Source organism: Zootoca vivipara, chromosome 2 (assembly GCF_963506605.1).
Source record: "Zootoca vivipara chromosome 2, rZooViv1.1, whole genome shotgun sequence".
Classification (NCBI taxonomy): Eukaryota; Metazoa; Chordata; class Lepidosauria; order Squamata; family Lacertidae; genus Zootoca; species Zootoca vivipara.
This window is the reverse complement of record NC_083277.1, coordinates 114,954,217-115,085,188: the sequence shown is the minus strand read 5'-3', so window position 1 is coordinate 115,085,188 and position 130,972 is coordinate 114,954,217. Positions and strand designations below refer to the sequence as shown.

The following is a 130,972-nucleotide window of genomic DNA, read 5'->3' as shown; positions in this document are numbered from 1 at the left end:
CAAGTGCAAAACTGTCTCCTCTCCCCCGCTGGCTTCAGCGATGCAAGTCCAAAATGAAATGTCCAATTAACCTCAGACTTTCCCCAAAAATATTTCCTCTGGCTTTCAATGGGCAGGCATGAGAAATAGCTGCAAGAAAAGATTCCTTGTGAGAGTGGAGCAGAGAGGTTCTAAAGGCAAGCATGTCATGGTCCCTAAAGGAGGGGGGGGGCTCTACCACAGCTCCGCAAACAACCCCACTCCGAGCCGCTCTGCTCTCCAAGGAGAAATCCCATTCCAATACGGCTTCGGCAGCAGAATGGAATGTGCTTCTGCATCAACAGCTGCCTGTGCTCAGCTTCTGAAACGAGGAAATGAAGAGGAGAAATATCCTTGGGACAGGAGACTGTCATATCGGACACCTCCTCTGGTCCTCTTCACTAGTTGGTGGAACCATAAGTTTCCATTTTCTCCCAGTTTGTTGCTCCATTACGGCAACCCAGAGCCAGTGTGTTTATTCAGATCAAGCTATTCCTCAGAAATACAGCCCATAGTCAACCATGTCTTGTACATACATCAAGCAGTTTCCAAACCTTTCCATAAACATAAACATTATTTTTTTCAAAGCTAGACACTTTTCCACATTCTATTTCATCTATTTATTTATTTTCTCACTTTTACACTGAAGTTCTGAGCTGCAGGTTCAGTAATTGCATTGGCACAACTCCAGAACACGATCTGTTCCAGAACACATTACTGTGCTGGTTCTCAAAATATGGGGGAGCAAGTTAATGGCCCTAATTAATTGCAGCTGATTCCTTACATATGCCCTATGGAACAAGACCCACTGAATCCAGCAGCATCGAGTCATACAGTTGATTTAGCACCGAGTTCCAGTCTACCAGTCTAAACCATAAAGTTCAATGAAGCATACAATAAGTGCAATCCTTAACAGTAAAAGTATCTTTACAATATGTAATTATTAAGATGGGATATCCTTTTGCTTCCCATCCCTTTCAGAGGACATGAGATAAAAAATCTTAGGCAAACTGAAAATACATTTTTAAAAGCCCTCCAAGATTATTGCAGTTTTACAAGACTACAGTTCATTCTGGTTGATGACAATGAACACCCCACTACAGTTCATTGGGCAGGGGAGGGAGGTGAATATTTGGTGGGTTTTTAGGGTCAGAATACGAGAGCCAGTGTGGTGCAATGGTTGGGGTGTCGGGCAAGGACTTGAGAGACCTCCTCACTTGGCCACTTCAAATCCTCACTTGGCCACTGTGTGGAAGCAGGAACATGTTGTCCAAAGTTTGGGGGCAGAGGTAATCAAACCCATACACAAACCTATGGTTGTTCATTATGCAAGGACTCTCCGGTCAGAAAGGATTATTCTCACTTGTGATAAGTAACACTGCTGATATTGCCTTATAAAGATGGACATATCAGTTTCTTCCAGGTGCTCCCTACTTTTCTCCAATGAAAACAGGGACGTCCTATTCCATAATAATAATAATAATAATAATAATAATAATAATAATAATAATATCATTATTTATAATCTGCCCACCTGACTGGGTTGCTCCGGTCACTCTGGTCTGGGCAGCTTCCAACATATATAAAAACACAATAAAACATTTAAAAAAGTTTTAACTTCCCTATACAGGGCTGCCCTCCAACATTTCTACAATGAAAATAGGGATGCCTTAAGGAAAAGCATGACACATTCAAATCATCAAATCATAAGCCAGGAATGCTTCTGTAAATCCGGGACTGTCCCTGGAAAATAGCAAAAATTGGAGGCAACTGACTACTCCTCTGCCCCACAGTCTCAGTACTGTACTGACTTTTTCTGACCTCGAATCAGCTTCCTAAATACCTCACCAAAGTACGGTTGTTACTTTGTCAGTGGCACCGATGGATATATTCTGGGAGGAAATTACAGAGGTGAGGTGGCTTCAGTTTTCAATCTGTAGTGCCTCAGGCTGGGGGAAAGCACCAAATCATAGGACAATGCCCTTTGCTCTCACTTTCCCCATCCTTTCAGATTTACTGAATGTGGGAAAGGGGGGGGTGAGCAAGGGCAGTGGCTGCAATGCACTGTAATACATGTCAAGCTTTCCCTTGCAAGTGGTCTAGGCAGAGCCTAATGTATTGTGATCCCCTGCCCTGGAGCATCTGAAATGTGATTGTGATGGATGCAGGGCCAGCAGTCGTCCACCTGCCTGTGTATCTGCTTGAGCAAGGGCCCTCTGGAGGTTAAGGCACCAGACTCTGCACTGTGTTTTGAATAGAAAAAATCAGGCAGAGGCTGCGATACACTCCACCCGCCCTGCATATAAACATCTTTAAAAAAAACAGAGGAATTGTAGGACAAATAATACCATGCCAATTTTAGGTTATACTCCATAAAATATGTGGCCTGCACTATAAAAACATAAATAAACCTGCACCAAAGTAACCCAAATTCCATGCCAAGAAATGCTATGTTCAGCAATCTGTATAAACTATGCAAACGGAACAGGTTTGCATTATGCGTCTTATTTTGCCTCCTTTATTCTGAAGTTGGTGCATTTTAATTTATTCCATTTCTGCTAATCATGGGGAGAGGTGAGATGAAAGAAGACCCAACACTTCTTGACTTATGTACATCGTATGCATCCCATATATTGCATTTATTTATTTATTTATTTAATAGAATCATAGCATCGTAGAGTTGGAAGGTACACCAAGGGTCATCTAGTCCAACCACCTACAATGCAGGAATCTCAACTCAAATATCCATGACAGGTGGCCATCCAACCTCTGCTTAAAAACCTCCAAGGGAGGAGAGTCTGTTACCTCCAGAGGTTCCACTGTCCAACAGCTCTTGCTGTCAGAAAGTTATTCCTGGTGTTTAATCAGAAACCCCTTTCTTGTAACTTGAAGCCATTGGTTCGAGTTCTACCCTCCAAAGCAAGAGAAAGCAAGCTTGCTCCATCTTCCACGTGACAGCCCTTGAGATATTTGAGGATGGCTATCATATCTCCTCGGTCTCCTCTTTTCCAGGCTAAACATACCCAGCGCCTTCAACCATTCCTCATAAGGCTTGGTTTACAGACCCATGATCATCTTTATTGCATTTATATCCAACCTTTTTTCTCCAAGGTGGCTTACATGGTTCTCTTCTTCCTCATTCAATCCCCAACAACAACCCGGCAAGCTAGATTTTAGGTTGAGAGAAGCAGTGACTGGCTGGCCCAAGGCAACCCAGTGAGCTTCATGGCCAAGTGGAGATTTGAACGCTGGTCTCCCAGGTCTTAGTCCAGCACTCTAACCACTACACTACAAAGGCTTTCATCTAATTGGGCAGTGTGGGGAACAGGAAGAATAATAGACAAGAAAGACCTGATCCAGCAAGGCTGTTGCAACTTTGGTCTAGGTGGGCTCTTCTGGTGTCCTTACATTAACTGGGCAGGCTGCTTCCAAGGCTGTTGGTTTTGTGCTTTGCTGAATATTGGCCACGTAATGTTGGCCTGCAACAGTTGCTCCTTGTAGAGCTAGGTGCTCTTGGAAGGGACATTTCATGTTTAATGTGTACTCAAACGCAATGCTTCCTTTAGCATATTTTAAACATATTTTGTTATCCGTTCAGCTGACCAAAAAGAGAGAGTTTTTTCTTCTTCTTTCACCCCTTATAGAAGTGTGTGTGTATAAGTGTAGCTTGGTGTGGTGGCCTGGGGAGAGCCGTTCCCCCCCCCCGCCGCCCCCAAAAGAGATGGGATATGAAAAGTCAACTTTTGAGGAAAGGTAGCTGTGAACAAAGAGGCCCATTGAATGGACAGAGTGGTGTTCAGAGAGACAGCATGAAGCAGCTGGCATTTCTCTCCCTCCCCTTTCTACCCAACCCCAACCAGATTTTGGGCCGAAAATAACCTGGATGTTCCACAGAGCAGGAGCAAATTGACAATGCCGAACGCCTGATCTCCCCTCGCCCCCACCTGAGCCACCATCACATCCTTGGTCTCCCCGTCTCCCATCTGCTTAGCCTCCGTAAACTCACAGCCCGGTGTATGAAGATAGGGGCGGTGGGGGCGGGCCGCCCCGAGCGGCGTGATCCCAGGGGCTCCATCGCGGCTGCACGCCCCGCCCCCAAAATGCGCATTCCGTCCCTGCGCACGGCACGCCCTGCCCCGAAAACGCGCGCCAGATCCATGGGGGCAGCGCGCCTGCTCTCCACAGTTTTAGACATTACTTTCATTCACATCATGTTCACAAAACATTTCTGTTTATTTTTTTAACCCTAACAACCTTTAATTTAATTTTAACACAATTAACAGCTGCCTGTCGCTCAGTTAAATCATTTTGCTTTGGCTTACAAAGGTGGTCAGATAGCCATCCTTTGTATTTAATTGAGAGGCTTGAGACCGGGATACCTTAAAGATTGCCTTCTTCCAAATTTTCCTTCCTACATCCTTCCGTTCTGCATCTGAGGTCTTGCTGAATGAGTTATAGTGGGCAGTTACTAAGATTATGGGCATTTTGGTAATAGCACCCACTTTGTGAAATGACTTCCCAAGAGTAGTTATTTGATATGCAGTATTCATTCTTTGTGCCAACCTAGCAGTTTGAAAACACGCAGTGCAAGTAGATAAATAGGTACTGCTCCGGTGGGAAAGCGTTTCCTTGCGCTGCTCTGGTTTGCCAGAAGTGGCTTAGTCATGCTGGCCTCATGACCCGGAAGCCCCCTCAGCCGGTAAAGCAAGATGAGCGCCGCAACCCCAGAGTTGTCCGTGACTAGACCTAATGGTCAGGGGTCCCTTTACCTTTACGTTTCTATTCATTCTTTGTAATTTTGTATTGGATGTGTTAAGTATTCTGTGATGTCTTACTGCATAAGCTGCTTTGAATGGAATTTGTTAAAATGTGGGGTATACATTTTTAAATAAATAAGACAAAGCATATGTTTCTGTTACATAGAATTGGAATGCAACTTGGTGCAGTTCATAAGCACAAGTGGGGAAAAGCACTGGAAGGCTCAGAAGTCGCACTAGTCATGAAAACAGACAAGAACTTTATTGTCTTTCTTAAACTGAAAAAGAACAGAACAGAAACACCAGACACCTGACTCCAGCCAGATATAATGAAGTCCAATGCCATCTAGTGATGAAATGCTAGAATTATACTATCCATATACCATCAAAGGGAAGCACCACCCAGGACTTTCCTGTGAATCTCAGCTCAAGATGTTTTCTACCTCAAAGCTCTGGAGGTGCAGGGATCCTTTAGGCCAGGCATCCCCAATCTGCGGCCCTCCAGATGTTTTGGCCTACAACTCCCATGATCCCTAGCTAAGAGGACCAGTGGTCAGGGATGATGGGAATTGCAGTCCAAAACATCTGGAGGGCCGAAGTTTGGGGGTGCCTGCTTTAGGCAAAGAGACCCCTGAACAAGTGGAGTAGAAAACAGAGGTGCATCAGCACCAACAAAACAAAACAGGAACCAGACAGCATATGCTCCACCAGTGTCAACATTGTTAATTCCTCTGATGGGCTTGTTCCTTGATGGTGTCAGCCAGCAAAATTCACATCGATGTCAATCACAGTTTTGTATGAGACTGCTTAGCAGGATGGTATCCTTTCAAAAAATAAAAATTATGCCAGCACACCAATATAAACACCACTTAAACAGACTGCCCTTCATGGGTTGTTTTTCATCAGCCTCCAAGTGCAACAGGAACAGCGGCCAGGACCCAGACTCCTCCACCTGAACAGGGAAAAACTGAACGAGACAGATTCAGAAGGGCCAGCATCTTCATACCTGGACTGTTTTAAGATGAAAATGAGAGAGACTCTCCAAACTGAAGCTTTAGTTGCAATGCAAGTTAACTCGCTTCTCTTTGGTGCTACGTCTATACTGTACAGGCGTTGCAGAACCAGATTCTGAGAATTGGTATTGTTAATCAGTGACCCAGGGAGTTCTGGTCTCTTGCACCGGGGCCTGGATCCCCTGCCCTTTTCCCAAAAACCTTTTAAATATAGAACTATTACATTAAAATAGGTTGCATCACAAATGTTTGGTAAATCATGATCCATTGTTTTCTCAAGAGAATCAGCAGATGGCTTATTGATTCTATATAACACCAGTCTTAAAAGATCTACACTGGCTCCCAATATGTTTCTGAACACGATTCAAAGTGTCAGTGCTGAACTTTAAAGCCCTAAATGGCCTCGGCCCTGTATACCTGAAGGAGAGTCTCCATCCCTATCATTCAGCCCAGACAGTGAGGGCCTTCTGGCAGTTCCCCAAAGTTACAGGGAACCAGGAAGAGGGCCTTCTCGGCAGTGGCACCCTCTCTGTGGAATACCCTCCTATCAGATGTCAAAGAGATAAATAAGTATACAACTATATAAGACATGTATGAGGAAGTTTTTAATGTTTGGTGTTTTGTTATGTTCTTATATGTGTTGGAAACCACCCAGAGTGACTGGGACAACCCAGCCAGATGGGCAGGGTATTAATAGATAAAATAATAATAATAATAATAATTACTATTATTATTAAGTTCACACTGATCTGGTATTCTATTGGGTTTTTTTAATTTTACTATATATTCAGCAAAGTCAAACCAAATAGTACAAAAGTTGTCTTTTTAAAAAATTGTCCTCTAAATCATAGAACTGTAAAGTTGGAAGGGACCCTAAGGATCATCTAGTCCAACCCCCTGCAATGCAGGAATATGCCAATTTCCTATATGGGGATCAAACCTCCAACCTTGATGTTATCAGCACCACACTCTAACCAACTGAGCTACCCAGAGAATACTAAATCCTATTCATTTTAATGGGACTTGAGCTAGCAGACAGCTTCCTAGTGCATTCTGTCCTTGGTCTTTATATGTCTGTATCTGTATTTACTTTCCAGTTCCTTAATGAGAAACAAGATGTTTATAGGAACAAAGTACCAGACCATATCTAAGATGGACTGTTAAGTCAAGGTGTGTGAATAGGGCCCCATAAGTACCAGCTGCCTAGTCCAGAGCCTGAGGTCTCTAAGTGAGGATTCTAGCAGTGGAAACCAGAGACTTTCCTTTCTGCTCCTTCATGGTAGCTTAAAGGAAAAGGGGCTGCTAGAACAAACCAGCACCATCATTGCAGATGGCCAGAAGTTGTATTTTGCTACATGAGGCCAAAAGGGCTGACGACTCTGGTCTAGCACTTCAGTCTAAGTATCTCAAAAGGTCAGGCGTTTCCTTATTTATGAAATGTGTTAGACCACCCTTCCGAGAAACTCCCAGGACAGCGTATCAGGTCAATCTCAAATCACATGTTTAAAGCAACAAGTGAACCAAACATCAGCATGAAGATTCAGTATAAAGATATAGCAGGTCAGATTAAATCTCATTCAAGCCAGCTCTCACTATGTGCCATTATGGTCCCATGCACACTGTACATTTCAGAAATATGGCTTTCCCCAAAGAATCCTGAGAACTGCAGTTTACCCTTCTCAGAGCTATAATTCCCAACACCCTTAACAAACTATTATTCTCAGGATGCCTTGGGAGAAGCCATGTGCTTTAAATATACTTTACATGCATGGTGTAGATGATGTTTCTACCTGAGCAAACAGCATTGCTTGGCACTGGAACGACATCATGGTTGGTGCCTGGCAAGCCTCCCTGGGGAGGGCATTCCATAAACAGGGCACCACAACCAGAAAGTCTGCATCATAGGCATCAACCAAGCTGTTCTGAGATTGCTAGCTTGGCTACCTGCCTCCTGACTTGACTAACAAATTGCCTGCAGGCCTTCAGCCCTGTTGCTGTAACATGGCCCCAGATCTGTATAATTACTGGTCCTTCCCATGCCCTCCAACATTTCTTTGATTAAAATAGGGACGTCCTAAGGGAAAGTGGGACATTCTGAGATCGAATCAGAATCTGGGATGGATTCTGTAAATCCAGGACTGTCCTTGGAAAATAGGGACACTTGGAGAGTCTGCCTTCCAAAGCAATCCCCAAAACATTGTGTGAATGGAGAGTTCTGTCTGGAGCTAAATGTCCGCTGCTGCTTGTTAAAATGTTCACTTTAGACTCTGAAGACAAGGCCTACAGTAAATATGTTTTGAGGCAGTTCAGGGTGATTAGCCACAGCCTAAGCTGTCTGCAATGCTGTGCTCTTTTTGTTCCGAAGGTGAGCAAACATGTGCAGCAGTATGTGCCAGAAGGAGCGGAGCCTGGCATAAACATACTGGTGCACATGTTCGTTCACCTTCAGAACAAAAAGAGCACAGCCTTGTTACGAGTCAATGAGCCAAATCTGAAAAAGAGCTGGGCTTTTAAATGCAGCTAGTGCAAAGTGTGAGAAAAGTGTGCCCTCTCGTTATTCTGGACTACGACTTCTTTCAACCCTGACTATCGGCCAGCTGGGGATGATGGGAAATGTAGTCCAAAGCATCAGGAGAGCACTATTGAGGAAGGCTGGCCTCCACCTACTAAATGAGTACCAACAGAGCACTTGGTCTTCAGCTGGTGTATCACAGCCTAGCAAGTGAGTAATACCAGTGGAAATTCCTCATTTTACCTTCTTAAAGTTCTTTGTTGCGGGGAAAGAAGGGTATGAAGAAATAAATTTATGTACAGTGTGTTCTTGAGAGGGGAAGAGAACCTAATATGGCTGCAACTGGGCCTTTGCTTATCGGTAGAAGAAGTTCTAGCCATGTTGCATGGAGAACGTAAGCAGCAGAATGATGGAGAAGAGGAGGAGAGAAGAACAAAAATAAGAGCGGGTCCCACATTGAAAGTTAGGGTTAAGAGTGAGATCTGATCTGTATCTTTAAATTCTTAGATGTGCTGAGAATATTCTGTTCAGTTCTACTCATAAGGCAAGTGGTAGTACTTAGGTAAGATTACAGCAGGTGAAGTGTACTCATTAAGCCCACAGGTAAAATCAGGGGTAAGCAAGAGGTTACAAAGAGGAAGAGGAGGAGGAGGAGGAGGAAGAAGAAGAAGAAGAAGAAGAAGAAGAAGAAGAAGAAGAAGAAGAAGAAGAAGAAGAAGAAGAAGAAGACACAGCCTCATCAGGCAGGCTTCATCAGGACCATGGAAAGCTCCAAGTGAGTTCTACTGGCTCCACATCTTGGGCAATGGGAAAGATGTTGTCTCAGTGAGGAGTTGCAGCTCCCAGTCCTGTTCAGCAGTTAGCCCTGCCTTCCTAAAGGAGATGGTGGTGCATTTACCAGGTCCTTGTCCAGTTCTAAAGTATAATCTCTGGTTTTTGTGACATGTTGTTGTTGTTTAGTCGTTTAGTCGTGTCCGACTCTTCATGACCCCGTGGACCAGAGCATGCCAGGCACTCCTGTTTTCCACTGCCTCCTGCAGTTTGGTCAAACTCATGTTAGTAGCTTCGAGAACACTGTCCAACCATCTCGTCCTCTGTCGTCACCTTCTCCTTGTGCCCTCAATCTTTCCCAACATTAGGGTCTTTTCCAGGGAGTCTTCTCTTCTCATGAGGTGGCCAAAGTATTGGAGCTTCAGGATCTGTCCTTCAAGTGAGCACTCAGGGCTGATTTCCTTAAGAATGGATAGGTTTGATCTTCTTGCAGCCCATGGGACTCTCAGGAGTCTCTTCCAGCACCATAGTTCAAAAGCATCAATTCTTCGGCGATCAGCCTTTTTTATGGTCCAGCTCTCACTTCCATATATCATTACTGGGAAAACCATAGCTTAAACTATACGGACCTTTGTTGGCAAGGTGATGTCTCTGCTTTTTAAGATGCTGTCTAGGTTTGTCATTGCTTTTCTCCCAAGCAATTTTTTGTGACACAGAGGAGACAAAGAAGTTACTGGATAGTCGTCCTCAGAGCCTGAGGGAGTTGGAAGAGGTATGTCCACACGGGAGGGCACAGGAGGAAATGCTGAATGTTCCTCCTTGAGGAGCTTGCATCTTCACCCTCACCAGAGCCTTGCTTGGGGCAGTAAAGCAGGTCAGGTTCAGGAGTCATGACAGAGAGACAACTTAGTTGCAGTACCTTCCACCAATTTCTCCCCATGGACCTGTCTTGGGCAGCGTATTTGCTTTCCTGCTCATTTTCATGGGTGGAAGAAGGGAAGGGACATCACAGCCACGGAAATAATTTGAGAGACAAGCCACGTCTCTTTTGTTTCCTTCCTGCTGCATGGCAGGACACACAGGCACGTAAGGCCAGACCTCTGGGCTGTGATGTGACAGGCCTAAAAGGTGTGATGCGGTTCTGGAAATGTTTAAGCCCACTGAGCTGGAGAATATGCTTTATGACAAACCCAAGCTACAAGGAAAGAGAGACGCAGACATGCTAAATTTATTTAGTAAATCAACCCTCTCCTGAAACCCAGCCTAATGGAAAGAAAGATGGAAGACCTCAAGGTCTGATATTCATAGCTCCTGAGTTTCTTTGAGTTGGCCGTGGTATGTATTCTGTATTGAGCCTTCATTCTGCGCCTCAAAGTACCTTTCTTTCCAGTTCCTATTGGTACTGGAAAGGACTTTGTTTAATAGATCAGCTTGTGTTTGTGGAGTCATTTGCAGATGGAAATATAGGAAAATCCTCATCTTTATTATTTTATTTAACCGTAGAAGCAAAACAAACATTTAAAAGTCTTGCATTCTGATAAATAAATTATGATGAAGCAAAGAAGCACATTTTGCCCCAAAAACAAGGTGGTGGCTTGCTGTTGTTGCTTTTAATTCTCAAATTTATTAAACATTAATGTGGCATACAAAGTTTTCTTACATTTGCAAAAAAAAAACAGGACAACGGTACGCTGTACAGATGAAGAGGTAATTAACAGTAAGCAAAGGTAAGTAACAGAGTTTCACTAGGCATGTTCATATCCATGTATTCTTGTATAAAAAGATTGTATGGATAATTGTCATTTCCTTTATGTTCTGTTTCAGGAGATCAGTTCTCTACAAGTGGAGAAATGTATTTGACACATCTAGTTTTTGCCCATGCATTTTAATACATGGATTTTAATACACGGATTTTAATAAATGGATTCCAAATGGCGAAGAAAAAGAACATTGGCTGTGCTTTCCCCTTGGCTAAATTTGCAGTAAATATCCATTTTTCTGCAATAATGTTCCAAAATCTGTAGAGCCAGACATCCAAAGTAAGTGTACCTGACAGTTTCAAACTACTTTTCTGTCTCCGGCCTTGCTACTAGTTACAGGAATGATTTGTTTTTGAAATCTTCATTCTTCCACCTCCTAATATATTCAGAAGTGCCAACTGAGTGATATGGTTTGCTTTGAAATCACACTGATCTCCTTATAAACCATGGTCCAAAGTGATGCAATGGCCAGACATTCCCAACAGTTATGTATATATGAGCCCCATAGCCCATATAGAAGGGTTATAACACTCAGAACTGAACTTGGTGGCATGTAGTGGAGTTAGAGACCAGCCATGGATCCTTCTCAAGGAACATTCTCTGGCCATTACAGAGACAGATTTTACAGGTTGTTTATCCCACAAGTTAGTCCAGATATCATCTTGTCCAACTTCAATATCATGTTCCCAGAGCCCTTCTAATGAATAAAAGAATTTGCTGTTTTGTCAGCTGGAAAGGAATATATCCTGGAAGCCAAATCTTAAGTAGTATGCTCAAATGCTGATATAAGATATTCAGACCTGGTAAGGGATATTGCATTCTTTCTCTTAGCTTGTATAATTGTAAAATGATGTAAAAAAAATTCCTTCCAGTAGCACCTTAGAGACCAACTAAGTTTGTCATTGGGACCCAGGTGGCGCTGTGGTTAAACCACTGAGCCTAGGGCTTGCTGATCAGAAGGTCGGCGGTTCGAATCCCTGTGACGGGGTGAGCTCCCGTTGCTCGGTCCCAGCTCCTGCCCACCTAGCAGTTCAAAAGCATGTCAAAATGCAAGTAGATAAGTAGGAACCACTACAGCGGGAAGGTAAATGGCGTTTCCATGTGCTGCTCTGGTTTGCCAGAAGCGGCTTTGTCATGCTGGCCACATGACCTGGAAGCTATACGCCGGCTCCCTCGGCCAATAATGCGAGATGAGCGCGCAACCCCAGAGTCGGTCACGACTGGACCTAATGGTCAGGGGTCCCTTTACCTAAGTTTGTCATTGGTATGAGCTTTCGTGTGCATGCACACTTCTTCAGATACACTCATGATGAACCTGGCAAAAATTAAAGCTCAAATATAAATTGATAGCCACCAAAAGGCCCCCAGACCTACTATGAAAAGAGGCAAAGTAAAATGTTAAAATATATTTTGAGGGAAGGTTTCAGAATGGAGTTTGCACATACCTGAGCAATCACTACCACTACTACTGCTGAAGTGCTTGATTCCATGGGCTTTGAGAACTAAAAGTAAGCTAAAAATTGGGGATATTGTGACCCTCTCAATGTTGTTCAACTCCCATCTTCCCATATCATTGACTATGCCATCCCAGCATCCCTGACTTAAGGGGATCCCAACTCCACCATCGTGTTGTCAGTAGATTAATGCCACTGGTGGTTACACAAGGACACACCAGTCTGTGTCACGTCCCAACCATAAGAAGAAAAGTGGGGCATCTTTGGCTGAAAGGAACCCACAAAGAACAGCAATAATTGCTTATTTCCTCTCCTGATTGGTTTTGGAAGATCATACCATGGAAAGCATAAACATGAAATTTGCTTTTCAAGCCAGAGTATATTTTCTTTCGAATGCCCTGGTTATTTTGACTGAAAATAACAGGAGGTGTGAAATGTCTTCTTTTGGCACCAAGGAAGTCTCACCTGGCTCCCTTCAATGTCGCAGTCTGAAGTGTGGAGACAATGTCCAAGGTTCCACTGCTTGTGGGTGGGGTGATTTGCCTCCTCCATCCTCTGTCCCAGCGAGTGTTAACAACTTACTGCCCACTTGGCTTTCTAAGCTATAATTCACAAGCTCGCCGAGTCCTGCCCCTGCGGAGAATACTGCTTTTGTGACCTTTGAGGACAGGTGGGTTTGTGGGTTGTTAACTTAGCTATATATTCCAAAATAGACTATTGAGAAAAGCAACCTCCTCTGGGCATGAGGGTGTGGGTAGCATAAATATATTTCACTGCAGAATATAAGTTTCTGATAGTTCTGAATGTTATTTATTTACTGCTTTATTCTTTTTGTTGTTGGTGATAATGGATTCTTTCTGGCAGTAGCAAATGGTGTCTTAAACATCTAGTACAGGGGTCAGCAAACTTTTTCAGCAGGGGGCCGGTCCACTGTCCCTCAGACCTAGTGGGGGGGATGAACGAATTCCTATGCCCCACAAATAACCCAGAGATGCATTTTAAATAAAAGCACACATTCTACTCATGTAAAAACACGCTAATTCCCAGACCGTCCACGGGCCAGATTTAGAAGGCGATTGGGCCGGATCTGGCCCCCAGGCCTTAGTTTGCCTACCCCTGATCTAGTAATGCCAGCAAAGACGATCTCCTCCAGTCATGAGCCCCTCAGAAAATGACGTTTTGGTTGTCGTGTATGAAGGTCACTCAAAAAAGCAGCCCTGCAGCATCTGACCAAAGGCCTATTTAGTCCAATATTCCAAACCCTCCAACATTTATCCAATGAAAATAGGGATGTCCTGTTCAATAAGAATTTTATTATTTATACTCCACCTATCTAACTGGGTTGTTCCAGCCACTGGGTGGCTTCCAAAAGATATAAAAATATAATAAAACATTTTTAAAAAACCTTCCCCATATAGGACTGCCTTTAGATGTCTTCTAAAGGTTGTGTAGTTACTTATCTCCTTGGCTCAAGGGTCGCATAATACCATACGCTCCAATATTTCTCTGATGAAAATAGGGATGTCCTTAGGAAAAGTGGGATGTTCCAGGATCAAATCAGAAACTGGGACAGCTTCTGTAAATCTAGGACTGTTGTGGAAAATAGGGACACTTGGAGGGTCTGATATTCTGTTTCCATGGTGGACAATAGGGCTGCCATATGTACAAACATTTCAAAGGCAGAATTGACATCCGAGGCGAAAGGCGGTGCTTTGTCCTGGATCTCAGGCAAGTCAATCAAAAAATGGGTGTGGATGTGGGTGTTTGGCGTAAAAAAAGCTCAACAACTTTTCGGGTATCCTGGTTTTTACTTTTTAAAATCCGGCAACCCTAAACTCTTCTGCTCATGTTCCTCAACAGCTGGCATTCATTCAGAGGCATACTGTCTCCAATACTGGAGGTGCTGTTTAGCCATTACAACTTGGAGCCATTAGAAGCCTCATCTGCCATGGTTTGCTCTAATTCCCTTTTAAAGGCATCTAAGTTGGTGGCCACCACTACTACATCTTGTGATAGTGAAACCCATCGTTCAACTTATGTGATGTCTGATGAAGTGCCTGCAGATTATTGACACCATTGCAATAAATATTGATGCTGCAAGTCCAAAGTCCGGCTTTCTAAGAAACCATTCCTTTGCCAAAACCTTTTCTCATATGTTAACCAGCATTCAGAACATGGTATTTTAGAATGAAAAGAACAACTCGGATGTCGCAGGCAGTTGGGAAGGTTAATGTTAAATGGTAGGAAGTGCATAAAATGTTCAAGTTGACCTTCACTTTACCCCCCCGCCCCAATCTTAGTGGCCCTTCCTGCATCCTGCATTCCTTCCACACCCTTCCTTCCTTCCTTCCTAAATGAGCAACCTTGTGACCCTGGCTTCACCCGTTCCAGCTTCCTGGTGCAGCAAAGGCACTGGGTCAGTTTCACAGGCAAAGATCTATAAAGGTTTAGCCAAGTCCTGTGTTTAGGCTCTTCAGCTGGAGTTAGCTGGGAAAGCTAACCTAAAGCCCACATAAGAAATCTTCCAGGAAGGAATAAGGAAATAACGGCTGATTTAAAACTGGTCTAGGCTTCCAACACGTAAGAGATGCTGACGGCCTATGTTAGTAAGTAGGGCAAGTTTAGAAGCTAGAAGCAACCGCTTACTTATTTTACTGCAAAACAGGCAACCCCCCATTTACGCAGAGGTTATGTTCCGAGGCACCGCAAACCAGTGAAATCACTTATACAGCATTTGAAACACCATTGGAAAAAGCCTGCAAGCACCCCATTCCAACCACCGCCCCATTCTGCCCCTTTTTGTGACATTTCTGGGTCACTTCGGGGGGGGGAGTAACGCATACCCTCCAACATTCCACTGATTAAAATCGGGGTGTGCGTCTTTTGGCACCGTGCTCTCGCGGGTGCCAGCTGGGTGGCACAGGAGTGTGGCATCAAAACGAGACATTCCAGGATCCAGTCAGAAGCTGGGAGGGTTTCTGTAATTCTGGGATGCCCTTGGAAAATCAGGAGGGTTGGAGGATACAATACCATGTTCTGTAGATTTTGTGAATAAGACAAACTGTTTTGTTTAAAGTTCAGTTTGTGTCATTTGACCCAAGGGGATTCTATGCAACCTTTATCACCTCCCCCCACATCCTTGCCTTGATCCTTTTAGCCAAACTACAGTGTAGTCCTATTACGCTCTATTCAGCAGGTAGTGACAGCTATCAACTGGGCTATTCAATTGTGGGTTTAATACCAGTATCAAAGGTATTAGAAGCCCAGGTAAGCTAATCTTCTTAGTGTCTGTGGGGGGCTGGAAGGGTACACATTTTGAACCATGGTCTACTATCAGTTGGAGCAGCAGGATCTGTCCGCAGACAGCTTCCGAGCCTTTTGCTCAGCATGACAAAGCTGCTTCTGGCGAACCAGAGCAGCGCACGGAAACGGCGTTTACCTTCCCACCGGAGCGGTCCCTATTTATCTACTTGCACTTTGATGTGCTTTCAAACTGCTAGGTAGGCAGGAGCTGGGACCGAGCAATGGGAACTCACCCCATCGCGGGGATTCGAACCGCCAACCTTCTGATCGGCAAGCCCTAGGCTCTGTAGTTTAGACCACAGCGCCACCCACATCCCATTCTTTATTATAGCAAGTCTAAATAAATTATATTAAATTAAATGACCTAATGATAAATTAAATTAAATGACCTAATGATAATTTAACTTGTTTAGGGTTTTATTGTATGGGTTTTTATGTTTTATTTCTATAAACCGCTTTGAGATATATTTTTAATGACAAAACAGTATGTAAATATTTTTTACAAAGAAACAATAAATAAAGTAACCACCAATACATCCATTTCAGTTTAAATATAAAAGTCTATATGTTGCTTAGGAAAGTGTGGATTAAGAAAAATTTGCCTGTAAATGCAAACTAAATTGAATCTCTCATCCCACCCCTAACCTCACCCCCAGGCTATCTGGCGGGTCTCAACCAGGCCCTACCTAAGGCTGTCTACCACCCACCCACCACCCCCTGGTACAGAGAAAGTCTAGGAAACCCCCTGTCTTAAAAACCAAGAGACAATACAGCTTCTGCACGTGCAAAACATTTCTGGGTCTGAGAATTCAAGGGGGAGGGAAGTCTGTGGTTACCTACGTGCGGTTTCCTCCATTCATGCTTTATTTAGCATCATGGGATGGATTTGGGTCTCGTGTGTGCCAATGTTACGCTGCCCTAACTCAGTTTCTGTCCGTTTGCACTGGTGCGCCCTAGTGACAGCAAAATCGAGCAGTGTGTAATAGTGTCAAAGGCAAAGCCAAGGAGACAAGGAAGCCTGTGTCTGGGAGGAAATATAAATAGAAAGCATTTTGTTCTGCTTTCTGCCGGGGGGATGAGGCAAAGCCACCTCGGAGGTTAAATAAATGATTGAGGCATGTAACAGAGAATCTATTCATGCCTATGCGTTAACGCCTGTTTGTAGAAGGTGTAATGTCATTAATGGGGAGTTTGGTGAGTGGGCCTTGGCCTAGGGAAAGCTGTCATCAAGTTACCTATCGCAGCCCATCTTCAGGTAGGTTTGCATGTGCAAAACTGGGCTTATTTCTATGTGGAAGCACCTGAATCTCCACATCCCAAAGTGGTGTTGTTTGTACTGGTGTATCTTTAATAGATATGGGCAACCCTTGTCCATTTCAGTTTCTCATGTTTACAATCTTAAATTCAGTTCTCCACATTTTGAAACATTTTGATTTTTTTTCAAGTCCTCATAAAAATTCATCACTGTATACCCTTTTTGGCAATTTTGCCTAACATCCGTATTTTTGCAAATCAGTTTTCCTCAATTTAACGCATTTTGCCTGTTGTTTTCACCAGTACAGTGGTTGCGAATGGGATCCGTTCCGGAGGCCCGTTCGCAACATGAAAAGGCCACATCCTGAAGCGCTGCGTCTGCGCAGGCGCGTGACATAATTTGGCACTTCTGCACATGTGCAAAGTGCGATTTAGTGCTTCTGCGCATGCACGCGCACCGAACCCGGAAGAACCTGTTCTGGGACTTCTGGCTTCGGCGCGTCTGTACCCTGAAAAGGCACATCGTGAAGCGGACGTAACATGAGGTATGACTGTACATGCATTTTCCCCAAAACTAATACTATTAGGAAGGTCACCTGGTGAGCATTCAAGCTACTGTCATTCTAATTTCTGGCTGATATTACATCATTGAAAATTTGGAGATTTGCATAGGAGAAAGTTAAGAGGTCCATAAAGGCTGCTGAAAGTTGGTCGAACCTACTAGCCAGGACTAACCAGGTACTAAACCAGTGTTTCCCAAACTTGGGTCTCCAGCTGTTTTTGGACTACAACTCACATCATCCCTAGCTATCAGGACCAGTGATGATGGGAATTGTAGTCTGAAAACGGCTGGAATCCCAAGTTTGGGAAACACTGTACTAAACCTACTAACCAGGTACCTTCCTTTTGTTACAGATATTGCTGGCCGACTGCTTAGAATAGCAGGAGAGGAGGTGGAACTTGCTTATGTGTTCTGAATGGGTAGGAGGCAGGTTTGTCAAGATAACTGAGATCTGTGTGTGCTAAGAAAACAATAGAAGGTGCAGGTTGGAGGGAAGAGGCAGAGAAGGCCGAGCTGAATTTTGTGGTACATAAACAAAAGGCAGGTGCCTTGGCATGGCAGTTTATTGCCAATTCAGTGGTGTTCATGCATGCAGGGTTTGCATCGTCCTCATTGAAAAATTTCCCATTTCATTTGGATTTACTGTTTCTGCTGAAAATCTGTTATGGAAGAAGAAGAAGAAGAAGAAGAAGAAGAAGAAGAAGAAGAAGAAGAAGAAGAAGAAGAAGAAGAAGAAGAAGAAGAAGAAGAAGAAGAAGAAGAAGAAGAAGAAGAAGAAGAAGAAGAAGAAGGGGGGAACGGTAAATCTGGATTAAATGAGATAGAGGGAATATCAGGTGGCATTTTCATGAGGACAGCACAGTGTGAAACTTGCAGCGGCACTGAATCCACAATGAATTTCCACGTGGAAGTTTGCCTTTCTTCGGAGATTTGCTGTAGCAGCAGTGGACTTGCTTTGTGGTAGGGTGGTATGGTGTTCCATCTGTGCTGTGCCAGAAAGACCCATTTTGTGGTTGCCTAACAACCACTGGCTAAGATGCCTCCTCTCAGTGTGAGAGGAGATTTGAAGATGTGATATTTATAGTGGACTGCTAGATAAAGCTGAGACAAAGAAGCACCCACACACCTGACCCACAACTGAATTCCTTGTGCCCCTCCTCTCCTTCACCCCACAAACAAGCAGGTGTCATTGTGGTACCTTAACGGGAGGAAGGGGACGTCAGCCACTCCAGCGCCCATTGCCTGTCACCAGCTGTTGACTTACTGATGAACAAAACATACAGAACCCCTAGAACCAAAGGAAAATATGTAGGATCTGTAGCGCGAGGCGTGTGAAAGGCTTCCTATAATCCCTGCCTTAGCTGCCCAGAGGAAGATAAACAGCCCCAAACATAGGCCAGTGAATTACTGTTAATATTATGGACACCATAAATAGCCAAGTGAAGAGAGAAAGCCACTGGCTGTACCACAGAGTGGCAGGAAGCTCAAACAGAATAATATTTAAAGAAGCAGCCCCACCTCATTAACGAAGGATGAAGGCCAGTATGGCTGGCACTGCAGGCAGGCACACAGCTGGGGTGTGCGATGCTGGGAAATCAGCTTAGCTTGGCATGAGGACAGGGGCATGCAGTACTGCCAACCTGACTGGCTAGTGGGCACAGAAGAGCCCATTAGATGCAAAGCTGACATTGATAGGCAGGACTCAAAGCAGAGGCTCACTTCACTCTTCCGCTCAGAAAGATACATATATATTTGTCTTGATCGGAACCCAAAACAATAGGCAAACAAGTTTCCTTTCAAATCAGGAAAAGGCCATTTAATACTGCCTCCAGGTTTCCTTTCACCAGTCAGAGAGGGATGGGACCATGTTCTCTAGGCAATGGTGATGGTGTTCCATGGGAAGCAAGACTAGGGATAGGGGAATCTGTTGGTTTTGGTTTCTCTCCATTTTTAATTTTCCTGATCAAAACCACAGCTCTCCACATTTTCACATCAGCTTGCAATTAAAGGGGGGGGGGACAGCACCGTGAAATTTTGAACATTTCAGTTCACATCTTTTTTTCAGAAAGTACAGATTATGTACAGTTTGTCTTTAAACGTGAACTGAATCTAATTTCTCCCCAGTCCATAGCCTCTGTCTTGAATGATTTTGTCACTGCCTGTATTCTGGCAGATGGAAGGCAGGCTGCATAGGCTTACCCCACTCTGATGGGCACTGACCGAGCATCTAACATGCGCATGCAATTTTTCAAGACATACCTCAGCCTCTCTCACTGGGCACTGTTTGGAAACAGCTGCTCTGTAAGCAGGAAGCACAGCAAAGGAAAGGAACGGCACTGAGACCAACTTTTGTTAAGCGTCATGATGCTTCAGGGAGAGAGTACCTAAAATAAAAGCAAAAAAAGGGGAAGGGGTAAAAATGTGAAGAAGCAGAGATTAGCTCCTGCATTCATTCTCTGGGCTGTATGTATCCTCAGCCAGCATCTACAACTGCATGGAAATCACCATGGAATGGAATTTCAGATAATGGGATAAGTATTTGAGAGGGGGAAGCTCAAAAGGGGAATGCCTGTCCTCTGCTCATAAAAAAAAAAGTGATTTGGATTATAGCCATACCCTGTGCTCCCTATTACACCCTCCCTTCTTCCCCCCAAGCTAAAAAAGCTCTACTTTGAGGAGGGGGGGATGGGCCTTCTTCCAGAGAGAGCAGACTCTTTTTTGTACTGTAAGATTAAAAGTACACATCTGTAAGGTTATTAAGTACTATGTTTACCGTACATATTCATTAAGTTTGGGGCATTCTTTTTAAGCCCCCTAAGTATCAACTAATAACATAAACAACGGAAGCCTTTGAACTTGTAATTCATCACGCCACATAGCCTGATAGCTACATTAGTAAAAATGAAAAAATATATGTGCATAACTGACAGAATCAATTATGAAAAGATCATATTTTTCTTTGGAGTTCCTTTGTAAGATATCTGAATGGTTAATGCAAAATAAAAAAATTCCTTCAGTAGCACCTTAAAGACCAACTAAGTTTTTATTTTGGTATGAGCTTTCATGTGCATGCACACTTCGTCAGATACACTGAAACAGAATCAACCAGACCCTTATTTATATTCAGAGGGTGGGGTGGGGGGTGGGAATGGGTGATGGGCTGATAGGAGTGGTGAACCTGTTGATGGCTGTTAACGACTGCTGATGACTGCAATTGGTCCTGCGGGGGTGGGGGGGTGGGAGCAAGGCACAAAAGAAAGCTAGATCATGCATAATGAGGCAATGTAAGTCACAATGAGCTGCACCTGTACTTTTGTAACATATATCTACCTATTTTGGCAAGTTCCTGGGTTTTTAAATAAGTCCACAAAGGCTAAAATATCTTGTCTGTACTGTGAACTTCTACATTTTATGTTTCAAATTAATAGCAACAAATATTTCAAACCACAACTGTTATTTCGCTCTGATAATAATCTGTCTGACCAACTTGAAATCTCTCTCTTACTTTGCTCCAACACTAAAGCAAGCAAGCCAGTCTGCCCCTTTCCTATGCATTTAGATTCCAACCCCTTTGAGAGAAAAAGAGGGGAGTGAAATTCCCAAAGGGAATGTATTTACAATGGAAAAGGTCCAAATAGCTGGCAACTGGAATGCCGTCGTCCGTCCTGATAGACTTCCTTGTGTCAGCCTGGTGACCTCACACAAAGCTGCCCTTCTATTTTTGCACAGTAGGCTAAGGAAAGCTGGCGGGGGGGTGGGGGGATGCAAACTAGCCAGAGCTGTGAGAGGCCAGTCTGAGACAGCTTATGCTCAAACAGGGTCCCGTGGCTTCAATGGTGACTGGGCTTACTGGAAATTAGTGAGGTTGAATGAGACAACAAGATTCCACCCTGAACGAGAGAGAAGGTGGCTGGCTGGTGGCAAGAGGAGGAAGGAGAGAAGGGAAGGAGAGCAGGATGTGTACTTTGGCATCCTGGGAATCTGGAATGCATTTTGCTGCATCAGATAGCATAAGGTCTTCTAAACCAAGGCAGGGAATTGGAGATTTCATTAGCTTTCTCTAAAGTAAATGCCCACAAGGGGGTTGCTCATTGGATGGTCAGGGTAATTTGCTACAGGATTTCCTAGAGCTGGTCCCATCCACATGGGGATTTCTTCAGAAATGTGATTAGTGATTGTGTTGTAGAATTCGCGGCATTTGACAAAGCCAGGTCTGACTGGCAGATATACCATGGTGGCTGGTTGTACAAATCTCTGGTTTTACCTGCCTTGTTTTCATTAGGCAAAGAAACAGGATAATAAAATGATGATAATACTGTACTTCTTCCAATTCAGGGTGGTACTGAAGGGTTTTTATTGCTCATATTTTGTTTAGATTTTTTTTAAAGAAGAGAAAGATGAGGCAGGGAGGGAGCAAAACAAGCTATACAATAATAATCAGCAGCCTTTCCGCCCTTCCAATGTTGCTGGGCTGCAATGCCCATAATTGGTCCCCCCCCCAAAAAAAGCCCCATGAACTTGTATAATAGTTTTAGTATATACAGAAAAACAAAAAGAGGGAGGAATAAAGAATACCTACTTCTTTTTTTAAAAAAAAACACCACTTAATCCATCAAACACAATATTTTACATCACATCTGAATTATTAATTTTTTTAAAAGTCCATATCAAAGATAATAGAATGGGATTAGTTTTTTTAAAAATAAACAAATAAAAATACATTAAACTATGGTTACAATTTAATATATTGGAAGATAATCAGACCCAAAAGGCAAATGGGCATTTGAGGTCAACTGGTACAATCAGGAGGAGTAATATAAGTCAATAAGGGCCAGCAAGTTTCTGGGTGACAGGAGACGGGCAGGTGTGGGGGACTTCCTGGTCCTGAATGGGATAACTGTGCCCCTAAAGGACCAGGTGCGCAGCCTGGGAGTCATGTCGGGGTGAGCCCGCGTTGCTTGGTCCCTGTTCCTGTCAACCTAGCAGTTTGAAAGCACACAGTGCAAGTAGATAAATAGATACTGCTGCGGCGGGAAGGTAAACGGCGTTTCCGTGTGCTGCTCTGGTTTGCCAGAAGCGGCTTAGTCATGCTGGCCACATGACCTGGAAGCTGTACACCGGCTCCCTCGGCCAGTAAAGCGAGATGAGCACCACAACCCCAGAGTCGTCTGCGACTGGACCTAATGGTCAGGGGTCCCTTTACCTTTATGGAGGCACGGGTCAATTCTGTGTCCAGGGCGGCTGTCTACCAGCTCCATTTGGTACACCGACTGAGACCCTACTTGCCTGCGCACTCGCCAGAGTGGTACATAAGCTGGTTATCTCCCGCTTGGACTACTGCAATGCGCTCTATGTTGGTAATCCCTAGTTTGCTTAATGGGTAACCCAGCACTGTGATAGCCTGCAGATCTAAATCTCAGACAGCTGATTCACACATGGAAGACATCACTTGCATTTCAGCTACATAGGGCTTGTATATCTGAAACAGCTGAAACTCTAGCAGAGGTCATCAGTTCAGGTGTAAGAAAAGTCCAAAGCAATTCACCCTCAAAATGCTGTTTTCTTTCAATTTGTGCTTTGCATATTATCACAACAAATATGTGCTGCAGGTTTTATGTTGATTGTCCCAGATTTCTTTTCTGCTTGCAAATTTCAACACAGTCCAGGGAACATTTGACTCTGATTATTCCTAATTATTTTCCTCTTGGCATTCTTCTTACATTTCATAACCTTCTAATCTCATCTGAAGTCGTCTTCCCAAGCAGCTGGGCACCGAAGCATATGCTGTTCTGTTGCCAAAGTCCCTCGAAATCAGTAAGACTGCCCAGAAGAGCTTAATGGGAATTTATTCCAAAAGCCCTCTTCACAAATCTGATGCATTCTGGTCCTAATTAATTAATGTGGTAACTATAGTAGTTCCTTAAAGATCTGAACGTTGAAATCCCCCCCCAAAAAAATCTGCTGAAGCAGGAATATATCCTTCTTCTATCACAGAGAAGAAACATTCCACAAATGCAGCCATATTAAGTGTCAGCAGTTCATTTTAACAATAAGTGGTGCTTGGGCTCCAGCTTGCCTGGAAGGCCTATTCCCACATCTGCATGCTATGGTTGCACTCTGAACATGTTCAGGTGACCTAAATCTAAGTCCTGCATTGAAAATGCTGACAAATCAGAGTACGGGAGTTAAAGAGATCATATTTCATTAGATACTTTGCCAGATTTATTGACATTTCAATGTTCATTGTATAATAAACCTGTCATATATACTGTATTATCCTTTGACTTCTGAATACCTGAGCTTCACATCTTGTCTAATTTCCTTCAGATACAAATGTTGTAGCTGATAAAGGCAGCCATCCAAAAATAAGTAAATATACATAGGATTGCACTATTCATATATGGAATTTCTACTTGGGTCCTTCAGATTATACTCTTTGCTTGTTAACACACAAAACTTTATCACTCGGTTTAAGATAGTGAAGTAGAACAAAATAGGTTCTTGGAGGTTGGAAATTGTTTCGCAGATTGCTCCTGGTTCGTTTTCTAGGTGCTCAGTAGAATTAGTGGGTAGTGACAGCTTTTATTTTTGGCTGTTAGAGGTCAGTGCTAAAACTGGAGAGTCTAATCCATTTAAGGTTATGCCTAGGCTGTGCCTGAAGTAGGGATTGATGCATCAGTCTACTGCCTGCCTGAATCGCTTCTGCAAGTGCTCATTCATAAATCCATTCCCTTTCATCCATGCAATCTTGCAAGAAAGAAAGAAAGAAAGAAAGAAAGAAAGAAAGAAAGAAAGAAAGAAAGAAAGAAAGAAAGAAAGAAAGAAAGAAAGAAAGAAAGAAAGAAAGGGTGGTATTAAACCAATTTTTACTCAGAGTAGCCCCATTGAAATTCATGGCCCTAACTTAGTCATGTTCATTAATTTCAGTGGGCCTACCCTGACACGGGTGGCGCTGTGGGTTAAACCACAGAGCCTTGGGCTTGCCGATCAGAAGGTCGGCGGTTTGAATCCCCACGACGGGGTAAGCTCCCATTGTTCGGTCCCAGCTCCTGCTAACGTAGCAGTTTGAAAGCACGTCAAAGTGCAAGTACAGTAGTAGGAAAATAGGTACTGCTACAGCAAGAAGGTAAACAGTGTTTCCGTGTGCTGCTCTGGTTCGCCAGAAGCGGCTTTGTCATGCTGGCCACATGACCTGGAAGCTGTACGCCGGCTCCCTCGGCCAATAACGCGAGAAGAGCGCCGCAACCCCAGAGTCGGTCATGACTGGACCTAATGGTCAGGGGTCCCTTTACCTTTTACCCTGAGTAAAACTTAGATGGATACCATCCTATACTACCAAAAACTGAATAAGCTTCTTGTAGAACAGAATTGATTTCAACTCTTATCAGCCCCAGCAAGGACTGATGGGAGTTGGAGTCCAATAATATCTGGACACCCCAGGGCATCCATACACACTACCCAGGCTTGGGTCTCAGAGAGGTCACTTTGGTGCTGCTAATGCCGCAAAAACAATGTGGGAGGCAGCAGTTGCGAGTTACCGGTCTCTGCAGCCACAGCAGGCAATGTGATTCTCCAGTGGTTTGACTTCACCCCTAGAAGCACATTCCATTGTCTCTCAAGACAGATGGATGCCGAAAAATAACAGGTTCTCCAGCTCTGCTGTACAGAGAAAACAAACAGACTTACTCTCCCTAATGGTAGGGGCATTCCTAGGGCAAGTTAGCCAAAATGTCGGAGTAGTATTGGAAACAACCCATGGTAGACCTCCAACTGTCACTATCTTCCAGGGACAGTCCTGCATTTACAGAAGCCGTCCCAGTTTCTGATTTGATCCCGGAATGCCCCGCTTTTCCTTAGTACATAGCTTTTTCCATCTGAGAAATGTTGAAGGGTAGGGAAGATTTTAATGTTTGATGTTTTATTGTGTTTTTAATATTCTGTTGGGAGCCGCCGAGAGTGGCTTGGGAAAACTAGCAGATGGATGGGGTATAAATATATTATTATTATTATTATTATTATTATTATTATTATTATTAGGTGTCTCTATTTTCATGGGATAAATGTTGGAGGGTATGGAGTTTTGTTTCCTGTTTCATTATGTTTTTATATATGTTGGAAGCCGCCCAGAGTAGCAACCCAGTTAGATGGGTGGGGAATAATAATAATAGTCTAGTAAGGTAAAGGTAAAGGGACCCCTGACCATTAGGTCCAGTCGTGACCGACTCTGGGGTTGCACGCTCATCTTGCATTATTGGCCAAGGTCATGTGGCCAGCATGACTAAGCCGCTTCTGGCAAACCAGAGCAGCACATGGAAACGCCGTTTACCTTACCACTGTAGCAGTTCCTATTTATCTACTTGCATTTTTGACGTGCTTTCGAACTGCTAGGTTGGCAGGAGCTGGGACCGAGCAACGGGAGCTCACCCCGTCACAGGGATTCGAACCGCTGACCTTCTGATCAGCAAGCCCTAGACTCTGTGGTTTAACCCACAGCGCCACCTGGGTCCCTGAATAATAGTCTAGTACGTCCCTGTTTTCATGGGAGAAATGTCGGAGGGTATGCCACTGCCCTCATTTTTATTGTGTCCAGGTAAATATATGGTTGATAATATTCACTCAGTAGGCAGGGCTAGTCGCCCAGTCCAATTCAAATTCCCAGGTTTTCTGCATGGGGACTTGAGTGAGAAAGAAGCTGTTCACCATTTATGAAGCTGGCCTTTTGGTGGCCTGCTGGGATACATTACAAACCTGAGGAGACGCTGAGGTGCAATGCACTCGTCTCCGTCCCTCTTTAGCTTGCAGCGAAGTAGGGCATGTGGCCATTTCTTTGGGGAAAACTGAGGCGTTCTGTCCCAGGAGCTGAATGACCTTTTGATCCTTTTGCAAGGGCATGGGCTTAGCGAGGACAGCCTGCATTCCTGGCATTCCCAGCGCCAAACCGACGGGCGCATTCCTGTTCCGAGCAGGCTGGCCTGTGTGCTTCTGCCTGCGTGTCCCTCGAAGTCGGTGGTGCGAGGTTGCTAAGGAACGGGCCTTCCCCTCAGACAAAGGGCCCACTGTCTGGTGTGCTTCTGAAAGCACAAGCAAATGAAAGGCCCCAAGGTTCAACGAGGGAGAAGGAATTGGGGACCGCATATCCCCTTTCACGTCCTCCGACTTAGTTTTAACATCTTCATTGGGAGGAGGCCAGAGATGCGGGGAATCATCAGCCTCTTATTTCCCACAGATTCAAAGAAGGGCAAACCAAAATGTGTGCCCTTTATTTTCAACTCTGCTTTTTTCAAAGCACATAACCTGCAAATGCTATATATTAGCTTAAGATTTCTCTTGTACGGCTTCATCTTGTAAAGCTCAGGTGACACATCGGTTAGGAAGATTCGCTCTAACAAGAATGTAACAGATAACAGCAGCAAAAACACACAAAAAACCCCTCCTATTTCTGATCCTTCCCTGGAAGAACTACTAGGCCCAGAGCCACCTAGTGACTAAAGTATCGAATGACAGCCAACAGCCTCCGTCTTTGAAATGGACAATACGGTATTGGCAACAATAGGCTTGCCATACGTCAGGAAAGTTCTTGACATGTCCTGGTTTTCCAGTTGTAAAAACGGCGTCATGGAATCGGCAAAATGACAAGGAAAACCAGGATGTATGGCAATGTGATGGGAAAAGCAGCGGGGAAAGCCCAAAAAGCTGGGGGTTTTGGGGGTCTTCCTAAAAAAAAAAATTAGGAAGTTGACTGTTTTTTGTTTTTGTATATATTTTTTATTACATTTTCTGTTTTACCATTTAAAATAGGCATTTAAACATCCTTAAAATATCACTGACTTCCTTTCTTCTCTTTCCATGGTTCATTTTGCATATCATAAATCCTAGCATATTTTACAAAAACTAAACCATTCAGTATTCCATTATTGCATCCATCAAAACACTGTTGAATTTATCTTAATGTTGCCAAAGTTTTCAAGTGTACACAATTTCCCCTCATGTATTCAATAAACGTTTTCCAAGCTTCTCTAAATGTATGTTCTTCTTGTTCTCTTATTACTACCGGTAATTCTTCTTTAGTTGGAACCTCACTTGTTTGCCAAGAATTTTACTGTTTGAAACATGGCAACCCTAGGTAACAACAACAACAACAGTAGTAGTAATAATCAATGCTATTTTGCTAGAAAACGAGGTGCCGGAAGTCAACATGAATGCCTCCCTCTGTCTCTTAGAATGGCAATGGCACACACCCGAGAGGTTCCAGAACCAAGTTCTGGCGAGTTCCCTCTGAAAAAAGCCAATGATAATAATAATAATAATAATAATAATAATAATAATAATAATAATAATAGCAGTTGGGGAAAAGGAAGACCTTGTTCTGAGACCTTGGATGCTCTCTGTCAATCAGAAGTAGACAATACTGGTGTTCTAGATGTACCTTACTTGGCGTACATTCATATGACTTAGGTGTGCCAGAATTCTGTACAGAGCAACAGTTGTTTTGCTTGTCAAGCTATGAATAAAACCAGAAAGTCCATCGTTGCATCCTACAGCTGGCCATAACTTTAGGAGCTCTTCATACAGGTACCATATTCATAGAGTTGCCAGGAAAGAGACCTTGGCGGTGGCATTTGGCTAACCCTGTATTTGAACATACTCTGTCAAGGTCAATATTGAATCCATTTGGAGACTGGTGGCAATGCTGGACCCTGCTTTGGGAAGGTGGAAGCACCAGAAGACAGTCAGTCAGTCCCTTTCCTTCTATGGACACTTTGTCTGTAGGCAATGAAGGAAATACAAATTTTGCAGAATTATTTTTGATATAAAGCAGCCCAATGGCAGGAAGTGAAGCAAGGTGGGATTAAGCATCATGCTAAATTCTCTAGAGAGAATGAACTGGAATTTGTTTACTGAATATTGCAAAGAGACAAGTTATTCAAATGTTCAATGTTATTTTGTATTGCTTTGAACTTAAGAAATACATCAGTATATAAAGCCTGTTACAAAAATCAGGATATGGATCTAGATTCAGGTAGTTGGCCGTGCTGGTCTGACGCAGTTGAAATAAAAAAATAGTCCAGTAGCACTTTAGAGACCAAGTTTGTTCTAGGTATAAGCTTTTGTATGCATTAGTCGGTCTCTAAGGTCAGACTTAGTTGGTCTCTAAGGTGCTACTGGAATTTTTTTAATTTTCCACTGCAACAGGATATGAATGTGCATGTGTTTCAGAAGTGAATCATTTATATATTTGAATGATGAAAAAAAGAAATGTATGTGAAAGAAAAAATCCATATGGGAGTTGTGGATACAGATTAGCACTTGCTCCAGACGCAGATCCCCTGTGAATCAGCAGGCAGGCAAAATAGTTCTGGGTGGCCTATGTCATGGTCACTGCAGAGTGTCCAAGGTCTCTTTTGAATATGGGATAAATAGTTCCCATTTTCTCCGAGAAAGAGTTAGAAGTAGTGGCAAGGAATCAATGGAATATTGTCTGCTCAGCTCAAGGTACACTTACAGAAGTTGCTTGTTCATGTGTGTGCAGAGATTAAAGATGCTAATGAATAGTTGCTTGGAAAGGGTTAGGTAAAGCCTTGCCCGTGTCTAGGAAGAGAATGTTGCAGGGAGGAGAGAGTCAACATGACCTGAAAATCCCTAGCCAGTGGCATGCAGGAAAATATATTAAAAGTGCAAGAACAAAATAAATTCAGTGTCTCCTCTTCACACCCTGCAATATAGCTTCAAGCCTCCTTAAAGTCCCACTATTGCACTGTTCTGTAATAATGTTAATGGTCTACCTACCATAGCTTTCCCCCACCTAAAATCAACTTGCTTCTAGAAAAACCCTGTATTTATCTTAGATGACTTGCAGTCAGGGATGGCTGAATCTGACAATATTGGTTTCTCTGTCAATTTTCCAATCCTAAATTTGATCTGCCCTATTTCTACATATGCTAATGAATTAATATATGCATTTTGGGGGAAACGTTACCTAGTGAATGGATTTTTGCATGCAATTTTCACATAATAGAATGCATTTTTGTATGTTGTTTTCAGCAATGTACACATTTGTGTGTGCACGTTTCACTAATACAGTATAAAGATTTTTCTAAGCATTCTTTGGCTAAAGAACAGCACCAGCTGAAACTTCAAAGGCAGCTTCACATATAATTGAATAGGCTTTTGTTTTTGTTATTTGTCTCTTTGTTGTTCAGCCTTGTGTTCAAATGCAAGATGACACACAAGGGCCACCACTGGAAAGGCTTCCCTGAGCCAAGTTCTTTGTTTCTTTTCTGAAATGTATTGCAGTTGTTTGTGTCCTGGTTTCATTCTGCTGAATATTACCAGTGATATGGAGCAGGGGAGGGGAAACACCTTGCTGAATAAATTTAAGTCAGTTGTAATGCATGTTACAGAGGAAGGGATGGGAAAGAATTTGGCAAGGGTTCATTTCTGATAACATGTAGATCCCCACAATAGAAATAGGGCAGGGAAATGATGCAGTAGGCCAGACTTTGGATAATTATTATTTCAACAGCTGGGTTTATTTAAGAATAACACATTACAAAAAAAATACAGAATTTCAGATCACTTGGAAAAAAACATAGAAAAAGGGTCACCAAAGAGCCTGGTATAAAAAAAACCACAGATAGAGGAAAAAAGGTACAAACTTGTCTAGGAAGAGCACGACTTAAGGAAGTGCAATGAAATTTGTACAAAACTATTGTTTACAGGTAAAGAATATATAAAATGTTCCCTATCTGATGGCAAAAATACAAGAGGACATTGCTTTATTCTTTAGAATTAAAAAAAATGGTACATCAAGAGGTATGTGTGGCATGTGAACTTAGTAAGTAGTCCTACATAATTTGCACCTGAATTCCAACTGCATCTCACCTTTGTTGGCCTCAGCAGGTACAGATACCAAGCACATCTGCTGATGTCCATTAATATAAGTCAGTGATGGCCAAACTTGGCCCTCCAGCTGTTTTTGGACTACAACTCCTATCATCCCTAGCTAACAGGACCAGTGGTCAGGGATGGTGGGAATTGTAGTCCCAAAACAGCTGGAGGGCCGAGTTTGGCCGTCACAGAATAAGTGGAGCTTACAGCGGGCCTCCACTGAAACAAATGGCTGCAGAGAAGTTGCACACAGTGGGCTGTGATATGGGCCAGTGGCATTGGAGATCTTTGAGTGAACCAGAGTTTATAGAGTCCCTCTCATACTGAACTAGAAGTTACATCAATCAGTGAGACTCAAAGTGCTTTGGGCTCTGTAAAAGATCTCTCTGCCTGCTGCTAAATCTCAAGCTGCAGCTGGCAATGCCACTTACATTTGTTTCAGAGAGAAACTAAACAGATTCTGTATATTATCCTGCATTAGCACATAAAAGCAGGATTTGAAGAGGAAGCATCTCAGTGGAAGAGGTCCTCCACTTGCCATCATTAATGGCTATCTGGAACAGAAGCAGAAAGTGGAGGGCAGGAGGGGGGGAAAGGTCAGGATTTCAATTCAGCTATAGGAGTTTTAAACGGAAACATAAAAGAGCTTAAAACCCAGACACTTATTTGTTCACTGCTGCACCATTGAGAAAAGTTTATAAATATATATATGGTATCAAAACAGCTTACCAATTATTATAAAAAAAGCTTTAAACATCATATTGTACCTAAATTCTACAAAGGGTTTGACGATCAATAACTGTTCCATCCTCTTGTCAGATAAGCATTCCATCAAGCATGTAGCTGCTTAAGTTGGCTTGCAAATCCTATTCTGTATCAAGAATGCAATGTAACAGTCCTTCCTAATGTCAGGATTTCCTTAAATTCTGATAACAGGTCAATGGGGAGAGATGCTGGATTTTATAGGGTCTGACCCCAGGCATTTGGGCACAGGGCCCCAGAAGTGCCTCACAACCCAAAGCTCTACCCTTTCTCTCTGCTTCAGATTCCATCCACACAGCATGACTGTGTGATGAGGTCATAGAGGAGGCACCTAAAACGAAGGCTCTCAGTGCAGGGTGCCTCTGCCAACACATGACTCATCTTTCCAACAGGTGGGCAGCTGCTTCCGGATTCTGAGTTAGAAAAGAATTCACTAGAAGAAATAGATTTAAAATGCTAGGAAGATCCTCTGCTCGAGCATCAAAAAAAAAGGCATTGTTCATCTTTCATTTACCATCTCATCCTACAGAACTGAAGAGAAGGTCACAGTCATGATGGAAAATGTTGTAGCAAGCTGCTTCTCATGTGCTGGTGTCTATCAGAGCTTCCATTCTCAGGCAATTTTATTTCCACCTAATAACCAAAGAACTAAGGGCAATGCAACATGTCATGACTGCTGTGGGGTAGCCATGTTCTCTTCTGCAACTTATAGAAACACACACACACATATATACAATCAGGTTTCCCCAGACACATATGTACATGCATGTTGTACCTCCACATGACTTTATTTGCTGCAGAAGACCACCTGCAGTAATTGTAACATGTAGCACTGCCCTTACTGAATGCCATGAAAGCCATTTTTCTCCATGTCTTGGTAAATGCAATACAATAGTACAAGTGCCCCACACAGTTGAAGCCTGGAAGGTTTCAAGTTGTTTGCAGAAGCTGGCCATTTCGAAAGGACTGAGACTGTAAAAAGAGGAAAACTCACTGAAGGTGAAAGTCAGTACTCCTCAGCATCTCCAAATGTCACTTGTTAAAAAAACAGGGTTCCAAGAGAGAAAAAGGCAAGTGTGCTTCTGAAAAAGTTCCATGGCACACTGCTCCACGAAATATAATTCATTTATTTTTTATTTTTATTTTTTTAAAAAGAAAACCACACAAAATGTATTGTACACAGTCTTTAAGCTTCAGCAGGAAACCCATGCAGCCCACTTCGGAAATGGCCAAGAAGGGCAATAGCCTGGGTTTGCAGTCTCTGAAGGGGCTTGCATTTCGCATGAAATCACAGCAGCTTGCGATGGAGGATCTCCCAGACCATCCGTTTTCGGAAGTAAGGCATATGTTGCTTTAACAAAAGAAACACAACAGCATCAACACTTGCTTAAAATGACAACAAGGTAATCCTTTGATATACACGGGCAAAGGGCAAGCCTCATACTGAGACAGCTATATTCCAGTGATCTGTTTTTAAACACAAAAACCAGGGCTAGTACCACCTGATCTTGAAATCCATTGAAAAGTTATTTTTTCAAGTTTGATCTGGTTATCCTAACCCCACATCCACAATTTTGCTTGTCCATGAGCAGATATAAGTGACACTTCTTTCAATTGCTACAAGCACTAATTCTGCAACACAGACTTGGCCTGCGGTTGGAAGAATGAGAATTTTGACCTCCAACAGAGGTAATAGATGAAGATAATTCTAACACAGTGCCATCATCCAACAGGTTCTTGTGCCATATTTTTTAAACATGCTGGTGGTAAGGTAACAAAAAACTGAAGAGTCACCATAAAAGTAGCTGTGGACCATTAATATAGGTTATAGTCCTGGAATTACCATAGGGCATAACTTGCTTATCCATATCATAAGCCTCTGTATCCAAATTTAAGGGTCTTGCTACAGGGAGCAAAACAACTGCCCACATGCAGCTCCCTCTCTTGTGGCACAATTATTACAAGCTATATGTTCAGAATGTTATTGAAAACCACAATCTTGCAATTTGACTTGCACGAGATAAGCAAATATATGGGAAATTATCTACTTGGGTGTTCCGTCTTCTGGCCACTGAGCTTCAGTTTTCTTGGTTAAAAATTAGTTTGTTTGGGCACAATTAAGACTAGAAGACAGCACTGTGATAATATAAGCTAGCATTCTACCAATTCAGTGCCCACTAGCCAGGAGAGCCAACTTACCTGAGTGAAATTGATTGGTTTGTCTTTGGTAATGCAGTCAGCATATTTACAGGCAAACATCCCACAGTCACTTCCATTCATCTGTTGAGGAATCTCCTTTAAAAGACAAACAAACACAGCCCTCTCTATTTAGAAGACAAAAACCTCATGTTAGCTTTACCAAATAATTATGATATAAACTGCGCAAGGTAATGAAAGGTGCAAGAAACCCAAAGAACCCCACCATGCATGAGCGAGTCTTCAGAATTAATGGGAACAAATGAGCCAGTATTTCAGCCAAGATGAAGGCAAAGATAGCAAGACTAGAATACTTCCATCCTGACAAACAAGGAAAAGGATAGGAACAGAAATACAGTGGTACCTCGGTTTACAAACAGTCCCGTTTACGAACGCCTCCGTTTACGAATGCCGCAGACCCGAGTGTTTACATCCGGGTTCCGTGGCGTCGGATGTGCAGACGTGATCTGTTGGCACTTTGTGCACACGCAGAAGCATGCCTTCTGCTTCAGGGAGCAAGCGCCTACGTTTACGAACGCCTCTGTGGAACGGATCGCATTCGTAAACTGAGGTTCCACTGTATGTCACAGGCTCTGCCCATGTACAGAGATCTTTGGATGCTTGTAGTCACTCTTAGTTCCAACAGCTTATACAGGTACGTATGATCAGAGGCACCCACTCCTGCTCCCTTCTCAACCCATGCTCAGGACAATGAGAGAACTGCTGCAACTTGCTCCTCTGGCAAAGAAGCCACTCCATACTGTTTTGCTTCCCTTTTCTCCATCACTGGCTGATTTCCCCTGCTTTTTCAACTGAAGGCTAGAGCAGTGAGATCAGGAAGGGAAATATTCAGGAGCCTTAGTCTTATCTGTCAGAAGTGAGGCGCTATTGAGGAGTGAGGGGGGGCATTTTAAATAAAAGGACACAGGCCGGATTTAGAAAGCAATTGGGCCGGATCTGGCCCCTAGTTTGCCTACCCATGGCATAGAACCTCTAATCACAGACGATTGTGTGAGGCACATCACACCTTTCTATCTATGAAACAAATAGCACTATCTCGTTTCCTCACAGTACACATTATTTTCTTTGACACAGGCATGACTAACCTTTTATGGCCAAAGGGGTAGAATTCAAGGTTGGCGAAGCCTGAGCTACATATGCCACTCACATGGACCCAACCACACTACACACAGCTAGCTAGCGCTCTCTCTCTCTCCCTCTCTCTCTCCCTCTCTCTCTCTCTCTCTCTCACACACACACACACACAGGCTCTACCCAAACTCATAAACAGACCACACACTCTTATATCTCTCTTATATCACTCACCGCTTAACTGGAGTGCTAGGGTCAAGCAATTTCTTCATCCCAGCACTGGGCTGAATAAAGAAGCATCTCAGCCCAGCGCTGCAGTGGACAGAAAAGGGGCCCAATTTTGCTAACGGCTTGGCAAGCTGCATCACCAGGCCAACCCTGATCTAACAGTTACACTCAAAAACCTTAAGAGCCAGGCAAACCATTAGTTTAGGAAAGTGGATATAGGATAAGAGCATTTCAGACACTCATGTGGTCAGCTATGTAGGATCCAAATACCTGGCTCCGTTTACTCTGCTGCACCCAGCCATTGGTATCAAATTCCTTCCGCTTTTTGTCTAAGCTTTCCTGCTTTAGGTACTGCCTGCAGAGGATTGAAAAGAAGAAACACTTTTAGAAAGTACACAACCAGCAAAAAATGATAAAAACCGAATTAAGGAATTAATTTTGGAGGGGAAATTACTTTTAGTTTCAGAATTGCTTCTCCTAGCCCAATTCTGGACTTTAATTCACTAACATACTAATTCATCATAAGGCACACCTACAGCAGAACACCAAAGGCGTGGAAAACGTCAAGAATCTGACTAAAGGGTAAATGACGGGACAGTGCTACTTTTCTGGAAAGAAAGCCCCCTGAAAAATGAACTCTGCATTGCACTTATCGCTATGCCCAAGTATTTTATTTTATTTCTAATCCTAAGCAATATTTGCACTAGCGGTCCCTATATGAATGGATCACAAAACACACTGAAACTCTTGGCAAAGATAATGTGGCAAGGATCTCCCGGACATGTATGTAGACATGAGAAGGATTTGCAGACAACCAGTAAGCAATGTTATGCAACCATTCCACAGTATGTGCACACATATCAAGTATTTTATTACATTGAGAAAAGGATGGACAGCTTACTATCAGTTTCAGCTAAATTTATGTGGTAGTTTACAACAGTAACAAGGTCTGGTTACATCTTACAGCTGAGCTAAGTATTATCTACTTTCAGGTGCCTCTAGAGAGTTTCAAACCTTCCCCTTTGAGATAAGCTACTAGGGTCTAGCATTTAACACGAGGTCAAGCAGCCCCAGTAGGATAAATACCATAACAGAGCAGGTCCACATCCCCCCAATGTTAAAAAGAATAAACTTTCCAATAGCTTGCTATTGGCTACAGCAGTTTTCTGGAACCCTTTTCCTACCACTTCCCCTAAATCCCATAAAGATTATAGTCCAATGAAATGGCAATGTTCTGGTTATTGAGGTAAGTCAGAAATGGCCTAATACATCACTTCTATGTATCTGAGTTCACTGCCCTCTTGATAGTCAATTTCAACTGCTGCTCATTCTTCCTGTTAATATATTGTACCTTGTTTCTAAAGCAAAGAGTTCCCAATCACTTTGGTTTTTTTCCTCTTATGCATTCCCCTGTTGGATGAAAGACCTGGCTGCAGCCATAACCCCCTCCCCACTGCTTCTTATTCCAGATGTATGTAACTGTCACCCTGGTATATAAAAACAAACTCAGCTGCTTACACACAACACATAATACAGTGGTGCCTCGCTTAACGAATGCCCTGCTTAACGAAATTTCCGCTTAACGAAAATATTTTTCGAGTGGAGGTTGCCTCGCTAGACGAATTCGTTTTATGAAAAAATTGTCTAGCGAATCGCGGTTTCCCATAGGAATGCATTGAAATTCAATTAATGCGTTCCTATGGGCAAAAAAAAAATGCAAAAAAATACAATGCATTCCTATGGGATTTGCTAGACAAATTTTTCGTTATAAGAAAAGACCCGTGGAACGAATTAAATTTGTCTAGCGAGGCACCACTGTACACAATAATTTCCTCCTGTCTATTGGCCCTTCCCTTCTACACAGCCTGATATCTCACTCATAGTATCTTTTCAAGCGCTCATATTCTCATGGTTCTTTGCTCAAGAACCATGCAACTAGTCCTGGGTACCCAACAAGACTGGGGGCTTTTACTTGAGCTGCAGCCCCCATGATATATGGCAAGCCACTTCTGAAACAGAGGAGAGTCTCAAAAGCAGCCTGTGATATGGCATAGGAGTCTGTGGCCCAAAGGAAAAAAAAATCCACTGGATTCCCACAAGTTGTATTGGTTGGCCTACGGTATTTTGAGGGGGTGGGTCCCTTTTTATATTTCTAAAGAGGCATGAAAGAGACAGCTCCTTAGGTATAGCAGGAGTATAAGCAATAACATTATTTGGAAATGAAACTGAATACACTTAAGACTTTGGTATCAAATTGATATTCTGAAAAATGTCAACTTCTCTGTAAGAAATTTCTCAAGATAGAAAAGCACATATATATATCATATTGGGGGGGGGTGCTTTGGGAACCTAGCCAAAGGCTTATATCATTTTATAAATGATAATTATATAAATTTATAAACTACATAGGATTATATAGTTTCAACAACCTCTTAACTCGGAAGTTGGGATTCCCTCAAGGAATATTTTCTGCTGAACAGCATACAAATATTTTGAAGGTGACAAGGACACTAGCTATATGCCAAAGCACTACAGATGGTCTCTGAAGAGATGTACCTATATCTTGTATACACATCCCTCTGCATCTTCCTTTGTATATTAGGAGAGAAACTTAAAAAGGACTCACACACCTGCTTCATATTTCACTTCTTGTCCATGTCTGATCTAATTCTGAGCAAACATGGGCTAATCATTTTTGCCACGTTTTTACATAACAAAGCATACTTCTCGATTCTCTACATCGGAAGAAGGCATGGGTGGCATAACTAATTAAGGGCGGAAATTATATTTACATATGAAGCAGCATAATATCAAATCACACCATTAGTCCATCTATCCTAGTATTGTCCACTCTGATCTTTTAGCAGTTCTTTTGGGGGGGGAGGGGTCTTAGGCAGAAAAGTATCTATCCTAGCCTGGCTACCTTAAATAACTGAGACTCCTTAAATAATTAGGATTAATTCTGTTCCGATTCTTCTGCTGCCTAGGATCAGTACCTCTATATGAATCTGGATGATTTTCTCAGTATAACCAGATTTTGAAAAATGGGATATATACATTTTTAAGCCACAGGAGATTCATGGCATCCCATAAATCTCTCCCTTTTCTAAAAAAAGGGGCAAGCAAATCATTCAAAACTCACCAAAAATCAGGAAGCTCTAAAGATTGAAAGCATGAAAGGGTCACTAACCATGAATAGGACCTCGGTCCCCTCTTCCCGGTGTGATCCTCCCACTGCATTCAACCAATTAAAGCCTCCTGAAAGGAAATAGAAAGGGAAAAGCAATTACAGGAAGGGCGACAATCAGCTGGAAGCCGAGTCCCTGTCCCATTGCCCTACCTGTGCTGCTAGGCATCATGTGGTCAAATTTGCAGGGCTCCTGCTCTAACCATGCTGCCATGTCACCAAATCTGGGATCTAATTTGGCTTTCCCATATAATCAAGAGAACCCTTTGGGCTTTTATATAAAAGCAGATTTCCTTTGGAGAGGGCCTGCCAACATGAATGGGCTCAGGTGGCAAAAGAGCCACAACATCCACTTGCAGACACTGTCTGCCTGTTTAAAATCTTATCCATTTGGAGGGGGGGGACAGAGAATAGGTTGAGGAATAGGATTTTCTCAAGAACTGCTCAGAGGCTCTTGGATGAGTACCCAGTGCGGGTTTTACAGTCAAAATCACAAATACACGATTGCAAGACAGGCACATGAGGGGCAGAACTGTATGGGGTCACGGATTTAATCCTCAATCCATCTACATTACCCATAAAGGTAAAGGGTAAAGGGACCCCTGACCATTAGGTCCAGTCGTGACCGACTCTGGGGTTGCGCGCTCATCTCGCATTATTGGCCGAGGGAGCCGGCGTATAGCTTCCAGGTCATGTGGCCAGCATGACGAAGCCGCTTCTGGCAAACCAGAGCAGCACATGGAAACGCCGTTTACCTTCCCGCTGTAGCGGTTCCTATTTATCTACTTGCATTTTGACGTGCTTTCGAACTGCTAGGTTGGCAGGAGCTGGGACCAAGCAACGGGAGCTCACCCCGTCACAGGGATTCGAACCGCCGACCTTCTGATCAGCAAGCCCTAGGCTCAGTGGTTTAACCACAGCGCCACCTGGGTCCCTCTACATTACCCATAATACCACCCTAAAGAACCTGCTTACTATTTGGAGAACACTAGTTTACTTGAAACCCAGGGACCCAGGTGGCGCTGTGGGTTAAACCACTGAGCCTAGGGCTTGCTGATCAGAAGGTCAGCTGTTCGAATCCCTGTGACGGGGTGAGCGCCCGTTGCTCGGTCCCAGCTCCTAATGGTAATGGCTAAAACTTACCTTTATGTCATTTTCTAAGTTGCCTACTACTTTGACTGGCATTCTATATGAAGCGTCTTATTGGTCTATTTATGAACCTGGTTGGATTGTTTTATTACCGGTATAAATTTGAACCATTTTAGCACACTGTATATGTTGTGAGTGTTAAGATGCATGTTACTGTGTATATATTTCTTTTCCCTTTCATTATGATGAGTGCGCTGCTAACAAAACTTAACTAACAAAATCACACCGTGCTCCTAAGCCTTGTGCCAGTGTGTCGTGCGCCGCTGCACCGGTTCCATGTTAAAGGCAGGAACTCTGTTCATAAATGGTAGAGTATCTGAGATAGAGGTTAATTTTACCAGGGATACTGAAAAATGTACAAGTATGCACTGGTATCTAAAAATTCACAAAGCAAATTTTAAATATTTTCAAAGTTTTATCATTCTGAATTGCCTGCTTCATATTCCTGAATCAGCAGTAAAATATTCGATCAACAATTAAGATTGAAATTCCTCTCCAGGCCATTGCCACTTCAAAGTTACAAGGCAGTGCATTCTTAGACTTGATTAATCCCCCCCATTTGTTTTCGGGAAAACTTCATACTCTTGCAACTGCTGAAAATATTGCAGTCTCTGATGCATATGTCCTTTTATTCTATATCTTCCTGGCATCTTTTTCCAAATGGAAAGGGCCATCAAATACTGGGTTACCTTAAGAACATTATACTCAGAGATCCAATTTCCAAGGCCTTTCTTTCTATTCTTGTTTGGTTTTCTATAGTCTGTTGTTGTAACTGGCATTTTACTTCAAACTTGTAAGTTGCCTTGAACACTTTTTAGTGAAAGGCTAGTGTGAGGGACAAGGGATATCGCGAAGTCCCTCCCCTCCTGAGTTCAAGCCCATCCCCGAGCACAGGGGAAAGCAGAGAGAGTTCCGATTCCAATGGGGAAGCAGGAAGTCGTGTCCGAGGCTCAGGCAAGGTAGAGGAGCCAGGGTCCCAGGTGGGACAGGAAGGGGCGAATAAGGGAGGGAGACCCATCCCCCCAACTCCGGAATTACGCAGAAAGAGGAGGGGAAAGAGGATGGGTCTGCCAAAGCTTTTGTGTTGGAGAAAGACGCGCCAAAAGCCATTCGGAGGTTCTGGAACCGACTGACCACATCACTCCGTGTAAATAGCAATGACTTCAGCACTGTAAATACGCAGCACCAATAAAAGAATAAAATGCAGAGCTGCGTAGCGTCGTTACTCTGAAGTAGCCCACTCCGGCCACTGTGACAGCAACCTCCGAATCCTTTTTTGGGCTACTTTGGAGTTGCCGGGATGAGCGTGTCAGAGGCGGAGAGATGGCGGCAGATCGCGGAGAAAGCCCAGCAAGAACTGCAGCAGCTGTCGCTGCAGGCGCAGGGGGAATTGAAGGCAGCTAAAGAAGAGACTAAGAAGGTCCAGGACAACCGGCTACAACTTGCGGAACAGGTGAGAGCGCTACAGGAAAGAGAGCAGGAATTAAGGGCGGTGGCGGTAGACCTCCAAAACAAGCTGGATGCAGAGAAAAACAAGGCGGGAGGGGCACCCCAAGTCCAAGTGCTGCCAGGAAGGAGAGCCGGGACCCTAGTAAGCAAGTTCAATGGAGACCCGAGGGAATATCAGGGCTTTGAGACTGAGATTGTGTATGCTCTTGAGCTTCACCACGATGAGTTCCCTGATGATGAGCACAGGGTAGCGTTTATTGTGGAGCACCTTACCGGGGCAGCCAGGGAGTGGCTAAGACCGTTAATCGCAACAAAGAATCCTTGCATGAAGAATGTCAAACTATTTCTAGAAGGTTTGAAAACGATGTATTCGTCCGATAGTCATATGGACCAGACTAAGGAGGAACTTCATAATTTACGCCAAGGAAATATGACAGTTCGCGCGTATTGGGCGAAATTCACCATGCTGGTGCACAGATTGGGGTGGGAACTAGAGTCACCCCCAATGCAAGCGGCGTTCTACTTGGGGTTGCATGAGGAGGTGAAGGATGAGCTCTCGAGAGGTCCAAAGCCCAGTAATATGGATCAGCTGAGCAAAGCGGCTCTGGCGGTGGGGGTGAGACAGGAATCCCGGTGGAGCGACAAGCAAGCAACGCGCGCAAAGCGGGCTTGGTTCCCACGGTCGCAGGAGAAGCCACTCCCCCAACAACCCGTTCAAGCCACGCCTGGGGCCAGCCAGGACCAGGAACCCATGCAGATTGATAGCGCGCGCGCGCGCGCGGGCTTTTCAAACCCCAGCGGCGCCAAGACGCAAGGAGGGAAGGGGTGGGAATTGCTTTCTCTGCAACTCCCCCCAGCATCTCGTCAGAGACTGCCCACATCGCAGGGAGTGGCAAGGAAAGGCGGGAACGGTTGTGCCCTCCCCCACTGACGCAGCACCACAGCAGGGAAACGGGAAAGCCTGGCTGCAGGAGACAAGGGGTGGCAGCCAGGCACAGTCAGCAGACAACAGCCCCAGCCCACCCACCCGCACAGAGAGGAGCAGAGCCAGCCCACCCCTCCCAGAGCAGGAGTGGTTCTAGAAGTGACGCTCACGCTCCCAAATGGCTATCCCCTGACGGTCCTCGCCCTAATTGACAGTGGGGCGTCAGCGAACTTCTTCTCGAGAAACTTTGCAGAAGAGCACCAGATCCAGCTTCTGCAGCTGGATTTTCCTCTGCACATGGCGACCATTGACGGCAGAGAGCTGCTGGGAGGGGCCATCACTCATCAAACCCCCCCCATGAAAATGACGGTGGGAAGGCACGCAGAGACACTGGCATTCAACGTCACCACCATCTCAGACCCCCCCATCGTCTTGGGCATGAGCTGGCTGGCGCGCCACGACCCCTCCATCAGTTGGCACCAGAGATGCATCACTTTTGGATCGGACTTTTGCCTGGAACATTGCATGCAGCACCAACCAGGGGAGGGGCCTCCGATAGCCACGGTGGCCACCATGCACGTCAAAGGGGGTGAGGCGATACCCAAGCCGTACTGGGACCTGCAGGAGGTCTTCAGCGAAGCGGAGTCCGACCACCTACCCCCACACAGGCCTTTTGACTGCCAGATCAACCTGGTGCCAGGGGCAACTATACCCCCAGCCAAGCTGTACGCCATGTCAGACCAGGAACTGGAGGATCTGCGCGCTTTCATCGACAAGAACCTCAAGCGGGGGTTCATCAGAGAAAGCAAGGCAGCAGGGGGCAGCCCGGTCTTCTGGGTGGACAAGAAAGACACGCAACAGCGCCGTCTTGTGGTGGATTTTAGACGGCTGAATTCAGTGACAGAGCCAGTGGCTTTCCCCATGCCCAGAGTGGATGATCTCCTGACAGCGGCACGCAGGGGCAAGATTTTCACCAAGCTAGACCTGAGGGGGGCGTACAACTTGATCAGGATCCGGGAAGGCGATGAATGGAAAACCACGATGTTCACGCCTCTGGGCTCTTTTGAATATCTGGTGATGCCCTTCGGGTTGCAAGGGGGCTCAGCATGCTTCCAGGCCTTCATGCACCACGTCCTGGGGTCCCTCCTCTTCAGGAAATGCTTGGTCTTCCTGGATGACATCCTTATCTATTCCGATGACCCAGTGCAGCATGTGAAAGATGTCAGGGAGGTGTTGCAGCGCCTGAAGGAGAACCACCTGTATGTGAAGCTGGAGAAGTGCAAGTTTCACACCAAGGAGGTGGACTTCCTGGGCTACAAGCTGTCAGACAAGGGGCTGGCGATGGACAAGGACAAGGTGCAGGCCATCCTGGACTGGCACAGCCCCAGGACGCGCAAAGATGCCCAACGCCTACTAGGCTTCGCCAACTTCTACAGGAAGTTCATCAAGAACTTCTCTCGCGTTACGGCTCCCATCACTGACTGCCTGAGAGGCAAGCAGAAGTTCAGGTGGACACCAGAGGCGCAAGCAGCGTTCGAAAGCCTCAAGAGGGTGTTCGCCTCAGACCAGAACCTGTTCCACGTGGTTCAGGACGCGCCCCTACGTGTGGAGACAGATGCTTCTGATAAAGCTGTGGGCGCCATTTTGTTGCAACTGGACGCCAACAGAGAGTGGAGACCCTGTGCCTTCTTCTCCAGGAAGTTGACCCAGCCAGAGCGAAACTACACGGGTGTTTGATCGGGAACTTCTTGCGATCCACGCTGCGTTCCAGCACTGGAGACACTTCCTGGTGGGCGCCAAGCACCCCATCCAGGTGTGCACAGACCACAAGAACCTGGAGTTCTGGAGAACTGCCAGGGTGCTCAACCAGCGGCAGATACGGTGGGCAGAGTTCTTCTCGAACTTCAACTTCTCCATACACTACATCCCGGGAGAGCAGAATGTCAGGGCGGATGCCCTCTCCCGCAAGCCAGAGTACATGGAGGAGGAGGCGCCACCGGCACCCAGGCACATTTTCCCCCCGTCAGCATGGTCCTGCGGAGCAGCAGTGGTGAGCGAGGCAGAACTCACAGCACTGACGGCAGCGGATGAATTTGCCAACCGCATCTTCAGAGAACTGAGAGGGGGGGGGGGAGCAGGCAAAAGACTTTGCAGAACGCAGGGGGCTGCTTTTCTACAAGGGTGCACTGTACCTGCCCACCACCCAGCTTAGACGTACGGTCCTCAAGCAGATGCACGACAACCCAACGGCGGGTCATTTTGGGAGGGACAAAACCGCTCACCTAGTCATGAGACACTTCTGGTGGCCAGGGGTGCGGGAAGATGTTCGATACTATGTACGGGGCTGTGACACCTGCCAGCGGGCAAAGGTGGTCAGAGCAGCGCCACCGGGATTGCTGGAGCCCTTAGCCACGCCACACAGGCCGTGGGAAGTGGTGTCCATGGACTTCATCACAGATCTGCCTTCTTCCAGGGGCAAGACCGCAGTGTTGGTGGTGGTGGACCTCATGTCCAAAATGTGCCACTTTATACCGTGTGCCAGGGCGGTCTCTGCAGAAGAGACAGCCAAACTGTTTGTGGACCACGTATTCAGACTGCATGGATTACCTTTAAGGGTTATTTCGGATCGTGGCCGCCAATTTGTTTCCAGGTTCTGGCGGCGGCTCATGAACCTCCTGCAGGTGGAGGTCAGCTTGTCGACGGCTAGACACCCGCAGACCAATGGACAGGCGGAGAGGGTCAACGCCATTCTGCAGCAGTACCTGAGATGCTACGTCAGCCAGCGGCAAACGGACTGGGTGGATCGCCTGCCACTGGCAGAATTTGCCTACAACAATGCGGTGCACGTCTCCACAGGGGTGTCGCCCTTTAAGGCCAATTACGGGCGCGACCTCAGATCTTTCCCAGAGAGGGAGGGGGAGGAGGAGGAGGAGGGCCCACAGGCTGAGGATTGGGCAGAGGAACTGGAGACGGTGCACCAGCAGCTCAGAGAACACTTGGAGAGAGCCAAGGAAGCGTACAAGAAGGGGGCAGATCGCCACAGGCGACCGGGGGAGGTCATTAGGGTGGGGGACAAAGTTTGGTTGTCCTCGGAGGGCCTTCCCATCAGAGGGAGGTGCAAAAAGCTGGCGCCCAGAAGGTTGGGCCCCTTCACGGTCACGCAACAGGTCAACCCGGTGGCATACAGGCTGGCACTGCCAGAGGACATGAGGGTGCACCCAGTGTTTCATAGATAGCTGCTGTCGCCATACAGGGAAAGCAGCAGGCTCCGAGGCAGCGAACAAACCCCCGAGGGAGGGGGGGAGAGGGAAGGCAGGGAGCAACTCAATGAGGCCACGGCCATCCTTGATTCACGGAGAGGGGTGGGGGGCCTGGAGTACCTCATGGCATGGGAGGATGCTCCACCGTCACAGAATGAATGGGTCCCAGCCACTCAGATACAGGAGGAATTCCTGGTAGAGGAATTTCACGCCCTCTTTCCCCATAGACCCAAGCCCTGGCACATGGAAAGGGAGGGGGAGGGGGAGGAAGCACGGGAGAGCAGTTCACCATGGCGCTGGGAAGCGGAGTTTGAGGAACCAGAGGATGAGGTATGGGTGTCACCGAGATCCACCCAGTCAGAGGAAGGAACAGATTGGCAGAACATTTTCACCCCTACCAGCTCTGACGCCACGGACTTTTTGGGATTCCCGTCCTCCCAGGCGGAAGGGGGGGACTCGCAGGACTGGGGGGAGGTGTTCACACCAACGGGCTCGGAAAGCACTGAGTTCTTAGGCTTCCAGTCGTCACCGACACCTGGGGGGGACCTGGGGAGGGGTGAAGGAGAGCTTGGGAGGGGGGTGGATGTGAGGGACAAGGGATATCGCGAAGTCCCTCCCCTCCTGAGTTCAAGCCCATCCCCGAGCACAGGGGAAAGCAGAGAGAGTTCCGATTCCAATGGGGAAGCAGGAAGTCGTGTCCGAGGCTCAGGCAAGGTAGAGGAGCCAGGGTCCCAGGTGGGACAGGAAGGGGCGAATAAGGGAGGGAGACCCATCCCCCCAACTCCGGAATTACGCAGAAAGAGGAGGGGAAAGAGGATGGGTCTGCCAAAGCTTTTGTGTTGGAGAAAGACGCGCCAAAAGCCATTCGGAGGTTCTGGAACCGACTGACCACATCACTCCGTGTAAATAGCAATGACTTCAGCACTGTAAATACGCAGCACCAATAAAAGAATAAAATGCAGAGCTGCGTAGCGTCGTTACTCTGAAGTAGCCCACTCCGGCCACTGTGACAGCTAGGGTAGAAATATTTTAAATAATTCAATTTCTTATAAGAACTCAAGAGGCTGTAGCTCAACAGCAAGTCTGTTTAGTTGAAGAAAACGTTTATGTCACTGCTATCTAAAAAAAGTTGGAAGCTACACCTCAAAGAAACAAATGTAACATCTGCCCCTTGGGTTACCAGGGCATGCTTGCTGTTAGCTATCCCTTTTGATTTAGTCATTTCTTTATGTAATCACAGCAATAAAGATTGATTTTTATCCACCTGAAGGTCTTGCATTCTCTCTTCACCTTTGGGCTGCGAAAAACTTGAATATATTTAATAGGGTGGGGACTGCAATTGATTAACTTTGTACATTGTGTATATAGAGGAAGAACCATGACATCAACTAAAAAAGGACAATCTCAAATGACGATCCCAGCGGCTCTGCCGAGAAGACAATCCGCTCCGGAAATGGACCATAATGCAGATATTAGAGAACTGATAATAAATATGAACAAAACATTGAATGATAAGCTGGACAATATGGGACTCAAAATAGAACAGAATTCCAAATTGATAGAACAAAATTCGAAAATAATTACGGACTTATCAGGACAGATAAAGGATTTAACAATCAAAAACATGGAGACTGAAAAATCAGTGGCGGAAGTAAATACAAAAGTGATGAAACAAGAGGAGATGATGAAAGATATTACAAAGAAAATCCAGCAAGAGAACAGAGATTTAAAGAAATACCAAGATACCACTAATGTGGGAATGAGTCAACTGAAGCAGGCCCAGGAAGATATCCTGGACCAAATTGCGATTTTGGAAATGTATCAGAGGGAGTTAATTTTGAGATTTAGGGGCGTTCCGGAGGTGCAGGGAGAGGATATTATGAGTAAATTGATAAAAGAATTAGCGGAATGGCTGGGAGTAAGAGAAGAAGAGTTGATAATGGATGTGGATAAAATATTTAGAGTGAGACCGGAGGGGAAAAAACAATACAGAGGTCCAGGAGATTGTCTGGTGTATCTGAATTCCAGATTGTTAAAGGATAAGATATTGCAAAAACGGAGATTGAGAATAGATGGCAATAATGTAATCATATATAAAGAAATTCCAAAGCGCATTTTGAAAAAGAGGGAAAAATATAAGGTTCTAACAGACGCGCTGAAACTGAAAGGGATTAGATTCAAATGGCTAGTCCCGGAAGGTCTGTCCTTCACCATTAAAGACACAAGGAAGGTTATCAGATCAGTAGATGTGATGGAGAAGGTTAGAAGAACATATAGAAAGGAACTGGGGGAAGAGGGGGATTCGGAAAGAGAGGAAGAGGAAGGAGTAGGAGAGGAGGAGGCAGAGAGATTGGGGGTGACAACGTAAAACGAACACAATAACGAAGAACCATTTTATAAGTGACTTTGCTTTCTTTTGGTTTAGAATTTCTGTTGGTGATTCTGTAAGGTATTCAAATAAAGTGATTAAATTTCTTCGACTGTAGTGAATATAACAAATGGAGCTTAGGATAACATCCTGGAACGTAAATGGCCTAAATGATAAGAAAAAGAGAAACAAAATAGAACATATATTAAAAAAGGGGAAATGGGACGTGATCTGTCTGCAAGAGACACATATCGCACAAAAACATAAAAGGATCTTGATTAACAAAAGATTGGGAGAAGAATATATAAATTCAGATAAGGTAAAAAAAAGGGGAGTTGTCATGTATATAAATCCCAAATTAAAAGCTGAATATAAATTTAAAGATCAAGAGGGAAGGATACTGGGGGTACAAGTAATTAAAGAAAATAAGAAATTACTCTTAGTAGGAATATATGCCCCAAATGGGAATCAAGGACCCTTCTTTGAGAAATTGCATAAGATGTTAAATGATTATAATGATGATGATATGATATTAATGGGGGATTGGAATGGGGTGACATCAGTAGAATGGGATAGATCCCAAAACAATGCTAAATCAAGATTAAAATCAGGAAGATTACCAGGGACCTTCTTCCAACTGGTGGACGACCACGGTTTGGAGGATGCATGGAGGGCGAAAAATGATAAAGTGCGACAGTATACATTTTATTCGGAGGCTAACAAATCTTGCAGCAGAATTGATGCCATATGGGCTTCAAAAGTTTTAATGACAAAAATTTCTAAAGTTGAAATAATGCCAAAATCCATCACAGACCATAATCCGATGAAGCTGGAGTTAAAAGGGAGTAGTAGAAGGAATAAAAGTTGGAGGATGAATGAGTGGTTATTAAATGATGAAAAAATAGTAAAAGAGGCACAAAAAAGAATGAAGGAATATTTTGATATAAATATGACACAAGATATAGATATAAGAACGGTCTGGGATGCGGGGAAAGCATACATAAGGGGCTTCTATATTCAACAGAGTATAATACAAAAAAGAACGAAGGAGCTTAAGTTAAAACAGACACAGAAAGAGATAGAATTGAATGAGGGGCTATTAAATAAGAACCCAAGAGATAAGGAATTAAAAAACAAAGCCAAATTATTGCAGTCTCAATTATCCACACTTTTGTCGGAGGAGCTGGAGAATAAATTAAAGTGGATGAAGCAAAAAACATTTGAAAGCGGGAACAGGCCTGGAAAATTGCTCGCCTGGCAAATAAAGAAAAAACAGAAAGAAAGATATGTGAATAAAATCGTATATGGAGGGCAGGTACTAGATACAGAGGAGAAAATTAAAGAGGGTTTTTTAAAATTCTTTAAAGGATTATATAGCAAAGGCCAAGAGACAGAACAAGAGGTAACGAAATATTTACAAGGGAAGGAAATCCCCATGGTTAATCAGGAAAATATGAAGTATTTAAATGAACCAATATCGCTGATGGAGGTACACCAGGCAATTGCAAAGATGAAAATAGGAAAGGCACCTGGCCCAGATGGGCTAGCTGCGATACATTATAAAAAAGTTGAGGATTCGCTAGTATTGCCATTGAAAATCCTGCTGAATAAAATCATGAAAGAAGGCTCAATTCCAGAATCCTGGCAAGAAGCTACTATTACACTAATACACAAACCAGGAACGGATGGAGAATTGGTAAATAACTACAGACCGATCTCTCTGTTAAACAATGACTACAAGATCTTTGCGGGAATCCTGGCTGATAGATTAAAAAGGGTTATGAAAGATGTAATAAATACAGATCAGTCAGGGTTCCTACCGGGAAGATATATAAAAACTAACATGAGAGTAGTTATTGATTTAATAGAATATTTGGAACTTAGACCCAGTAAAAGAGCCGGCTTTGTACTAGTGGACGCGGAAAAAGCGTTTGACAGCCTATCAAGATCCTTTCTCTATAAGGTTTTGGAAATGGCAAGGCTAGGCGAAGATTATTGTAGGGGAGTTAAAGCAATATATCAAAAGCAAATTGCAAATATAATTATAAATGGAGATAAAACAGATTGGTTTGTAGTGGAAAAAGGAACTAGACAGGGGTGTCCCCTTTCACCGATATTGTTTATTTTATCACTGGAAGTATTGCTGAATCAGATAAGGGCTGAGGAGGAAATTACTGGAATCACACTAGGAAAGGAAATTTTCAAGGTGAGAGCCTTCGCGGATGATATCCTAATAACAACAGAGGATCCAGAGAAGAGCATTAGCAAAGCATTGGAAATAATTAGAAAGTTTGGGGAAGTATCCGGATTCAAATTAAATAAAGAAAAAACCAAATTATTAATAAAAAATGTACAGGAAAAAGACCAAAAGAAATTAGAAGAGGAGGTGGGGTTAAAAGTTGTGAATAAAGCCAAATATTTGGGAATAGATATCACTATGAAGAACATAAATTTATTCAAAAATAATTATGAGAGAGTTTGGAAAGAAGTTAAAAGAGATTTGGATAGGTGGAACAAATTGCATTTATCATTGTGGGGAAGGGTCTCAGTTATCAAAATGAATATATTACCAAAAATGCTTTATCTATTCCAAACTATACCGGTGATAATAAAAGAGGATTGCTTCGATACCTGGAGGAAAGACATAACTAAATTTATATGGCAGGGCAAAAAACCTCGTATAAAATTTGGATTATTGACACAAAAGAAGGAAAAGGGGGGGCTCTCACTACCAAATTTACGATTATATTATGAGGCAGAATGCTTAATATGGATGCGGGATTGGATGAAATTAGAAAATACAAAAATTTTGGATCTTGAGAGCTTTAACTCTAGCTATGGTTGGCATGCATACCTGAATTACGGAAAAGCTAAAATAAATAAAGAATTTACCAACCATATATTAAGAGGGGCATTATATAAGGTTTGGGTCAAATATAAGAGGTATATTGATTTGAAAACGCCGCTATGGATTTCTCCCATAGAGGCTTATGCACGCAAAAAATTAACCACTGATACAAAATGGCCTATATACAAACAATTAATAGAAGAGCACCATGAGGGGTATAAATTAAAGTCATATGAAGAATTAAAATGTTATGGTATCAGTAATTGGCAATATATACAGTTGGTCAATATATTTAGAGCAGACAAAAAGATAGGTTTTGCAAAAGAAGATTCATTATTTGAAAGAGAATTCATTGAAAATAAAAGCAATTTGCTATCCAGAACATATAATCTATTACTGGGGTGGGACTTATTTCAAGAAGAGACGACAGAATCTATGATCAAATGGTCCCAGGATCTCGGTCGGACAATACAAATCGATCAATGGGAGAAATTATGGAAGCAGGATATAAGGTTTACGGCTTCTTATAATATAAAAGAAAATTTTATCAAAATGTATTTTAGGTGGTACTTAACACCTGTAAAGATGGCCAAAATATATAAATTGAAAAATAATTTATGTTGGAGAGGTAATCAGGAACCTGGCACATTTATACATATGTGGTGGACGTGTCAAGTAATAAAAAAGTTTTGGTTAATGATTCATGAAGAATTAAAGAAAATGATGAAAAAATCGATAAAGAAAAAACCAGAGATTTACCTATTAGGTTTATTAAGCGAAGAGATCCCCCCAAAGAATAAGACAGTGTTCTTGTATGCGTGCACAGCAGCCAGGGTTCTAATAGCTACATATTGGAAGACATCCAAAATACCAACGAAAGAAGAGTGGATAAACAAGCTTAGTGAGTACTTATTAATGGCCAAGCTAACAGTAGCCTTGAGAAATCAACCGAAACAAAAGTTAAGAAGCGAATGGGAAAGTTATGATGAATATATAAAAAAATATTTTTTAAAAGAGGGTATGCTCACATGTTTAGAATAAAAAGATATGAAGGGTTATAAAAATAAAGAGTGGAGATATAAGATAAGAGTGATAGAGGAATACAGGAAAGGAAGAATGCATGCAGAGAAAATATATAAGTGATGGACTATAATTAGAAATTGAAACCAAAGTGAAAAAAGAAGTCGGGTAAATAAAGGAGGGAAGCTTATGGGGGTGGGTAGGAGCTGGGGGGTGATTGGTAACTGGTGATTGGTAAATGGTGAAACTCTGTATATTTTGTTTTTTTTTGTTTTTGTTTGTATGTTTGTTCTTTTTTTTTTTTGGTTTGTTTTTATTGTTATGATTATTATTTGTGGATATTATGGATTATTTTTTATGTTCATTGATTTACAGATTATTTGTTTATTGTTTATGTTGAGTTGTACAAAGATTGATGCTTAATAAATAAATGAAATTCAAAAAAAAAAAAAAGAAAAACTTGAATATATTTAAATAAATTGGGACACTCACAACAATATCTTGCAAGCTTCAGTGTTGGTTCCTCCCATTGAATCGTAGTAGGTGATGCTTTTTTTCCTGAAGTCAATAACCTAAGTAAGACAGAACATCTCATTAAACCACGGACACACTTACAACTCAGAGCTTTCTAGAAAGCATTTAGAAAACATCCAGCCTTGCTTTCTATAGAAAAAAAGAATTTGAAAAGATTAAGTCCTTCACCAAAGTAACTTGACCAAATATATATATGCTTCTCTTTAGTTTAGGAGTAGGGCTGGGCAATAACTGGGTTTCAATATTGCGAAATATCACCAGCTAAACTTTGTGATATATCAATATATCACAATATCCGAAATAAGGAAGGAACTACTGTACGCAGAAGCGAAGAGGACACTGTCCTGGCAACTGCTACTGCTTAAGTGTCTAAAAGTGATAAATGATGATATTATCAATCACCTCATGGTCACCTTCAGGAGCAGGCAAGCCAAAATGTATCCCAACAGGACTTTTGGTTTTGGGCTCGGCTACCAAATTCAGGACAATCCAGTGATGAGACATGGTGATTACAAATAACCTGGGAATGCCAGCAGGCCTGCTAGGAGGCAGAAGTAGCAGTGTCAGAAACAGCCTGCCATGACTGGTACATGTCGGCAGTGGTGGCAACAATTTGCAAGGCCTGGTGATGGCGGCACAATCAGTTGTGGTCTGAGAGTCCTCATGGCGGCGATGGGAGGGGGCAGCAGTAACAGCAAGACCTGGCAGCAGCAGAACAGAATGTGGCAGCCTGCGAGGCCTCATGGTGCTTTTCTCCATTTGCTCAATGGAATTTACCAACCGCCCATTGGCGCCTCAATTGTCGAATGTTTCGAAGTCAAACAGTCTTCTGGAACAGATTATGTTTGACAACTGAGGTACCACTGTATTGCCAGCTCAAATATTGTGAAACAATTATCATGATGTGTACTTCAAACTGGTTTTGGACAATATATCGCCCATGCCTATTTAGGAGTTAATATCTTGCCCAGCCACACAAAGATATGGCTACATTTGTGTAGCTGAGCAAAACTGATATCTGCACAAACACACAGCCCTGTGGCAGTTTTCAATGTATCCACAAGTCTGTAGATCTTCATAGCCACTGAGCTTTATGAAAATGTCAGCTCACAAGTACGCTACAAAAGAGGAGCCACTGTGATATTGTTCGGAGCACATTCCAGAGAAGCAGAAGCGAGAATGAGAACTTGGAACAAATAAACAAAACACCCCCAAACCTGTAAAATATACTCACTGCTAGGCACCAGTGGACACCAAGGTGAATAGGCACCAGCAGGATGTCAACAGAAAATACATCCACTTTTTTAGTCCAACGCTTCACAGCTTGGTACCCAGCAGTTTTTAACTTGGTGAAGAAAAATGTGTTGAATGCATGAACCGTTGGAAAGCCCCTCTGTTTACTTCTTTCCATTAGCATATTCATGTAGAAGTTAATTATCTGAGGGGGAGAGTAATACATGTTAGGAAACGACAGAAATTTTCAAAATAGCATTTTTTGCATTCAAGAGGGAAAAAAATATTCATTAAGCAAATGGTGAAAGATAGCAAGCTATGAACCCTGCAGATATCTGCTGCTGCTTCTTTTTTTAAGGGGGGATTCTTCATTAGGTTAAGGATGGCAAGTACTTCAACACCCTTTCAATTCTCTAAAATAATATGCCTATATAGTAGCCTGCACAGAGAATTTTGCAAGCTAAACCTATTATTTGCTGCTGAAGGTGCAAAATGGAGGAGGTGGGAGGGATCTGCAATTGGGGGGGGATGATGAGCAGGAGTCCCTCCCCTGCACCCCTTTCTTTCTCTGTGCCCTCCTCCTTTCCCATTTGCCCAGGTTCTCAGAGGAAAGAGGGATCATGGGAGGTGACAGCAACTGGGTGTCTAGTAAAGGACGAATATGTAATCCATGTGCACGAGGCTGTGCCAGGCAGTACCCCGTGAGGCTGCTGACCTCAAACTGCTGCAAGGCTGATTGATTTGTCTTTTTCAAAAAAAATCTGACTCTTTTTATGAATGCAGATTGTGGCCATCTACACCATGGACTAACTCATGTTTCAAGACCAGGATATTATGAGCCATGATCTTGATGTGCGTTGGAGCTGTCATTCCTAGACCAGCTGATCTCCCAAAAATGGATAATTATGAGGACCGATAATTATACTGCCTTCAAGTTCCAAGGCAGATTGCCTGTGAATTACCAAATGTGGGGAAGGACAGTGGGAGAAGGCTATTTTGCCCTCATGTCCTCTTTGCTGGCTGCATACAGGCTTCTGGTTGGCTACTTTGTGAAACACGATGCTGAACTAGACAGTGATTTGGTCTGATCTAGAAAGGCTCTTCTTGGTTTATTTGGAGATTTTAAACAAGTACCAAACAACTGCAGCGTACAAAAAGTGAAGATCAGGTTACCTCATCATTGAGCCAATTGAGGTGGTTAAGAGTCTGAATATCTTTCCTAGTTATTGTCAACCGGAAGGCTTCGCTCAGCACCTCATCCTGGTTCCCGCTTCGTAGTACACTCTTTATTTCCCTCTCCATTTCCTAGAGAAAATAAAGAGAGATGCGTAGTTTTGGCTTTTCCAGCTGGAGAGCTTTGCCTGAGATAACTAATTAAATTTGTCTCATCGCATAGAAAGGGCTCTAGAATGAGCAGAGCCTGGAATCATGGTCTTAATAGCTGAGCTGTGCTAGTTTGTGGATGGCCCCGCTAGGAGGAGGAGCCTGCACAAACAATTCTCCAAAAACCACTGTACATAAACCAGCATGTCATGTGGGCAGGCTAGGCTAGATCACTTCTCCCCATGGTTGGTTTTCTATGTGCAGAGGTGTTCTGTTTTGTTTTTTATTAGAGCACAGCATTCATGCAATCTCCGCAAACTAGGATCTCAAATACTGTAGTACAGTCGAGGAGCAGCTTTATCATATAATCACAGCTGTTTCTGTAGATTTTCTCTAAAGCCTGTCAAGTTTTTTTAACATTTACATTAAAAAGTCTACCTCTGTAATTTCAGGGAACTCTTCCTCCCCATCAGTGGTCTTCTTTTCTTCTGGCACAATCGTGACAGGAATCTCCTTCTCGAGAGGTACTCGCAAATGTAAGTTGACTGAATCAGGTACCAAAAACTCCTGTTTCTGCAGCCTCTGAAAGACACATCCTAAAGATAGCAACATCTCACTTTGCAACTTCAGTGTCTCTCTTATATTTGCACGTATGAGTCAGCCAGGCAATTTTAATTTAGAATCCAACTTCACCAGTGGAAAATATAATGGAGAAATCCTTTGTTTGACTTTAATAGGGTTTTGATCATGTCTTGGTCCATAACTTGCTTATCAATTTACAATTCAAAGCAAGACAGCCGAGTCTTACAGCCTTTAGGTGTTGCAGCCATTATTATTATTAGCAACGACAGGCATGTAACTGGAGAAACCAGGCAGCCTTCCCAACTGTGATACACATTAAAAAATAACTAAATTCATTTATGGGAAGGCACCAAGTTTTGTTTTTTACTGTTCTTTGTAATATTTGATAGGAAGAGCATTTGAACATCTTACCTGCTTCTGCAATTGCAATGCCAAAGCTTTTTGCTCTTCTATCTGTCGCCATCTCTCACGGGCTCGGGAATCATATACGCTGGTTCTAGAAACATTTTTGTACGCAGCAGATTGAGAATTCAGCATTAGCCGCAATGGGTGTATGCATCATTGCCACTTTCAAATATAAGGCATTTGAGCATTTGTTTAGGCTCCCGATCAATTTTTATGGCAGAGCCACTTTGAGGTGAAGGATGGAGAGGGCTGGGTCAAACTGACTCCTTCTGCCAAATTGAGATACCTGTAAGTCCTGTTGGCACAACCACACCAGCCCCTTCATGCACCTTTGTATGAAGAGAGAACTGAGCTGTGTTTACCAAGGAGAAAAATTTGGCCCTCGGTATCATTATTGCTAGCATCTGGTTTAAATGTAAAAAAGTCATCTTTACCCCTTATGAAGATCTATCTTATGTACATTTAAACTATGCAACCAGATTACACAGAAGGCCCCTTGCCTTCTACTTATGTAGAAACCGTTCACAAGTGTCACAAAGGCCATAGAGAGCTGCCTAGTCTTACTGAAGGGCTTTATTCTCTCTCTTTGAGGACAGCTTTGGTAAATCACAGATTACCAAGATGAAAGGGTAGAATGTGAAATAAAAATTCTTCATGTCACAAGTGAAATTAGGCTACTACTCCCAATATCAACAGCACTTACCCCTAGGGAATATGAATTTTTTAAAAAATTAAAATTATACTTCACGTATATTTAATTTTAATTTGCATTCAGTTTTGTTGTTTCTCTTTGCTTTTGGGTCACATGTTCCACTGTGTATGTTCTTGTTTTAATTAAATAAAAATACTTTAAAATATTACAACTGAACATTGGGAATTTACATTCTACCAGACTTTTCCCAAAACTAAATTTCCTTGCAGCTAGCAATGGTCAATTAACCAATGCACTCTGTCATTCTCTATGGATCCAGACCTGCAGGCTATTCTTGGGGTAGTCCTGTCCTGTCTACTCCCCAGAGCTATGCCGATGTTTAGAAGAGGGTTAGAAAAGCAGCTTCTCTCTTGCATTCAACAATAATAAAACCATATCCAAACTGACTGACAAGAAGCATGGGGGAGAAAGCTACAGTGGTACCTCTACTTACGAATTTAATGCGTTCCGAACGCACATTCGTAAGTTGAAAAAATTTGTAAGTCGAATCCCATAGGAATGCATTGAGAGAAAAAAGTAGAAGCAACCCTATCTAAAAATTCATAAGTAGAAAAAATCCAACTAAACCGCATCCAAGATGGCGGACGGAGCTCCATTCGTAAGTAGAGTTATTCGTAAGTAGAGGTACCATTGTATTAGGTAAGTATTTCATTAGCAAAAAATGGGGGGGGGGAATCCAGAATTTTGACAGCTGTTTCCTATAGGAGTTCAGGGGTATCGACCTGGCAATCTCCACATGTTTTTTTGACAGCAGCTTCCATCAGCCCCAGCCAGCATGACTAATGGTCAGGGCTGATAAGATTCATAGTTCAACAACATTTGATTGTCCTTGCCACAGATCATGGCTGCTTTGACCCATGTTGGGAAGGCAGCAACAACAGCCTGGAAGCTGTGTGCTTAAAGAGAAGGCAAACTCTTGGAGATATTGGATATGATGACTATATGAAACAAATGCAATCATTAATATTAAAAAAAATGAAATAACTTACAATTCTTTGATCCACAATTCAGCCTCAAAGAAAGGTGTGCTGAAAGAAAAAGAATACAAGAAACTGAGAATGTTATTCTGTGGGAAAATAGCCGAGAAGAATAAAGGGGCTATTTGTTACAAAAGTGGCAGGTTCCCTGTCTTCTTTATCCAGAAGTCCTGCCTTTTGATATCAAGTTTATATAGCTTGAATTTTGTTTTTACTTTTTTACATAAAAAAGTTAGTTTTAGAGGATTGTGTGACATACGTACATGCCCCAAATAGTAGAAAGTACATATATTCTCATGCCTCCATTTCTAAAGGGTGGCAAGAGTGAATATTTTACCCTGTCCTTAATCCTAAACCCAATACCATAGTTTCAATGTGTCAGTCTACTGATAGCGCTCTATTCAAGTAAGTTTTGTGTTTAGGATCTTCAGGAGAATCTAGGCATCTTGGATTCCATGGTGCCTCTTTGGAAAGGAACCTTTATTACAGCATTGTTCTTAACTGTGACACAGGTGTAGAGACATATAGTGTTGTTCATACATGTACCTCTCCTACAAATAAAATAAAAATGTGCTCCTATTGCTCAAGGAAGGGAGCAATCATGCATGGTTGGCAGGTCATGAACATGTGGGCACCATGTCAAGTCCTGCTACTACAAGGTCATTTGCATCCCTTATTCCGATTGATGGGTTAGTGGGCAGAAGACATCGGCCACACGATACCCTAAAATAAACTTTTTCCAAAAAAAATTACATAAAATTTATATCAAAAAGCGGGTCTTCAAGATAAAAGGGGGCGGGACGTCCATTAATTTTAATCTGACAAATAGTAGTCCCCGTTCTTCTGAGGTGGTTATTTTAGCTGAAATTCCACTGAACAGTAATGACAACCTTGGGAAAAAAGTGACAAAGAAGATCGGTGGTTGCTCAGTCCAGCTGCACAGCCTGCAATCAGATGAAGAGAAATTTCAACTTAAAGGGACCCTGGGGAGCCCCGAGGGGTGAGAAGGTTGGAAAGGGCCATGAGGCTTGCCTAATAAAGTGCAGACAGGGATGCAGTGCTGGGGATCTCTCACAAGATGGCACTGCAAACAGGCTACAGGAGAAGCCGGTAGCAGCATTGACAGAAAGATCTCTCCCTCTCACAAACACACTCACTCTCTTACTCTGTTAGAGTAACAGTCTACTTCACGGGTGTCAAACACAAGGCCCGGGGGCCTAATCCGACCCGCCAGACCTCGTCATGTGGCCCGCATAGCCGCCGCCGACACCAACCGCTGACAGTAGTTCTGGAGCCTGCGATTGGCCGAGGGTCAAAACCGGGGGCGGGGCTGCAGGCGGAGGCCGGGGCGCTGGAGCCGCGCTGACGGCCTTCGCCAGGGAATTTCAATTTCAAATGAGGCTGAGGGAGGCGGTGGCACAGCGGCCAGACGGGGAAGTGAGATGCAGGAGGAGGAGGAGGAAGCCCGCTGAGGAGGTAGGAAAGCCCTACAGGCGCCGCCAGCAAAGTTGGTGCCGGGACGGAGCAGCGCTAGATTTTTTTTTGGCAGGCTTTGCTGTTGTCTCCGAGAGCGAGTGAGGCGGCACTGGGGAGCCACCGCCTGCCGCTTCCCTTCCTCTCCTCGGCTGCATCCGGGAGGTGGGCGAGCGAGCGAGCGGGCGAAAGGGACGCGGAGTGAGCCTGAGGGGGAAGTAGGCGAAGCGCAACAGCCGCTCTCTTGATGGAGCCGGGTTTCTCTTCCCTCTTCCCCCGTTTTCTCCTCATAGACACTCGGGAGGGTGCCTGGCTTTTGCTCTGCCCCCTAATCCAGAGCCGCCCTTTGGCTTCTCAGTTCCGGCGGAGCTGCTCCCCGGGGGGCGCCCGGGAGGGAGGCGGCGGCACAGGTTCCTGCTCTTCCCGCTCTGCCACCGCCTCCTCTCAGCCCCTCGTGATGTAGGGCTCCAGATGGAGTCGCCTCTCGGTTTGAGTAGGTGGGAGGGGATTTTTTTTTGGGGGGGGGAGGTTTTCAAGCCTCCTCTGCCTGCATTCCTGGTAGGGAGAGACGGTGGCGAAGACGACAACAGCGCGGGTGGGGGGAAGAGCAGCTCTGAGGCGAAGATGCACGTCTGCTGGGGCTGCCGCCGCCTTCCTCCTCGGGAAATCCGCTGCCCTCCCTCAGCGCGAGGGGAAGGGACTCTGGCACTGAGGAGGGAGGATGCAAAAGCAAAGCAGGGAGTTGGCGCTGCACCTTATGTTCCTGCCCCTCTCCAAAGCATGGGGTGGGTTGCAGCGTGTGGCATCCCGCCTAGCGGGGTTTGGGTGTGCGCAGGGTGGGAGAGGGAAGCCCTCTTTCCATCTGCAGGTTTTTAATCCCAGCAGTGGCTTTCTCCTTCCTGCCGAAGGTTTAGTTGAGCCCCCCCCCCCCCCCGGAAGCCGTCGATCCCCACCTTTTGTTCAAATTTCCCTCGTTTACATCCCCTCCCACACACGCGCCACGACGCAGGAATGTGATCCGCGTGGGGGCGGGAATGAGCTTACATTATTACAAAAAACAGTAGTAATTGAATGCAGTGACAATAATTTATGATAATAAAGAGTGGGCACATAGTCCTACAGACACAACCGGCCCTTTGAGGGTGACCAAACTGCTGATGCGGCCCCCGATGAATTTGAGTTTGACACCCCTGGTCTACTTGTTCAGCCATGAATTCCCTGTTCATTAACATACATTAGGCACATACTGCCACCTTCAGAGCATATTATATTGAATTTCTGTGCTCTGCTTTTGTATTGTTTTATGATGTGTTTTACTACTACAGTATTGTCCATGGCTTTAGATACGCTGTGGTGTAAACCACAGAGTCTAGGGCTTGCCGATCGGAAGGTCGGCGGTTCAAATCCCCGTGACGGGGTGAGCTCCTGTTGCTCGATCCCAGCTCCTGCCAACCTAGCAGTTCGAAAGCACATCAAAGTGCAAGTAGTGGTGCCTCGCTAGACGAATTTAATTCGTTCCATGGAAAATGAAAAATTTGTCTAGCGAATCCCATAGGAATGCATCGAATTTTTATTTATTTATTTATTTTGCCCATAGGAACGCATTAATTGAATTTCAATGCATTCCTATGGGAAACCGCGATTCGCTAGACAAATTTTTCGTAAAACGAATTCGTCTAGCGAGGCAACCTCCGCTAGAAAAAACCTTTCGTTAAGCGGAAATTTCGTTAAGCAGGGCATTCGTTAAGCGAGGCACCACAGTAGATAAATAGGTACCGCTTCAGTGGGAAGGTAAATGGCGTTTCCGTGCACTGCTCTGGTTTCGCCAGAAGCGGCTCAGTCATGCTGGCCACATGACCCGGAAAAACTGTCTGCGGACAAACTTCGACTCCCTCGGCCAGTAAAGCGAGATGAGCACCGCAACCCCCGGAGTCGTTCGCGACTGGACTTAACTGTCAGGGGTCCTTTACCTTTACCTTTACCTTACTACTACCGGTACATTATTGTCCATGGCTTTAGATACCTCTTTAATACAAAGTGGTAGCATTTAAAATGTTATATACACAGTATCTGCATCTATAAATATCCTGATCCCTACAATTTCCTGCCTCCTAACTTTCACAGCCTGGAAGCAGAAACGAAATGTGATTGTGAAGTTACAGATTGAAAAGCAAACCAACAAAAAAAACCTCATGAAAATCATAGTTGCAGATCAGAAAAAGTGGTCAAGATGCTTTGCTGGATTGAAACCCAAAATTTCTGCCCAAAGAAGGCCACGATCTAGCTGTGGTCTGATCAGAATCTTCACTGAGTAGTCAAGCTACTACTACAAGCTGCCATCTGAGCAATGTCTAACCTATCTAATAACAGAGTTAAAACCCACTGGCAAAATAAATTTAGATAAGAGAAAACACATAGAAAGCTAAACCAACAGGCCCAAATCCAGAAGGGACAAAAATAATGCTACAGTCCCATTGGGCAATAAATGTGTTGAGTGGAATTCAACCTCACCCTATGATGAACATTCCCTCTGTACAAGCATTTTAGCTTGTCAGAAAAAGCATCCTACGTCTTCTCTACCACTGCCTTTCATGGGTTTGCCCAGACCACCACCCCCCGGTCAAGGGGGTGCAGGAAGGAGAGAGGGAAGCCCTGCTGAAAATCCTTGCACAGGGCTTCTTCCACTTACGGAGCTTGCTAAGGTGAATGTAACTAACTTGTCCTATCAATTTCAATAGGACTTAAACACAACTTTCTCCGTTAGAACCTTTATCCCTCTATTTCGCATCAAGGGGAGTTCTCAGCTGTGGTCCCCATAAGGAAGACACTTACCTTGGTGCTGGAGATTTGAAGTCTTGGCCATTGAGCATTATGACAGAGTCAGATCCTAAATGAAGAACAAGCAATAATAGATATTAATCTTTATGAATGGACTTCTTTAAAACAAAACCATACCATCCGGATCCTCCCATTTTTTGTGGGTTCCAGTTTAGCTATCAGTTTATTACATGATTGTACAAAAATAAATAAATAAATAAATAATAATAAATATTAATATAATTAGCCTTAAGTTGCAATCATGAGTGCAGGCCATCTGAATGTGGAAATTACTTCCATGTAAACAAGATTGGGAATGGATTGCAAGGAAACATATAGGCCATCTTACATATATGTTGGAACAATCTGTTAATGATCTTCAGAAAGTAAAAGCTAAGAAGGGCTGAGCAGGGAGAATAGTCTAATTCTCATCTATTGTTTTCACCTTCAGCATGCAAATCCAATGCTGACACACTATTTTGCCGAGCTGCTGTATTGGTGTCCTTGGGCTCAAAGGTAACACGTGAAGGGAAATTATGGACTGGATGTGGCAGTGGTTTGTGCGAGTGTTGCTCCTGAGTCCTGAGAACACCAGATGATTGGTTGCCTGCGGTGGGGCAATAAGCTTCAAAAGGTTTCCTACTCTGATTTTCAGCTTCTTTCACAAGGTTTTTATTGGGACCTGCGCATCTGGGTCTGAAAACAAACAAACAAACAAAAAGATCAGGGCTTCCACCAACGAACTGAAAACATGAGGTAGATAATGAGCTAGCAGCGTATTTCAGAGACTCACAGGTTGAGAGACAACAATGAAGAGGACTTTGAGACTGAGCATTTCTTCCCTGTAACCATTTGAATCAGTTGCCTGTAAATCTCTTTTTCTTCCTCTCGAACTGTCTGTGGAGAAATAACCACACATATTTCAACCAGCCAAATAGTTCAATCCTGGCTCTGCAGAGACATGCAACATACTGTAGTATAGAAAGAGTCCACATATTTATCTACTTGACACCAAAGGTTTACACTTTAAAAAAAAAACCAACAAAAAAGCAATAGTTTAAACCTCTGTGTCAAAGACATACATCTTGAGAGGCAAAATTCTTTTTATATATTATTTAATACACTGCTTAATTCCAAAATTCACAAACCCCAATATGCAAGATGAAACCAAAGGTCAGGGTCAGATGCTCTAAAGATTTCAAAGAAAAGGGTTGTAGAGAAGAATAAAATGCCTCCTCCCAGCACTGCAAGAATGTGAACAGCAAAACATAATAGTGTATGATTTGGCTTATTTGTTTGGACACATCTACTAATTGGTCTAAGGGCACGTCTTCACATCTGTAGATTTATCTTTCTTCCCTACTCATGTTCTCTTCCCCTTTCCTTTATCCATCTATCCCTTCCTTTCCAAGGACTCCTCTCCCAAGTACTTCCCTTAGTCTACTCATCCCCTGATTTTTCTACTACTCTTAGCCTAGGCCCTTATCTCCCCCACAACCCAAGATCAGAGAGATCAGTCAAACGTAGTCAGAGACGTGCGCATGTCTAGCAAACCCTTCTGTTGTAATAGGGAAATTAAGCCAAATACTATGAGAGATGTCACCCCCAGCACAAAACAATTGGGGGGGGGTGTAAATCTGTAAAAAGGTGGTAAAACCCACGAGAAGTCAAAGCATAAGGCTCCTCACACACAGGAAACTTTATTCTCTCTCCTTTTTCCTTTTACCTACCTCTTCTGCGGTGCTGATGGATCTCCTTTGGGATTTCTTGGGACTTAGTAAGCTCCGACGACATTGAGCACTCCATGATGGACTAGTAACAGACTTAATTGGAAAGGATTTTTCAAATGCAGAAATATGGCAATGGTGATTTGATTTCCCTGCAAAGGAATTTGATGTCGTACTGCAGAAAAAGTTCAAGGTATTAGATTAGTAAGCCAGTACTCTAAAGCTATTCAGATTTTTGTTTTCCCTGCTGCATAAACCCAAGCAGAAAGCCAGAGCAACCCTATTCTCACTTCCTCATACTTAGGAAAAGTTAAAAGGTAGTGCTGCTCCTCCTCTTGAAGAGAAAAACTTCAGGCTCACTGTGACAATCCATCTTCTTCCAGCAGATGGGGAATATTCTGGAGCAGGCTTTCGTTATCATTAAGAATTCCCACCCCACAATTTTCTGCTTACAATACAAAACTCAAACTATATAAACTCCACACACTACCCCGCCCAACGCACTGCTATTTTTTTAAAATTGTATGAATACAGAACAAAATCTAGTGAAACCTAATGTACCTTTGACTTTTGCGTGCATCAAAATATACGCTGCGGTTTGCTCTAGGCTTCTGTAAAACGGGACCCAGGGTAGAATCACAGTTCCTCCACTGCCCATTAGCACTTGTTCCAAATGGTCTTTGCACTCCTGCTGCTTGATACCTCTCAGGGGATGGCGGTCCTGTGAGAAAGAAGCATTCAACAATACAGTAAATGAAAAGCCAACCGATTCACTCCAAGTTATCCATTACAAACAACCTAATTGTATCAAGCATGACAGGACTTCAGAGGAGTTCCGTGGATGTACTTGCATCTCCCTAGATCACGGGTGTCAAACACAAGGCCCGGGGGCCAAATCCGGCCCGCCAGACCTCGTCATGTGGCCCGCCGAGCGCCCCAGCCAGCGGGACCCAGCACCGGGACCTTGCTGCTGAAGCGCCGCGCCGACAAACAGCTGGGGCCTGGGGTGGGGGTAGAAAGGCGGCCGGAGCAGCACTGCGTGGAGCGCCCCGAGCCACAGCAGAAGGAGGAGGCAGCGGCTCAGCCTCATGAACATGCAACTCTGAGGCTTTACGCACGTCTCCTAAAACGGACACCCGCTGCCTCACGCTGCACGGGAAATGCTTTTTGCCCCTGGGTCCCTTCGTGCTCTTTTCTGGCGCTGAATCAAGGCGGCGACCCCCCTTCCCTTTCTTCCTTCCTCTCTCTCGTTCTTATTCTTTCTTTCCCTCTCCTCCCTTCCTTCTTTATCTCTGTCGTCTCTCCCTCTTTCTTTTTCTCTCCTTCTTTATTCCCTTCCTTCTTTCCTACTCTTCTTTCTCTCCCCTTTCCTTCCTCTCTCCCTCCTGCTCCCTCTTTTCTTTCTTCCTTCCTTCCTTCCTTTCTTCCTTCCGTCCTTCCCATCTTTCTTCCTCTCCTCATTCTTATTCTTTCTTTCCCTACTTCCTTCCTTCTTTCTCCCTTTCCGTCTTCTCTCCCTCTTTCTTTTTCTCTCCTTCTTTATTCCCTTCCTTATTTCCTACTCTTCTTTCTCTCCCCTCTTTCCTTCCTTCCTCTCTCCCTCCCACTCCCTCTTTTCTTCCTTCCTTCCTTCCTTCCTTCCTCCCTCCCCTCCCTCTCCCTCTCCTCAGAAACATAGGATGCTGCTTTATACTTCTGGCCCTTAAACCCTGGAACCAGGAGAGCAGCTCCAGTGAGTCAACCTCAGCCAGTCCCTTTGGTGAAGGGTGGTGGCTCACTGGCAGAACAGCTGTCCTGCATGCAGAAGGACCCCAGCATCTCCAGGTACCAGTAGCTCTGCAAAGCTCCTGCATGAAACCCTAGCGAGCCTCCACCACCCAGTGCAGTTACCAAAAATCATTTTTCAATAAATTGTACAATAATTGTACATTTGAATATCTACTTGCCATTATTCTGACTATGTTTCTGCTTTCAGAGCTAGTTATTACTTACATTATTACAAAAAAAACAGTAATAATTGAATGCAGTGACAATAATTTGATAATAAAGAGTGGACACATAGTCCTACAGATACAACCGGCCCTTTGAGGGTGACCAAACTGCTGATGCGGCCCCCAATGAATTTGAGTTTGACACCCCTGCCCTAGATAGTATCAAGGAACTAAAAAGGCTATAAAAGTTTCAAATGAGATCCCACCAGTAAAACTGCAACAAGCCTGCCTCACTATTTAGCAAGTTAGTTTTTTTAAAAAATGTATTTATTGAAAATTTTCCAACACACACATATAAACACACATACACCATACAAAAGCAAAAATACAAAAAACACAAAAAACAAAAGAAAAAAGAAAAATATCAAAAACAAAATCTCTAATTTAAATCTTAATCAACACCTTTTGGACTCCCTCAACCTCCCCCCCTTGGGTCCCTGTTAGAATATTACTTAAACAGTATTCATTGTAATTTTACTAATCTTACACATTATTTTATCAATTCTTTGTTCTTATTTTCAACCCATCTTTCATATCTTATTGCAATCACCTTTATCTAATATTTCAAATCAAGTATTTCTAATTTCCTTTCTTCATTCTATAACTTTTTCCCTTCTGCCTATAATTTTTATTAACAACAAATCATCATTCTAACATTAACTCTTAAACATTTTCCCACATCCATTATAGCATTGCTCCCCCTCTTCCACCATTCCAGATTTTCCAGAAGCTTACAGCGAAGTCCGTATAACATACCAGTGTAGGGTCGTTTCAATCATCCATCTCTATTCACATTTAAGATCTATTAACCCACTCCCACCCTTTCCCACAGCTTCCACAAAACCCTTTCCTCCCACTTCTGCAGTTTCCCACCTATACCTTTCTGTCTACCTTCCCAGGGGGTGCCCTGTCCTCCCTCTCTCACTGAGAGGACAAGAGCCCTCTCTGGCTCATCCTTGAGGAGATTTTGAATCCAGTCCTTTTTCTGTTCCACATCTCCCACTTGTAGAACATACTGCCATTCTTCTTCTTCCTCCTCTTCCTGTTGTACCAGTTCTTCCTGTGTCATAAAAATGTTCAATGTTGGTGCTTTCTTTATATCCTCCACATCCAATCTTTCAACTTCTATGTCAAATCTTCTTTCCGTGCTGCTTTCTCTGTTCACCTCTCTTGGTTGTTCGTTGTGTTCCCACGACAAAGCGCATTCCCGCAACGCGTTGGTGTACGAATTCAGTCCTTTTCTTATGTCACTCAGCACTGCAAATATTTTTTGCCAAGGCTGATCTTTTCCAGCTGCTAGGTCTGAAGCCATCTTATCTGTTCCAGTCCCGTGGGAAACCCACCAGTCACACTGCAGGAAATGGCGGAGGGTTTATTCTGAAACATTGTAATCCATTTTGTTGCCCGATCTGGTTACTTTGTCCTCAATCAACTCACTTTTAAATATTTGCAATTTCAAGTCCTCAAAATCAATCGCAGGAACCTCCAGAGCCCTGGATCTGGTTTCAAAGGGCTCAAAGTCCAATTGTTAATAAATTAGATACTTCCTTTCTCTTCCCGGCAGGGGATCAATTTACTGTATCACAGTCTCACAATTAGGAGATGTCGACTTCCTTTTTTAACCTCATCCGTGGCCAAATCTTTCAAATTTTTGAACTTTTCTTAAAATCTTTTACTCACGGTTTCCAAATTTGTTTCATTTGTTGCGAAAGAATCCACTGCGTTCTGCCGCCGGCACGAAGCTTCGCTGCTGCGAGGGTAACGATGAAGCTTAAGATGGCCCCCACGACTTCCACCCCGCTCTTCCCGGGGCTCTTCTTGAGCTTACCGGGGAGTAGGGGAGTCGGGATCAGGGCACTGCTAAGCACTTCATCCCCATAAAGCTCAATATGGGGCTCTTTTGGGCAGCCGCGGCGCTTTCACGGCTTTCCCCCCCCCCTCGCAGAGCCGGGTTGTCTCGGAGCTCGAGACAAACCCCGCCGATCGGCGCTTGCAGTAGACCGGAAGTTCCACTATTTAGCAAGTTAGTTGCTCAGGTTGTGGACTGCAGCCTGTTCTTTTAAGAGTACCTGCATGATTTTTGGCAACATAATCCCAATTAACAGGTACTCGGAAGGAGACTACTGGTTAACCCAAGGTTGGTCACCTGGCAGCCCATATTCCAGACTGTATTGAACTATAAACAAAAACATAGTAAAAGGTATTCCCAGGTTTATTCATACATTTCAAAAACAAAAGCTTTTCAGTTTAATATTACGCAGAAAAAACCCACAAATGAACAACCACACCCTAGGCCAACCCCAATCTCTCTCACCACCAAAAGAACACAAGTGAATAAAAGAGAACCTGATGTTGATATCAAACCCCACATATATCAAGTAAAACAAAAACATCGTCACCTAACCCCACCTACCCTCCCACCCCCTACCCACCTTGTTTCCCCTCTTTCTTTCCAATGTCTCAACAAATGAAACTAATTTACAAAAATGATACATGTAAAAATATAAGAGAGAGACACTGCATATACCTTTATGTTCTTAAGGAATATATCAAAAGTTTCAAATGCATTCCTCTATACAGTAGAAGTTTAGACTCGACCATAAACTATAGCAAGGCAGCATGTATAACTTCACCAAAGGAAATTTCACTGCAGTGTTACAATCAGCACATGTTTTAAAAGCTTTTAATTGGTTTCTCAAGTGAACCCAAGTCAGCCTCGCCTTACCTGAATAGTAGCCGAAACTGCAGGAAGTATTTCCAGTCGGACAAGTAAAAGGCCTCTCCAGATGATCAAACTTGTTTGATGAAAACTGCACAAAAGAAGCCATAAAACCAGAATATATTCAAAGGAAGGATCACATCTGGGGAAAGTGTGTGTGTGTGTGTGTGTTTTTATGCGTAACAGAAGGACCGTGCAACTTATTATCATTAGCTACAACAATATAAGTGAAACTAAAACTGAAATACAGTGGACGCTTGGGTTGCAAACATGATCCATGTGGGAGGCACGCTTGCAACCCTCAGCGTTTGCAGTCCGCATCTGCATGTCTGCGCACAAGCAAGTCGCGATTCCATGCTTCTGCGCATGCATAAAGCGTGATTTAGTGCTTCTGCGCATGCACGAGCACCGAAACCTGGAAGTAACCCGTTCTGGTACTTCTGGGTTCAGCACAGAGCGCAACCTGAAGCAGCTGTAACCCGAGGTATGACTGTATACGAAGAATTTTGCAACTTTAAAATATCCTAAAGAAAAATTGTGCAAATGTAAAGAATGGCACATTAGGATACAATGCTGCAGTCAAAGTTTGGAAATGCTGCAGAACTAATCACATACCTTTGGCCAACTAATAATAATGCCTTTTGCTTGTCTTCAGCCTTCCTACATTTAAGCTTAGGGGGATTATGCAGTAGTGAGACTTTATAAACCTCAACATCTTTCTCTACATGAGTTCTTCTTTCTTTCTTTTTGACAAATAATCATAAATAAATAAGAATAAAAATGTGCACCCCACCACTGAGACCCTTCCATTGTAACTATCCAACCTCCCAAAATTTCAATATCTATTGCGATGGTTTGACCCATTTCCATTTGAACAGTACAAATTCTACACCCTCCATATCTCCTAAAAATCATTTATTCTGCATATTCCCTCCATCTCTTTATACCATTTTTCCATTTTATATTCTGCTTGCCCCTTCCACTTCCTAGCTATAATAATTCGTGCAGCTGTCAATAAATTTGTGAGCAAGTCCTTCATAGCCTGTAAACCTTCCACCCCATTGTAAATTGAAAATAATGCTGGACTTTTGGTCAGCTTTAACCCAGTGGTTTCTGTTATCTCCTTAAAAATCTCTACATGACTTCTGCCCTTCCAACCCTCTTGGTAATTATACAGCTGTCTAGTTCTAATTGACAGTAGGAAGTTTTGCTTTATTTTATAGTATGAAATAATAAACCCAGTAGTCCTGAATACAAATTCATCTTTACATACTCATCTTTATTACACCCTGGTGGCATACAAATTTTAATAATAATAACAAGAAACTTGCAGGAGATAAATATCTGAATCTCCATTACAACAGCTGGATATGTCCCCAACTTTATTCTATATGGTATATATTGAAATCAACCAAGTTAGTGGCAAAGCAATCCTAAAAGGGGCCAGCAATCCAAACAACACATTCTGCCAGGGGTATCTTACTGCCCACTTGAGTGGGTATTGGGTTTTCACCACAATGGAACGCCACCCTCATTCCAGCAGCCAGTAGATTGCAACACTTCCAACCAACCAATCAACATTGAGAAGTTGAGATTGCAGCCAAGTGTTATAATTCAAAGAGCAAAAATTAGCCTCGTTACTTTTGGAGCAAAAATACAGTAAAAAAAAATACAGCTAAGAAATAAAAGCAGTTCATTCTCAAACCTTGTTGCCAGACAATGGAAGTTGATCTCCTGAGAGAGCGTTCTGCTGTAGAGGAAGAGTCTTGAACACAGAAGTGTGATTAGCTAGCCCATAGTCTCCAGCCTCCATCTTCATACAATCAGCAGTTTCATCTGAAAGAGAAAAGCTCCTTAGTGTATGATTCTCAGGAGGAAAGAAAGTGTACACAATCCAAGAGAGGTTTTCATTCTGCAAGCTCATGTTAAGCAAACAGGTGGCGTAGCTGGGACTTCTGCAGGAGAAATTCCCTGTGGACTACATACCACTGGAATGACAAATGCCAAAGAAGCAAAAACAAACCCCAAGAAAGGAAAACACCAGAAAGAGACCACACATGAACTTTATTCACACTTGTAACAAGCTTCATACAGAAATCAAGGTAACTTGGCAAACACCTTGAGCAATCATATATACCAGTGGTTCCCAACAGGTGGTCCGGGGACCCCCAGGGGTCCGCAAGATGCTATTAGAATAAAAAAAAAATTAAATATATTTCGTATTATATTTCGTATGATAACAGATTTTTTTGTTTTGGCCGCTTCCTGCATGAGCAGAGTCTAGCGCAAAACTAGAATTAGATAGAGGCAGTAGTTCTGCTGTATGCCGTTAGGTGGCGCTTTACAAACACTACTGTTTTGCAAAGAGGCAGCGCGCGCATTCTACTAACGCTCACCTCCCCAAGATGCTTTGCACGCGTCGGCTTCATTTGTGCGCTACTGCGCAGGTACCCTGTCTTCTCCATTCCCCTCCCTCCTCCCTGGCGTGAGCTGCCTCTTTGCAAAACAGTAGTGTTTGTAAACAAAGCGTTGTTTTTCGCGGAAGCTACAGTTCGCGTAGTTAAAAATGGACCGTTGGTTAAAAAGTGGTTCGTTAAAACGACAAAGGTCTACAGATGAAGAGGAAGAACTGTAAAAAAACGTATAAATATAAAATATAAAAAGACTCTTAATTTGGCTCTCACTTTTTAATTTTAGGATTAGGAATTAATGGGGGTCCTTGTCACAATAGCGGCTCGATGAGGGGTCCTCGAGAAAATTTTGTTGGGAACCCCTGATATATACTATAACAGGGATTGTCAACCTGGTGTCCACAAATTAGGCTTTAACTGGTGCCCCAGACACTTAGGCAGGACTCATAGCTGGCTTCCTATGGTAAGTATAACGTTGTCAGGGATGGCTACCTAATTTTATGGTATGCCACACTCCCAAGGGCACCTATTTTGTGACTGGTGCTACCCACCACTCTCTCAAAATTCAAGGTGTGCCCACTGGTCCAAAAAGGTTAGCAACACCTGTACTACAAACTGTAGCTTTCACATCTCAAAAGGTACAACCTACATTCTTCATAATGCTAAATTTAAGAGAGACAGTAGGTAGCATTTCAATTATGTCCAGATGATAAGCAGCAGCCTCGAGCTACATAAAAATAACCCCTCTCTCACACACAACCTTGCAACAGCTGAAATCTAATAAGCCGTTTTCCAATTGGAGAAAAATGAGTGATCTTCTCCAACTTGCCAGAAACCTCTCACTACCACTGCACCTGCTCATTTACTATTATAGATGGCCAGCATATGTTTGCAGGGAACCAAAAATGCACACATGATGCAGAGCAAGCACATAGGATGTAGAGCAACCCCCTAAGAAGCAAGGTGATATTAAGCATGCCACAGCAAGGTTGAGAAAGCTGCTGGTTACAAAAATAGAGTGAGGCAGATCCTAAAGCTCAAGCAGGAGCATAAACTGGGTAAAATCCTAATGTGTAAATTCAGACTGGGCTGTTAGGTAGGTCTGAAAGTGTCTGAAAAGACATGGAGATTCCATTTGATGTAGGTTTTATAATGATAAAGGGTGCAAGACAAAATGGGCTGGTATAACATGCACAGACTCACCCATTCCTGAACTGCTCACATAACTGACTCATATGATAGAAGTTTCAAGTGCCTGAAAAGAGCAAGATGTATAACATATTAAGGATTTAGAGCAAACCCCATGGAATGTTTGTCTAGTACAAATACCCAGTTTCTTGAGTAAAAAAGTTGGAAAAAGAGTTGTGAAGTCTAGAACAAAGCATTGCAATCACACATTGTATGGAAAAAATATACATACTTTAACAGTGAAAGAGAAATAAAAAGTTTTTAAATATTGCCGTTTCTGCTCTTCAGAAATCAATAATACAATGTTTTAGCTCTTTCATTACCGTGTCTACTCAGAAGTAAGTCCTATTGATTTCAATGGGGTTTATTCTCAAGTAAATGGGATTAATAATGCAGTTTTATTCTAATTAAACAAGGGTGCAGTTGTATTAGTATTATGTTCATTCACAGTGATTTTAAATTCTCGAGAATAATCTTTTGGAGAGTATTCTCAAGAATATTCTCCAAAAGATTATTCTCAAGAATTTAACATCACTAATCATGCATATCACCAACTTGCAAATGTTCATAGCTGCATGTTACTGTTCAGAACCCTTCTCCTCTGACCATTCTGACAAGTCAAAGGCCACAAACTCTTAGATGTACAGTTGAAATACAGCTTTATACTCACTGCATCATTAAGAAACTAAATATTCCACACTATCCTTTTCCACTAACTAAAAGTTGGTAGTGGAACTAGTTTTTCAGGGTGTGGTCACCCAACTAATTGTCCTGTATTACCATGATTTTGCAATTAAGTGAACTACTAAACTCCACTGGAGACAATGTTTCAAAACAATGATACATTATATCAGAGCTTTCCAAACACTGTCTCACGACACGTTAGCGTTGGCTGCAGTGTGTCGCGCAAACATTCCCCAAACTTCTCCTGGGGCTGGAAAGGGGTTGGTTTAACCTCGTTTGCTAGTAAAACTGAATTACTGTGTCACGAAATGATGCATGTCTAAAAAGTGTGTCACCAACATGAAAAGTTTGGAAAGCTCTGCATTATATATATGACTGGGTGTTTTATCTCCTAACCTCTGACTTCCCTCTCCTGTTCTCACTAGGCCATTTTACCACTCTTTAGCTAAGAGAATTATTGCAATTTTGATAAGAGAAATCTAAGTTGAATGTTTTCTTTGAGTCTGTCAATTCCAGTCAAAACAACACAGCCACCAAAGACAGCAAAGGTGGAAATACTGTGTGCAGAGTGAAGACACACCAGATTACTTTTCCTACACTATCATACAGAATTCATTTTTATGTAAATCGCCAAAGGAATTTTGAGGATTATGCAGTACATAAATCCTGCTAAATAAATAAAATGCAGTTAGGTTTCCACAATAGATTCAAGGGACACAGCAACGGTGACTATAAAGTCAAACTTTGTGATGTTCTATTATGCTTTTGTTATTTATTGTTTGTAAGCCTCTTTGTGACTCGTGTGAGTGAAAGGTGTCATAGAGATAAAATAAAATGAAGCATGAAGCGACCCAGGTGGTGATGAGCTGCACCCCTCAACTCTTACCTCAACACTCATATGTTCTCCCTTCCCAACCACCCCGCAGGAAAAAAGCCAAGGTCACTCTCCTGCAGCTTCAGCAGATCTCCTTTACTTTTAGCAGTTGACCTGAAGTGGAAATTCAATTCAAAGGCTCATCACGGCACAATCCAGCAGGTGGGGAGGGAGGGGATGACACCTGTCAAAATCCTTACTTCAGCTTTTAAGTACATACGATAATTCTCCGCACAGATGGGTTACCTCTTGTCAAGCCACACAAATTATATATTATCACCATGATGCATTAAATTTAAATACCACCTTCCATCCGGGCTCCACAGTACAAAAAATGCAAATGTACACAACTGTAATACAGAACATAGCCTTCTCCTTCTCTCCATACCTTGATCCTGCCCAGCGGCCCCAGCGGTCTTCCTCCTTTCCCAGAGATTCCTTAAAGCAAGAGATTTCAGTAAGTCAGTTCAGCTGTCCTCTGAGGGTAGGGGAGAAGTTCGATTCAGAGGGCCTTCTCGGTAGTGGCACCTGCCCTGTGGAACGCCCTCCCATCAGATGTCAAGGAAATAAACAACTACCTGACTTTTAGAAGACATCTGAAGGCACCCCTGTTTAGGGAAACTTTTAATGTTTGATGTTTTGTCGTGTTTTTAAAAATCTTTTGGGAGCCGCCCAGAGGGGCTGGGGAAACCCAGCCAGATGGGCGGGGTATTATTTAAACTGCATTTAAGCGGCTTGCACTTAATTGGGAGCAAGGCCCGTTTGGGCAAGAGCTGGCCTTAACAGTACTTCCAAACAGGCGCACTTTTCGCAGCAGCAGCAAGGACAACCACACCACCACAAGAGCGCCAGCCAGCAGCGAACTCCCCCCCCCCCTTCAAGCCACGTCCGAGGCGAGGTTTAAACAGGGGACTTTCCCGCCCGCCTCTTCGGCCAGCCACGCTTCCCTCTCTCCCAGCTTGCCGGGTTCAAAAGAGAGCGAGGAGAAGGGGGGCGGTCCGTGAGGGAGGCGGACCGGGCCTTAGAGGTCTCGGAAGGGGCGGGAGAGAAAAGGTGGGGGACCCCAACTGGGGGGGGGTAGTAGGGCAGTTGCCATAACTACCAAGCCCAGACTCTTCCACACCCCCCCACCACAGTTTACCGGAAGCGAAGTCAGCGGCCGAGACGGAGGGAGCTGAGGCGAAAGTCTCTTTGTTTCCGCCGCCGCCGCCACCGCCTTCCAAGCGCCCCGGGGCTCTTTCTCTTTCACTCACACACACTCTCTCACTCACTCACTCTCTTTCTTTTTTTCTTTTCTCCTGGATTCGAAGAGGCGGGAACACGTCAAGGCAACCGGAAACGGAAATGCTTCTCCCGGTTTGCTCCCTCTCCCCGCCCCTTTCCGCCCCTCCCACTTCCGGGGAAAAAAAGAAGACGACGACGACGACTCGGCTGTGGAGGAGGAGGAGGAGAGAACGTTGGCTCAGAAGGGGGCGGGGGGAAAGGAACACACCCACGCGCGCGCAGAGTCCTCGGAAGGGAATTGGTAGGAAGGAGGAGGAGGGTTGCGCGTGCGCACGCGGGGGGGGGGGAATTGCCAGTAGTTTAACACAAAAGAGGTTGCATGCATGTGCGTGCGGGGTGGGTAGGTGGGTGTATATGCACTGTACAGTATATATTTGGAAGAACGTATGTAAGCATGAATGCGTGTATATGTATATATTTGCAAGTATGTGTGTATAGAGTTACAAGTATGTAAGCATGCATGCGTGTGTATGTATGTCAGGCATCCCCAAACTTCGGCCCTCCAGATGTTTTGGACTATAATTCCCATCATCCCTGACCACTGGTCCTCTTAGCTAGGGATCATGGGAATTGTAGGCTAAAACATCTGGAGGGCTGCAGTTTGGGGATGCCTGATGTATGTAAATATTTGCAAGTATGTATTCATATGCATGGGATGCGGGTGGCGCTGTGGGTTAAACCACAGAGCCTAGGGCTTGCGGATCAGAAGGTTGGTGGTTCAAATCCCTGAGATGGGGTGAGTTCCCGTTACTCGGTCCCAGCTCCTACCGACCTAGCAGTTCGAAAGCACGTCAAAGTGCAAGTAGATAAATAGGTACCGCTCTGGCAGGAAGGTAAACGGCATTTCCGTGTGCTGCTCTGGTTCGCCAGAAGCGGCTTTGTCATGCTGGCCACATGACCTGGAAGCTGTACGCCGGCTCCCTCGGCCAATAACGCGAGATGAGCGCTGCAACCCCAGAGTTGGTCACAACTGGACCTAATGATCAGATATCCCTTTACCTTTACGCATGTGTGCGTCTGTATTGTATCAATGCACTTCTGATTGTAGCTTGTGGTTCTGCTCCAGAATAACAGTGGGTTTTCTGAGACTTTTTTTTAGGGGGGAGCATCTGAATAGATGTGTGCTGGATGTTGGGGGAGGGGCTGGGTCATTTTCCAAGGGCTGGTGGTGTTTTTCATCATAGTTGAAAACTGGTACTCACAACTTTCTGGGTAGAATAGATTTTTGCAAGCAAGACATGAAAAAAAGCAGTAAGACGTTACCCTGTTGCATCTTTTACTCAGGCTTGCAAATCATGTGTTCTGCCACAGAATTATGGGCGCTTCCCCAAGGAATATCTTCCCTTTTGAAAGTCCTGCCCTAGGATTCCTAGGTACCTAGGAGTAAACTCTATTATTCAACATGCTTTTCAGTGTCTAAGATTGATCTGCATACCTGTTGGGCAGAAAGTAATGATACAGTGTTGTTGTTTTTTTACAATGCTGAGTGAGCCATTTAAAACAGGATGTGAATTTGTCAGAGCATTTATTATGGCATGTGTGTGTTCAGGAGGGGGGGGGTTAGAGAAGGAGAGAAAACTTCTCAGTGAAGCTTTCCTTGTATGTGGTTTGAGGAGAACGAGGTTGCTGTCCCAGAGTTTCACAATTTTTCATATAAGGCCCTGCCAGTAAGGAAGATATTCTCCATGATACACATGCATTCAACCTTCTCCTTGACATGTCATCATCATCATCATATAGCTACCGGTAGTTGGGTATTGTCCTTTTTGGGATTCTTCACGGGGGCGAGGGCAGGTTTTTCTATCATCAAGACCAAGTTATGCTGTATTGCTGAGGTTAGAACTATACTGCAGATTAATTTTATTTCTCCTTGGTGCAAGTTTTGGCTCACCGTGCTTACAGACCTTGAACTCATATTTTTATCCCTTATATAAATTCATTGCAGTATGTTGGGGAGCCTGTTAATTCTATTATGTGCAGCCACAGCAACATGTCAAAAACACATTCCTGATGTAAAAGAAGTAATCTTGAAAGGGTGAATCCGAAGCTGTCTCTTTAAAGTAGCTTACAGTTGCAAGACAACATGACTGGGACATTTTCAATGAAAGGTCATGGCTTTAATATCTACCAATAAGGGTGAGGAACGGCAGAGGCAGCTGTCTAGAGGCCTAACACAGCGTCTATAAATATCACACAGGAAAGCACACATGTTCTGGTTATGTGGGCTCCCCTGGACCTCTCTGTCGTAGGGTCCAGTCTCTTCATTTCAGTGTCACTTACCTTTGCAGCTGTTATCTTCTTCTTTACCTTCTACTCATTCTCTGAAGAAAAAGAAGAGCAACCAGGTTAGTGTAGATTCATGTTCTAGATTTTTATTTTTAATTTGCCTCCTAAAACATCTTAGGACTTTAGACCACAAATAGAATCTTACCGCTCGGTGGAAGAGCCATGGCTGGTTCAAATCTCTGTTTAGTCAAGAAGAATACTGTGTGGCCTGGTGCCTTTTGTTTCTGCCTATATCTACTTCACACTCCAGGAAGAGCTTGATAGAAGTTTATATATATGTATCCTAGGCTAGTGCATGAGGAAATCTTAAATATAAAAGTTCACAGCCAGACCTTTCATATTTCCAGAGTGATATTTCCTGAGTTTTCCAGAGTGGATAAAAAGCGTCACAGTCTGCCCATTAGTTGATGCTTGAGATTGTAGCTTGCTTTGTAAAAGTGTGCAGGAGAACGCTGTCCTGGCAAGTTTTATGAATGTAAAATGGGAGGGTAAGGTAGTAGTGCAAGCAATTGCCTCTTTGTTTCCTTTGCGATTCCCCTACCCTGCTTGTTTTTAAAATTCAGAGATGGATCTCTGTTGCTGTGTCTTAGCAAATGCCTTGGTAGCAGTATGAGCTAATTCAAGCAGGGATACAGCGCCAGGCTTGTGGGTAGAACCAATCTTTCTATAAAACACACACACACACACACACACACACGCATGGTAAAGAGATAGCATGCAGACATCAGTTGACAATTTATTCACTACACACACAAAAAGAAAAAAATTCAAAGCTTGCACGTGGTTTCCTCTTGTTCTTTGGACCAAGATTGTCAGCTCATCAGTCTTCCTAGAATAGTTCCAAAAACTCTGCCTCCCAAGCTGAAACCATGATCCTTCCCCAGTCTTCACTGGAGAATGCAAAGGAGTTAGATTCAATTTTAAGTGAAACTTAATGTTTCAAGTAGGCTGTGCAAGAGATGCTTGCACATTCAGTTCTCATTCAGAGGTTGACATCTCCAGGGGTTCTGAGTTAGCTCTTTAAGTCATGGTTCAGTAGCAACTGACCCATTCTTTGTTTGTAGGGTGGGGAGACTTTTTCATCCCAAAGACCACTTCTTTCCTCGTGGGCAACTTTTAGGGGTCCACATGGCAGCAAAAGGCAAAAACAGGAAGCACAACAAATGTAAATTTCACATTTGTACACAAGGCCAGTTTCAACACACCATCCCCCAACCAGGCCAGCAAGAAGCGTCAGAATTCAAGGAAAACTTTGCAGCCAGACAAAAAACGTTCAAGGAGGGTGCAAAGTATGGCTAGGCTAGGCCTCTACAGAATCCCAAGGGCTACATTCCCCACTCCTGCTCTACTTTTACTCTAGTGTCGTTGGACCTTCTTCCTTCCCATTGCCATTGATGAGATTCCATGGACTGGATCAGACCACTGTTCCATCTAGCCCAGCGTTGTAACAGTGGTTCTGATTGGCACTTCCAGGTGACCTCCCAAGGTCTGAATTTGGAATTCTTAATACATTTTTTATTATAAAAAAAATCACTGATCAACATTATTATTATAATTATACAGTGGTGCCTCGCTAGACGAATTTAATTTGTTCTGTGAGTTAATTCGTTTTGCGAAAAATTCGTCTAGCAAATCCCATAGGAATGCATTGATTTTTTTAATTATTTTTTTGCCCATAGGAACGCATTAATTGAATTTCAATGCATTCCTATGGGAAACCGCGATTCGCTAGACGAATTTTTCACAAAACAAATTCGTCTTGCGAGGCAACCTCTGCTCAAAAAATCTCTTCGTTAAGCAACAAATTCGTCTTACAGGGCATTCGTCTAGCGAGGCACCACTGTAATGGATTTGATATCCCACTTTATCACTACCCGAAGGAGTCTCAAAGTGGCTAACATTCTCCTTTCCCTTCCTCCCCCACAACAAACACTCTGTGAGGTGAGTGGGGCTGAGAGACTTCAGAGAAGTGTGACTAGTCCAAGGTCACCCAGCAGCTGCATGTGGAGGAGCGGAGACAGGAACCCGGTTCCCCAGAATAGGAATCTACCGCTCTTAACCACTACACCACACTGGCTCTCCTTACCAAGCTAGAAAGAACTTAACTGCCGGGGTAGAAGACCTGTCGCCTTCCTGACTTTGTTGAACTCTCAGTTCCCATCAACCCCAACCAACATGGTCAATGGTCAGGGCTGATGGGAGTTGTGGTCCAGCAACACCTGAAGGGCCAACACCTGAGTGCCCACCCCTGCACTCTCCACGGATGACCCCAAATCCCAAGAAACCAGCCATTCTACATAAATGCATGCCCTTTGGTTTAAGGATTAGGAGGTATGAACAGGTGAGTTGTGATTGGCAGGTGGTGCCTGCTATGGAAGAGAGGTTTTTCCATGCTTGTCACTAAACCAGAGTTTCCCAAACTTTGGTCTCCCCTTGTTTTTGGACTACAACTCCCATCATGGCCTGCCAGCAGGACCCAGTGGTCAGGGATGATGGAAATTGTGGTCCAAAAACAGGTGGAGACCCAAGTTTGGAAAACGCCGCACTAAATGAAAGTTCAAAGTCGCTATGCATTTGGATTGGGCATGCTTTGCCATACACTAAGCAAGAGATTCTCCTTGCTCTAGACTAGCCACACTTCACCAGTTTGCCTTAGTGATGGGTTCATGAGAGTAAGTGTTACTGAACAGAAATGCCAGGTCGCACTTGGCACAGGGTATTACAGCTAGCAGATTCTGTATTCGTGGTTGCACTCTGCCTGTCAGCTTCCAGAGCTTTAGAGGGATAATCTACAAAGCCACCGACTTATGCTCTTGTAATCCCAGGAAGGAATTGATAAGATGATACTGAATTAAGAAAATGCTAGAGGAGGAAGCTAGCAGCTCTGGCAAGATGAACCATATTTCCTGTTTGAAGAAGCCTTTAAAAGTCCACAGAACAGTAACCCCTTTCTCTCCCACACACCCTAGTTTGCCTGTCTGCAGATGCCTATTTACATTAATAATAATGGTGCATTAAAGTTTGGGGTGAGAGGGAAGAAACAAACTCTCCAGTTTATGAAACTTCCTTTACAGGGTAATCTTACGGCCAGGTGAATGTCAATTTACAAACCTGCTTCAAAAGTTCTGTCAACAAGGACAACCCCTCGATTACAGCCAAAACATCTTTCCCTTCAGTCACTTTGCATTTAACTGTAATAGAACCCTGTATAAATAATGCGGACTTCTTTTTAAAGTGCTGATTTATTTACAAGATTACATCCCTCTCACTCATGCTTTCAGGGACAGTCCCATCTCATCTGTGTTGCATCCTGTATGTCCATCAATACTTGGAACAGATTTTGCTAGTGCAAGAGGACTTCCCTTTCCTCTCCTCCAGCCCCCCCCCAATGTTCTCCAAAGAGTTGGGGAGACCCCCTGGAACAGATTTCAGGGGGCTGCAAGAAGAAAGGAAGGATCATTCCAATTTGTGCAATATTTGATATCCTCTAAGTTTAAGAAGATGTCATGCTACCCGTCTTTTTCTTGAAAAAGCCATCTGCTGAGATCAGTATTTTGCAAATGTTTAATACCAGGGGGGCACCGTTTTTCTCCCCACCCACCTGCATTTAAAATTGGAGTCACATTTTATTCTTATGCTGAAGTAGGTATACAGTGGTACCTTGGTAGTCGAATGGCTTGGCTCCCGAACAAATTGGCTCCTGAACGTCGCAACACCGGAACTGAGTGTTTTGCTTGTGAACGTTTTTTGGAACCCAAATGTCCGACGCGGCTCCTGCGGCTTCCGACTGAGTGCAGGAAACTCCTGCAGCCAATCGGAAGCCGCACCTTGGTTTTTGAACCATTTCGGGAGTGGGGCGGACTCCTGGAACAGATTAAATTCAAGAACCAAGGTACCACTGTATCCATTTCAGTGTAAGAATTTAAAAAAATTAATTTCCCCAGAGCAATAGGAAATTGTCTTCCTTGCAAGTGCATTGAGCTAATATCACTTAGTATCTCACACTCAGTAAAGCTCAGGGTTTGGAATGAGCTTTTCTGGGCAATGCTGCTTCTTAGGATTCCTTTGCACTTGGGAGCTGTAGCACTGGCGGTATTGAGAAATCCCAGTGCAAATTTACTTCTTCCCTTAAGGTGATGGTATTCTCCATACATTGACAGAATGAAAGGCTGATCAATGTGCCAAGGGCCTTCTCTGTTTTGACCGAGAATGTTTTGAGTGCAATACAAACCCTCTTATGATGCACTAGTGCACCTTGCAACACAATTTCAGAAAAACAAGCCTAGATTTTCATCCTTTGGTTCAATGAAGCTGCTAGTCCTACAACAGGAAATCCGAAAGCTCGATTTGCACTGCATCCAGAAGGTGGCAGCAATGTTTCTTCATTTTAATTTGTGACCAGAGGGGTTTCAACTGAATGGGCACCGTTGCCCTCCTGTATTTATAATTTGGTTTCTCCAAACATATACTGTACCTAGATTGTCATAATTTCCTAGGCCATAGTGCAAGGTGGCAGCGTTAGGAGAAGCAGGTCTATTGGGCTTTTTGCCGGCAAACACAAAATTAAATATTGGAATACTATCGACTGGAGAGAGGCAGAGGTCATTGTACCCTTAGCCATGTACAGAGTACCGTAATTCTTTTTATTTCCAAAGATTTTTATTGATTTTATAAATACATATAGTAAAACAATAAACAGATAACACTCCACACGATACAATGCAAACACAACAAAAACACACATACAACAAGATATCTTTCTACCTTTATAAATTCTTATTCTTTTCTTTACCATTTTAGGGTGACTTCCTCAAGTCCCCCCTATATGTGCTTCATTGTTATTAATCTTTAGCAACTTCTAACGCATAACTATAAATCATATTGCAAATCTCCTTAATATAATTTCTACTTATTCACACTTTAAAAATCTTATCTTCATATTGTCTTTAAATCCTTAACTTAACTTCTTATATTACAGCCTATAACTACTTCCAAATCTATATTCAAATTTCAAATATTACAGTATTTCTTTAGGTATTCTTTAAATTTCTTCCAATCTTTTTCCACCGTCTCTTCTCCCTGGTCGCAGAGTCTCCCGGTCAGTTCAGCCAGCTCCATATGGTCCATCATTTTCATCTGCCATTCTTCAACCGTTGGTATTTCTTGTATCTTCCAATTCTTCACTATCAAAATTCTCGCTGCTGTTGTGGCATACAAAAAGAAAGTAACATCTTTTGGGGGAATTTCTTTTCCAACTGCCCAATAAGAAGGCTTCTGGTTTCTTAATAAATGTGTTTTTCAACACCTTCTTTAATTCATTATAAATCTTTTCCCAGAAGTCTTTTACTATGGGGCAAGTCCACCACATGTGGTAAAAAGTTCCTTCTACAGCTTTACATTTCCAGCATTTATTATCATATGTATGATATATTCTTGCTAGTTTAACTGGTGTTAAATACCACCTATACATCATTTTCATAACATTTTCTTTCAAAACATTACATGCTGTAAACTCACACACACACACACACACACAATTTTTCCCAATCCTCCATCATAATACATGTACAGAGTAATCCAGGTTAAATTCCAAATGCAAACCAATAAGTTTCCTCTAGGTAACAGTGTAAGTGTGAAAACAGCCAATCTTCATTATTTTAAAACCTTAATTTCACCATAATAAGGTAAGAAAAGAGTAACACAAGTTAACTGCAAGTGTTATTTCATCTAACAATTCAGTTATGTTTGATTTGTTAGAAACAAATAATCATAACTACAATTTTTCACATGCCCTTCACCCTAAGGTCCCAGGGCAGGTTACAACAATTCTTCTGAACATCAGCAAATGGTTTATTGGAGAGAATCTCCCCGAACCCTGTACAGTATTAGTTTGCTCTATTTGCAAACAGCAACAGAGAAGGAAGAGTTGGTGTTGCCTTACTTTTACAAAATAAGAGGCAGGGAATTTGGAATTGGAGGGTTAGTGTAGGAGTATAGGGGTAGAGAGAACTCTGCAAAATGGAAGAAGAAAAATCCCCATATTATCATAACACTCTCTTTTTAGCCTCCGCTCTTGTAGCAGGCATTGCCTTTATCATTTATGCTGCAACCATGCGAGCTAGAAATTTTGAGCCATGCAATTTAGGAGCTTACCAGATGCACTAGAGGCCAAATTCTGGCTCATGGTAAGCTAGTGTCCTACATAATAAAAATGGAGAGTGCAAGTGAGCCCGCTCTTGCTCTGTGTCTTTACACTGAGGATAGATTTGGCTTTCTAAGTGAGATGTTTTCATCCGGGTCAATGGCTCCCAAGCTGTAATGCAGAGCATACTAGTTAACATGGTGTGCTCAGAACGAGCATTGCACGTGGAAGCCTTTGGCCCAGTCTCTTCTCAAACAATAAGTCATCAGCCTAGTGGTTGCGACCTGGAAAGCAAGGCGTGTTGGTTTCCTAGCAATGTCACTGTGAACCTTCCATGCCAGGTGCCCCTCGAGTTAAGTGGGAAAGGTACCAACTGCAATCATGGAGTGGTCGTTTTTAGACACAGCATCTTTATTTGGGATGTGCTAGGTAATAAAACTCAAATAGGACTGAGGCACGCAGTTGCTACATGCCGCCTGCATTCCCCTTTTTCTGTTAAAGTAAATACATTTAAGCAATGCATCCTGGGAGATGCAAATGGGCACTATCCCTGCCACACTGTGAGCGTGGGGAGGAATCGTACCAGGAAAGTACAGAATACCAGTTCCACTACAAGGTAAGCTCTGCTGCTAGGAGGCTTTGCTTAACTTTTGTTTTTGAAGATGTGCAGAGGCAAACTCGCAAAGCCACTGAAAGCTCAGCTGTACCAGCCATCTGCAGACATTTCTTCTTCATTAATTTGTATCTCACTGTTAGGGCAAAATTCTGGGTGCCAGAATGCTCAGCCACCCAGCTCATCAGGCAAGGGCCTGTGGTCGTTGCGGAGTATAAAAGGAAGGAGTCCAGCCATGATCCGGAGCAAGCAGCAAGGTTTCTTACTGTGCAGCAGGTTCAATGCCAGACTGAACACCGTGAACAGGGCTGCAAGAACTTTTAAAAGTTCCCACCACCATCCCATAATGCACATCGAAAGCATCATACATACATCACTTGTGACAGGGTAAAACGTCAGAAAAGGGGAAGGTGCAAGGGGCATTAGCATACAGGTAAACAGGAGGTACACAGGATTAACATAAGGTAACAATGCGCGATGTCCCAGGACATTGATAAGCAAGTACCAGTAAGTATCTGGGAGGGGATCCTTGAGTACCCGGCAGGGGAAAACAATGGGTTCAGGTGTGTGTATTGCCTCTGGCTTCGGAGGGTCGGGAATGGCAGGAGATGGTACCTGTATGGATTATGGATATGCAGAGGAGCACCACCCTGGCTACGTGACCTCTTGCTTAAAGGATTATGGCTGTTCCCTGCATCCCTGAGAGCCCTTGGCCAGAGTCGCAAAAGGGGGTTTCATTTAGAAATACAGATACGCGGTATTCATTCATAAAGAAATATGGTTACATAGAGTCTCAGGCAACAGAGAAAGGGTAGGAAAGGGAGCCTTTATTACTCAGGGCTTGATCTTGAGGGGTTCGTGTTGGTGCGATACTACCGTAGAGTGGTGTTGTAGGATCAGACGGGTCCCCTTGAGGGCATTTGTGCCAATCTTGATTCCCAAATGAAGCCTCGTTTGGGTGCCCCCCCTATAAAATTCCCTAACACTCACCTTTCCATACAGCTTCCATTTCCCGAACATGCAGAAGAAGATGTTTTCCAGAAAGTTAAAATACCTGTAAAATATGCCCATCTGTATATTGCTGTAAAAATAAAGAATCTCTGAGCTCCTTATTCTTGGGGTAGTTATATTAAAAGGGGGAGGTGCATGTTGTCAGATTGCATGAGTACATATTTCTACATAAACACATGGAAGATTTTAATTTGGGTTGGTTTCTTAATTCTTATTATTTTCTAATTTTAAAAATCAAGATGAAACAAGGCCTCTGATTCAGGTCTGACCCTTTCCTTAGGCAGAGTGAAGCAATCACTTCAGGTGGCTGATGTGAAGGCCAGGCCAAGAGAGGATGGGTATGTCTGTGCCACACAGATTGCCCTTCAACAAGCCCTCAATTTGTGGTGGCTAGGGGACACTGCCGGTGTTTGTGTAAGATTGAACTCATTCTTACATGGAATGAAGGAGGGTTCTTCACCTCAAACTGCAAAATGTCTGAAATTACAATTCTATAAATCACAAATAAACAGTGCTGGTTTTTAAGTATTCCCAACCGAATCATTTAACTTAGCTTTTGAAATATTCATGTAAATAAATAGCTTTGTGATGAGTTGGCTCCTTTGCAGTCTGTGCATTCATTCCTGCACAAAGTTCATTATCTGGTGCCCAGATCCAAAGAGCTTGCAAATTCTTCAAAGAAGTTAAGTGTAGGGAACAAGAAGGAATAATTCCTCATTGTATGATTTCATAATAACCTGCTTATTGATCCCAAAGTAATGGAGGGCATCTATTTGTGAGCATGACAGAAATCATTTTTCAATGCCAGTGCTCTGTAAATGAGTTTGACCTAGATGCACATTCATTTCCCTGCATGGTTCATCTGTATTTGTAAAGCTGTCGCTGTTCAACTTTGGTTTTCCAAAGCCTGTTTGGAAAAGACATAGGATGATATTCAACCAAATTTCACTGAGATCCATTGAAGTGAATGGGTCCCTCAGTCATGTTCAGTCATTTCAGTGAGTGTACTCATGAGTAAAACCTAATTGAATACCACTCATAATTTCAAACCACCACCCTCCAGAACAGTTTTTATTTAATCTTTTGGTGAAACTTGATTGTAAGGTTGCTGTACTTGGATTTCCAAAGTACTTCATTCTGCTGTGTCCCTATTTTCCTAGTGTCCCTATTTTCCAGGGACAGTCCCGAAATTACAGAAGCCATCCTGGTTTCTGATTTGATCCCGGAATGCCCCACTTTTCCTTAAGATGTCCCTATTTTCATCGGAGAAATATTGGAGACTATGATGTTTCAGGCCTACATAAATCCAATTGTGTTCAATGGGGCTTACTCCCAGGTAAATGTTTTGAGGATTGCCACCTGGAGGTTGTAGTCAATGAACTCTTATTTAAAGTAGACCCGTTAAAATCAATGGACTTAAGTTAGTCCTGGTCATTAATGTCAGTGGGTCTGCTCCAAGTCAAAGTTAAGTAGAATACAACTCAAGAGCCTCTTTAAAAAATCTTACCTATATTCTCTCCCAACTTTGAAGCCACCAAAAGCCCACAACACAGTAGTTGGTACCTGAAACCTGACATTTCTGCTGTCCATTGGTACTCATGACAGCTGGCCATGTGCCCTTTAGGATTAGCTGTGGCTGACACTGCATCGAAGATCATTTACAGGCTGACATTTCCACTTGTCATTTATTGGAGAGTAGGCAGGGTGTCAACTTTGAAAGGCAACGGCAGAGGGCTACGAGGAGCACTCCGGACCCGGCTGTGGCTCCTGTGGCAGGACAAGAAGGCACCGAAGACCAAGGGCGTTTCCCCCATCTTTAAGAAACTCTTCTTGTTGACTTTCCAGCCCGGAGAATGTCGCAAAAAGCGGTCAAACATGAGCACGCCGACACAATGGGGATTGGCAAGGCCATCGCTGTGTTGACATCTGGAGGAGATGCCCAGGGTAAGTGAACAGGTTGCTGGTGTGTGTGTGTGTGTGTGTTGGGGGTCTCCCTTTGTGGCCTGGAGCGAATGGCAAAAAAGCAAATAGGCAGAAGTCACCACTTTTTAGCATCCAGATTTTCCCTAAACTTGGTAAGATGACTCAAGTGGAACTGATCTTGGTTGCAAATTGTAACAGGTAAATTTGTCTTTCCTCCATCCATAGCTGCCAAGTTATCCCTTTTTTACAGGGATTTTCCCTTATGCTGAATAGGCTTCCTCGCGGGAAAAGGGAAAACTTGGCAGCTATGCCTCCATCCCGCCCTGCTTTGTGAGTTTTGAGAAGCATCTAACCATTGTTGGAAGCTGAATGCTGGGCTGGGTAGACTTTTGGTTTTTGTCCAGTAAGGAGCAGTTCTTTTCTATACTGTCTCCCCTACTTTGACTTTCCCCTCCCATGCTGTCTCCAGCCTCAGTAGTTCTCTGCCTTCTTGCTGGATGCCTTTTTTCTCTTTGATATTATTTGTATTGCTTTTTTTAAAAAAGAGCCTTGAAAGCAATTTGTGGCTCATCAACCACAGTTTGCCCACCTACCACCCCCATCTTGCAAGCATCCTTAGCAAAATGAGCACTCATATAATCTACCCTCAGGTGTATTGAACCATCATTTCTCTGCTGTTCCTCCTATACTCTTACAAAGTCTGCAGTTCACTGCATCTCTTCCTGGTCTGGATTTGCCTATATCTATGTCTGTTGATTAATTTGGGGTGGGGGCACTGTGGTGTGAACAAATGCAATGAAATGCTTAAAAAAAATTCCCTCCAAAATATTTTTATTAGTTTTCAATACAGCAAAATACAGGTGCTTTTCTCAAACATGTTGACTTGTCAAGTTCTTAAGCAGATGATTCCTTATTTTCCTTATTCTGACCTTGAGATACACACACACAGCTCTGTTTTGTTTATCTGCACTCATATATCTTCTCTTGGTGTCCAAGTCCCGTCTTAGTTTCAAGATGGATTTTTTTTTTGGAAACGCATACATGCTGTTGACGGCATTGCAAGTGAACATATCACTTGGCTGAGTATTATAAATAGAAAAAAGGCCATTCCTGCCTCCAGGGACTTGCAATTTCATTTAATATTGTATTTTAAAATTGCTGTACCCTTATGGTGAAGGGTGGGTAAGAAATGGAAATACTACTGCTACTAATATATAAGGGTATATTATTATTATTATTATTATTATTAAATTTCTATACCACCCTATACCTGAAGGTCTCGAAGCAGTTCACATAAAATATCATTACATAAAATCAAAACAAAACCAACAACCCAATAAAAAAACCCCCAAAGAGCTAGCATTTTTAAAAAGGGTATAGGATGTAGATTAGGCATCCCCAAACTTCGGCCCTCCAGATGTTTTGGCCCACAACTCCCATGATCCCTAGCTAACAGGACCAGTGGTCAGGTATGATGGGAATTGTAGTCCCAAAACATCTGGAGGGCCAAGTTTGGGGATGCCTGATATAAATCAAGTCAGGCAATGGCCTGATTGAAAAGGAACGTTTTTGCCTGGTGCCTAAAGGTGTGAAGGCACCAGGCGAACTTCCCTGGGGAGAGCATTCCGCAGACGGGGAGCCACTGCAGAGAAGACCCGTTCTCGTGTTGCCACCCTCCAGACCTCTCAAGGAGGAGGCCCACGAAGATGGGCCTCGGAAGATGATCTCAGGGTCCTCTGGGTAGGTTCATATTGGAAGAGCCAGTCCTTGAGGTATTGTGGTCCTGAGCCATTTAAGGCTTTATAGGTCAAAACCAGCACTTTGAATTGGGCCAGGAAACTAATCCGTAGCCAGTGTAGTTGGACCAGGATTGGTATAATATGCTCAAACTGTCTTGCTCCGGTGAGCAGCCTGGTTGCTGAATTCTGCACCAGCTGAAATTTCCGAACTGTATTATATATATATATCTGGGTATAAGGCGGTATATAAATTCAATTAATAATAATGATAATAATAATAATAATAATAATAATAATAATAATAATAATAATAATACAGTCATACCTTGTGTTGCGTTCCGCTCTTCTTACGGACTTTCAGCTTACGGCATCCCAAAATGGATTAAGTCTGCAACTAGAGGTACCACTGTAATAATAATAATAATAATAATAATAATAATAATAATAATAATAATAATGTGAGAATGGGGGAGCTAACAGGGGAGGAAAGGGAAATAAATGAAAGGCTTACAAGGAAGAAATACTTTGGGTGGGGTTCACCTGAAGAACCCGGTCAGTGGACAGGTACACGAGGATTTTGGGGCCCCTTATGTGCTCCCTGAAACTGACTCTCCTGACCCCAACCCCAGAACAGTGCATGGAGAGATGTTGTTCCATCTGGCAAGCTAGAATACTGGTACAGGAAAAAGATTTATTGGAGCACCATGTTGAATTCCACGCACTGTTACTAAATCACTCAGTGTGACCCAGGCTAGGACTTACTCTCATACTACTTTGTGATGCCATTCTGTTGTGACTTTGTTGTGGTGGTGGAAGAGCTACTACTAATAAGCAAGAAGCAGCAGTGTGTGTGTGTGTCATACATACTTTTACTGCTGCTGTTGATCTGATGTGATAACTTGAGAGGCTTTTTGCAAAATGTCTTGTCACAATCACATGGCCTGGCAACATGACTTCACAAGGGCTACACTACATCACAAACCCACTGCCCATGGATGCAGCAGTTAAGTATGTATGGTTGTGGACAGGAGTGCAATATGGGGAAGAAACCTAATCCTTGGCTGGTTTACTGGAAATCCCAACTATGGACGTACGTACCTATATTACAACTTTACTGGTGGATATTCTCCGCAGTTGTGTTGCTTTATGAAGGGCTGTTGCAGTCTAGACCAGGCATCCCCAAACTGTGGCCCTCCAGATATTTTGGCCTACAACTCCCATGATCCCTAGCTAAGAGGACCCAGTGGTCAGGGATGATGGGAATTGTAGTCCAAAACATCTGGAGGGCCGAAGTTTGGGGATGCCTGGTCTAGACAGATGCCAAACAATAACTTCTGATGTAACCCAGAGGTACAGCTTAACGTCTAACACATTAAAGCATGGACACATCTAGCTTCAAATGATAGGTGACAAAATGACTAGTTTGGCGCTGGTATCTGAGACAAATCTTCTCACATTTGCCCTGTAGATAGGCCATACTTGGTTAATGGACACACACAAAAAAAACTTTGAGAAGTCGTAGTCTTCTGGTGGTAAGAAATGGTGGCCAATGTGGTGCCTTCCAGATGTTGCTGGACTACAACTCCCATCATCCCTGACCATTGGCTGTGCTGGTTGGGGCTGATGTGAATCAACAGCATGTGAAGGGGCACCCTTATAGGCTGCTCTTCCCTTAAGGCAGGAGTCGGCAAGGCTTACCGGGCATGGGTCAGATCACTCCCGCGGAGATCCTCCGTAGGCCGGACCAGCGCAGCGTGACACTGGAAATTGCGTCTGCGCATTTCCGCGGCGCTGGAAATCGCTTCTGCGCATGCCCAGACGCTGAAAAATGTGCCTGCGCAGATGCAATTTCTGGCATCTGGGCATGCGCAGAAGCAATTTTTGGAGCTGTGGAAGCGAGTGCTTGCGTGGCGCTGTGCTGGTTTAGCGCTGAGCATGGGACTAGCTGAGCAGGCAGCTCAGTTTGGGGGTGGCTCGTGGGCCGGTTAAACAGCCTCCGTGGGGCGCTTCCAGCCCATGGGCCTTAGGTTGCTGACCCCTGCCTTAAGGTATATGTGGAAGCAGAGCCCAACAAGGCTGCAAGAACTATGTGAAAGAGGTGATGGCTTTAAGGAAGGCTAAAGGGATGTATTTAATGGAAGGATGTTTCTGGCTCACTCCTGCATCCATTCTCAGGCTGCACAGCTGATGTGGTAGCATTATGCAGCCTTTCAATATTCGTGGACTCATTTATCATAACCCATCAGTCCCAGCCAGCATGGCCAATGATCAGGGAAGATGGGAGTTGGAGTCCAACAACATCTGGAGGGCCATAGAGTGCCTGGAGGCGGTTGGAGGATGGATGGCGGCTAACAGATTGAGGTTGAATCCTGACAATACAGAAGTACTGTTTGTGGGGGACAGGAGGTGGGCAGGTGTGGAGGACTCCCTGGTCCTGAATGGGGTAACTGTGCCCCTGAAGGACCAGGTGCGCAGCCTGGGAATCATTCTGGACTCACAGCTGTCCATGGAGGCGCAGGTCAATTCTGTGTCCAGTGCAGCTGTCTATCAGCTCCATCTGGTACGCAGACTGAGACCCTACCTGCCCGCAGACTGTCTCACCAGAGTGGTGCATGCTCTGGTTATCTCCCGCTTGGACTACTGCAATGCGCTCTACATGAGGCTACCTTTGAAGGTGACCCGGAAACTACAACTAATCCAGAATGCGGCAGCTAGACTGGTGACTGGGAGCGGCCGCCGAGACCACATAACACTGGTCTTGAAAGATCTACATTGGCTCCCAGTACGTTTCCGAGCACAGTTCAAAGTGTTGGTGCTGACCTTTAAAGCCCTAAATGGCCTCGGTCCAGTATACCTGAAGGAGCGTCTCCACCCCCATCGTTCTGCTGGACACTGAGGTCCAGTACCGAGGGCCTTCTGACGGTTCCCTTGTTGCGAGAAGCCAAGTTGCAGGGAACCAGGCAGAGGGCCTTCTCGGTGGTGGCGCCTGCCCTGTGGAATGCCCTCTCATCAGATGTCAAAGAGAAAAACAGCTACCAGATTTTTAGAAGACATCTGAAGGCAGCCCTGTTTAGGGAGGCTTTTAATGTTTAATTGTTTTATTTCATTTTTCTGTTGTAAGCCGCCCAGAGTGGCTGGGGAAACCCAGCCAGATGGGTGGGGTATAAATAATATATTATTATTATTATTATTATTATTATTATTATTATTATTATTATATATACCTGGAGGGCAGCACTAGAGCCAAAAATGGATGGGTCCATTTCCACTCGCCATTTCCAGATAGGGGGAACCCAGTGCTGCATGAAATTAGGTCAACGGTTGCCTGCAAGTTATCCACTACTGCACAGTGCAGGGCCCTTCCTTTTTGTCCTTCAGATGATGGGGAGCCTAGGAGATTTCTGACTCAATAAATGCTTGGTGTGTTGTCTCCTAGGGTGAATTTGGATTAAAAGAATTGGCAGGATTGGCGAGGCGGATGCAATGGCATAACAGAAATGAAAAACCTAACAGACTAATGCGAGAATGTTACATTAAGACCGATCTTAAAAATCTACAATGGATAAGTAAAAAAGGAGAAGAGGACATTTTGCAGAAGGGCATCCTATGTTATAACCATATGTTTAGAAATCTTGGACCAATATTATTATTTATTATCCAAGACCTCTATTAGAAGGCGAACAGTTCACTTTTTGAAAAGGCAATTTGGAAATTTTCAGATATAGAAAGAAAGTAAGATGGAAACCTATTAAGACTGGAAGTGTGTGCAGACCGTTGAACAAGGGGAAGCTAACTTAAAGACAGAACCATCTTGATATCAGCATTTGGGAATAGGTCCTTTTTCGATAGGCTGATGAGAAGTCTCATTCGATATTTTTCAGCTGTGCTGGCAAGCAGGCAATGAGGTATATGTACTTGTGTACATGATGATCATAATTGGAAGAAAGGTTTAAAAGCGGTGGTGGTTTGGCATCCACCTCAGCCTTCTCTTAGCCCAAGCTTTCCTCAGCTGCATCCATGATCGCAGCTTGTTTGTGAAGCAGTCACATGACTTAGAGAGGTTTTTTGGGGTGGGGGAGAAATGGCATTGAATTACAGTCCCTCTCTTGGTGTGGTATATTTTGGAGCCAGCAAGCACAGTGGCCTGGCAGAGGGGGGTACCTCAGGAACTTGTTTTAAATGTCAGCGGGTCAAAAATAAAATGTGCAAATCATCTGAGGGTGGGATCATGGGAGACTTAGGAGTCTGGGTCAAGCATACTGACCTGAGGCAGTAAGAAACCACACGTACACCAAGGAGGCTGAGAAACAGCAGCGTGGGTTTAAGGGTCAGGTGATGCCATAATAAAGGCTCCACATCACACACTTACCACATTTATTTATAAACAAACAAACAAATGCATTTCTAGGCCACCCACTTGCAAAAATCAGGGTGGCATACAACAGCATGAAAACATTTAAAAACAACACAAAGCAATCATTAAAATGACTGTCTACTCAAGGGAGATTTTAAGCAACTGCATAGGCCTGTCAGCATAAAAAAAATAGTTCAGGAGATCACCTCTAAGTTGACAGCACAGATATATGAGGAAAAACAGCAATTGCACATCAATGGAGCTTCAGTGTTGTAGTAGGCTGGTTATACCATACTGTATATTCCGGCGTATAAGACGCCTGGGCGTATAAGACGACCCCCGACTTTTGAGAAGATTTTCCTGGGTTAAAAGGTAGTCTTATATGCAGGAATATACAGTAAATTGAATGTCACAGCAGCATCAAGGCCAGGCAAATAAGGCAGAGCTCTATAGAAATAGAGACACCCCCATCTAGGGATGTTAGAAGGCATCAATTTCTGTTCCGATCTGTGTTCATTGCAAGCAGCACTGTTTCCGTTCCACTTCAGTTTGGTTTCCAACAAAGACCAGGGGCGTACCCAGGATCAAATTTGGGGGGCAAGGGCGGGGCCAATGCACGGGAGGGAAGGGGCTACAGTGGGAATGTGGGCGGGGCTATGTGGCCTGCGCCTTTCAGATGTCCCGAGGAGGCGGCCCCAGGCTCCCGCTCCCCTAAAAATAAGCAGCAATGCACTCTAAAATATACCATCAAACAAATAAAATAGCTGAAAACAACAGAGCAGCTTAGAACAATCATTAACAAAACTTACAGTGTTTGGGCATATAAATAAGTATTAATCTGGTGCCAAATCTAGAGCAGTGTGGGTGCTTTTCATACTTGTTAGGAGATTAGAGCTGTGAGTCACTAGTCTTTTCTGTTTCCTTTATATTCTGACTTAAGCCCCCAGGGGGTCTTGTTCACCTTCCCATGGCTTCTCCTGTGATTCAGTAAGAACTAGATATGGTTGGAACAGAATCTGCCTCAGGAAATGGTAAGTTCTTCATTGTTGAAGGCATTTATGCAGCCCTCAGTCAGATAGGTGGTGTAGTTGCATCTTCCTTGGTAGATCTTGTACTGATCTCAGACAGATGACTTCCAGATTCCCTTCAATCTCTCTGATTGTAAAGTAGAGCAAGACATAGCCCACAGGAATCTCCTTGGGTTTCATCTCAGATAAGTACGGTATGTAATGTATTAAAAAATTGTCCAAGTAGCACCTTAGAGACCAACTAAGTTTGTTCTGGGTACAGTGGTACCTCGACATCCAAACGATTCGACTTCCAAAGGTTTCGTTTTCCGAAGTCGACAACCCCGGAAGTCTTTTCGGCGCTTCGACAACCAAAGACTTCGACTTACAAAGATGGCCGTGGAACGGATCGTCTTCATAAGTCGAGGTACCACTGTACTGTATAAACTTTCGTGTGCATGCAAACTTCTTCAGATACGGTATCTGCATATGGAATGCATGCACACAAAAGCTTATACCCAGAACAAACTTAGTTGGTCTCTAAGGTGCTACTGGACATTTAGTTATTTATTTTGACTGCGTCAGACCAACACAGCTACCTTACCTGAATAAGTAATGTACATATTGTTGTTTATACAATACATTAGCAAAGTGTCGTGCTCTCAAAAATGGTGTTGAACTACAACTCCCATCAGCCCTGCCAGGCATGACAGGAGCCATGGACCAGGCACACCTGAAGGGCACATTGTCTACCTCTCCAGTGCTGTCATCCAGATTGCTTGTGGATGGCATTGTGACCTCTCTTCTACCTTCTCTCTGAACAGGCATGAATGCTGCTGTCCGGGCAGTGGTCAGAGTGGGAATATACACTGGGGCCAAAGTGTACTTTGTTCATGAGGTAGGTAGATTTGCTGGCTTTCTTTACTTGAGTAGGGATTGTATCTAAGGCCTGGTCGACTCATGGAACAGAATGAGGCGTGGAATCCCCTTACTTACAACATTCTCATGAAACTAGGGACATTCCATTCTAAAGCATAGAATGTCTCTATTTTCTAGAGTGGGCTGCATCACTTGAAGCTACAGGGGGCTACAGTTTAACCATTTTTGAACTTGCACTCGTGTAAAATTCCTGCAAGCTAAACGCACACACACTCATAGCTGCCAAGTCTCCCGTATTCCCCGGGAAATCCCCATTTTTCCAGCTGTTCCTAGCTGAAAAAACAGATTTTTTTGTTTTCCCCCGGTTTATTCTGGCGCGGCGGCCATTTTGGAACTGGGCGGAGCATGCTCAGAAGCAACTTTTTGATGCTGCTCTGCCCAGTTCCAAAATGGCTACAGTGCGACTTCTGGCGTGGTGGCCATTTTGGAACTGGGCAAAGCAGCATCAAAAGTCACTTCTGAGCATGCTCCGCCCAGTTCCAAAATGGTGGCAGCGCTACTTCCGGTCTGCTACTTCCACCCGGTCCCTTATTTCTCCGACAGCAACTTGGCAGGTATGCACACACCAGAGAGGAACGTTCGAGCTCCGCCTCTTCCCGCCCGTACTAGGTTTTTGCTTACTCATGGTAAGCTTTTTCTGCTGGAGAGTATTCACAAATATTATGCTCCATCTTCAGACTTGAATGGTATATTCCATTCTTCCACCTCGTTCTACTGCAAATGGATTTATTATTTTGTTAACACTGCTGCTGATTGCTGCTGCTAGACCAAATGGACTATTAGAGTCGCCATAGGTTGCATAGCAACTGTAATGCCAGACCAGCTACCCTGCTGCTCCACAGTCCCTATGCAAGGATTGCCCTTTGTTGGGGTGCTTCCTGTTCAATGTTGCTACAGTGGCTAAAGGAGCTGGAAATATCCTGCGGTCGAACAATGCACCAGCCTGGCAATGTCGTTGAACTGCATCTTGTCCTTAATGTTCCTTCTTCAGTATAGTTTGCTGTAGCAACAGCTCACAGCTATGGTGTCTCTATCTTCTTGAGTTAACCAGCTCTAGAGGAGATTGAGATGGAGGCTCAAAAAGGCTTCTCTTTTCAAATAATCTCTTCTGACTTCTGTTTCAGGGCTACCAAGGGCTTGTGGACGGCGGTGACAATATTAAGGAAGCAACATGGGAAGGTGTTTCTATGATGCTGCAGCTGGTAAGTCGGTCCCTTGGATTTTGTCCCTCAGGCTGTGAGAGGTTTCAGAGCTGTCCTCCTTTCCCTAGGTGTCACCAGTGCTAAGATTTCAGAGTTTTATGATACTACTGAACCACTTGGTGCCCCCCTGATGTTTTCAACCGTTTATTTATTTCACAAAATGTATACGGTGGTACCTCGGGTTACAAACACTTCGGGTTACAAACGCTTCAGGTTACAGACTCTGCTAACCCGGAAGTACTTTGCCTCAGGATGAGAACAGAAATCGCGTGGTGGCAGTGGGAGGCCCCATTGGCTAAAGCGGTACCTCAGGTTAAGAACAGTTTCAGGTTAAGAACGGACCTCCAGAATGAATTAAGTTCTTAACCAGAGGTACCACTGTATACTGCTTTGTTTTTTTTAAAAAAAGCATAGCCGGAAATCCTCCAAGTGGATTTCAGAAACACAGCAACAATGAAATTATCAGTAGAAAAAGATTAATTTAAAACAGTTATTTAAAGCATCCCCCCCAAAAAAATTTTTAAAAAATCAATGTTAAGCTAAAGACCAGATTAAAACACGTCAACATTCTCCATATCTGGGTAGACTTGCCTAAACCAAAAAGTTTTTAGCAAGTGCCAAAAAGAATGAATGGGACCATAATGTGGGTGCTGCCACACTAAGTGATAAATTGCTTACAAATGAAGAACGATAACTCCCTTCATCCCTATTGATTATGCTGGCTGAAGCTGGTGAGAAATGTAGTTCAAAACACCTGGAGGGCACTAGGTTGGGGAAAGCTGCTATAGAATTAGGGCATGGTTTGCATTTCATTGGGTTGGATCCAGACTTGTGCTCAGCCAAGTTCTACTTGCATTGGTGAAAGTGGGCAGGGTGGTGGGTTGTTGTTTTGTTATTCCTTCTTTGCCTCTGCAATCCCCTGTGCCTCCATCAAATCTGCCCCAGAGGTGTGTTTTTTGACAGGGGCATATTTATGGACACTATACATGACATAATCCCCAGTGGGATTTTAATTTTAACCTTGTAAAAATATCTTAAACCTCTGGAAATATCGAAGTGGTCAGTCCAGTGTTATTTTTATTTTATTTTTAAATGTTATTCTTTTCCCCTTTGAGAAGTTCCTTTGCTCCTTCTCCAGTTTGAGGAAAGTCACTGGCTGGTTGAGTGAGGGGCTCCTGTCACGAGGAAAATTATTGTAACATCTTGACCTTTTCGCCAGTTGGGGTCACTGGCAAAGTCGTCCATCTTAAGTGTAATGATATCACCAGAGCTGGGGTCACAATGAATGCCTGAGACCCAAAATAACTCGAAACCCAAGCTGACCTTTGCTTGCAGCCATACTTGCATGAGTCAGGGCTTTTTTGGATTTCATAAACAAGAATTGCAGAGGATTCTGGTCTGACCACAACTCTCTTTAGGCATCCAGACTGTAGAGATAGAGGATCACATGTAGCAAACATGTATTATCTCTCCCAGTGTATCTCTTTTTTGTAGAAAAAGAAGTGCCAGAACTCACCGCGAACAACTCCCTTGTTCTCTTATAATGGCAATGGCGCCCACCAGAGAGGTGCCAGAACTGAGTTCTGGCTGAAAAAATGTCCTGATCTCTCCTCACCAACCCTTTGCACATAACAGTGAATTGGGTGAAATTCTCAACCACTGCTTTACAAAACACTTCGACCTGTTGCAGCTAATGGATTTTGGTGATGGTGAAGATGCCTTGATCTTTGTAGTGAGGAGAATTTATTTGGTGGGCAGAGAGAGCAGGGAGGTGTAGATACACTGAATCAGGAGATCAGGCGGCAGCCATTTTCCTCAAAAAGAATGAACCTGAGAATTATAGGTCATAGCCTTTCTGGACATTGTCTCTTTTTAGAGTAGCTTGAGAACCGTAGTTGAGCGGAGTGGGACTTGGGGATCTGTTTACCTCAATAAAGAAGCTCCAGGACAAGCCCAGCCATGAGGGAAAGTGAAGCAGCCACCTCAAATGGCAGATGGGGCGTCAGGGAGAGAATAATGGAGTCAGACCTATGTCTCCTAAGCTATCTTGTTTCCCTGATAGTGTTGGATGCTATGCTGTTGTTAACCAGCTACCCTCTCTCAACCTAACCTACCTCACAGGTTTGTTGTGAGGATAAAATGGGAGAAGGGGGAGAATGATGTTTGCTGCCTTGACATCCTTGGCAGGAGAGAGAGGATGAAATGAACTTTTGCTTGCTCTTCTGGAAAGATGTCCAGCAGTGCTCCCATGTGGATCAACTTATTTTTAATATATAAATTTATACAGTATATTAAAGTTATACTGTACAAGATTCTGCAAAATACAGTGTTATCAAATAGAATCTGATGGCAATATGCATAGTCCATGTAGAATAATAGAATTGTAGAGAGTTGGAAGGAACCCCCAGGGACATCTAGTCCAACCCCCTGCCATGCAGGAATCTCAGCTAAAGCATCCATGACAGATGCCCATCCAACCTCTGCTTAAAAACCTCCAAGGAAGGAGAGTCAACAGCCTCCCAAAGGAGGTTCTACTGTCAAACAGCTCTCACTGTTGGAAAGTACTTCCTGATGTTTAGTCGAAAACTCATTTCTTGAAATTTGGAGCCATTGGTTCGAGTCCTACCCTCCAGACCAGGAGAAAACAAGTTTGTTCTCTCTTTCAGGTTGACAGCCCTTGAGATATTTGAAAATGGCTATAATATCAATAATAGTTCACTGTTGAACAAATACAGACATAAAATAAAACCAAAATAAATAAACCACAGGTATGTGAATGCGTGGAAGGTAGCGACTAAAACTATTTATACCCGTTGTTCCCAATGTGGGGCACACGCCCCACAGGGGGACAATTTGATTTTGACGTGGGCAATTTGAGAATGAGTTAGACCAAGTTAATGGCTTTTTAGGCTTCTTCCACATGAATAGGAGGGATGCAGGTGGTGCTGTGGGTTAAACCACAGAGCCTAGGGCTTGCCGATCAGAAGTTCGGCGGTTCGAATCCCCGCGATGGGGTGAGCTCCCGTTGCTCAGTCCCAGCTCCTGCCAACCTAGCAGTTCAAAAGCACGTCAAAGTGCAAGTAGATAAATACCCTGTTTCCCCTTTTTTAATACGTAGTCATGGTAGGTAACGCTCCAAGCGGGAAGCTCAACGGCGTTTCCGTGTGCTGCTCTGGTTCGCCAGAAGCAGCTTTGTCATGCTGGCCACAAGACCTGGAAGCTATACGCCGGCTCCCTTGGCCAATAATGCAAGATGAGTGCTGCAACCCCAGAGTCGGTCACGACTGGACCTAATGGTCAGGGGTCCCTTTACCTTTACCTTTACCATATGAATAGAGGTTCACTTTTTGAATAATCACAGGATTTTAGAGATACTTAGGTGGGGCATGGCCAAAAAAAGGTTGGGAACTACTGGTTTATACCATAGACACAATGGTTAAACAAGGCAAGGTTGCAAAACATGGACCCTTTTCTACCAATAGAAAGTAATTAAAGTATTCAAAAGTATTTGTTCATGGGCTGAGGGGGAGCCCCCCTCATCTGAAGCAGCTTTCTTGTCATGGTACCTATGACCTAAAGTATTTTTTTTCCTCCCTCGATTTTTTTCTTCTTCCAGATTTGCTTGAGGGACTCCTTCTCTTGATCATAGCAGCACCTAAGTTAGGTGGCCATAATGTTGTATTCCAGCTCTCACACTCTCACCTGGTTTGTCCCCTCACCTAGGGTGGCACCGTCATCGGAAGTGCCAGGTGCATGGACTTCCGTGCCCACGAAGGACGCCTGAAGGCTGCTCGCAACCTGGTGAAGAAAGGAATCACAAACTTGTGCGTGATCGGGGGAGACGGCAGCTTGACTGGAGCAGATACCTTCCGAGCGGAGTGGCCCAGTTTGCTGCAGGAACTAGTTAAGACAGGTATTGCCAAGGAGGGCACTTAAAAACTGGATGCCAAGTCCCCTAACCGTTGGCTGTGCTGGCAAGAGTTGGAATCCAACAATATTTGGAGAAGCTCAGCTTAGCCACACTTGCTCTAAGGCCTGACCTGCAGGATAAAGGGAGAATAGGGAGGACGATTGCTTTCTTTTTGCTAGTTTTAGGCTAAGAGCGAACTTTCAGGGATAGTGTAATTATATCCTATGCTGATATTTCACTGGTTCTTTGCCTAATAACTTTCCAGGTGGCATCACGGCAGAAGAAGCCAGCAAGTCTAGTCACCTAAACATTGTTGGCATGGTTGGCTCAATTGATAACGACTTTTGTGGCACTGACATGACCATTGGAACGGACTCCGCTCTCCACAGGATAATGGAAATAGTGGATGCTATCACCACCACGGCTCAGAGGTGAGACTTGTGGGCATTGTGCAGGCCCCTTTGTTTTCTACAGTTCCTGAACGGCACTGTGAGAATCTCTTTTTGCAGCTTAAAAAAGAGAGAAGAAAACAAAGTCCTAGCCCTTAAGGCTAGGCTTGAAAGTGTATATAGACGGCAGTTGCAGAGCAATCTCAGAAGGTCTTTGCCCTTCCTCATGCAGGAGCATATAAAATGGGAAATAATATATTTGCAAATACAGGCAAAATTTGGCTCAATATGCCTACTCTCTGTTGTAGAATTTTAAAATATATATATACCGGTATCTTAGATAAGGGTGTGGTGTGTGTGTGTGTGTGTGTGTGAGAGAGAGAGAGAGAGAGAGAGAGAGAGAGAGAGAGAGAGAGAGAGAGAGAGAGAGAACAAGAAAATATAAGGATCTTCAAGGTAAACCTTGTGCACAGTGGTGTAGCATGGGGGGGGGATCTGTGGCCCCAGGCATATTTTTGCAACCAGGCACCCCCACAACAGGCTTCCCCTTATCAGAGCCGGGCTCCGGTGCACGAGGGAGCTGCAGAAACAGTTTCCTCACATGACGACCCAACACAGCCGTAGCTCCACTCCCAGGTCAAGCCTGAACCAGGGATGGAGAAAAGAGTCTCGGCGGCAATCTTGGCTGGGCGGTGCCATGCAAGGATGCTGCCAAGCAGCTTTCCCTTGTTTGACCACAGCTCCACTCCAGGGTCACACCTGGCCCTGGGCGCAGCAGGCTCCCTCTATGCCTCACCCAGTGCCAGATTTATGTATAAACTAAACAAGCTATAGCTTAGGGCCCCACTCTCTTGGGAGCCCCAAAAAATTTTAAAGGGGGGGGGAACTGGACGTACATTTCCAAAATATGATAAAAAAACAAATAAAATAAAACCTACATACAGCAACAGTGTTTTGTGTTATGTAGGCTCCTATTTGTTATGTGCAAATGGCTTTAGATACCTATTAGGTTCATAGATTACCATATAGCATATATTCAACACAAAAACCAGTGACAATTTGTTGTTGACAAAGGACAGCTGGACATATAAAGGGCCCCATTGCCTTCAGTAGCTTAGGGCCTCATCAAACCTAAATCCGGCCCTGGCCCCACCCCCTTGGGGGGGCGTGTCCCTTGTGCCCAATCCGAGTTGCGGTAGTACCAGTACTGTATATGCTTCGCCACTACTTGTGCATGTTTTAATGAGGTATTTTGAGGACCTTCTTGGCAACAGTTGAAGTGACCTGGAACTCTTTTTTTTTTTCTGAGAAGAGCCTGTGCAATCCCTTGTCTTTCTAATTATGTGAGAATCTGTGTGGATAGTAGTATTTTAAAAAATTGAAAACAAGAACAAAAAAGATAACCATTAGCAGTAAGAAACCTGGTGCCAAGATGTGGAATGATGAGCAAACGGCACAAGCTGAAGCTATCCCTAATTTTCCCCTACATACAAAACTCAAATCTTTTCTGGAATGTTTAAAACATTTCTTTTTTTTAAAAAAAATACTCACAATGCTTTATTATTTGTTTTGCCTTGCAGTCACCAGAGGACATTTGTGCTGGAGGTCATGGGTCGTCACTGCGGGTAGGAATTTCTATTCTTATTTCTCTCAAATGTCACGTTTTAAAATGCATTTTGATCATTATTTTTTTAGAACGGCAGCACAAAAATCAATGAAGTGAACGATCTGAAGCAGGCATAGGTAACCTTCGGCCCTCCAGATGTTTTGGCCTACAACCTCCCATGATCCCTAGCTAACAGGACCAGTGGCCAGAGATGATGGGAATTGTAGTCCAAAACATCTGGAGGGCCGGAGGTTGCCTATGCCTGAATTCTGAAGGATAATTACATTCTGATCCACACACTAGCCCAGGAAGTGTGGATCCAGTTGGTGCTGGAATTCAGAAAGATCAAATTTCTCCAGTCTGAGTGCAGTCTGGGTCTCCCCAGAGAGAGGATGATATGAATCCGTCTCCAATCAGACCTAAGTAACCTTTAAGAAAGCACCTTCCCTGCTTGGGTTTTTCAAGCACTCTTGCTAGGTTAAAATCTTGCACCAAATCAATAATGGCTCATTGTTCGGCTTTTATCTCTTCCTCTAGTTACCTAGCCCTTGTAACAGCCTTGGCAAGTGGTGCAGACTGGGTTTTCATTCCAGAATCTCCACCAGAGGACGACTGGGAAGATCACTTGTGCAGGAGGCTAACTGAGGTAACCAAAATATACAAGTATCCAAATCAGAGGGCTAACTGCCTAGTCCTTAAGGTTTTCTCAGACATAAATCCCACAGTGTTCAGTTGGAATTATGCTTATGATTACAGCCTCTGTTAACACATCCACCAATATGTGGCCCTTCATTATTTGTTTCTTAACATATTGGCTCAGTAGAATCATAGAATCATAGAGTTGGATGGGACTCCCAAGTATCATCCGGTCCAACCCCCTGCAATGCAGGAATCTCAGCTAAAATATCCATGAGAGGTGACCATCCAACCTCTGCTTAAAAACCTCCAAGGAAGGAGAGTCCACAACCTCCTGAGGGAGACCATTCCACTGTCAAACAGCTCCTGCTGTCAGAAAGTTCTCCCTGATGCTTAGTCAGAATCATCAGGAATCTGCCATGGAAGCTTTAGGTGTGATTTTTGCAGCTGCTGTTTAAGTTGCAAAACAACAAAGGACGGGACAGATCAATGGAGAATTTCTGAAACAACAATGGGATATTAGCTCTGCCTAAGGCATGATGGAGAACAGCAACAAACCAGGAGAAGATAGACATAACATTTTACAAGGACAGGAAGAAACATCACGGACAGAATAATTGCCACAAACAGGAAGAATAAGGATATAGTTTGAGCCCTCAGTTGTAGTTTCATAAATCATTTCATGTGTCAATACGAATGGAAGTTGTTAACATTGCAGTTGTATAAGGGATTGTTATCTTGACTGGAGTGTAATTGAAATTAATAAGATTTTTGGAATGCAGAAATAAAGAAAATCATCAAACCATCAATTGTAGCATGTGGCAGGCCACCTAAATTATATAATTTGTTATCTGAGTGTTTGGTATTAGTAATGGGGCTATTATTGGACTGTAATTGAAAATTAATATAAAAAAAATATCTAAAAAAAATAGGACACTGCCCCACCAAACTCAAACTGCCTCCACCTTCCTGCCCTCATAGAACCAGTGTGGGGTGGCTTACCTTTCATCGGCTTCACCTACTGTTTGCCTTTCTGCCTTACCAATCCCAGCAGGCACCAGCTACCGGTATCACTAAACTAGTGTATTATTTGCATCCATTGGTGAGCTCAACACATATCCTTAGAGCAGCTTTTGTTACAAGGGACTTGTATGTGTGCACTTAACACATGACACACATGCTTGGGGGGGATCTTTTGTGCGGCTCAACCATGCACCACCCTGAGAATGCATGTAAGGGAGATCAAAATCCAAAAATTCACAGTGGGGTGGAAAAGGGAATTCAGCTACACACTAAACCACGTGTTTCAGCATACAAAAAATAAACACTTCCAAAATGGCAGCAATACGTACACTGTAATGTGTTGATGCTGTGTACTGTACTGGCTGGAGAATGTTTAAAAATGCAAAACAGTTGAAGTATTTGGAGTCAGTGAAAGAAATCTGCACCAAAACAATGGGATACCCTCACGTATCCCAAGTCACCTCAAGGGCCTGGTGAGCTGGAGAAGCTAGACCAGGCACCCCCAAACTGCGGCCCTCCAGATGTTTTGGCCTACAACTCCCATGATCCCTAGCTAACAGGACCAGTGGTCGGGGAAGATGGGAATTGTAGTCCAAAACATCTGGAGGGCCGAAGTTTGGGGATGCCTGAGCTAGACAAACCTAGGGTAGCCTGAGTTTCACAGTCAGGCCCTCTCTAGGCTGCACAAAACTGTCTCCAGCCTTGATTAAGGAATTGGGGGAATATGGCAGCAGCAACTGAACAGAGAAGAGTACCACAATTGATGGCACTGAAAGCTGTCGAGAGGTCCAAGAGGGTTGGGTTCCTGGCAGCCTTTCTTGACTGACCAAGGCAGTTTCTGTCTCCAAACCAGGACTGGAACATGGTTTGAAGTGGATCTCTCTCTCTCTCTCTCTCTCTCTCTCTCTCTCTCTCTCTCTCTCTCTCTCTCTCTCTCTCTCTCTCTCCTCTTCCTCCTCCTCCTCCTCCTCCTCCTCTTCTTCTTCTTCTTCTTCTTCTTCTTCTTCTTCTTCTTCTTCTTCTTCTTCTTCTTCTTCTTCTTCTTCTTCTCCACAGACAAGAACCCGAGGCTCAAGGCTGAACATAATTATTGTGGCTGAAGGAGCAATTGATAAGCACGGCAAGCCGATCACCTCAGAAGACATTAAAAGTGTGGGTGATGCAATCCTGTTTCTGCTTGAAGCATCTGTGTCAGTGTCCTTTGCCCTAACATTGAGATTGAGCTGAAATACTCGCTGGGAGGCAGAATGCCTGGTTTATTGTCCTGCACAGTTAAAAAGGGCGGGTTTGTACAACCAAACGACTCAAAGAGTCTCCCTCTGTTGTCCAGTGAACATTCTTAACTTTGAAGGGATAGTGTCATTTTTATGCACCTCTCTTCTCTCTGCAGCTGGTTGTGAAACGCCTGGGCTATGACACTAGAGTCACCATCCTTGGACATGTGCAGCGTGGTGGGACCCCCTCTGCCTTTGATCGCATCCTGGTAAAAAGCAATACAGTTTTGTTTCTGATGCTTCGTATAGATGACATGCCTGTAAACAATATTGCAATTTGGAGTCAGAGGCAGGAGGAGAAATTTCTAAAGGTGTAGTCCAGGTGTGGGGAACCTTTGAGCCTCCAGATGTTGCTGAGCTGCAATTCCCATAATCCCTGGCCGTTGGCCCTGCTTGCTGGGGCTGATGGGAGCTGCAGTTCAGCAACACCTGGCGGCCCCAAGATTTCCCACACTTGATGCAGTCCCGCTGCGTCTAGGTCAGGCATCCCCAAACTGCGGCCCTCCAGATGTTTTGGCCAACAACTCCCATGATCCCTAGCTAACAGGACCAGTGGTCAGGGATGATGGGAATTGTAGTCCAAAACATCTGGAGGGCCGAAGTTTGGGGATGCCTGCTCTAGGTTGTCAACTTCTCTGGAATTAATTGCTTGCAGGTGGGGAATGTTACACTTCTATAGAAGAGCAAAGGGTCTTGTGACAGACTAGTTGAGGTATGAGCTTTCTTGGACTAGAGCCCATTTTGTCACACTGTAATCTATGAAGACAAAAGGCCACGAAATGCAGTCTGTCGCATTTTTAGGCAAAGTTTGACTACACACAATAAGAACACTCGTTGACTGTTCACACAACAGGAGGTGATTAGCAATAACATAATTACAAATTACTTATCACTCCCTCTAATAGTGAACAGGTGGCAAGTGTTGGCTGGATTGGCGCCAAAATTAGGCTGCTGTAAAACAAGAGGGAAGTATTGGCATGCTCAGGTGTTTGCAGAAATACAAAAAAAATCACCCTTTTTAAAAAATCATTTTTCTGTTCTCCATCTTGCAGGGAAGCAGGATGGGTGTGGAAGCTGTCATGGCACTACTAGAGGGAACTCCTGATACACCAGCATGTGTTGTCAGCCTCTCTGGTAACCAAGCTGTCCGTCTTCCTCTCATGGAGTGTGTCCAAGTAGTAAGTACTGTTTGCTGGCATGTGTGTTTATGTTGGGGGAGCGGGACAAGAAAATGCGCCTCTTTATCCCAGCCTTTGATAGTTAAGGTGTTTTGTTTGTTGGTCCCACCTCATTTGCTGAATGTATATTGTTCTGTTCCATTTGAAATAGTTGCTTTTATAACAGTATACAGTCGTACCTTGGATCCCGAATGCCTTGCGACTCGAACATTTTGGCTCACAAATACCACAAACGCAGAAATGAGTGTTCCGATTTGCGGACGTTCTTTGGAACCTGAATGCCTGGCGCAGTTTCTGTGGCTTCCGATTGAGTGCAGGGAACCCCTGCAGCCAATCGGAAGCCACGCCTTGGTTTCCGAACATTTTTGGAAGTCGAATGGACTTCCGGAACGGATTCTGTTTGACACCAAGGTACAAATGTACAGTTTTACCTCGGTTTTTGAACGTCTCCATTGACAACCGTTTCAGTTTTCGAACGCCGAAAACCCGGAAGTAAATGCTTTGGTTTTCAAACACTTATCAGAAGTCGAACATGCCACATGGCTTCCATATTGAGTTTCCTGCATTGAGGCTTCCATTTTGAGTTTCCCATATTGAGGCTTCCATTTTCAGTTTTCGGTTTTTGAATGTTTCGGAACTCGGTCTTACATTCAAAAACCAAGGTACCACTGTATTATATTGTTGTTACCACCCCATGGACCTTATGGGCAGGTAAGAAATCTTATTCGTCACTGTCACCTTCCTTCAACAGACTAAAGATGTCACAACAGCGATGAACGAAGGGCGGTTTGATGAAGCTCTTAAACTTAGGGGAAGGTAAGGTGGAGCTGCAATGTGAACAAGGCCTTCCAGGGCCACTGTGCAATTTCCTTTTTATTCTTAGGAAGGGGAAGTGGCCGTAGCTCAGTGACAGAGCACCTGTCAATCCTTGGCATCTGCAAGAATGGCTGGGAAGGATTTCCTGCCAACCTCAGTCAGTGTAGACAGTGAATGAACCTGGGTAGAAGGCTGCTTCCTTTGCTCCTAATAATTTGATTCATCCTACAGGAGTTTCCAAAACAACTGGAATGTTTACAAGATTTTGGCCCATATTCGCCCACCCTCTGCAAAGGTAAGGGATGGGGAAGGGGCATACAGTGGGAAAGAAAGCATAGCTCAGTGGCATCCTTTGTATGTACAAGTCCCATGTTCAATCCCTGACATCTCTAAATAAAAGGATTTAGGTAGGTGATGGGAGAGAAACCCTTCTCTGTCTGAGACTGTGAAGACCTGCTGCCAGACAGTGTAGGCTGACCTGGCCTCCTATGAGGCAGCCTCAGTATAGGCAGGTCTGCATCTCCTTTTGAGAACTGTTTAGACAGGCCTTTGTAACATGAACTTTCTTTCTTTTTAACCAGTCTGTCTCTTTATTGATGTTTTTCTGCTGATTTTATTCTCATGTGATGTACTCTGCCTTGGAGACACACGCACACACATGCACGCGCGCGCGCACACACACACACACAGAGAGAGAGAATATGTAATTATAATTTTTATAAATAAACCATCCTTGTAATGGCAACAAAGCTGCTCTGTGAAGGCATTTCTCTCCATGTGACCGGCTCCTTCAGTGGAACCCAAAATCCCAAAGCGGGGAGTGCTTTGAAGTACACCCAATATTATTTTATTTTATTTTAATTCTACCATGCCCATCTGGCTGGGTCTCCCCAGCCACTCTGGGTGGCTTTCAACAGAACATTAAAAACAGAATAAAACTTCCAACATTAAAAACCTCCCTAAACAGGGCTGCCTTCAGATGTCTTCTAAAAGTCAAATAGTTGTTTATTTCCTAGACATCTGATGGGAGGGCGTTCCACAGGATGGGTGCCACTACCGAGAAGGCCCTCTGCCTGGTTCCCTGTAACTTCACTTCTTGCAGTGAGGGAACTGCCAGAAGGCCCTTGGCGCTGGACCTCAGTGTCCGGGCTAAACGATGGGGGTGGAGACGCTCCTTCAGGTATACTGGGCTGAGGCCGTTTAGGGCTTTAAAGGCCAGCACCAACACTTTGAAAAGCCCTTTCTGACTTTATCCCCAATCCTTTCCTTTCTCTGCAGAGTGGCTACAACCTGGCGGTGATGAATGTAGGTGCGCCAGCAGCTGGCATGAACGCAGCCGTGAGGTCTACTGTTAGAATTGGATTGATCCACGGCCATAGGATGTTGGCTGTGCACGACGGGTTTGAAGGCCTAGCCGAAGGAAAGGTATTTCGTTTTGTTTAACTGAGGGATTAATGCTCTCTTCTAAGAGAGTTCACAGTTGCCAGTGGCTCAGGAAGAACTGCTTGAGTTAAAGAAACCCTTTCGTCCATCCTTCCTCTCCAGATTGAAGAAATTGGATGGGGAGGAGTCGGCGGCTGGACTGGGAGAGGTGGATCAAGTCTTGGAACTAAAAGGTATTATGATGGAGTAGGGAGAGGTGTCTATGGATGGATGTACTCTGTGTTTAAAATAAACACAGCTGCTAAGGAAAAATAAAATGATTTTAAAAAAACACAGCTGGCATACATAGCTGAGGCAAACTTTTTCCTGTTATAAAATTGAAAACACATGTTCCTCTTATTGCTTAAAGCAGGGGTGGCTAACTTGTGGCCCTCCTGATATTCCTGGATTCCAACTCCCAGCCAGTATGGTCACTAGTGAAGGATGATGGGAGTTGTAGTTCAGCAAAACAAACAAACAAACGTGGAGGGCAACAGGTTAGTCACCCCTGCCTAATTTTTTTTTAACTTTTAGAGTGTGGAAGAGCCACTGGAGACAATTCTCCATATTTCTACAGGAGACAATGTACAGTAGAACCACTACTTACGAATAACTCTACTTACGAATGTTTCTACTTACGAACGGAGCTCCGTCCGCCATCTTGGATGCGGTTTAGATAGGATTTTTTCTACTTACAAATTTTTAGATAGGGTTGCTTCGACTTACGAATTTTTTCTCCCAATGCATTCCTATGGGATTCGACTTACAATTTTTTTTGACTTATGAATGTGCATTCGGAACACATTAAATTCGTAAGCAGAGGTACCACTGTACTCCTGGATGGAAGAAGACAAGCTCAAAGCATTGATTTGTGTAAGAATGTATCCAGCAGCCTCCTCAGAGGCTGCTGCATTTGTAGATGGGTAGTGACTGGATGCTTGAATGATGCTGGATGCAGAGGCAAAACAGAATTACCTCACTCAGCGGAGGCTGATTGGAAAGAGCAGTGACTCGTGCAGAGATGCATCAGGCAGCCTCCCCTGAAGCTGGGAAGTTCTTCTGTGACTGCCTCAGGAATATTTGAAAGCTCATATCCTATCCTTTGCTGAAGCACAGCAGAATTGCCCGTCCCGCTGCAGAGGCTAACCGTCTGAAAACTGAGTGTTACTGGGGATAATGGGACACTGGAACTTTCTATGAGTGAAATCAAAGTCCCATCGCTTGCCCCCCAAAGACTTATTGAATCAGAGCCATTCCTGAATTCTCGGGGGTGTTTTTCTAGCTGGCGTGGCCGGTGCTCCTGTTAAAGCCCTTGCCTTGCCATGGAAAGGTGAGATAAGTTTGGCTGTTGACAAGATCCCTCCTACGTGGCCTCTTCATCTATAGGGAGTCTGAAAGGCTTCTTAATTCTTTGAGGGGCTCCTGGCAATGAAGCTGACCAGATGATGGCTGGGGCAGAGGGGGCATAGGTGACAGAACAAGAGTCTACCATGTGGTAATGACGATGGTGGTGAAGAAAACTTATTTCTCTGCTTCCGTTTCATCCTCAGTGAACCACTCAGCAAAGCATTTTCCAAGTGGGGAGTGGACTGCCTAAATCTAACCCAGTCTGAAAGCTGCAGTTGAGTCAGAATGTCACTTGCCAGGTTGTAATGTGAAGCAGCAAGATGGGATTATATCATTTTGATCCTTAAAACTCTGTGCTGACTGCCTCTTAGCCACTGGCCCCAACCAAAGGTGTTGGCACCTTTGTCCAAAGCCATATAAAACTTAGGGCCCAAGGAATGTAAGACGTGCCTTCGCTAGTACCTGCTGGCCCATGCTTTAAGATTGGCTCGGGTAGTCCCGTCAGTGGTAGTGATGGTGGTGACAAGAGGCAGGGCCTTCTCAGTGGCAGCCCTCATCTGTGGAACTCCCTGCATTTGCTTTTCCCTCACAACATTCCCTCACAACATTGCTTTTCCCTCACAACATTCAGGCACAAATTTTAAAAATGCATCTATTCAGCCAGGCATTTGGAATCTTAACTGAACTGGGACCCGTTAATCAAAATTGTATTAGCCACTGTATTCTGTTTTAGTTGTTGGCGTGGATTTCATTATTTTAATTACTGCTTTATAATACCTGCATTTTTTTTTTTGCTTGATGTTAACCATCAGAATGAATAAGAGATTAAACAAAAATGGAGTGCTGATTCTTCTTCTTCTTCAATGGCAGGACTCTACCTAAGAAGTACTTTGAGCAAATCAGCAGCAACATCGCCAATTTTAACATCCATGGGCTGATCATAATTGGTGGCTTTGAGGTAGGTCTCTGGCACGCCTTAGGCTCTTTAAAGCACAAGATGTATAACAGAAGCAAAGCACTGTGGATAGGATTAACAGATTGGTGAATGAGTATGTCAGTTTTCACATCCCACAGAACATTCCTATAGGCACAATATGACAGCCATTTACAGTGGACTGAAAGAGGCAGTCTCCATCCAACAGGGTGGACTCCGATGATAGTCCTGTTATGGCTGGGATGGAGAACTGCCCAGATGTTGCTGGACTCCCATTGGCCACGGGTAGCATGGTCAGGGATGATGGGAGATACAGTCCAACAACATCTGGAGGGCCACAGTTTCCTCATCTTAATAATGGAGGCTTTCTTCTTTTTCCCTTTCCGTAGGCTTTCACCGGCAGCCTGGAGTTGATTGAAGGCCGAGCCAAGTTCGAAGAGCTCTGTATCCCGCTCTGTGTTATTCCTGCCACCGTCTCCAACAACGTTCCTGGCTCTGACTTCAGCATTGGTGCAGACACAGCCCTCAACACCATCACATCAGTAAGGCATTCATTGGCATCCAAGCTCAATGAATTTCAGTACACGCAGGGCAAGTCTTACCACAGGGTGGGGTGTGGCAGGTGCCTAACATAGTGTTTTGTGGTGCAACAGCATAGGAAGCTGCCTTATAACTGAGTCAGACCATTGGTCCATCTAGTTTACTACTGTCGAAACTGGCTGGCAGTGGCTCTCCAGGAGTAGAAATAAATACACTGTGCAAATTTGGAGGATTTTCATAGGCTGCTGAGATCAGCTTTCCGTGATGCAGAATTTGCTTGTTATTCCTTAGGCATCTCTGATGAAAAGACATGCCTGCCTGATAAAACCCTGGATAGGTGCTGCCAGCCAGAATAGATGGTCCAATGGTCAAATTTGGTATTCGACAGTGTCTTGTCTTCAGAAGCAATGGAGAGGGGCTGTAGCTCATTGGCAGACTGTGCGCTTTCCTTGCCAAAGGTTCTAGGTTGGTCCCTGCCACATTCAGCTCAGAGGATCTTGGGTGATGGGGAAGACCCCTACTTTGCCACGAAATCTTGGGAGGGCAGTTATCAGTCGAGAGGAGGCAGTATGTCTGACTCAGTCCGAGACAGTTGCTGTACATTTACATGCCTGTAACTTCTTTTAACTTGCAAACATAAGAGATGCCAAAACGTTTTGCAGAGAACTTGCCCCATTCTGTCTTTCTGAGCAGGATGCCATTTGTTTTAACACATTGCTTGTTTAATTCCCTAGACTTGTGACCGTATCAAACAGTCTGCAGCTGGCACCAAGAGGCGGGTGTTCATCATTGAGACCATGGGAGGATATTGCGGCTACCTGGCTACCATGGCGGGACTGGCTGCTGGAGCAGATGCAGCCTATATTTATGAGGATCCTTTCACCATCCGTGACTTGGAAGTGAGAACCGTTTGCAGAGGCCAGAGGGGGCTGTTTCCTTTTTGAAAGCTCCTGGGAGAGCAGCATAGTCTAGAATAGATTGAGTTCCTCTCTCCACCCTTAGCAGCCTCTGCTGTAAATATCTGAATAGTCATTGCAAAACTGTGTGCTGGGGCAACACCAGTATGCTGTGAGAGGACTGCTTGTGTGCCATGAGAATAAATGAGAGGAGCGTTCCTGCACTAGCGTCCTGCCTTCACTGGAAGCAGGTAATTCTGTCTAGTACTGTAACTGCTTTGGATGTGACTGGAGTGTTCAATCACCTCCAAGAGAAGAGCACAGCAGAATTGCCTCTTACAATCACTTCCAATTCAGACTCATTAACAGAATTGCCTGCCTACAGAAAAGGCTGTGTTGTATCTCTGCATGAGTCACTTCTTTAGGCTTGCTCTGAAGGCAATGACTCATGCATAAACATAGGGGCTAATCTTTAAGAATGGGCAATTCCTACTCTTGCATACTCTAAAAGCCAATGTTTTCAGAGGCAAGAGTAAAAATGCGTGCAGTACCTATAGTTCTCATTCAGGAGGAAAGTGAGCCTCAAGCATCTCACTGTGTAACATTTTGCAACTGTTTGTGCAGATGACAACTGTGTGAAGTCACTAATGTAAATAGTTTTGGGCCCGCAGTTTGACTTTATTAAGTGGGTTAATCTTACTCCTTTCATATTCACAATCCAAAACATGATATCACAGGCTTTAGTGCAAAGTTTGCATATCCCACCTTCACACAGGAAAGTTTTTCCAGGAATACTCCTTTATAGAAAATAAGTCTTGACTGTATGATGATGGGGACTGGAACTTGGCAACAAAAGCTATGATAGCTGGGAGATGTGCTCACGTGTAGTTTCGGAGATGGAAACTGAAACCATGATTCTCTCTTTGGTAAACAGATGAATGTGGATCATCTGACTGAGAAAATGAAGACCACTGTGAAGAGAGGTCTCATATTGAGGTATCTTACTAGGCTTAACCATCAAACAGCTGGGGATTGGAGGCTCAGAAGTGGTTTCCATTAGGTAAAAAGAGTGAAGATGGGCAATACCATTGTAGGAGTGGTGGAAACAGTTTTCTTTTAAGCTTTAACCATATATGCTTATAACTTTCTGTTCTGAGCTGGGTTCTAAAACAACATTGGTTCTGCAGCTTTTCAGCATGGTGCATTTTGAAAGGGGGAACAACTTAACCTTTGAAGTACGTTATGCTGAGAGAAATTTGCCCAAGAGTGGTGTGGAACTTCATTACAAAGTAGAGAAATTTGCACCTGGGTCTCCCATCACTGCCAGGACCACACTGACATTCTCTTATACTAGAAGACAAAGCAGGCTATGGTCAGAATAGAATTATGGTGGGCAGAGGCAGCTTATGGAGCAATAATGTATTTTCAGTACAAATGGGTGCAGACCAAGGGAAATATGTAGTCTGTCAAGCTGTAGGGCCCACTAGCCAATCAGACCAAAGTGGGCAAGGCAATGGGTGTGAATCCTGGGTCTACATTCATACAAAATACAGAAAATTCTACACACACACACACACAAAAAACCCTCTCTCCACCCAGTCAGCCAAGAAAGAGGCATTAGCATAGTACAATGATACAAAAGTAGTTGAGGAGAGCAGGGTGGGTGGATGACTCAATAACTTTAATTGTACTTATCTTACTAACCTACTTAGAAATAGCTGTTGCTCTAATCCAAGCATATGTCTTCGTCTTACTTTTAACCCTTTATTTAGAAGAAAACATTTAATGACCCAACAAGCACACCCCTTTCATATAGTAAACCCTAGTCCATGACCACTAACAGGAGCCATCGCAGCTTTATTATTAACATCTGGTTTAGCAGCATGATTCCATTTTAATAACACCAACCTTATATACTTAGGCCTAATTATTATAATGGGGACCCAGGTGGCGCTGTGGGTTAAACCACTGAGCCTAGGGCTTGCCGATCAGAAGGTCGGCGGTTCGAATCCCTGTGACGGGGTGAGCTCCCGTTGCTTGGTCCCAGCTCCTGCCAACTTAACAGTTTGAAAGCAGGTCAAAATGCAAGTAGATAAATAGGAACCGCTACAGCGGGAAGGTAAACGGCGTTTCCGTGTGCTGCTCTGGTTTGCCAGAAGTGGCTTTGTCAAGCTGGCCACATGACCTGGAAGCTGTACGCCGGCTCCCTTGGCCAATAATGCGAGATGAGCGCGCAACCCCAGAGTCGGTCACGACTGGACCTAATGGTCAGGGGTCCCTTTACCTTTTAATTATTATAATGCTAACCATACAACAATGATGACGAGACATCATTCGTGAAGGAACATACCTAGGACACCATACAGCACCAGTACAAAAAGTTCCCCACCTGAGGCTCCCCCCCCCTCAGCACTTTGTTCTACTATCTCTTTTCTTTTAAAGCTAGTTCTTAATCAGTGTAGACCTGTCTTCCTGCCTCATCCATGCTGGGTATGTTCTCTCTTTCTAGGAATGAAAAGTGCAATGAGAACTATACCACCGAGTTCATATACAACTTGTATTCTGAGGAAGGGAAAGGCGTCTTTGACACCAGGAAGAACGTCTTGGGACACATGCAGCAGGTATGTCTGGAGCCTGGCTATACTGCTACAGCTGCTCAAGCAAATAATACTGCTATTAGTTCCACGAATGCAGAGAAGTTGAACTCGGGCTGAAGACAGAAATAGCTCCAAAGGACTGGTCCCAGAGGCCTCCAGTTCACCCACACTGTCTTATGTTTTGTTCCAAAGGGAAAACACACGGACACAACACACAGACACAGACACACACACACACACAGAGAGAGAGAGAGAGAGAGAGAGAATTCTGTCTCCCAAGTGCTCTTAAAAGGCCTCCCTACCAGCATCAGAGCTGGGGAAATGCTACTTCTTTTTTTACTCTTCATAGAAAGATGGCCATCTGTCGTGGATGCTTTAGCTGCATGGCAGGGGGTTGGACTAGATGACCCTTGGGTCCCTTCCAACTCTATGATTCTATAATAAAAGGGAGTGTTTCCAGGACCTCTCTCCAGCACTGGGGTAGTAGGAAATGATGTCTTTTACCCTTTACCTGCGAAGAGCAGACAGAGGGCTTTATGTCCTGATCACAGTATGGACAGAGACTTTACCACCCAATTTCAAGTGCTGAGCACCAGGCTGCTGAGATTGGAAGATAAAGCTGTAGCAATTGGCGGGTCACTTCCTCTGCCAGGCTGTACAAGGCCCATAGCCACTCCCGCTGCAACCGATCTTCCATTTGGAGGCTTTTAAGCAATTCCTGCAACTATGATTCTCAATGACAATCAAGCTGATTTCCCCTTTGCCCATCACAGGGTGGCTCACCAACTCCGTTTGACAGAAACTTTGGAACAAAAATGGGTGCTAAAGCAGTGGCATGGATGTCCGGCAAGATTAAAGAGTGTTCCAGGCATGGTAGGTGGATGCTTTTGACTGGGTAGCCTGTTACACCAGGGGGTTAGCTATGGCTGCTGGAGAATGAGGGATAGGAAAAAGAGAGAACAGAATCCAGATGTTTCTCCCTGTTGCATCATGCCATTAATGAATTTGGAAAGAGGCATCGCCCTCTAAAACTGCATAGGCTACTTGTGCTATCAAAACCAGCTCAGTATTGTCTACAGGTCACTGATAGGTTGTGCTCTCTAGGAATTTAGATGGATCTTTCCAATGAGGATTAACCAGTGATTAAACCTGGGATATTTTTCATGTGAAGTAAGTGCACTACCACTGACCTACAGCCCTGCTTACAACTCCCTTGCTCCTGTTTTCAGGTGACTATGAGGGAGCCTCTGTAACTATACTTTATAGAGTTGTGTGGAAGTTGCCCAGGGCTGTTTGGCCCTTTTCATAGCTCTTTTTTTTCCCCTTAGAAAAAGCACTTGCTTTTAAAGTTTCAAAATAACATGGCTTTAAATAACATTGCTGTACTTGTTCTTGTCAGATTGAATGTACCAGAGAGGTAGCTGATACTTACGTTACTGGAACAGATTTACATGAATTCGTATCTGAGACTGACTGATATTTAAAGACTGGCTCTGAGGCAGGCAGGCAGCATAACAAAACACGCTTGCTGCTCTCACAGCTAAAACTCCACATACAGTGATAACTGACTGAACTGGAAAAAAACTGCCTCAGTATATATATTTATGACATCACAATATTATGTGCTACAGCATTAACCCTTCGCATAGTATTTTGGTTATAAAACCAGTACAGATTTTGCCATTTTAATTTATTGTTCATTGCTCACCACCCTAAGAACTTTTGTTGAAGACTATTCAAGGATTATTATGATTAATGGAAGGCTATGCATTTTAATTGTAGACAGACAAATAGTTGAATTTAACTTGTAATTTACTACATAACTTATTGTGGACTTTTCTCCACCAATCTCTTTCACGTGAACAGGCATAAATACACCCAGATATTAAATTCCAGAAGATTTCCTTGAGAGTATTATTACTACTTTGCTGAACTATTTATTAATGTTTAGTCTGCATTTCAGAATAAAATCTTTCCAGGGTATCTTAGAATATTAAGCAATGAAAATGCAAGTCCTCATTTTTCCAGATAATGAATTTGATGAGCATTTCCCATGATTTCTTTTTCCAGGTCGTATCTTTGCCAACAGCCCTGATTCAGCTTGCCTCCTGGGCATGCGCAGACGGGCCCTTGTATTCCAGCCAGTCTCCGAACTCAAAGAGCAGACCGATTTTGAGTAAGTGTCTCCTCTGTCTTATAAACTCAGGTCAGTAAGTAAGGCAGAATCTGCACCTGCAGTCAGGGTAATCTGCAATGCACAATATATCTGTTAGCAGTCCAAGAACCTCGCTAAAATAATAATAACGCAGAAGTGGTTGCTAAAGACTCCCCAAGGCTGAGCCTTTTTGCAAAGTGAGCGATTGTGCCAGAGCCATGGAATCAATTGTGCTCCAGGGCTTTCCGTAGGCTTCCAATGCTGGACTACGATGGGCCTTTGAACTGCTCCAACAAGGCTCTTCTGGTGTTCTTAGGTGTGTCCTGAAACGTTCATGGTCTCTCTCTCTCTCTCTCTCCAACAGGCACCGCATCCCCAAATCACAGTGGTGGCTGAAGCTTCGTCCCATCTTGAAGATTCTTGCCAAGTACAAGATTGAGTTGGATACCTCTGAGACAGCTCACTTAGAACATATCACTCGCAAGAGAGTATCCGGAGAAGGCGCCCTGTGAACAGCTAGCAGCTCTCCCTTTTAGTTATGACACTCAAGGAGACCTCTAAAGCAAAGTATATTTTTCCCCAGTCCCCTTCCCAAGTTTAGCATGCAGCTGTCTCATCTAGTGTTTTGTGTAATGACCGGGACTGCATGCCTGCCACAAATGGAGGAGGCAACACCAAATGTCATCTAGTGCCATATCTGCAGTATGCGAATGAATGAGTTAAAGGGAAATGTATGTTATTATATTCTACTTTTCCTTTTAGAAAGCTCAAGACAGCTGACATGGGTCTCCTGGTGGTCTTCTATTCAGGCACCGAGCAGATCTACTCTTTCTTCTCCTTTACTGGTGCTTATAAGGTTAGGTGGCCCTCTGTCTGGGGGTGGAGTGGGGATTTCAAACAGGAATGGTCATTTCAGCTTAAGTTCATGTTGAAATCTGGACTGGACTGAATATATTATTTTGCTATCAGGCCCTCTCCTTTGAACAGTGACAGCTACCCCAGAACCCACAGTTGGGGTAAATTATAGCTTTGAGATTCAAGCTCTTCCAAATGCTGAAAATAAAATGGGAACTGTTTCTCTAGAGGCTGCTGTTTGGATCTGCCATTTCAACACCATCTTTTCCCCTTCTTCAGTAACATGCACAATGCAATGGGGGTTGGACTGCAGGCATGGGGGATTTTAAAAGACCAAGCAGCCAAATGGCACCCAGCATTCAAAATGTGCCAGGCACATTTTGCACCTGGCTATCAGCCACCTGCAACCGAGTGAAGAAGCCCGGGTGCTAGGATGGTGCCTGAAGTCTCCACCATCCAGAGGTACATGCCTAGGGATCCTTGACTGGTTTCACACACTAGCATCACATCATGCAGAATTCTACCAGTTATATTTTATCTGCACAATCAGAATGAATTTCAGGAACTAAAAAGTCATCTTGAAAAATACAGTTTTTGAGCCGCCTGGCCCAAAAATGGCAACTTTGGTGACTGCAACCCTGGTTTAAAAGGAGCCATTTGGTGCCTAGCTTATATATCCAAGTTTCTAACACTGCTGGCACCAGTACTAAACTAGACTGCATGTAAACTCTTCCATTTGCCAAAATACATACACCTCTCTTCTCATCTGGGGCAATTTCCACCTCCGTGGATTTAAAGCAGCCCCTGTGAACATCATTTGAAACCACCCTTATTAAGAAGTGCATAAAAATATGCAAAAGTGCAACAGCAGCTCTTAGACACATGGAACAAAGATACCTGCAGACACTGGGGGTTGTAGTGCTATATGCTTGTTCTCCAACCTGTTACTTGATGGCCCAGCTAGCTACAAACAGTAGTGCATCTGTACAACAGGAAGGCAGACTTCAGGCTTGTAGATTCTAGTTTGTTCCTGACTACAATCCCAAAATCTACTACCCAGAAGCTGGTGCAAAAATACAGCCAAAGGGAATTCAGTGCCAGAGCTGAACAGAACTTGCAGTTCCTCCACACAAAAATCCATTCCTGGTTATCTCGCTCCCTCCAGGCTTCCTGCACTTTAGCACACACACAGAGGGAAATAAAATGCACACATAATAAAGTAACAGTAGCCCTATGAAATAGCAACGGTGGGAAATAATTACAAAAAGGTTTCCACCAGCCGGTGTCTCTTACCAAGTTCCAAAAAGTAGAGGCAACAGCAACACGCAGTCCTCCGAGTCAGTGCCTTAACTGAAAAGGCCGCCTTGCAATTCATCTGGTGGGAGGACTGGGGGAAGGCCTCTGAAGTAAATTTTAGTAACTATGTCTTAAGTATCTCAGGCAGTTGTTGAATGAGTGTTTTCTCTCTTTTCCCCTGCATCTAAACCCGGCGCCCCCTTTTTTGCATGTGCACTCAGAATTATGTACCTGTACATGAGGGAGTTTTGTCTTCCATATTGAATGGTGCTGTCTGCATGTATTCTCTTCCCTAGTAAAAAATGTAAAAACAATCACCTGGAAAACAGCGAATTACTTTGAAAATGCCAAGCTAGCCTCCTATTATATTTGCAGTTGGCGTCCATTTATTACTACTAATGAACTTACAAAACTGACAATAAAACGCTGGGAAACGTTTCACCGCCAGTGGTGTTAGACACACAGTTTAAAAAAAAATAGCAGAGTTAAAAAAATTAAAACAGAGGCAGGAACTTTGTATACATTTCTTCCCAGCTACTTATCCAGGCTTCCTCAGCCTCAGCCCTCCAGATGTTTTGAGACTACAGTTCCCAGCATCCCTGACTACTGGTCTTGCTAGCTAGGGATAATGGGAGTTGTAGGCCAAAAACATCTGGAGGGCTGAGGTTGAGGAAGCCTGTACTTATCCTTACTGAAAAGGGAAGTTCTTGATGTTGTCATCCTCTTCCTTTGGCAAAATCCACTCCACATTAAATAGAATCCATGTTAGTTGCTGTATTACGCCATAACTGTGCACACCAGAACGACTTCTGGGTTCGTGGTGGTGCAGCAATCTGACAGCTATCTGCTGGAGAAATGGCAAGAGGAAATAGCAGGAGACAAGCAGTACAACACTCTCACAATGAAAACACACTGCAAAATAAATTGCTTCTACACCACCATTTTTAATTAGCAAACTTTTAATACTCCACACAAGTTATTTGCTCACCTAATGAACCACCTTCCTCCATAGCAACCAAACACTTGGGCAAAGGGAATTTTGAGCTCATGGCATGATTTGTTCCTCCCAATATGTGGCTTCTGACTGTCCAGCATGTACTCAGGTAGGCTTAACTCAATGGGGGAGATGTGTTCCCAGAGTGGATGACAACTGCATCGCCACAGTTACATACTGTTATAAGGAAGACATGATTTCGGTTGTTCTTAAAAGTATGGAGCAATGTTTCTGGATTGCCTGTGAATGGAAAGAACCACATCTCCATATAAAGTTATGGCTCTCCTTATAGTAAACAGCCTTTTAACCACCCGACTCATGGCTCAGGACACTGTTCATTTTACCAAGTGATTAGAGCAATCCCACACTGCCCTGAAAATAACGGTGCCCAGTTGGATACATTCACTGCTCAGAATTAGTTCATACTCCCTACCCAACCAACAGCGATATCCTGAGGGATGTAAGGGAATCCTAGAAGCATCTCCTATCCTCAGAAAATTTCATTTCATTTTTAAGCCTTGGCTGAAAGTAGAGGGAGCTGGGCCTTCAGGCAACAGTACCACTGGGCTATCTATCCTTTGCCATGATCTAAGGAAATTAGGTTATCCTTTTAGAGTGTAAATTGAAATATACCTATAATTTTACAATCAGGGAAAACCCTGGGTGTCAGCTATCGGAGTTTAAGAACTGGACTGTGCAAACAAAAGCTGGTCCAAAACCTTGGGAGATTTGTGACAGCACGTGGGCTCAGATGTTGCTTCTGTCATCTAATCAATTTGGTGTAAATAAATGCAGGATTCATAGCTGCAGGTAGTCATAAACTTTTACTGTTGCTTGGACACTAAAGGGACTTGTGTTTAATGGAAACACCTTGAAACCTTTAGAGGTTTTTTTTTAATGCAGCAGTGTTTTAAGTACTAAAATACCCCCTACCCCGTGAACACTCTGTTGCTAATTAAGGAAAGCACAGTAAAGCACAGCTGAAATTGAGTAATGTGACAGCAAACCAGAAATTAACTGAATATGCTATAAACCAGGTATGTGGCGCTTATGTCCCTCCAGATGTTGCTGAACTACAATTCTCAGTCATCAGCCTCAGCATGCATGGCCAGGGATGATGGGAACTGTAGTTCAATGAGGCTCAACACAGGGTGCTGAGACCCACTTTCAAAATGCAAGGAGACTGAAGAATATGCTTACTAAGCTCTAAAGCCATAAATAAGATACATGAGCACACAATGTAGACAGCAACCAACTTCCATATTATTCAGGGTACAAATCTCATACATGTACCTATCTTGCTACTTGACTTTTTAAAGAAAAAACTCACTGTGATTTACTCTGACTGGCCTGCTTTCTGGGGCTCAGCTGAGCCCTTCCCCTATGAAGGGTGGATCTAAACATGCAGGAGAACATGATTGAAAGGAAGATTATCATCTCAGAGTGTTGGTTTGAACTTGCACACTGCTTCTGAATGCTTCTTTGCTTTACATTATACTTTACATTAGGACAGCAAATAAAGGACTGATGAAGAACTTGTTGCCCTGAGGGTGTTTGCTTTCTACTTGCAGGGGTTTGGTTCCTCAACCTGACTCCCAACCAAGGGCCATTCACAAATCATATTCTCCACCTACAGTCTGAAATGAGACAGTCCACTACCACCTTGGGATTTGTTGTGGAATTTCATTCTGCTGTACATGAAGATCTGGCCAAAGTATCAAAACATGATCCACTACTTTGGAGAGAATTCTCCCTCACCTGCCAATCTGATGAGCAGATAGGAGACACACAAAGGAGGGCCTCCTTTGTTCCATTCCAACAAGCCACTTTACCTTGCAGTAGAAAATGAAATGGCAAGACAGGCCTGCTGACTCAAGCGTGTAAAGCTAGAAGCAGGAAAGTCACCAATCATTCGGCTTTTGTGCCTTCCCCACCACTTCCTCCTCCAGCCTGGTACGTAGCTCCACCTTCCCTTTGTGCAAAAGATTCTCAGGAGAAATCAGATCTAGGAATTCAGGGAAGAACTGCAGGAGGCAAGGGGGGGGTTCTTTCTCAAGCATTACACCTTCCAGCCTCTCAGTGAAGAAAAGAAGGGAAAAATGAGAAACTAAGGGAAACAACCAGCCAATGTCAGAACCAGTATCCCATGTGCAGTTACACACTGATCTGCAAAAAACTACTTCGTATCACTGCTACAGTCAATTGAAAGCACCAGGAAAGGAGCTGCACAGTAAGTCAACCAAAGTGAGCTATTAACAGAGCCTTGCAAGGCTTTAGCTGTCATTTAAGCAACACATACTCTTTCAGAGATTCTGGCAGAGGCAGCTCCTTCACTGCATCTGGCAGGAACTGGACTCCCAGGCTGCGGCGCACAGCATAGCGCGACAGCGTCTTTAAGGTGCCTGGGGCGGAGCACAGGGTGGTGAGCTTTTCGCAGAGTTGCTGATCCCGCGTGACTTCGCGCGGCATCGTGCCGTTCTTCCGCAACTCAAAGTGTCCTACAGCACTGTGAAGGAGATCAAAGCAGGAGTCTTCTCTCTCAGTGCCGAGTCCTCTGACCAGCAGGGCAACCAACCTCGAAATCGGGGTCTGCCCCTTCATATTGACCACCCGGACCTCTGCCCCGTATTCCAGAAGGATGCTCACACTCTCCAGGTTTCCCTTCATCGCTGCCCAGCTCAGGGGGGTGTCGTCGTTGTAATCCAGAGCATTGACAAAGGCGCCGCTTTCTAAGAGTGTTCGGACACATTCAGCATTGTTCTTGAAGGCGGCCCAATGAAGTGGTGTGTCCTTGTTGCCATCCAGTGCATTGGGATTTGCCCCATATTCTAATAGGATTTCTACGCAGGTCTCGTCCTTTTCCGCTGCATAGTGAAGTGCTGTTCGGTTGTAGCCATCAAGGGCATTGACCTGAAAAAGCAGAGACGGGATTCTTCATGTGTTTGGAGTTTATTATCAGCAAGAGGAAAATTATCCAAAGCTTGGCTAATAAGGATGGGAAGTGGAATCCTCTCAATGCAATCCCCATCAGCCGAAACACTTGTCCCATGATCCTCACTCTCTAATACCGGACCCATTCAACGACAGTTTCCTCTGAAGCAGATCTCAAAAGAAAACTCAAGTATCATGCTGCTGCTCTGGCCCTTATTTTTTAGAAACAGCACGATGATGATAATGATACATTTGGTCTCATGGCCTTGTCATTTTCCTATCTGTAAAAACTTTTGTCAAAATTAAAGGCAATGCTGAAACACACACACATATGACTATTACTGAGGGACAGCAAACACCATTAAAAACAGACTGCCCATAATTCAACATATGATCAAACTGGCACAGGACTAGACTGGGCCATGTCAATCAATCAGGCAAATAATTTTTGAGCCAGAGAGCTAAACTCCAGTCACCTATTCAAAATAATGCTCAGGATCCCAACAACTGTGCAAACCATTCACTATGCCCAAGAGGGCTTGACCCTATGATTCCCGAAATGGCACATTTTCTTACCACTCAACCTCAGCCCCCAAAAGGCAAACCACTTTGAAAACACACAAAACGCTGTTTTCCCCTCTCCAAGCTCTTGCATCTAAAGGAATATGTCTCAATCTAGTCGTGTAATATGTAATACTGTGATCAGGATTTGTGTGTGTGTGTGGCCTATCACAAGGATAACATATAAGAACCCCCTTGAACATTCAGAAGTGCTCTGCAAACCCCCTCACATCTGTCATATATGAGTAGGTTTGCTGGATCTGTTCTTAAATAGGCTCCTCTTACCTCAGCTCCTTTTTCCAAGAGCAGCTCAATGCAGTCGGCGTCAGCAACCATGCAAGCACAGTGCAATGGCTTCAGGGTACCGTGCATACAGTTAACATCTGCTCCCTGGAAGAACACCAATTGGGAAAGCACAGTAAGAGAGGTTCTGCCAGCTTATTTATTTCTGATCTCAATGGAGCATAAATAACTTTTGCAATACACATTTGTCATCTAATAACGATACCACATTGGGGTACTTCATATTTATGGTGATTAAATCTCTGTGATTTAAGACAAAAATCTAAAGCCCAAATCCTTATCAGTCTCTTCATATTTATTACTCTCACAGCTATTTATGTATTGCTGTAGCATTCCAAAGGTGGCTAAAAAATGGGAGAGAACTTGCCTCCCGCAAGATCTGCTCCATTTGCTTGAGGAAGCTAGTAAAGAACGACATCCTCTCAAGGAGCTCAGGTTCAGACCGTGGCCTGTTTCCATACAGCCAGTATCTTGGGGTCTCCTCATGTCACAAGGAACTGTATGGATTGCTCATATTTAATGACATGGAATTTATTGTTAGCAACACAGGTTGTACTCAGGGGAGCTAAGTGACAATTGTTAACCAGAAGGGTTTTTCTTCTGTGTACTTCAGATGTATATTGAGAAGTCATAGTCAAGTGATCAGCTGACCCCAGCCTTCAGAAAAAAGCTTGCTTTCCCCCTTCTCTCCCGGAGAGAATTATGATATACAGGAGACAACCATTTTGCACGGGGGTTCTGTTCCTGGACCTACACGCATAAGCCCACTCGGTCCCCATTCTGTCCTATTCTGAGTCCAAAAGGACCTGCACTTCGGTGGTCACACGTCAAACTGAACTTGCTTAAAATGGTCACCACCTGTATTTTCAAACACCTGCTTTAAAAAGCTAATCTCTTAACTCTGGCATCTCCAAATAGGCCTCCCCTCCCCTTGTGTTTCTGTCTTACCAAACAGATTCAGGCCCCAGCCTCCAGCTATTTTTATTTCTGTACAACACTCTGTTACCATATGCATTCTGGAAAGATTACTATCTTATATTTTATTTAACAGCAGGGAGAGGAAGAACAAGGATAGCAAACAAACATCAATAACCATATCAGCTTCCATGGGCTCTTTGGCCAACAGGCTGACTTATAGTACATTTAATGGGCTCTGGCAGACTAAGTACCTGGGAATTAATATAGCAAAGCAGTTGGCAGCATCAATCAAACCTAATGTGGAGCTCTGCGACTACAAGTACTGAGAAATCAGAAACTGAAGTAGTCTTAGCACTGCCCTTTGGAGCTAAAGACTGACTACATCTTCTTTTTACAGGTAGGTAGCCATGTTGGTCTGCTGTAGTTGAAACAAAATAAAAAAATCTCCTTCCGGTAGCACCTCGCATGCACACGAAAGCTCATACCAATGACAAACTTAGTTGGTCTCTAAGGTGCTACCGGAAGGAATTTGTTTATTTTACATATTCTTTTGAATATCAGAAATGTCACATTTAAACTGGCCTGAGGAACACTATTCAATACTATTTAACATATATCCTCCCTTCTCCTTTATGGAGCCAAAATCCACATGGATCACCTCTTGACTCCCCCAGATTTGTGGGCAACAAGGAACAGCTACCTGGCCAGTAAATTTGTTTTAATGCTCTTCCAAACTTGCCTCTGCTCACTGTAAGCTGTCTGCTGTACATACACTCTAAAAATAGCCAGTAGTTTAGATTTACACTTAAGATGCATCAAGGGCGGGTTAGCAAGAAGGCACAGCCGACATAACCTCACCCATCAGAAAGGAGGATTCCTATCCCTACGGTTATAGCCCAAAATACAGCAGTGGCCACAGTATACAGATGATCTAAGATCTGGGGTATATTGGCTGTATGACATAATACATACTTCACAAAGCACAACTTTAGTTCAAGTGTCTATTACATGCGCATGTCGGTTCTCAACCACTGGTATCTGTGTGGTCAGTTACAGCACAGCACATTTGTTCTGGCCTGCTTGAGAAAAGCAGGGGGAAATAGAAGTTAAAAGGAAATAAGGAGATCTTTCTCCTCTGATGGAGCAAAAGCAGTCCATGCTTGCCATTCCCAGACAGTGCTGTTCTGCTCTAAGTTCACTAAGAACAGGAAGCAGGTTAATGCCACCCTATAGTGGCCTCAATTGCATTCCTTTACTTTTATAAAAGTATAAAATGAATGGTTACCGTCCCATCCCTTGGGGAAACAATGTGTTACACTAATGAAGCCATGTCTCTCTCCCGCACCCTGAAGGCAGTTTGCAGGAAGATGCACCATATGTTACCGTGGATTCACAGGATTGGTCCCCACCTCTTAAACTCATTAACCCTGGTTTAAAAGTGTATGTGAAGCAAACAGCAGTCCGAAGGAAATCCTGCCTAGGGTTGTAGCTGAGCCATAAAACTGAACCAAGACACACAGAGGTTTTTTGGAGATTCCAAAACACAACTTCCAGAGCTAAAACATCTCTGTAGTCTTCCAACATACCCTCCTGATAAGGTCTTCGACGTTGTCATGCGGGAAGGATCGGATGGCTGCAATAGTCCGGATCAAGCGCTCCGACAAAGAATATTTACTCTGAATGCTCTGCATAATATACCACATACTGGAACTCAAGTTTCCTTGGGTTCATTCACATGCTCAATGTTGCCTGTGGTGGAGATAAAAGAGAAATGCAGAAGAAAGCTTTAAAAAGAAAGAAAGCGCACAAAAGTTCAAGGGAACACCTATTAATAATAAAAATTGTGAATAAGAAAAGACTTGGCATCTTGTTACATTTCACTCAGCACAAGATTACTGCAGCATCAAGTGATGGTTTGCATGCCAAGGGTGGGTTGCGCCAGAGGCAAGAAGTGGATGGGGCAACAGGTGTGACTTAGCTCTACAAAAGCCAGAGGTTTCCATACACTCAGGTGCACATACTCCACCCAGGCATACAAGAGGCATGATCACATCAAGGACATATTGCAGTTGGGCAAAAGCACCCAAGGGAGGGGTTACAAAGTAGGGCTGGCAAAAGGCGTGGACTGGGAAGAGTCCTAAGGACCAGACTGTCAGGCATTCAGCCTCTGAGCCTCCACTCATGGTCTATTTTGATCAACAGCCGCTCTATGTGGTCTCCTGAATAGGTTTTTGTTCTGCCCACGATCATTTAACTGAAGATTCTGGTGACTGAATTTGGGATCATCTGCATACGAAGCATGTGCTCTAGTACTTTGAAAACCAAGGTGCAGCTTTTAATTGGCTGCGGGGCCTTCCAGCAGAACTCCTTTTATATGGAGGATTCCGCTTGCATTATTTGCATGTTTGGAAGAACAAAAAATGAAACCAAACTGCATGATGCAATCATATCTATTGTGCAAGTGTTACATCCTAGACTAGCCACCTTTTAAAATACATTGTGCTTACTTTTTCATCATCCTTGTTCTTGTTTTAGAAGGGTTTCACATTTTAAAGAAATAATACAAGGTCCTGCAAATTTTGCAACCAGAATAAAAGTATTCAATTCAGCAGGTCACCCTGATTTCAATAATCTGCTCCAGTTTTGCAAGCTGTCAGTGTACAAGTAGAACCCAACAAGTAGCACTCAAGGCTATGAAGTTATAGTATATGTGATGCAAGCATCATCTCGCTCATTTGTTTTCATAAACAAGATGAAAAATTGGGTGGCACAAGGCACACTTTATTATTATTAGTTGCTTTTTAAAAATGAAAAAAGAAACTCAAAGCAACTTACAAAAATGAACATTAAAAACAAGGACTGAACAACCTAAAATAAACTATATGTATGTATCTCTATATACACAGGTTCCACCCCATTAAAATGTAAGCTGAAAATTAAGATTCAAATGCATAATAATGTTTTTGCCCAGCATGTGAGAACAAAGACAGCACAAGGCTTGCCTCCCTGGACAGAACATTCCATAAAGGGGGAGCCACCACTAAAAAGGCCCTTTCTCTTGTTGCCACCCTCCACACCTCCCTTGGAGGGGGCACATGGAGAAGGACCTTAGATGAAGAATGCAGAGGGAAGAATGGTTCATGTGAGGAGAGGCAGTCCCTGAAGTACTAATGTCCAGAGCAGCATCAGGCTTCCTAGGTCACAACCAGCATTTTGAACTGAGCCCAGAAACTACTTGCACCAGTAAGCAAGGCAGACAACACATTGCAGTAATCTAACTTAAAGACGGATGCTGCACATAGCTGCCAAGTTATCCCTTTTTTTAAGGGATTTTCCCTTATGCTGAATAGGCTTCCTCACGAGAAAAGGGAAAACTTGGCAGCTATGTTGCTGCAGTCTCAGAGAAACATAATATACTGTCAGAAGCATTCCTTCTTTTTTACTCAACTCAGATGGCCAAGAGAAATACAGAGGATTGTATATAAGATGATAGTCAACTAAACAGACAAATGCACTCCCCATTCCGGGGAGAAAAGGGGAGCAAGAGAAACACACAACTGTGGAACATAGCTGTGCCTTCCAATTAGGAATGAGATGGAACAGATAAATAATAAACCACTAATTCCCAAAGGGTGTGCTGCAAGGGAATTGCTAGCAAGCCACGAGAAACAAACAAGAAGCAATCAGCAGCCTCGTTCTGCCAACTCCCAGACAGCGCTATTGCCTGCCTATAACTCTTGAATGTATTCTGGGTGAAAGCACTTTAGCCACAATGCATGATGCATCCCTTCCCTGTCATACATTACATGCATGCCATGTATGACAGCTCATAACAAGATGCATTTCTGCTAAAAGAGGAAACATGTATGCTTCACTGTTGACCTGATGCAAGGGATGCATTAGACACCATTTGACTTATTACTACTGTACATAAAACATCTTCCAATTAGTGCAAGCTGACTGAGGTGCCAGTTACAGTAGTTCTGTTGGTTAATTAGAAAACAATTCAAAAATAGCAGCAGTAAGACCAACTGAAAGATCACAAAGTAATGAGCAATAATTCAGTTTCCCAGAACTCTTCAGCAGCAAACTTAACATGCCACCTGAAGAATAGCTTTGAGGACCAGTGTGTCTCTGTGACATGTCTTTTTTATCCTATTACAGGTGTTAAATAGGTTACAAACGCCAGAATGTTTGTGTTCTCATGAAACACATCTTTGTGACTACCACTGTGCTTTACACATATGCAAGTTTTTAACATAATTGTCAGTTTGCATTCTGGCATTTTGCTTCCCCCACGCTTCACTGCTTACACCCAAGCGCCTACGCCAGCTAACCTGGGCTAACACTTCACGCATCTGAAGACATGGGCTCTAGACCACAAAAACAAAGCATGTCATCATAAATGTTTAAGAGGCAACAAGACTCTCTTGTGGTTTTGAATTAAGAAGCACTGCCTCTGTGTTACCTTTTGCATTTCAATGCAAGCTGCATAACTGCCACATACCCTCGCCTCACACGCAGACTCCCTATGTAACGTGACATATAACGATATACATTTTCATGGGCATAGCCGGGATTTATGTTGGGCGGCGGGGGCAGGGCCACCACCTGTTATCATCCTCTGTCTGGCTCTGTGTAGCAGATTTGGAATGAACTCTCACAACAGCAGCTAATTTACATTACTTTCTTTTGACTCCAAGTGCTCAGAAAAGCCTGTTCAAAATCTTTCTACAATTTCTAAATTACGGTAAGTATTTTTTTTAATTTGATGGGGGGGATCTGCCCTCCCTCCCTACTCCTATGTACATTTTGAATACCCCCCTCTCTCTATAGCCACCTAAATCTCTGTATGAACAACACAGAAGCTTTGCGGGATTTCTGTTGTTGTTTTGTTGCTGTTGTTGTGGCAGACAGTGAGGCGTGTTTTGGGCATGGAAAGAGGCGAGCTGAAGCCCACAGAGGCCGACCAGAGGTAGTGGTGCTGGGGGTTGTCGCACCGCCAAGCCCAACCGATGCGGTGGTCCCAGGGGTCGCCTCTCGTTCACCACCAGCCCCACGAGCGCCCCGCCCCGGCGGTGCCGCCTCCGCCGCCCGCGGAGGCCAGACGGAGCAGACCCCGCACCGCAGGGCGAGGCCTCCCCGGCCCCTGACGCCGACGCAGCCCCAGCCTCACTCACCGACCCGGCGTCGACCCCGGCCCGCGCGCCCTCCAGTAGCGCCCCCGGAAGCTCAAGCGCCGCTGACCCCGGTGACCTGGAAGAGGTAAAGAAAAAGAAGAAGAAACCCCTCAGGCAGACGCTTTTTCCGCTCCGTCTCAGTGGGCCCCGCCCTCCTCACCAGTCTCCTCCAATCATTGCCGAAGGTCTCAGTGTAAAGCCCACCCCACTCTTCCCTCTACCTGCCAATCCTCTCGCAGCTCTCTGAAAAAGGTCCTCTTTCCCCGGCGAAGGGAGTTCCAGGGATACACCGCGTAGCAGCTTCTGGCAAAGGCTGGGCTCTTTCTTCCTCCCACGGGGGCTTTTTCTGGGCCTGGCTAAATTTTAGGCACGGGAGGGGAGGAAGGAGGAAGAGGCAAAGCAGCGCTTCACGTGCGCAATTTTGTTCGGCTCTGCAAACGTGACATGAAGGCTGGCAACATCTGGGAATTACTTCTTTTTTATTTTAAGTCATTTATTATTATTATTTATTAACATTATAACATAAAATTTTTCTCTTTGGTTTTATTGACCTCCCCTCCCGTTTTCATGGTGTTTTAAATTTCTCTCCCTTGCTGCACCCTTGTCTTCTCTCTCTCATAACCACGACACAATAATCTCTAAGCCTGTCTGTTGCTCATAGTTCAAATCCTGCTCGCAAATTCATCACACTCATGGGCATAGCGGGGAGGGGCAGCATAGAAAGTAGTCAATTAAGTGAGTACTTTTAGGGTGGTATTTTTACCCGTGACTTCTCCCCCCCCCAAAAAAAATCCTGATTACGCCCATGATCATACATTAATATTTCTTTAAATATTCCAAAGGGGACTTCCATTTAAGTATTCCAAAAGGGGCTTCCATTCTTCCACAAAACAATCATTAGGCGCTCTTATTTTTGCTGTTACCTTTGCCAACCCTCCGTGGTCCATCCCTTTACTTATCCATTCTTCTTTGGTGGGAACTTCTTCCTTCCAGCTTTGTGCATAAAGAATCCTAGCTGCTGTCGTTACATACAGCTTAATCGTATTTTTTGGGAATTCTGTTCCCACCGTCTGGGAATTCCATGCCTGGAAGTTTCACTTAAAATAGCATAATTGTCATCGTTAATAGGGTTCATTGCAGTCTTACAGGTGGTAAAGTTAGAATTGGAAGAATATATCTTCATGCTTGGGTGGATAACTTAAGGGGAGGGATCGTGCAAATAAAACAAGGGCATCACTGAGGATGCCACTGGCTGAATCCGACCTCTGCTGTCTATGAACAAAAGACAGCCCTACTCCTCATCCCAGACACGCTCCTCCAGCCGGAGGGGAGCCAAGCCGGCCAGCCAGACGCTCAAAGGGGAAGGCAAGGATGAAAGGAGCAGCGAATGCAACCACATCCTAGGGATTCTCAAGCAAAGCCAGGCAGGGGATCGGAGGTGGAGGTTGGGGCTGGATGGAGAAAGGACTTTCCTTTTCCCAGAATCCACCTTAAATATTGGTGAAGCTGAACAAAATCTGGCTCTGGGTTTCTCAGTCTGCACCCTGTGGTGCCTGCAGTGAATTCTCATCTCTCGGTACATGCAGCAGCCAAAACCAAAAAATCTTCCGCGCCCAAAGCAGTGGTGAGTAGATGAAAGATGGGGAAGCCTGGACGTGAAGGACGAGATGCTTTAGCAGCAGCAACTAGGTCCGGACTCTGCTTGCTGGAAGGAAACTGGTTTTTTGTGTTTTATTTGATAGACAGTGACAGTGACAGGATTCTGGGAAAAGCGCCGCATTTGCAATCATTGTAATAAAATGCATTCCAATTAATACGTATAAAAACTTAAAAAAAACCTGACGCTGTTGCAGCAGCCCACCCCCAAATCTCATTATTTCACTATGCTCTGAATCAAGTCACACTCCTGAAGTGTCAGGACTAGGGGTTGGTGTTTTTTTTCTCACGTTGTGGGCATGGGTGTTTAATTTCATTGCTGTACAATTAAGTGCAAAGCACTGAGCTCCCTATCTCTCTGCAAGGTAGCTTTATTATTACCATTTTACAGATGCCAAGGGTGGGGGCTGACTGCTGTTGCTCTGGTGGGTTTGACATGCATCCAGACTGTATCTCAACATGCCCTTGTCCAGAGGGTATTTGGTGGGGGGCAAGCCAGCTGGTTAGTCTTTATTGCAAATAGAATCAAGGCTGAATTTGAAAATATTTTGAAATCGAGTTTTCATTTGTGTTTTTCTGCTTGTTGTGTAATCCCCCCCCCTTTTATACACCCTACCTCACATCACAAT

The 130,972-nt window shown here is 43.9% G+C and overlaps 3 protein-coding genes across 8 annotated transcripts; 1 reads left to right on the top strand and 2 right to left on the bottom strand.

Moving 5' to 3' along the window:
- Positions 1 to 29,909: 29,909 nt before the first annotated feature.
- Positions 29,910 to 73,794, bottom strand: SENP1 (SUMO specific peptidase 1). Of its 5 annotated transcripts, none has more exons than XM_060272094.1 (19): positions 73,702 to 73,794; positions 72,815 to 72,864; positions 70,884 to 70,935; positions 68,975 to 69,105; positions 67,276 to 67,360; positions 63,121 to 63,280; positions 62,563 to 62,734; positions 61,626 to 61,729; positions 61,278 to 61,528; positions 60,848 to 60,902; positions 56,555 to 56,593; positions 54,860 to 54,944; positions 54,305 to 54,448; positions 53,717 to 53,848; positions 52,545 to 52,748; positions 51,269 to 51,348; positions 34,841 to 34,925; positions 33,254 to 33,349; positions 29,910 to 32,405 (listed from the first exon to the last, which is right to left on the bottom strand). In XM_060272094.1, the coding sequence occupies exons 3-19, from the start codon at positions 70,885 to 70,887 to the stop codon at positions 32,343 to 32,345; spliced, it is 1,890 nt and encodes a 629-aa protein (XP_060128077.1). In that variant the 5' UTR covers positions 70,888 to 70,935; positions 72,815 to 72,864; positions 73,702 to 73,794; the 3' UTR covers positions 29,910 to 32,342. The 5 variants fall into 5 exon arrangements, 4 of the variants coding, with proteins under 4 accessions (XP_060128077.1, XP_060128078.1, XP_060128076.1 ...); XM_060272095.1 differs by having other exon boundaries at positions 73,698 to 73,782; XM_060272093.1 differs by lacking the exon at positions 73,702 to 73,794 and adding an exon at positions 73,568 to 73,697.
- A 2,108-nt stretch (positions 73,795 to 75,902) lies between these two features.
- Positions 75,903 to 116,731, top strand: PFKM (phosphofructokinase, muscle). The gene is made up of 23 exons (XM_035099484.2): positions 75,903 to 76,055; positions 85,608 to 85,706; positions 93,610 to 93,683; positions 94,849 to 94,926; positions 98,650 to 98,839; positions 99,102 to 99,267; positions 100,806 to 100,850; positions 101,369 to 101,477; positions 103,547 to 103,642; positions 103,881 to 103,973; positions 104,817 to 104,942; positions 105,694 to 105,758; positions 105,990 to 106,053; positions 107,037 to 107,183; positions 107,304 to 107,374; positions 109,398 to 109,485; positions 109,851 to 110,003; positions 110,736 to 110,900; positions 111,832 to 111,893; positions 113,407 to 113,518; positions 114,268 to 114,367; positions 115,565 to 115,670; positions 116,014 to 116,731. The coding sequence occupies exons 1-23, from the start codon at positions 75,929 to 75,931 to the stop codon at positions 116,159 to 116,161; spliced, it is 2,484 nt and encodes an 827-aa protein (XP_034955375.2). The 5' UTR covers positions 75,903 to 75,928; the 3' UTR covers positions 116,162 to 116,731.
- On the bottom strand, positions 116,566 to 129,768 carry ASB8 (ankyrin repeat and SOCS box containing 8). Of its 2 annotated transcripts, XM_035099486.2 has the most exons (5): positions 129,611 to 129,768; positions 128,688 to 128,763; positions 125,094 to 125,256; positions 122,572 to 122,676; positions 116,566 to 121,704 (listed from the first exon to the last, which is right to left on the bottom strand). In XM_035099486.2, the coding sequence occupies exons 3-5, from the start codon at positions 125,208 to 125,210 to the stop codon at positions 121,075 to 121,077; spliced, it is 852 nt and encodes a 283-aa protein (XP_034955377.1). In that variant the 5' UTR covers positions 125,211 to 125,256; positions 128,688 to 128,763; positions 129,611 to 129,768; the 3' UTR covers positions 116,566 to 121,074. The 2 variants fall into 2 exon arrangements, with proteins under 2 accessions (XP_034955377.1, XP_034955376.1); XM_035099485.2 differs by lacking the exons at positions 128,688 to 128,763; positions 129,611 to 129,768 and adding an exon at positions 128,348 to 128,676.
- Between the last annotated feature and the right edge of the window lie 1,204 nt (positions 129,769 to 130,972).

Bases quoted from the DNA above. Each gene is read 5' to 3' on its own strand.
- PFKM (XM_035099484.2), top strand. From the start codon at position 75,929: ATGTGGGCTCCCCTGGACCTCTCTGTCGTAGGGTCCAGTCTCTTCATT. The intron at 107,375-109,397 runs GTATTATGATGG...CTTCAATGGCAG, and splicing joins TCAAGTCTTGGAACTAAAAG to GACTCTACCTAAGAAGTACT. The intron at 111,894-113,406 runs GTATCTTACTAG...CTCTCTTTCTAG, and splicing joins AAGAGAGGTCTCATATTGAG to GAATGAAAAGTGCAATGAGA.
- SENP1 (XM_060272094.1), bottom strand. The intron at 67,361-68,974 runs GTTTGAGAATGA...TCTTTTGTGCAG, and splicing joins TTCCATTGTCTGGCAACAAG to TTTTCATCAAACAAGTTTGA. The intron at 61,730-62,562 runs GTAGGTAAAAGG...ATTTCTCCACAG, and splicing joins CCATCAGCACCGCAGAAGAG to ACAGTTCGAGAGGAAGAAAA.
- ASB8 (XM_035099486.2), bottom strand. From the start codon at position 125,210: ATGTGGTATATTATGCAGAGCATTCAGAGTAAATATTCTTTGTCGGAG. The intron at 122,677-125,093 runs GTATGTTGGAAG...GTGTTCTTCCAG, and splicing joins TCGAAGACCTTATCAGGAGG to GGAGCAGATGTTAACTGTAT. The intron at 121,705-122,571 runs GTAAGAGGAGCC...CTGCTTTTTCAG, and splicing joins TCTTGGAAAAAGGAGCTGAG to GTCAATGCCCTTGATGGCTA.